The sequence below is a fragment of the Sceloporus occidentalis genome, unplaced genomic scaffold (assembly GCF_023333645.1).
Source record: "Sceloporus occidentalis isolate IW3139 unplaced genomic scaffold, rSceOcc1.0.p SCAF_2, whole genome shotgun sequence".
NCBI lineage: Eukaryota > Metazoa > Chordata > Lepidosauria > Squamata > Phrynosomatidae > Sceloporus > Sceloporus occidentalis.
This window is the reverse complement of record NW_028316982.1, coordinates 239,868,506-240,012,684: the sequence shown is the minus strand read 5'-3', so window position 1 is coordinate 240,012,684 and position 144,179 is coordinate 239,868,506. Positions and strand designations below refer to the sequence as shown.

The window sequence follows — 144,179 nt, the reverse complement described above, 5'->3', positions numbered from 1 at the left end:
GAGTTGGTGGGGTCTCCTTTTCTGGATGTCTTTAAAAAGAAGCTGGGCAGCTAACTACTTGGGATGGTCTAGCTGGAGATCCTACACTCAGCAGTGTCAGGGCCATTCCTAAGGAGGTGCGGGTCTCACCAGGTGACACCCTAAGCAGGGGTGACACCACTGCTCTTTTAACATCTGCCTTTGGGCAGAAATGAGCTGTGGATTCACCTGCATTCCTTTAAAACACTGAAGGAATAGTGTGAGTGAGTTAGGCTCAGTGGGAAAAGAAAGGAGAGGCCCCAGGTTTGTTTGTTTTTTAAATAAAATTTAAATTGGTTTTTTTTAATTTCAATTTTACTTTTAAAACATCACATCTTATCAAACTTTCTCTTTAACCACATGAAATTATGTACATGTAAATACATTTAAGCTGTCTGTATGATACTGGAATTTTAAGGTATAATTTTAATTTTACTAGTTGTTTATGTCACAACTATTGCCATTACAGTAATACGGGAATTACAGTTTATGAGTAACATTAGTACAGAAAGCATTACTAAGGATTCTGTATGGTGTTGTAAGGGAGGAAGTCAATTTTTTATTTTAATTTAATTTTATTTTATTTGTAATTCTATTTGTATTTGTAATTGTATTTCGGGTTTCTCCATACCATTCTTCTGTGTGCAAAGAGTTCCATTTTGGCTGTATATAGATTGATGTACTCAGATAATCACTTCACTATTAATATATAGTCACCTTCCTTAAACCTTCTAGCTCTTTTAAGCTACAGCATCCACCATCAGCTGGAGCTGATGGTTATTATAGTTCAAACTAACTGGATGGGAAGATCTTGGAAGGTTAGGAGGAATAGTCTAAAATGTAAATTTTACAGTCTCTGCAGAAAATGTAGGAATGGATGGAATTCAATTTGATAAACCTATATAGTTGTAAGTTTCTGCTTATTGTATCTTGGTCCAGGTAAGGACCTCTGTTGTCTAAGCCAGCCTTCACTGACCTGTTGTCTGCTAAATGTGCAAGACTAAGATGCCCCTCATTCCTAGCTAACTTGACATGTTGTCTAAGGAGGGGATGAGTTGTAGACCAAAAAAATTAGGTGAGCACCAGATTGAGAGGAGCTTCATCAGTCTTTGAATATGGTCAGGTGCTACATTTCTTTAAGACATTCTAGTAGCAAAAGATTTATGTTTATGTTCATTTCCCAGACTCAGACTGACACTGATAGTGAAAATGTGCTATCGATATGAGATATGTGAAATGGAAACATTTGCTCTCAGGCAACACAAGTAAATAAATAGAACACTGACAGGCAAGATGTGAGAACTTGTTTGAAGCCTCTTGTGGTTGAATGGGATGTCAGCAGATGTCACCACAGAAAGATTTGGCAGGAATCATAACTACAGAAGGTGTTCATCTAAACATTCCTGCATCCGAATGCAATTTTCATATTCACTGAAGAAAAATAAGAATAGCAGTGAATATTATGCAAATGTGGATGCTCAGGTTACTATTATGTGCATAATTTAAAATACATTTCAGATGTATTGAGGTTACTGAATTACAGCGGCCCCTCCACATTCAGTGGGGTTAGGGATGAAGGACCCCCATGAATGTGGAAACACCACAAACAAAAAAACCCACTGTTCTTTTTACCTGAAAGAACACCTCTCAAAGAATCTCGAGGTCCTCCATTGCAACTCTGTGCCAGATATTGATCATAGAATCATGCTGGAGGACCTACAAATGTCTAGACAAGTCATCAGTCCAAAGGCATAGACTTCAATTGCACAGGTGACTGTGAAATCGAAGGCTTTCATGGCCGGCATCCAGTTTTTTGTTGGGTTTTCAGGATATGTGGCCATGTTCTAGAAGAGTTTCTTCCTGACATTTCACCAGCATCTGTGGCTGGCATCTTCAGATGCTGGCGAAACGTCAGGAAGAAACTCTTCTAGAACATGGCCACATAGCCTGAAAAACCCACAAAAAGGCACAGGTGACTGTCTGGATATTTTGGAAGTGATGGACCATTAAGTGTAAGTCTATTCATGTCAAAGTTTATATGCAGGAGACTTTTGATGTGCTATCTTTAAGAGTGGGGCAGAGAAGGGGGTAGCACACTTTTATTTGATATATTAGTTACACTTATATCTTATCTTACTTTTCCTCCAATGTGCAGGAAGCATGCACAATTCTCCTTCTCTCCATTTTAACTTTTACAACCACAACCCAGCAAAGGATGTCAGGCTAAGACGGAATAATTTGTCTAAGGCCACCCAGTGAATTCCACAACTGAGGGCTTATACCTAGATTGGCCAAATCCAAGTCCAACACTCTAATTATTACATCACATTGGCTTATTTTGTTTTATTGTATTTATTAAACAACTTAGAATCATAGAGTTGGAAAGGTCTACAAAGGCCATCTAATCCAACCCTTACCATGCAGAAATAAATAAAGCACTCTGAGAGATGACCATTCAACCTCTATTTAAACACTTTCACAGAAAGAGAGTCCGCTCCCATCCCAAAGCAGTCTCTTCTACTGTGAAATAGTTCTTACAATAAAGAGGTCTTTCCTAATATTTAGGTAGGATCGCTTTTCTTGTACAATTGGTCCTCTGTATTCACAGATTCATTATCCATGGATTCAACCATCCACAGCTTGATAAATATTCAAAAAGTCCAAAAAGCAAACCTTGATTTTGCCATTTTATATAAGGGACATCATTTTACTATGCCATTATATTCAATGGGACTTGTGAATCCACAGATTCTGATATCCACAGGGGTTTTTGGAACCAAACCTCCATGGATACCTACTGTAAATTAAATCTATCAGTTTGTATCCCAATCATTAAAAAGCAACAGAAAACAAGCTTGCTTCCTTTCTCCAGGAGCAGGAGAGAACTATTATTTCACAAGTGAACTTGAAGTGGTTTACAATATAAAATCTGTCTATAGCATGCCCACAAAAAATACTGCTGCTTGAGTTGCATGCGATGGGTCCACTAGCCCAATGATGGTGGTGGTGGGTTTGTGGGTCGGTGTGCATGTGTGTGCCTAAGAAAGGTTTCATGGGGTATGAATGAGTACAAATGTAACTCAACAGTCACTGGCAAAGTCACCAGGTGCATCTCCTGTTAGGAAAACCGTAGACAGGAAAATGGCTGTGAAAGACTAGCAGATGGTTAGATTATTCACTCTCACTTCTCTCCTTCATCCAGGGGAATAGAGCAAATCAAGGGTGAATGAAAAACATTATTTTGTGAGACATGCTGCAGGGTTTTGGTTCTGAGTAAAAGAAGATACTGAGCTAAGTTCAGAAAAAGGATTTTGGTGTACTTTCTTGAGATCTGCCTGGAGTGGTAAAAGTGTGCTGAAACCTTTGTCCAGCCCTTATATACATAAATGAACAAAAATATTAACAAAATCTGTAAGTCTCCAAGGAAAGCCATGCCCAAGTTCAAATCTCTCACCACTTGGGACTGTGGAATGAAGATACAATAATATTATCCACACTACAGAATTAAAGTAGTTTGACAACACTTTAACTGCCATGACTCTATCCTACAGAATCTTGGGCTTTGTAATCTGGTGAGGTATTCATCCTGGTCTATCAGAGAACACAGGGTAGAAATTAAGGTAAATAAATGTACGCTCAGTGATCCCCTCTGGGTTGCACTGCCAGGTGTAATAAGGGGCAAAGATCAACTTCTTTGTTAATTGTATAGATGAGCAGTTTTTATTTGTCATGTAAGCATCACTGACTGAAATTCTCCATTCTACACAAAACTATTAAAGGAACAGGTGCCCTGTGCTTTATTTCACCTGGCAATGCTACCACCATTCCACCCTGTGGTGGGCTGCTAGCCCTGTTACATATTGTCTGCTCATGCAGTGACATCAGTGATGGTCAGACATTAGTGACAGTCAGAGTTCATTGTAGTTCCTTTGTGCAAAATACATGGATGGGGGAACCCTACTGTTTTAGTCTGTATGTACAGTAGTAGTATTGGGTTCTTTGTGGTTAGCTGTATCACCATTTTACATTAATACAGATTTTGGCAGCTCCCATTGGTTGCTTCCACACACATTAGGAGAAAAAGAGAGAATGACAAATGACTCCTTGAACAAGATTCCCCAAGAAAAGTGTTTGGTGGAGAAATAGTGCCACATGCTGAGGGTCCCTGGACCTTCATGAACTGGGGGGGGGGGCGCTCCTCGTGCTTTGCAAGCCCTCCTTGCACCTGTGGTATGCTAGCCACATTCTTTGTTGCCTATGTGTACACCATTCTCCCTACGCTCCAAAGATGGGGCCAGCCCAAGCCATTTTGCTGCCTCAGGCACAACAGCAATATGGTCCTTCCTCTCCTTACATCCAAGTCAAGTTACATAGTTCCTTAAACCAGCCAAATCAGTTTGACACATGGGTGAGATAGTCCCACTGGCACCTCTCCCTCTTTCTGTCAATATAAATAAAATAAAAGCAAATTAAATTAACAATAAATGATTGCCCTTTCTTGACACAAAAATTGTGCTGTCCAAGGCAATCAGTTTATTTTGCCTGATGGTTGGGTCAGTCCTGCTTCCAAAGCAAAGAGTTCTTCCTGGACATGGGCCAGCAGAAACAGTCTTTGAAGAAGTCAAAACAAAAAGGTATTTTTTTATATATATCTTGGATCTGGGGATGTTTTTCTGAGCCAATGAAGAACGTGGAAGTTTATGAACAAGCTACATACTTAGTTGGATGACAGTTTATTGCTCCAAGCCACTTTGCAAACATTAAATAATGGATGAATTCTTGTAGTCTTCCAAAGGCAAGAAAACAGTGTGAACTGGGGGAAGACACGTCAAATGTTTTACAAACATTTGACAAGGCAGCATGGGTTTCATTATTACCATTTCATCACGTTTTGAGCACTTCACCAGAAAGAAACTGCAGCACAGTCTTCTCTTATTTCTTATTCATCAGTTTCCTTCAATATTTATAGAACACCCCTTAGTAAAAATCTTCAAAGCTATTAACAACAACACAGTGTGGAATTTAAGATAATACTGAGTTGCTACCTAGCAATATCAATATAACTCACAGAGCTTCCCTAAAATAATTTATTGCCTGACACCAAGCAACAAGTGCTTTTTACCCAGAATTTAGAAAAGTTACTTTTGGGGACTTCATCTCCCAGAATCAGCTAGCATGGCATGGTCATTCAGAGTGGGAGATTCTGGGAATTGAAGTGCTTAGTAGCAATTTTTCCAAGTTCTGACCCCATTCTTAGCTAAGAAACATTTACTCAAGAAACAAGTACTCAAGGCCAACCACATCATTTGAGAACCTGAGGCAGAAAATGCCAAAAGCAAATCTCATTATTCCAGCCAGTAAAAATTCAACCATCATATATAACTAAGAATCAATCTGCAAACATTCTATGAAACCCCAGATCTGCTGCAGACAGGGTAGCCTCTAGTAGATAGAGATTTTTAAATTTCCCAGTGTAGAAGGAGGCAGTAAAACAAGCATGTCTTCTCCCATTTCTTTCAGTATTAGCCTTTTACTCAACCTCTTCTTTCATCTGTTCTGCAGTACAAATAGAGTCCTGGGGTCTCTACAACAAATGAGAGAAGAAATACAGATCCAGCAGTTTGGAGGTAACAGCCTTACTTCATTAGACTAAAAGGCAGCCACCTTTTTTATTAATTGCATTTTGCAGTTGCAGACAGAGCTTGGAAAGTTGTGTTCTTAGTTTGCAACTTCCCAGATCTTCTAATGTTGGCTGGGGAGGACTTTTCACAGATCTTCTCAAACTTGCAATCCTATAAGTGAAAAGGCAGGCCCAACTCTATCAAGACTAGCCTCAAGAAGAAGAGCCCTTCCTCCATGCCAACTGTCATCATCCAGCCTGGAGTGAGTGAAAAGGCAGGGCCAGCTCTATCGGACCTGGCCTCGATTAAGAAGAAGAGCCCTCTCTCCAGTCCATCTGCGAAGGTCCAGGCCTCAGAGGGAGAGAAGAAATGCTGGACCTGATCCCCTTCCCCACCACCATTCCCTTCTCCTTTTGTGTTGTGTCTTTTTAGATTGTAAGCCTAAGGGCAGGGAACAGTCTAATTAAAAATAATAATAATTGTAAGCCGCTCTGAGAGCCTCTAGGGCTGAAGGGCAGGATATAAATATTGTAAATAAAAAATATACACACTTCCCCACTGAAAGCAATGGGACTGCTTTTAGAGTAGACACGTTAGTCCCTTAAAGTATCCCCTTGTCACTTAAAAAAAAGGAGAAGTATTCCATAGTGATTAAACCCACATAGTTACATTTTGAATTAGGTCCAGTAGCTGTAGGACTCCTGTACAATTTAGAACAGCTTTGGGAGGAGTGATCAAGAGAGATTCCCCATCCCCATAGCTATGGGTCACCACTTGTCATGCTGACATCTATGAATAGACAGACTGCCACACTCTACTGATGCTTCTTCACATGCCTAGGCTGTGAACTTTCCTACTTTCAAGATTGAAGGACCAGCCCAAGATATTGTCCTGCCTCAGTTGAAGTAGGATTGCCAGGTGAAATAAAGGACAGAGCTCCCATCTTTTTCATGGTGGTTTGTTGTGGTGTGCCTTTAGATCATTTCTGACTTATGGTGACCCTAAGGTGGACCTATCATGTGGTTTGGGGGGGGGCTGAGAGGGTGTCACTCCCCCAAGGTCACCCAGTAGGTTTCCATGGCCAAGTGTAAAATTGAATCTGATCTCCAGAGTCATAGTCCTACACTCAAACCAATATGGCATGCTGGTGGTAGATGGGTGGAAATTTCAGCTTTGTCAGACATATCCTTGTAGAAAACCAATAAAAGGAAAGGAGCACTGCCCTTTACAGCACTTACCTAGCCTAGCTGACCAACAAGAGGTGCCCCCATGCTATTTCACCTATTAAAGCCAAATAGACTGGCAAATGAACCTTAATTCAGCATCCTTCCCCACTTCACTTGAGGGCAGCAGGCTAGCTTGGAATATGAAAGAATATGCAGGGCTGATTGTTTGGACCACCCTGTTCTCCAACAGGAAAGCAAAGTCAAAAACCATTGCAGCTCTGCCCTTGGAGGTCTCATTCTGCCATATGGCAGAGCCAGCCCTACAATGTTGCAATTTCCATTCTGTAGTCCAATTTTCTGGATTCAGGAGAATGTCACTTATTTCAGATAGTTCAGAAACAAGGAAACATAATATAAAGTGAGGGGGGGATGACAGACAGATTGATAGTTTATTCATGTATGCAAATTGTCAGCTGCTACTGGCTGAAAGATATTAATAACTCAAGTTAGACTTGAGTGGAACTGAAGATGAAATATTCGATGTGAATACATACTAGCAATGGCATCCTTATTGTAACCCCTGGTTTTTCAGTTAAGCATATTTTGAACAGGAATGAAGAAAAACAAATGGCAATCATGGTGAAGAGAAAGCCCCACACAGCTAATTTGGGGTGTGACAAACAGTAATGGTGGTTCATGGACTGAAATACATCCTCCTTTTTCTGATTTTTGTAGGTGGAGTGAATACCCCTGTAGCTCTCTGCACTCCAGTTTCCCAATAGCCAAGGCATGCCGTTCAGCAGCATGAATCCAGGACCACCCCAGGATATTTTGCTGCTTGAGGTGAAGAACATCTCCCCAGTTTTATCAGTTGAAGCTGGCCATATTAACAGAAATTGAATTTTGAAGGCAACAACTCAGCTTAAAATGATGAAGGAAGGTGTTCCAACACAACCACTTCCAGCTCAGGGTGTATCCACACAGCAGAAGTTAACAGTTTGATGCCACTTTAACTGCCATGGGTCGGTCTTTCAGAATCCTTAGATTTGTAGTTTGGTGAGGTACTAGAGCTCTCTCACAAACCAGGTCGAATACCTCACCAAACTATAAATCTCCAGATTCCACAGGATCGAGCCATGACAGTTAAAATGGTGTCAAATGGCTTTATTTCTTCAGTGTGGAAGAACTGTCAGTCAAAAAACATTAGTTGTTGCATGCATTCCTTTTTATGGTGAGGAAGAAGGAAAGGTGCTGCTGAGGTTTTCTGTTTCAGATGCCAAAATAACATGGCTGACTTTGGAAACTAAATACCTTGAAACGTGTGGCAGGGGTGGGGGATTTATATAGTGGGCCCTTGGGGTTTGGTTCCAGAACCCCCCATGGATACCAAAATCCATGGATACTCAAGTCCCATTAAATACAATAGCAGAGTAAGATCATGTCCCTTGTATAAAATGGTTGAATCAAGGTTTGCTTTTTGGAATTTATATAATTTTAAAATATTTTCATACTGTGGATGCTTAAATCCGTGGATAAAAAATCCATGGAAATGGAGGGCTGACTGTATAGTCTACTGCTCCCCTGCATACAGAAAAATGTATTTCAGTACTTGTTCTTAGGTCTATTGTTAATTTAATTATATTTTTTACTTTTGTACAACATGATTTTTCAGTTGTATTTTTTTGGTAAGCTGCCTTGAGTCCCAGACAGGGGAAAGGGCAGAAAACAACAACAACAATGTTATGTGCCTTTCAGTTGACACCAATTTATGGCAACCCATAACACGAAGTATTTTTTGGCAAGATTTATTCAGAGAAGGTTTGTCATTGTTTTTCTCTGAATATAACTTGCAGCACCTGGTATTTCCCTGGCATTCTCCCTTCCAGTTCTGACAATGTTTAGTTTCCCAGATCAGATGCCACTTCATTTTAAGGAAATGACTCGGAGAAGCACATTTGTGAGACATTTTTCTCCCTTAAACAGCAGTGACACAATCCCCTTTAATTATTAGCTTACTTAAAAAGTATAAAAAGGAAAGTGGGGGAGACCTAATCTAGGCAGTACCTCTGAGACTAACTGATCAGGAAATTTGTGGATTTCAGTGTATATCTTCAAGTGCAATAAGGAAGCACAGTGTTACAGCCATGGGTATTTAAGAAGTTATATAGTTGAGAGGTATGTGGGATCAGACTGTAATGGGATACAGAAAGATGAAAATTGTGATACTGAGGTTAAACCTTTAAAGGGTTATATAAGATTATAGAGGTCTGTCAAGCAGCTGGCCTTTGAGGAGTCAAAGCAATATGTTCTACTTATGTGGAAGTCAGTTCTCTTAAAGCAGAAAACTTTTCTGAGGTGAAATCTTTTGTTACATGTGCAATTGTGATGAGAACCAGTATATTTGTATATATAATGGTCCAAGAAACCAGTGTCCCAGGAAACCATTATATAATGGTCCAAGAATATGTTGTAAATATACCCCAATTCAATTGTTTATCTTAACATTCAAAAGATCAACTTTCAAGAACTGAGAAATATTCCTTTTCTGCTTCTGTATGTTGGTAGGTGGACACCCACAGATTCATTTGCTCTCCAATTTCACAGTGGCCAGGGCCAGCCCTGCCATTCAGTGGTGTGAATGTAGGACCATCACAATACATTTTGTTGCTTGTGGTGACAGACAAAATGGCATCCCCTGCCCTCTGTTCTTTTTATAGAGGCTGGCTATATTGACAAGACTTGAATCTTTCTTCAACACTGTATTGTGTACATGCCCGCTGCATCTGAGGAAGAAAAGATGGCACAAAGAAAGAATGAGAGGCTGCATGGCAAATGCAGTTTCTTTCCTCCCATCATCCGCACTCATTCACTCATGGTTGAGAGTCTCAAAAAACTCAGCTCAAAAAAATAAAATATTATATTACTTTTTGGGATTGCAAAACCCAGAAGCCCTTGCATGCACAGGCAAAATTGATTAATGTGTGCACTTTTTAAGAATTGGCAGGACTGCGAGTCTGCCTGAAAACACTGAAAAATGTTGTTTTACATCTCAAGGATAGTGTTACCAGTGATACCTATAATTGTCTTGTCTAGAGATGTGAAATTCTACATGAAAGCTGGCTGAAATTCATTGCTAATTTTTAAAATATAGCAAGATCAATCATTTTAATGCTGGAAACACAGACCTGCTAAATATGGAGATCTAGGAATAGAGGGGCAGAGGAGAGAAACTGGAATACTATGTTAATGTATAAGTTGACCTATTTTAAACACCTTTGGGATGAGAAAATCAAATCAAATGTAAATTTTCTGACACAAAGTATTCCATTTATTTGATAATGGAACAAGAATATGCCAGATAAAAACGTCTGAGGAGAACTGGCTGTACTTCGAGCTGGATTTTTATTGAATATGGACCTACTGTTCTTTAAATTAAATATGGACCTCCCTCTAAGGAAGACAGACCCATTGAAATAAGTAGGATGTAATACAATAACAACTAATTCAAATCCCATTCATTTCAGTAGGTTTACTCTTAAGCTTGGACCCAACCCATAACATTGAAACAAAGTAGTATGGTTTCCTTGTGTTATGAAATGATTGTGCTTTTTATATGTTAGCTATTTTAAAGTATTTTTCATTTGCCTACATTTTAGCTCAGGATGGAGATCCTGTGGTCTTCCAAATGATGCATTAGTACTCCCATCTTCCCTCAGCATTGGCCAGTCTGACTGTGGAGGATGAAATTTGAGTCCCAGAACATATAGACATTTTCAAAGCCCTGCTTTCGATAACTGTTGTGCTCAGTGACAAATAATCTAACTACTGGTGAAAATGTGCCATGATGTAGAGGAAATGCATTGGGATTTTAAGATTATTATTTTTTTATTTGATTTTTTGTTGCACAGAAGTCAGAAGAACGCAGCTGGGTGCTGCCTAGTCACTTCTATCCTCCCTCCAGTTAATGACCACAACAGCATGCTCTGCTTTTGGAAAGATGAACTCTGGGGGTGGGCAGAGCTTTAGGATATGCCTAGACAGTGGACAATCATGGCCTGTGCATGAAAGAATAAAAAGATAAATCTAAAAATGGACATGGGGTTCAAAATATAAACAAAACATGTGTGGCATTAGAAATCTCATCGTGGGGGCAAAATCCATTGAAATGCAGTAAACATTGTATCATGCATTTTGACGATCCATCACGCCAGGCAAACATGTCTAGATAATACACAGAAGCCCTTGTTTGTTTAGTGTACAGAGCATTAACTGCAAATTATTGTGTATGTTGATGATTCTCAGCTACTCTGTACGGAATGAATGCTGGATTAGTAAAAACCGTGTGCTGGGGGAATTAGAAAGCACAAAGCAGGAGCTGTTCATTCAGCACTAGAACAATCACGTTAAAGCTTGTCTATCTACAAATCAGGGGAATGTTATCCAAAACAATTAGTCCTGCTCTGGCAGCTTGCAGGAGCTGTTGGCAATCTATTGAAGCTGCCTCTGTGCTTCCTTTATGCATCCCACACCAGAGAAAATACAGTATCAAAATTCTCCATCTCTCCATTCTCATTTTTAAAATGCAGGGTCTTTTTTCCCCAGATTCTGAATCTAAATGGAAATTTAGAGTCCTCCGGAGCCAAGAATGCCATGCAGTCATGAGAGGAGATACAAAGAATTATTATTCCTCCTTTTTTTCTCTCAGCTGACGGTATAAACTGTATTACTGGATGGGCTGGAGAGAAGGCATTAATCTCAAGAGGGGAAGCGCCCTACATAATTCTAGACCAGGCTTTGGCTAGTACACACTCTGGAGGCCTTAACTTGATCTCTCCCACATAGACACAGACACAGACACAGATGCCAACAGTGGTGCCACTACATTTTATGCGAGTGTGTTGTTCCATGCTATGGTGATGGAAGGATAGAGATATTTATCTGCCTCCTCCCCTTGGCCCTTAAAACGGCAAGATGCTTAGACAAGAAAAGGTTAGCATCAGAATAATAAGAAAGAAAACCACTTGACCTTTCAGAGATTGAAATATGTTTGATAACAAATAAGTGTGTGTGCCTAGGTGGTCAGATGTGTGTGGACATACAGATAAAAAAAATAATTTCTTCAATTTTTCCCATCCACTGTTACTAGTGGCCAGCTTCTCCTAGCTGGCTATATATGCTTTCAAATGTTTAGATGCCTTTCTTTGAGTGACAAGATGTACATTTAACATAGCAACACAGATTGGTTTCAGGAAAGTTGCAACTGTCACTGTGCCTGTTCAGAACATAGCACTTTTTTTTAGTACAGGTCCCAGAATCTCCTGCCCTCTGTGGCCACTGTTTGATGGGGGATTCTGGGAGCTGTAGTCCAAAAAAGTCTCCACCACAATTTTTTCTTTTCACTGTCACCATTTACCAGGTACATGCCTCAAATGTAAAAAGGAAAGCAAGCATATATACACAGCATCTTTCCACAGATATCAGAATTGAAAGCCCATTCATTGTGTTTTGTCACAGAGGTGTTAACCACAACCACAACCCTGTTATAATGGTGGCTGTGAACAGATAAAGCATGAAGGGTAGTGAGTCTGTGTCAGGGCTCCACAGTTAATCAAGGTCCTGAAATGTGTGCCCTTGAGTGTTTAAGAGGATAACTGGATTCTAAAAAGAAGCTGAAGAATTTACAGAGAAAACCAGCAGTTCTTTTTCTTAATATTCAGGATAGCTACAGTGCAAAGTTAAATACTCAAAGGGTGCTTCATCACATCACTACCAGAAGCTAAACTGCAGGGACTGGTTTGCTGAAGCCCTGTCCTTTGACTTCCATTTCTGCATTTAGTACTTAGCTACTGGCAAGAATGGAAGAGTGATGCAGTAGGGCTTTTGTTTCTTTGTTTGGCTTACTACAACAGCAAATTAATATTAAATTACAAAGGCTCCAGAGGAAAGAAACATAGCCATAAATAAATTCTATGGGCAGCAATGAGGGACATAGTCATGAGTGTATTTAGCTGGATCAAGGCCCAAGAGTAAAAATCTGACCTTACATTTGCAAACTGGTTTCAATCAGCCTAGACTTTACTACTCCTCTAGGTGTTTTATAATGCAGTTCTGTACACATTTGCTTAGATGTCAGACCCTTTGTCTTCCATGGAACTTTCTGTTGGATAAGTGTGCATACACAATAAAATTTCAGGCTTAAAATAAGAATTATGATGCAGTCTTTCTTTGACCTTGGGAAATGTTTTTCAGCCACATGATATGCTATGGAATATAGATAGATGGATATGCTGGCTGGAATCTGGTTAGTGTCATGTAAGTTTTCTTCTTTGTGAAGTTGTTTCTTTGGCTGTTGCTGAAAAGCTGTATTCACTTCACAGGTGTACAAGTGAAGTTCCTTAAGCATAACTATTGTGCGTGCAAATGTACTTTCTCAGCCAATGCATACCTATGTGGCAGTGCGTTCAGTTTAACCACTGGGATTGCAAAGACAGTCTAAGCCATACCTTCATTAACTATTTAATTAGGTCACCACATTCCTCACTGCACAATAGAATAACAAGTAAACATCTTGGGCAATGATGCTATCAGTTGTACAGCATCAGCATTCACAGTAAGGGGGCAACATCATAGATCCACAGAGTTGGAAGGAACTGCAAGAGACATCTAATCCAACTCTATACCATGCAGGGATTCATAACAAATGCACACCAGAGAGGTGGCCATCCAACTTATATTTAAAGAATTTCACCGTAGGAGAAGGGCACAGAACAACCACTGCAAAACTTTAGCTGCGTAAGTGAACAATACACAGATTAACATGCAAATCACCTCCTCTCAACCAACAGTATATATATCCCACTCTCTTCCATGCCAGCATTCTCTGAAGATGCCAGCCTCATAGAATGAAACCCCAGAAAAAAACTTTAGCTGCATAGTTTTATACTATGCAATAGAGCATCTAAACCACAGAATGTGAAAACCATTTAACCATTTTGCATATTTTGGGACAATGTCAAATAATAATTGACTGATCCAGTGTAGCAGAGCATTTAATATTTTATACAGAATGGTACGCAGTGAGAGATGGGTCTTGCCTTTTCTAAAGAGTATATGAATTTGTTAATATAATACATATGACATTTGGAATAATGAATTGGTATTCTAGAGAACTCCTGTTAAGAACATTACATCTCATGAAAGTTATTCTGGCATGGAAGACACTTCAGCAAATTAACAAGAAACTGGCTGGACTGAAATGTCTAGTCTTCAGAATTACTACTGGTTATCACTGGATAATTAGAAGGTTGGATCTAGTTTTTATTTAAGAAGCCAGTTGGGTAATGGGTATGTGTCACTTAGAACTGCTCACAAATCTAGTTTTGGGGCAAAAATCCACAACATAGGGATTATAAACTAAAGTTCCCGTCCCTTAAAAGTGAAAAGGAAGCAACAGATATCCTTTACTATTTGTTTTTGATATGGCATATTATATATAGAAAGTATAAAGGTATCCAGAAACAATTTTCAGGCTAAGTGGAAGAAATAAATTTCTAACATAAGCTTTCATGGACTACTGCCCACTGGCATCTAATTCATGGAGTGAAACCACTGTGGACAGACCTTTATTGAAAGTGCGGGAGGGGGAAGATGTGAAATGTAATGAATATGCAAAGCATATTGGTGTCGTGAGAAGTATTAAATATAAAAAGTAGTTAAAAGGGACAAAGATGGGAGACAGGTTTTGCATAAAAGCCTAGATAAGTAGGTAAATACATGCATAGTAAAGTCTTTGTCTAGTGCATTTGTATGGGTAATGGACTAGTATATCTAGAATCCAAATGCCACAAAAAGTCCTCCCTTAATGTATGTCCCTGATTCTATTTTTCAGTATAAATATTACCTGAGAAAATAGAAATCCCATAGTTCTCTCATGACCCATTGGTATTAACCCAGACCTCCATTAATTTGTCTCAAAGACAATAAAAGCAGCCAGTGTAATTCCATTCATACAAAAAAGTTAGTGTTTATGGCACTTACTTGTATATTGGCACTGAGATTTACATTATATCATAATGCTAAAACCCTTAACAAAATGAAGGTTAAAAAGCCTGATCAATTATTTTACTCCTTTCCCCCAGTTGATCTCTACCACTCTACTAAACTATCTATAGCATTAAAACTGTTTAAAACATTGATTTAAAAGCAAAGGATAAACGTTATCCAACACACTGAGAAAAGTCATTTTCTTGTAAAACAATCAGTTCCCGAAAGCCTGCTGGAATAAAGAGGTTTTTATCTGTTGATGAAAGGATGGCAAAGAGAAGTGAGACTAGCCTTTTTAGGAAGGGAATTCCAGTCTCTGAGGGCAGCCAGGGGGAAAGGCGGATCGCTTTTAAGTCAAATTGATGTAAATCACATCTCTGAAGGGCTCCACTTTAATGATTTAAATCACACTTTAAACCACCAGTGAAGAAGATTCTATTGAGTCATCACTTTTATTAGAAATAGATTATTGTTTAATATCACCTTAACGCATATTCAACGACGTAAGATTTATTAGAATGTAGCCGCACACGAAGCAATTATTCGAGTTTGTTTTAAAATTAATTTTCAGTTTATCATAAAATGGGATCCCTTGGCTTTATAGCCAGACCCCTCTTCCTTGTTCAGATCTACCCCTCTCCTCTCTTTTTTCTGTTCTTTGGCCTTCTCTGTCTTTGCACTTAGATAGAGCTAATGTTGAAAACAGGAGAGAGAGCTCTTAATGTACATTAGTCCTAGTCTGCAGGTAATCAAGTTATCTCCCCTCTCCATACACTGCTGTTTTAAATATTCATAGACTATAATTAGGTGGTGCATAATTACTATTCCCGATGATATCTTTGACTAATTTTTAAAAGAAGAGTTTGAAATGTGGTTTGAATAAAAACTCTTATTTTTTAAATCCAATTTAAATTAAAAGTTCAGACTTTTTTAAAAATAATTTTGATGTAATTATTTTTAATTATTGATTTTTTATTAACTGTGTGAAATGCAGAACATCTCAATGAACTTGTGATCTTTGTAACTGAGTGGCAACAGCTGCCCTTCATGATTAGGCTGCTTGTTCATAAGAATTACAATCACTTCAAATCCAACTTGTCAGAGAAAAATATTTTGGAGAAAAAACATTGATTGATTGACTGATTTACTAATAAGTTATATTTTTATCCCATCTTTCTAGCAGTCACCTTGTGAGGGAAAGTACACTGTTCTTCTCATTGTTCCCCCAAAAACACTCAGCCTTGTAAGGTAAGTCAGACTAAGACAGAATGACCAGCCCAAGATAATCACATGGCTGAATGGAGACTTAAGCCTGGATGGCTTGTGTTCTAGTGCAACATTCAGATGATTTGTGCATAAAATTGCCTAAAATCTGTTATTAAATCTGTCAAGTAGCCACAGTTCTGCTAAATTATTACTGTACCAAGTATACTGCAATCTAATACACACACAGCATGACTTAATTCAAAAATGGTAATAATCTCTGAGTAGCAGAAATAGTTTGAAGCAGGGCTTCTCCTGTGCCTATTGGGAACAATTCTTTCTTTCTTTCCTGGAAACTTGCCAGGGACCAGCACCAGTCCATGACTGCCATTTTGAGGAGCACTAGTTTAAATTACTGTTCTGAGCAGCACTTGTATTCCTAAGAAATACAATAAATTACATTTCCTTTGGAACCTTACAAGTTACAAAACTGGCAGACTTAAAGGGATGAGGAGGAAGCTGTTGCAGTCATCTGCAACATCTGTGATATGTCTGTGTTCATGCCAGAGGATGCGGGTAACTACAATTACAGAAAATACAAGTTGGATGCCCTGTTGGAAGAGAAGGTCCAGCAATTTGAGGTCCATCTAATAATAATAATTATTATTATTATTATTATTATTATTATTATTATTATTATTATTATTTATATCCCACCTCTTCCATTTTGGGGATCGAGGCGGGTAACAGCAAAATGTATACAATATACAACAATAAAAACAACAAGCCCCACAAGACCCCGGCCCAACCCTCCCTCCCAAGTATAACATTAAAAAATAAAACATGGTTAAAAAGTACATAACAATATGACAAAATTAATAAACAAACCAGGAATAAGAAAAATAATGAAAGGAGGGGGATTCCATTGGTTCTGGATATTATCAATCGGGGAAGACCTGCCAGAAGAGAAAGGTTTTTGTTGCCTTTTTGAAAGCCTTGAGCGAGGATAATTGGCGAATCTCTCCCGGCAGGTCATTCCAAGTTTTTGGAGCAGTGACAAAGAAGGACCTCCGGGAGGTCACCGCCAGTCTGGTTTTTCTAGATTGTAAGAGATTTTTCCCGGAGGATCGGAGAGTACAGGAAGGATTGTATGGGAGGAGGCGTTCCTTCAAGTAGACTGGACCCAGGTCATGTAGGGCTTTATAGGTGACAACCAACACCTTGTACTGTGCCCAGAAGTTAATAGGCAGCCAATGTAATGATTTTAAAATAGGTGTAATATGGTTGAACTTGGATTTTCTGGCGACCAGCCTGGCTGCCATGTTTTGTATCAATTGGAGCTTCCGGACATGGCACAAAGGTTGCCCCATGTAGTGCGCACTGCAGAAATCAAGACGAGAGGTTACTAGAGCATGTATGACCATTTCTAGGTCCTGCTGCTCCAGGTAGGGGCGCAACTGGCATATCAGCTGAAGCTGATAACAGGGACTCCTGGCTGTCGCATCAATCTGAGAAGACAGTTGAAGCGACGAATCCAGGAACACCCCCAAGCTGCGGACGCAATCCTTCAGGGGAAGTGTGACCCCATCTAGAACTGGCAGACTTATCTCCATACCCAGATTGGGGTTACCTATCACGAGTACCTCCGTTTTATTTGGATTCAGCTTAAGTCTATTTTCCCTCATCTAATCTACTCTTCAGCATATTAGGGAGCATGAGGTTTTCTTGCACAGAGTGGAGTAAACTGTCCTGGATGAGGAACACAAAGATGATGTATCTGAGAAGCTATTTTCTTTATCAGTGATGAAGAGGAATAGCAACAAGAACAACAGTTTCATTTTCAGGGAATGTGCAGGTAACTTTGGAAGATTCAGCACATTGGATGAGTCGTTCCAATTCTCAGAGGATATGTGTGGTGGTAGTAAGTGACTCTCTGCTGAGGGAAACAGAAGCAATGGTGCACAGGCCTGAAAGGATATCTCAAGAGGTGTTCTGTCTCCCTGGGGCAAATACCCACAATGTAACAGAGAGACTAACAACCCCGCTGACCATCACCCCTTTCTTTTGTTCACCTGGGAACCAATGGCACTACAAAATAAGGCCTTAAGGATATCACAAGGCCCTGAGTAGGGAGCTGAAAGACCTTGATGGCCATATTGTCTCTCCTCCCAGTTGAAGTGCATGGCCAATGAAGGGAGAAAAGAATAAAGGATGTGAACAACTGGTTCCACAGATGGTGCTGCTGGGAAAGATTTGGCTTTTTGGACCATTCTGTGGTTTCGTGAAGATGGACTTCTGGCAAGGGATGTGTTGCATCTCCCAGCAACTGGCAATTGCTACGAGTCTGAAAAATCTAATCAGGAGGGCTTCAGATTGAGTTATGTGAGGAAGGGGGACAGTATTCTTGAGGGCAGAAGTTCATCAATAATAGCCTGAATGTCATAGAGAGAACTGGGCAAATAATACAAGAACTCAACAGTAGGAAGAAAAAAAACTTATGTAAGCAGCTAGGTGGAATGACCCATGGTCTTAGATATCTCTGTACTAATGCATAGAGCAGGGGACTAAGAAGATTAACTTGAACTCTTAACTCAGCAAAGCAAATATAATAGGCATCACTGAAACCTAGTGGGATGAGTCTAATGATTAGAATGTAGTAATAGTGAGGTGTAACCTGTTTCAGAGGATAGATCAAACAGGAAAGGAGAAGGAAGAGAAGCATTATATGTCTGTGTTGGTTACTGTGACTTAAATCCTGGAAGCCAGGTTGAGTGAATCTGGGTAAAAATGAAAAGAGAGAGAGAGAGAGAGAAAACAAATGATGATGCCAGACTGAGGACTTGGATTATGCCTTCCTGGAACAGATGATCAAACTTTCAGCAAGAATAGCTGTAGCAGTAATGGGAGATTTCAAATATCCTGATATTTGTTGGAAGTCAAACTCTGCCAAGAACATTAAGTCCAACCAATTCCTCACTTGCTTTTCAGACAATTTCATTGTACAGAAGGTGGAAGAGCCAACAAGGGATCATCTATTATAGATCTGATCCTGTACAAATGTGATGACCTAGTTAATGGAGAGGAAGCGACCATGTTCTCCTGGACTTTGTTATTCAGTGGGAAAGGGAAGCCAACTGTAGTTAGACATGCATTCTAGACTTTAGCTTTTTTAGAGTTTCTTTTTTAAAGTTACTGATTTCAGTAAACTGAGGGAAATATTGGATTGAACCCATGGTCAGGAATATTAAAAGAGAAGGAAGTTCATGATGGGTGGCAGTTTACTAAAAGTGAGATGTTAAAGGCACAATTTCAAACAGTTCCAGTGAGGAGGAAAAACAGGAGGTGTCTAAACAAACCATGATGGATGTCTAAAGAGCTTTCAACTTACCTAAGATTTAAAAGAGACATGCACAAAAAAATAGATGGGAGGGGGGTTGAAATCACCAAAGAGGAATTCAAATTAATAGCCAGCACATGTAGGGACAATGTCAGGAAAGCTTGGTAGATGAAGGGAATGCTGTGGATGTAGCATATATTGATTTCAGTAAGGCTTTTGACAAGATCCCCGTGATATTCTTGCAAAAATAGTCAGAAAATGTGGGCTAGACAGTGCTACCGTTGGGTAGATTTGTAATTGGTATTCTAACCAAACCAAAAGGGTGCTTACTAATGGCTCCTCTTTATCCTGAAGAGAAGTTACTACTGGGATGCCACAGGGCTCTTTCCTGGGCCCAGTGCTGTTCAACATCTTTATCAATGACTTGGATGAAGGAATAGAGGGCATGCTTATCAAATTTGCAGATGACACTAAGGGGTTCTTCAGACCAGCCATTAAGACTGGCCTGAGGGCAGAGTTGGGGCATCATGTCCACAGGAAGCACTCCCTGACTCTGTGCCCAGGGCACCGTGATGCTGCACATAGCTCCACACGGTGCGTGGCATCACAACGCTCTTCCAGTGCTACATCCAGATGATGCAGCACTGAAGGAGTGCTGTACAGCCACGGCGCCACAGCTATTGTGCCCTGATCCAGCTGAAGAAGGGGCAGCTGTCCCTTCAGGCTGTTTGTGCAGCCCCTCAATTAGGAGCAGTAGCTAATACCCCAGAGGACAGGATCAGAATTCAAAATGACCTTAACAGATTAGAAAGCTGGACCATAACTAACAAAATGACCTTCAACAGGGATAAATGGAAGGTACTAAACTTAGGTAGAAAAAAAAATGAAAGGCACAGATATAGAATTGATGACACCTGGGTTTGACAACAGTACCTGAAAGATGCCCATCCAACCTCTGTTTAAAGTCCAACAAAGAAAATGCACTACTCTCTGAAGCAATCTATTCTACTAATAGCTCTTACAGTCAAGACATCCTTCCTAATGTTTAGGTGGGATCTCTTTTCTTGTAATTTGAAAATACTGGGTCATGTTTTAGTCTCTGGAGCAGCAGAAAACAAGCTTGTTCCATCTTCTATATGACATACCTTCAGATTGAAAGTTAGCCATCATGCCACCCTTGGGATGCGTTTATAATGTAAAAATAATGCATTCTGACACCACTTTAAGTGCTCTAGCTCCATCCTATGGAATCCTGGGATTTGTAGTTTTACATGAGCTTTAGCCTTCTCTGCCAAAGTGTATTGGTGCCTCATGAAACTACAAATCCCAGGACTCTGTAGGATGCAGTGGCAGCAAAGGTGGTGTCAACCTGCATCACTGCTACAGTGCAGAGCACTGGACTATGACTGGAGATCAGTGTTTGATGCCCTGCAGGAGCATAAAAACACAGTGAGTGACCTTGTGCAAGTTACACACTCTCAGCCTCAAAGGATGGCAATGGCAAACCTCACCTGAAGAAATATGCCAAGAAAACCCTATGATAGGCTCACCTTAGGGTCACCATAAGTCAAAAATGACTTGGAGGCACACAACAACCACAAGATACACCCTTAGTCTTGCATTTGCCAAGCTAAAAGTTGTTAACTGCTCTCAAGTTGCTCTTAACTCATGGCAACCCTGTGGATGAGATTCCTAGAAGACCCCCTGTCTTCTGCTGCTCTGCTCAGGCCCTGTAGGCTCAGACTCATGGCCTCTCTGATTGAGTCCATCCATCTGGCATGTATTCTTCCTTTCTTTCCGCTGCATTCTGCCTTTCCTAGTATTATTGTCTTTTCTAATGATTCATGCCTTCTCATGATGTGGCCAAAGTACAACAGCCTCAGTTTTGTCATCCTGGCTTCTAGGGGGAGTTTGGGCTTGATCTGTTCTAGAACCCATTGGTTTGTCTTCTTGGCCATCCACATTATTAGCCTCCTTTTGAGTGCCACGGCTGAAATGAGTTGATTTCCTTCCTATCTACTTTCTTCACCCTCCAGTTCTCACATCCATACATGGTGATGGGGCACATGATGGCTTGGACAATCCTCGCTTTAGTAGAATTTGAATTTAGTAGAATAGCTGTGTTGGTATGCAAAGGGATCTTGCAGCACCTTGGAGACCAACTGAAAGATAGGAGTATTTATTTATTTATTTATTTATTTATATACCGCTATTCCAAAGATCATAGCGGTGAACAGCAAGTAAGCTAATTAGCAAGTAAGCTAATTTGCCCCCAACAGTCTGGGTACTCATTTTAGCGACCTCGGAAGGATGCAAGCCTGAGTCGAGCTTGGGCCCTTTTGCTGGTCTTGAACTCGCAACCTTGTGATTTTGAGTGAATGGCTGCAGTATAGGCATTTAACCACTGCGCCACCATCGTAGCATGAGCTTTTATAGACGCGAGCCCACTTCCTGAGATGCATTTGGTGGAGTGGAAAGCCCAGGGAAAGATGTATGTAGTAGTCTGTGTGACAGAATATCCATAGGCATGCAAAACTATATGGGATTTTGTCTGAAGTGGGCTCCCACCCTACATTCCAATATTCATTCAAATGGTTATCTACTAACCTTGCCTTGTCCCCTAACAACCATCATTGTTAATAGTGGATTTATCACCTCATTACCACACCAAAACTCCACACAATTTTGCCTCCCTATGGACATTTTCACACACAGACTGCTCTATAGGTCTCTCCCTGGGCTTTCCAGAGAACCAGAATGGCCTGCTGGTTTGAGTGTTGGGCTGAAACGCTGGCGACCAGGATTCAGTTGCCAGATGAGCCTTAAAACACACTGGGTGACCTTGGGCAAGTCACTTGCTCTCAGCCTCAGAGGAAGGCAATGACAAACCTTCTCTGAAGAAACTTGCAAAGAAAACCCTGTGTTTATCTTAGGGTCGCCATAAGTGACAAATGACTTGAAGAAGGCACACAACAACAATTGAAGGTTTGCCTTAGGGTCGCCATGAGTCAGAAATGGCTTGAGGGCACACAACATGGGAATGACTTGAAGGTCCACAACGACAACTGAAGGTTTGCCTCACGGTCGCCATAAGTGAGAAATGGTTTGAGGGCACACGACGACAACCAATGGTTTCCCTTAGGGTCGCCATAAGTCAGAAATGGCTTGAAGGCAGACCACCAAACCTGGGCTTTCCACTGCTCCAAATGCATCTGAGGAAGCAGCCACTCCCTCAGTCTTAGGGAGGAGGATCTGCCAAATGGGCCCAGGAGGGGGGCCTTTTGGCAAACACCGGCAGGGCCCCAATGCTTTGAAATCCAAAAATCTAGCATTCCGTCCGGCGCCTTCCCCTTGGAGAGCCCAGGGGCTTTAAAAAAAACCCCAAGGCATCCCTGGGCTTGGAAGAGCAGGAGGGCTCTGGGTTCGGATCCTGTTCGATGCAGAGCGGGAGGGAGGACCTGGTGAAGGAAGAGGAGGAGGAGGAGGAGGAGGAGGAGGAGGAAGGCAGGGCCATCCGATGATCCGCGCCGCCCCTCGGGCTCCGGAGCGAGGCAGGAGCGCTGCCTGTCCCAGCGCCAGAGCTGCCAAGGCGGAGGAGAGAGCGAGAGAGGGCAGTGCCCGCTTGGCCCCAGCCTTCCTCGGGGATCCCCTCTCCCCGGAGCCGGTCGGTAAGTCCTTCCCAAGCCTCCCCTCCCTCCCTCCCTCCCTTCCAAGGGGGAGGCGACTGTTACACATTGCCTTTGGGAAGCCCTGCGATGCCCCCAAGCCCTCAGCTCCTTTTGCCCAGAGGCATCCGCTTGGCCATTTTGGACCCTATCCACCGAAGTGCCCAAGGCATGCCAGTCCCTTCGCCCAGGGCGGTCTACTCCGGAGGAGATCCCACAAAGACAGAGAGGATGCCCCTTGGGAAGCCCCTCTGCCCAGCCAAGGAGCAAAGGAGTCCTGCCACCCCCCAAATCCACCCCAACAGTGGGACCGTTATGGGGCCAACCCAAATGCACTCTGTGCATCATATAGGGACATGTGGCAAGCTTTGGAAGCTGCCCTGGTGCGTTTGGGTTGGCCTCATGAAGGGATCCCTGTGGGGGGGATTTGGGAGGTTGTAGTACTTTACTATATGGCCACCATGGCTAGCCAGTGAAGCTGCCAAAGCTTGCAACATGTCTATGGTGCATTTGGGTTGGCTCCATAAAGACGTCACTGTTGGGTGGATTTGGGAGGTTGTAGTACTTTGCCATATGGCCACTATGGCTAGCCCTGGATATGGTTCCACAAAAGTCAGTGGAGTTTGCTAGGGCTTGTTCCCAGGTAAGGACGGCCGCCAACGTGGCATGAGGGAACCATAGCTGAGAAGCAGGATCCACTCAAAATGTAAGAGGGGTTTACTCTCAAGGAAGCCTGCATAGGAGAGCAACCTTTTCAGGGGGAGGAATGGGCCCTTTGAGTTTCTTTGCAAAAACAAAAACGAAACTGGAGGGAAAAGGGGATTCTTGTCCATATGTTTTGAAGGCACACTTTTCTAGAGAAGGAGAAAGGTTGGAGTCCGTAAGTTTTAGTGAAGCATGCAATCCTTGCTTGGACTGGCCACTTTATCTCCCAGCTCACAAAGAGCATCCCCTTCATCTGGATCCCTTTAGGTTGGAAGAGCATCATTGTTACCGCTCAGGTAATGGAACTGGGCTGCAGTCTGCTCTCTCAGGAGAGTAAAAGTCTAAAGAGAGAGAGAGAGAGTTTGCCCTCTGACTGGTGTCTAGAGGGCAAAGAGCTGCACCAGGTATTTTGGCACCAAATGCATCAGAGGCTGCTTAGGGGATTGTGGGGGGAAATCCATAAATACAAATGTCTCCCTGTCTGTCTGACACACTCCGCCAGAGACAGACAAAGGGAGGGGAACAGAAGGAAAAGAGGAAAAGATCTATTTTCTGCATCATGAACAACCTCATACAAAATGAATTACCTGTTATAATGTGAGAGGGCGGGGAGAGAGAAAGATTGGCATAATATCCATCAACAGCATATTTGATGTCTTCATTTCAATAGAGCTGACCCAAGTCATTTTGTTGTCTGAGTCAAGGCAGCAAATGCTGCCCCTCCTGCCACATATTCATCCAGGTTAAGGGGCACCATACCTTCAAGACCAGCCAAGTTATTCCTGCAGCTGATCAGCAAACTAGCAGTAGAAACAAAGACAAAAATTTAAAAATTGCTGCTTCGTCCTAGTAAATCTGCTGTCTGAGGCGGCTGTCTCAGCCTGCACTTTGGAAATGAGTTTGGGAACTTAAAGTAAATGCCGTTGCAATCAGATTAACACAGTGACAGTACTATTTAAAGCTGGCAAGCAATATTTCCTTTGAATGGTAAAGGGAACTCTTCCTAATAAAGACTCTTTTTGTTTAGGGAAAGTGATGTGCATGTAAGCCCACTGTGATCTGTGGAATAAGATGACCAACCCTTTGGGGCTGATTCACACACAGATGTGTCTCCTTGGCTGACTCACACTTGATTGTGTGAAGTGGTTCCATTTTTTAAAGAGCTGTGTATGAGATGCTATTAGGTGGCATGGAAGCAAATTCTGCCTCATTTGACCCATCATGGCTGTTTCACACCTACAAGTCACATGCATGCTGTAACATGACCTTGCAGTTTTTGATGGTGGATGTCTCCCAAGAGAGGCTTTATTTCCTGACATTTTAGGAAGTGGCAGAGACAGTCCCATTTGGATAATAGCTGAAAGAATGTAGAGAGATAAATACTTCAGCACCCAGAGTCCTCTGGCTGCCATAGGGATTCTGAAAGCTATAGTCAAAAGGTCATTTTTCTAAATTCTGTAGGATGGGACTAAATCAAGTTCGTGAAGCCGAAGGCTTTCATGGCCAGCATCCATAGTTTTTTGTGGGTTTTTGGGGCTATGAGGCCATGTTCTAGAAGAGAAGAAACTCATTTAGACTTATTGAATCGATGGAACTCATATAAATGTTGACTGTATGAATCTCCAATTGATGTAACGAGTCTTCTCTAGTTTGGACTAGCAGTTGGATTTCAGCCTTACTTTTATTTCCAGTTGTCCTCCAGTGCTACACAAAATGATGGTCTGTGGACCAGAGCCAGTTTGTGAGCTGCTGACTGCCAGTCCACTGCATGTTTCTGGGAAAGAAATATACAGCTGTTGTTAATGGGCACAAATATTGTGTTGGTCCCTGGCATGTTGGTTCTTGCCAGCAGTGAAGCACTGCCCTAAACTGAGCTGTTGAACTGGGTAAGGAAATCTTCTGATGCAGGTTTGGAATAGAAATTGTTTGCCTTGTTCCTTGCTTGGCCCTCTTAAAATTGCTTCCAATCTGTATTTGCACAAATGTGAAGTGTGAGATGCGAAAACAACTTTACCTGTTTAAAATGCTAGTTTATTTCATTTCACACATGTGCTTAAGAAAGCCAGTAAGTTATGTTACGTTGTGCTCAAAAAGAGAAAGATGTTTTGTTCTTTGGGCCTTTAAATGCAGCTTTGCTTTTGAGAAATAGTTTTGACAAAGATGACAATGAGATGAAGATCTGCCTCTTATCTAAAGAACACTATCAGGCAATATTTACAGCTGAGTAGAGTTTTTTCCAGAGATGTATTTGTGAGGCTTTCCATGCTGTGTCATCAACTGCCTTCCTTCTGTATGCTGAAGTTTTCATAGACAATGATTGTATCAGTGTGCATCTTTTCACCAGTACGACACTGGGCATATAGTTAGCCATTACTAGAAGCAGTAAAGTGCTTTGGAAAATATGAGTTCAGCCTAGGGAATGAAAATCCATATTCTTTTACTGCTTACAGGAGTGTACTAGTCCTGCAGATATACTTCTTTACTGTAGATTTGTAGGATTTTTGTTTTACATCTAAATTGGCAATCTCCTTAAAATCTGCTAAGTTAGAATCCTCTGTGTTGGTAAATCAGTAATAAATTAGAATCCTTTGGATCTGACATCTTGGAACAAATTGTTAATGTTTCTAGTCTCAAAGCTGAGCCTTGAAGAAAAAGTGGTATTTTAAAAGTTTTTTCAAAATAATGATTGGCTCAGGAATGCAGCTAGCACTTGTCCACCATAAAGCAGTTGTAAGATGGTTTTGGCTAAGAAAAAAATGTTTTTCAATAATCTTACTGCAGCCTGGGATGACTTTGACACTGAATACTAAATAATGTCTGTCCGATGCTTCCAAAGTCCTGTGAAGCAGGGTGGGGAGAAGTGTATTCATATTTTTAAAGGATCTAATTTGTTTCCTTGGACTACCATCTGTGGCAGTTTGCATTAAGAGACAAGCATGCCTATTTTTATTTAATTTTATTTGAAAATTGTAAGCTGATCCTGAGGATGAAGGGTAGAAAATTTAGCATGCATAGACCTTATTATTACAACAACAAATGGAATGATTGTCTTAACATGGTGTAAGAAGAAAGAGGTCTTTGTACTTTAATTTTTCTGAAAAAATATTTCCCATAATTAACCTTTGTGACAGGGCTTATTGTATATTGTCCACATAGAATCATAAAGGTAGAAGAGATCTCAGGGGTCATCAAGTCCAACCCCCTGCCATGCAGGAAAAATTTCAATCTAGAAAAATCTAATAGATCTCATTAAAGCTCATTTCTTATTTGCATCATAATAAAGCCTGGTCAAGAACCAGAATGAATAAATCTGGATGTCTATCTGTATTTAATAAAGCAAGTGTCTGTCAGAACTTGCACTGATTTTTAAGGCCTAAAGACATATTTATAAATATCTATACACATATAGATATTGAGGAGCCAGCATGATTTAATGCATACTCTGGCCTTCCAGGAATTATGGACTTTGGCTCTCAGAATCCCAGATCATTGGACAAGATTGCTGAGGTTTCTGGGAGCTGTAGTCCAAAACAACTGGAGGACCAGAGTTTGGGAATCACTGGTTTAGTGGTTTGGGTGTTGGATTAGGATCTTGGAGGCCAGGGTTTGAATCCCCACTTGACCATGGAAACCTGCTGGTTGACCTTGGGGAAGTCACATTCTCTCAGCCACAGGTGAGGGCTAGGACAAACCCCCTCTGAGCACAACTGGCCAAGAAAAGCCAGCCTTAGGGTTTCCAGAAGTCAGAAACTACTGGAAGGTACACAACAACAGACAAATACGCCTGTCTTTCTATCTATATCTATATGCTGACACTCTTTGAATATTGCGATATTCAAACTCAAGAAAGTTTTAATACTTAATTTGGTTTTAATGTCACACTTTATGTGATATTTTAATATGTTATTTATTCACTATGTTTATACCATACCTATACTTTTTTGTGATGACATGTACAATAAAGGTCATGTACAATAAATGTGAACTGAATTGAATATCTACACCCAAGATGCCTGAGAAAAAGAGGGCAAGCATAAGTGAAGAACTTGTTTATGCAAAAGCCAGTGTATTAGTCCATCAATATGTTTATTTTATCACAATTATGAAGAAGCAATACATCATCAGCATTCTCTCATTTAAATATTGGTGCTGACCTTCCGTTGGTGTGAAAGAAGGAATGCTATAGTATGTGATATGGAATTTTTCTGTGGATTTCCCTGAAAGCAGAACTTTTCACTTCTGGAAATTCTTACTGAAATTGGTAGTCACTAATGACTGCTTTTATGGTGTTCTCAGGTATACTGTATATAAGGAATGATTTGATCAGTATAACATGTATAGAAGACAAACGAAAGATCTGTCTCCTCTGAATAACACGTATCTAGTCATTTTCAGCCATCCTTAAAACAGCACTACTCTCCTCACAAATCTGACCCAATTTGAGGGTGATGGTTCTATTTCTGTGTGCTTGCTAAGTTAAGCAAATACTCCCCACCCAGCTGCTTATTTGTTTGTCAGCAGTGGGCTGACACATGAGCATATTTTCCTTGATTTTCCTGAATACCTTTTACTGCTTTGTGCTGGCTGTGTGCGGCAATAAATGTTGTTGAATCATGTGGGCTGGAGGCAGGAGGCAGAGCTTGGAAAAGTTACTTGTTTGATATTTATTGTCCCAAATCTCCCAGCCACTGGCCATGATGGCTGGGGAGTTGTAGTCCAAATAAGTGAGTTTAACAAACTCTACTCTGAACTGTAATAGGACAGCAAGTATGTGTATGTGTATGTGCCTTCAAGTCGTGTGTTGACTTATGGTGACAAATTGTATTTCATAAGTTTTTCTCAGACAAAGAATATTCAGTGGTGTTTTTGCCAACCCCTTCCTCTGAAATGTAGCCTAAAAGCATCTGGTATTCATTGACCATCTCCCATCCCAACCAAAGCTGACTCTGTTTAGCTTCCAGGATCAGATGGAATCTGCTACACTTAAGGTATTTGGACTTAAGGAAGCAAGAACCAAAGGAGGGATGATCCAGAGACAAAGGTCTATGGAAAGCAGCAGTCTGAATTGAAAATTCTGAGCCTCTACCTAAACTGGAGCATGCAAGCAAACAAAGTAGGTGAGAAGGTTGACAGGCTGGAAGGGCTAAGAACTGGGAGCAATGGTAGTTGTGGCTTCCACATCAGTGGGACAATGAATCTGTTCTGGATTTTAGTTCAGACTTAAAGGAGCTATCCAAGGTGTTGAGCCTATTTTGTATGTGAGAATACTGGGAGCAGCAAATTGTGATTTAAAAGACTCAGGGAAGACACTGGGCAGAAAAGTACCACCATTCCAAAGTTTCCAGGTTCTAGGGAGCTATTGGGCAATTGAACACTCTCTACTTTGCTGGGGGCATCCATTCAACCTCCCACTGCTTCGAGCAAAGCAAATACGTGAGACATCAGAAAACCACAAGAGGGATCTAATTCAACTCATCATCACTATAAGATGCTGTCCAAGGTGCTGAACACATTTCAGGGATATGATTCAGCACCTTGGATAGCTCCTCTATAGTGCTGATTAAAAACTGGAGCAGATTCAACTACTCCACTGGTATGGAAGCCAACCTGCTGGTTATGGCCTGCTGTCAGCTCCTAACCTTTACAGCGTGGTACTCAAGCAGCGCTTCCTGCTATTGATGTCTGCTCTTTGTTCCCTCCTGAGCCAGGTAGTTATAAGCTTTTATTTTAATGTTCCCTCAATGTCCTGGATTGATGCTTGCCTGGCCAACTGCCCTCCTACCAAAACAGGAGAGCCAGTGGTTGGTGGAGCCTGGAAGCTGCAGGGAAAATGTCCAGCAAAAATGGTTCCTTCAGCCCATCTGGATGCCAATATGAAGTCTTTACAGAGATCCCCAAACTCTGGTCCTCCAGGTGTTTTGGACTTCAACTCCCAGAGGCCTCAGCCATCTTGGCCAATGGGAGCTGAAGTCGAAAAACACCTGGAAGACCAGAGTTTGGGAATCACTGCTTTAGAAGATTATGGGGCTTTCAAAGTATTCTGAAGATTTGAATGAGGGACAGAGGCAGGTGGGAAAGGAAGGAAGGATATTGTGACAACTTAAGAAACAATGAAAAGGAGGAAATAGCACCAAGCAGACAGTAGGACATAAACATGAGCAGAAAGAGGTAAGAGAATATGAAGAACCCAAATGGGATGAAACAGGGCTGCCAACAGGACAGGAAGCATAACAAGGGACAGAAGACAAGAATGTCAAGAAGGTGCATGTTCCCAAGGGGAAAAGAAGCCAGAAGGAGAAAGAGAAAAAGGAAAGAATAAAAATAAATTAAAGGCTCCAGAAGGTATGAAATGCAGTTGGAAAAAGCTAGACAAGTCTAGTGTATTGCCTTCTTCCTAACTTATGAGCATTAGTGTATTGCCTTCTTCATAACTTATGAACATTATCGGGAGCATTGATTTAGTGCCTCTCAGGGAAACTTTTTGCCACATGGCCTAGGTAGAGTCAAGGCTGAAGCAAGGTTACTGTATATAGCAGGAAGACACTGGAAGACTGATGTACCTACAGCCATATAGTGTCACACCATGTAGTCAAAAGTTAACAGACTTACCTGTAAGGTGAATACAGAGGTATTGAGTGCTACCATAACACATAGATCAGGGAATAGGGAATGGAGACTATACACTGAGGTAGCAGGAATTGAATTAAATATTTATGCTCACAATAGAGACGTGATCATTCTCTTCTTCAGCTTTGGCTCTGGACTGTTGTACTTGAATTCCTGCAACATATTGCATGTAAGGCTGCCTTTGAAAATGGTCCAGGTACCTCAGTTGGTTTGAAAGATGGTTGTGGGAAACCTCTTTCCCTTGATCATTTATTCAATAGCCTGGTAATTCAGCCTGCTTATTTCATGACATTACACTAGCTGTGTCAAACTGAAAATCTAATATTATAGCAGAGAGAAGGACTCCTGTAGGTGGTGCCAGTCCAGTTATTAAGCTGGTGACCTGGCCACCTACTTTGGTATCACCAGAGACCTTTGCATTTTCCCAGGCTTTTTAGTGTGTCACAAACAACTGTTTTTCTGGAGCCTCTGTCTTTTTGAAGGCTTGGGCCTTGTGTGTGTGCGTGCGCGCACGCTTGCGTGCGTGTGCATGCATGCTATGTTTCATTGTTTAATTGTATTAACTTGTGCTTAATTTTTTGTGACCTGCCTTGTGGATCACATAGTGGCAAGGTGGCACATTAAAATCTTTAATAAAGACATTATCATATTTCACACCACTTATTTTATCCATATATGTCATATTTTACACTGCAAAGTAATTAAAAAGTTTACAATTCCAAGCAGCTGCCAGACATTGTAATTTGTGTTGCTATTCTATGTGATGAGTAGAAATAATATTTAAAAGCTTCTTTCTCCATGTGTCAAACTAAATATGTGTAGCATCATTGTCAGCATGGGTCATCCAGAGTTACTGTTGGTCCTTCCATTGAGATAGTGCTGATGTCTTGACTCTAGAACTCCTTACCCAAAGAAGTTAGGCTAGCCCTATTTCTTTTAAGTTTCCAATTAGCAGCCCAAACAGTGCTATTCTGCATGGCATTCAGTGTTTGCTGTTTTAACTGTTTCAAAACTGGATTTTATGATTGTTTTTAGACTGCTTTTAGGAGTTTTAAAATAACATTTTAAAGTGTTTGTAAACATTTTTTATCTTCTTATTAATTGTTTTTTATTTGTTAATTGCTTCAGGAGCACATGTTGGCTGGGAAATGATACAAAGATACTATAAATAAATAAATAAATAAATAAATAAATAAATAAATAAATAAATGTTTTTTATGAACGCATAACTTTAAAAAAAGTATCTCTTTTAATCAGATATTTTCTTTTCTCTTTTCTCCTTAAATTGGGAAATTGGTAAATTGGGCAACCATTTAAATCAAAAGCCAGTTGGATATTTGTAGAAGCAGATAAAAATTTGTCCTCAACGATCCAATTTTTCATAACAGCCAAGAAATATTGATTCCTACAACTGGAATGTAACGGGCATTCCATTAAATAACATGCCAAATCTTCCACTTCAGCAACACTACATATACTGAATCTAACAAGACAGACACTAGGATCCACTAATATTGTCCTTGTTGTCTGTTCTTCAACACTGATGCCATGATGTCAAGTTGAGTATGGTGTCCTGCTCAGTGTATTTGTTATTGATCAACCAGTCTATTGAGGGAATATTTTACAATGAATAGTTTGGGACAACTGAGAGGGCTACCTCTAGGTTGCCATCTTAGCATGGCCTTGCCCAGCCAGTATATTTTCTAGCAGCAACATAACAATGAACATTAGTGATCAACACCTTTTGTCACAATCTGCAGCCAGTGTCTTTTCTAATTTTGAGCTCTGTTTCTTTAGAGACATAATAGAACTTAAAAAAAATGCCTTTCAAACACCTATTGAGTGTTGCTCAGGTAAATTCAAGCCCAGTATGCATGGATTGGCAGGAAAGCCCAACTCAATACAAAGCTTGAAAATGCTGCCTTTTGGACTACAATTCGCAGAGTCCCACCACCAGTGTGGTCACTGGGCATACTGGATATAGGATTCTAGAGCTGCAGTACTGAACAGTAATGTTTCCAGGATCATGATCTAAATCTTAGTTGAAGTCCTAGGAAGATGCCCAAAGTAACTAGGTGCTGCCGCCATGAGAATATGAACCATGTTATCACCAAACTTACATTTCTTGATTCTGTATCAGCTCTTATCCCACGTTCCTCCCATGCCTATCTGCCACCTATCCTCAGTATATATTCCTAAAATTAATTCCTCCCATTCTGTAATCCTTTATCTCTGTAGAGAAGAAAAAACATCCCACCACTTTCCATATCATGGTGCTTAGTTTCAAGAGCATCTCTGCTTTTCATGGTCTCTTTCACACTACACAGTGATAGCACTCAGATGCTACTTTAGATGCTATGGCTACATCCTATGGAATTCTGGGATTTGTTGTTTGTTGAGACACTAGAAGTCTCTGGCAGAGAATTCTAAATACCTCACAAAACTTCCTGTGAAAGCAACCCTGATAAGTATTGTCACAAATCATTGGCATAAAAGTCCAAGTTCTATCTTTTAAGAAAATATCTTACCTAATCCTTAAGTCCACTAAGGTTAAATAAATTTTAACCTTATTGCTACCCAAAATTGACAATTGAAGCAGGGGCTCTTTCACATAACACAGTTATAACACTATGATTCCACTTTAAATATCATAGTTCCATCCTGGGATTTGCAGTTTATGGAGGTGGGTTTAGAATTCTCAACCAGAGTGCTCTAATGGCTCACCAAACAACAAATGCCATGATTCTATAGGATGCAGCTATGCTAGCTAAAATGGAAAGACAGTGCTAGAATATATTATGAAGTGTGAAAAGGGTCCTGCCATACTCGCAGAGGAGACACATAGAACACATTGTCAAGAGATTGTAACTATTGTTGAAATATTAAGTCTATTTGGGGAAAAATTAAAATTCAGCTGCTTGTGACCTTAGCTTGGCCTGTTCAGTGCACTACACTGTGATGAGACAGGTGTTCCCTTTCTTATTAGTAGCAGAGCAATAAGAAATCTTCAATACCCAGAAGTCTCTAGCCAATGGACCACACTGACTATGAAGTTCTAGGACCTGTAGTCAAAAAATGTAACTTTTCCTAGCTCCGCATATATCACAAGTATGCCTTACGAGTAATATGTGATTACCTGCATCCTCGTGATGAGTACATAGCTGGTGACAAATTTGCCTTTGTAACTAATGGCCCTTATCTGCTTTCTTCTTTTTCTAATGAAATCTTAGCACCATTCTGAAAGCACACTACAGCTGATGCATTTCAGCTTCAATGAAATGAACGGAATGTTATGCCAAGAGATATTGCTTCCCCCTCCATATTTTTGGCATTCCAGGGCCAGTGTGTTTAATTGCTTGAGGATTTTGTAGGTATTGTTGTCTCTGCTGTGATTGAGAACCACTGCAGTGCATGCAATTTTAGGAAGAAATAATCAAATGCAGTGTAGCGTGTGAAAGAATTTGTTAAAGGGACTCCTATGGCAATCGAAGTGGATGAGAACAGAAGTAGAATCATTTATATTTGTCTCATTTTAAGACAATGGCACACAACCATCCCCTTGGGGGATGTATTTTTTCCAACAGAAGTAAGATCAATAGAGAGTAAGCTGGAGGGTGCAGTTGTCATGCACCATCTAGGGAGCAGGCACTGTGTATACTTACAAGCTTGCATGGCTGCTTATAACTTTCCATTACATGAAGTTCAGTTGTTATAATTAAACATTATGTGTTTCATCAGCTCACAGTTACAAAGACAGGGTGTGGCGAGCCTCCATTAACTTTTTTGGCACTGAACATCAGGATAGTAAATGTAATTACAAATAGATCTTGGTATTAATGATGTATTCAGTAGTAGCTTTGTTGCATTAGTTATTTTTCTTTATTACATTTGGACCGATTACAAGGTTGAGTGATTCCAAGATTGAAGGGATAAAAGCAACATTAAAAGGGATTCAAATCTACCTCTGGAGAATAGTTTATCTAATGTTGTTTGGTCTAAATATGCTTGAAGAAGGGAAATAGAAACACAAAGAGATTGTACTAAGCTTTGTCTTTCTATTGTTGGTAGAATCATTCTGAAAGTAGATCTATCTCTTACCTTAATCTGTATGGTGCAGACATGTATATTCAGATATAAAGTGGATAGGACAATGGAGAGCAAGATATGGGTCCAAAACCCATCTTTAAGTTTTACATACAACAGAACTGGGTAATTCTATACTTTGCATATTCTGGATATACTGCAGCTAAAATAATAATGATAATAATAATAATAATAATAATAATAAATACATTATTTGGCCTTTTCTCAATTTGTTGGAAGTCACACTCTGCCAAGAAGTCCAACAAATTCCTCACAAGCTTTACAGACTTCATTGTAGAAAAGGTGGAAGAAGCAACAAGGGGACCGGCTATTTTGAATTTGATCCTAACCAAAAGAGATGTGTTGGTTAGTGAGGCTGAAATAGTGTGACCCTTGGGTGTCATCATGTAATTTGTTATACAGAGGTAGGGGGAAGCCAAACATATTCAGACACACACAATCAGAAAGCTGATTTTAGTAAGTTTAGGGAAATATTGAGTGAGATCCCATGGTCAGAAATGCTCAAAGGGAAGGGAGTTCATGGTGATTTGGCGTTTCTTAAAGCTGAGATATTGAAGGCCCAATTGAAAACAGTTCCCATTTGGAAAGAAAGTGGGACATGTCTGAAAAACCCAGGATGGATATGCAAAGGACTTTTAGATGTGTTGAAATTTTTAAAAGACTTGTACAAGAAATGCAAAAGGGGAGAAACCGAAAACAAAGAATACAAAGAAGTAGCCAGTAGGGGAAAAGTCAGAAAAGCAAAAGCTCAAAATGATCATAGGCTTGCTAGAGAGAATAAAAATAATAAGAGGGTTTTTTAGGGTGGGACTTGTGTTTGGAGCAAGAGAAAAGACAAGGAAATGATAGGGCTGCTATAAAGGGAAGATAGTGAAATGCTAACGGGACACAGAGAGGACCAAACTGTTTAATACCTTACTTGCCTCAATCTTTTCTGGAAAGGAAAACAGTGCTCTAACTGGTGAACATCATCTGGTAAGAGGACTACAACACAAAATAGGTGAAGAAGTAGTAAAGGAATACCTAGCCACTCTAAATGAGTCATTTCCGGAGCTGGATGAACTGCATCCAAGAGTACGAACGAAACTTGCAGAACGCAACTTAAGCCACTGCCAACAATCTTTGGTACTTCTTGGAAGATAAGAGAGATCCCAGCAGATTAGAAGAGGCCAAATGTTTTTGCTATCTTCAAAGAAGGCCAAAAAAAAGGACTCAAGCAATTACTAATCAGTCAGTTTGAATCGATACTAGGAGAGGTTCTAGAATTATATCATTAAACAGTCAGTCTGCACACACTTAGAAAGAAATGTTATGAGCCAGCATAGGCTTCTCAAAAACAAGTCCTGCCAAACTAATCTTATCTCTTCTTTTGATAGAGTTTCAAATTTGATAGATCAGGGGAGCACTGGGGATGTAGTATATCTTGAATTCAGTGGGGCATTTGACAAGGACCCCATGATATTCTTGCAGTAAAGCTGGCTATATAGTGTTACAGTTAGATGGATGTATAATTGGTTGACAGAAGGTGCTCACAAATGGTTGTTCTTCATCCTGGAGCGAAGTGACTAGTATGGTGTCTCAGGGTTCCATACTTGGCCTGATGTTGTGTAATATTTTTATAAATGACTTAGATGAGGAAATAGAAGACATGTTTATGAAGTGTGCAGATTACATCAAGGCAAGGGGGCAACTGATATCCCATAGAATAGGAGCAGAATTAAAAAAGACCTTGACAGATTGGAGATCTGGGCCAAAATTAACAAAACACATTTCAACAGAGATAAATGTAAGATACTACATCCGGGCGGGGGGGGGGGATTAAATGCATAAATATAGGATGGGTGACACCTGGCTTGAAAGCAATACATGTGAAAAGGATTAAGAAGTCTTAGTGGACCATGAGTAAACAATGTGATGGAGCAGCCAAAAAATACCAATGCACTTCTGGACTGCATCAACAGGAGTAGAATGTCTATCAAGGGAAGTACCACCACCATTCTATTCTGCTTGGTTAATCATCATCTGAAATACTGTGTCCCCTTGTGAGCAACACAATTCAAAAAGCATATCAACAAGCTGAAAAATGTCCAAAGAAGAGTGACCAAGATGATCAAAAGTCTGGGAATGAAGCCCCACAAGGAATAACTTAGAAGCTGGGCATTTTTAGCTTGGAGATGAAAAGACTAGAGATGGTAGAATACCTATATTTAAATATCTGAAAGGATGTCATATAGAAGAAAGAGCGAGCTTGTTTTCAGCTGCTCTAGAGACTAGAACATGAACCAATAGATTCAAATTACAAGAAAAGTGGTTCTACCTAAACAATACGAAGAATCTTTATATGACAGGAGCTGTTCAGTACTGGAAAAGATTGCCTCAGAGGGTTTTTAAGCAGAGATTGTATGCTTTACTAGTGTTTTAGTAGTGTGTTGCTGCACGGCAGGAGATTGGACTAACCCTTGTGGTCCTTTCCAGCTCTGTGATTCAGTTTTATCACCCAAACAAGGAGAAATGTAAGGGTGAACTGCCAAGGAAATTACACACCCCCCCCCCCCCCGCAAATAATCCAAGATATTAACAGAATGCACCCCTCTAGTTCTACTCCAGAAAAAAAATTTGTAGTATGGGGAGGGAAAGGTATCCACTGAATCTCTGGTTTGTACTCTAGAATCCATCTGGGATTTACTGGAATTATACTAAAGAGGTAATCTGAGAAGCCTTCACCAATGTTTTGTGCTCTATTGGCTGAATCTAAGCTGCCACTAATTTCTCATTACTACTGGAATTGTATCTAAATGAAGTTCAGAGTTAATGGCAGAGATATTGGAGTAGACAAGCAGAGAAGGCAGTCATAAAGATGTGACTGAGGTACAGCTCATGAACCCCAGAAAAATGGCAGGCAGACCATACTTGTGCCCCCCTCCCATCTAGGTGGGCAGGGATAAGCTTTCCCTGAAAGAATCAGGCACCAGGGTTCAGGACCACCAAGATTCCTGAACAGTTGTAGGGTTTTCTATATTTTCCCTTTCCTTGGGTGACACCTGGCTTTATTAATTTTATGCTTTAACCAGTTTTATGTTGTTTCATTCATTACTCATGGTAGCCACATTGCTAATTGCTTGTTTTGCTGTTGTATGGCTACAAGTCATTTCCAGCTTTGGCAGCCCTGACATGAGATGATGATGATTTTTTTAAATTATTATTATTATTATTATGGTGAGATTTGTTCAGAGGGGGTTGCCATTGCAGTCCTTTGAGACTGACAAAGAGTGATTTGTCCAAGAGCACCCAATGGGTTTCCATGGTTGATCAGGAATTTGTACCTTGGTCGCCCTGAATTGTAGTCCAACACTCAAACCACTACACCATGCTGACTCAAGAACATACATACAAATACAAAAAAATGCATAACATCCTGCCTGCCAACCTTGAGTCCTCCCTTTTTAAAAACAGCTCCAGGGTCTTTGCTATTGCCTTGTATGATGTGGGCATAACACTTGAAGAGAAATGTCAGAGATGGTTAAGCCACAGGGTCATAGGAAAGATTGCCTTACCTAGCCCAGGGTTTTTCTTTAAAGCAGGGGTCGAACACTCTGGCAGGCTTGAAGACCATTTTATTTGTGGGACTCTCTCGGGAACAGGCATACTGACAATAATGTAAAATAAAAAAAAAGTAGAAGGAGCCAAAAGTCTACTCCTAGCTTTGAAAACAGGTAGTTTTTCATGTTAAACAATGTGACATGGGTCTGTGACCTATAGAGAAGGAAATGTCCATGTAAACCTACCGTGTGATAATCCCCTAGGAGCAGCAATTCACACACACAAAGGCACTTTTGCAGGGGCAAGTGAAGTGGATATGTCCGCAGCAAAAGGAAGAAGAAGGAAACGATAGGGCCATTGTGTGGAGAAGATGGCAAAATGCTAAGAGGGGACAGAGAAAAGGCAGAATTACTCAACACCTTCTTTGCTTCAGTCTTCTCAGAAAAGGAAAAGGATGCTCAACCTGAGGATAATGGAGCAGAGGACAGAATAGGGGATCTTCAGCACAGAATAAGTAAAGAGATAGTAGAGGAATACCTTGTTAATCTAAATGAATATAAGTCTCCAGGACCAGATGAACTACATCCAAGGGTACTAAAAGAACTGGAAAATGTAATATCAGAGCCACTGGCAATAATCTTTGAAAACTTCTGGAAAACAGGAAAGGTCCCAGCAGACTGAAGGAGGGCAAATGTTGTCCCCATCTTCAAAAAAGGGAAAAAACAGGATCCCAACAATTATCATCCAGTTAGTCTAACATCTATACCAGGAAAGATTCTAGAGCAGATCATTAAACAGAGAGTCTGTGAACATCTAGAAAGCAATGCCATAATCACAAAAAGTCAACATGGGTTTCAGAGAAACAAGTCATGCCAGACAAATCTAATCTCTTTCTTTGATAAAATTACCAGCTTGGTAGATGAAGGGAATGCTGTGGATATAGTATATCTTGATTTCAATGAGGCCTTTGACAAGGTTTCCCATGACATTCTTGCAAACAAGCTCATGAAATGTGGGGTAGACAATGTAACTGTTACATGGATTTGTAATTGGTTGACTGGCAGAATCCAAAGGGCGCTCAACAATGGAGTTTATCACACCTGAGGGCTCCTGCCATGCTTCCGTCGTGTAAACATCACCAAACTGCGATGGGAGCCTTCTGGTGGGATCGTGGATGGCACTATTTAGGTGGAATGCTTCCGTTTTTGTCACTGAAGCGTTATCATGTTTTAATAAGGGCCCTTTTTAATAATGATTTAATCTGTTTCAAATCAAAATCTGTCTTTAATTAATTTTAAATGATTTCTATAGATTGTTTAACTGTGTGTGTGTGTTACTGAAGCTTTTAATCTATATTGCTTTTAAAATTTTTGAATCTGCCTTGAGTCCCATTACTGGAAATATGAATGAATCATCATCACTGTTGTCGTTGTCATTGTCGCTAAGAAAGAATTCAGTTCTCCTGCCTTGCAAACTTGCTGCTATACCTTGCTCAGATCTAATGATAAGAGCAGAAATTGTTGGATACTATGCCTAATTTCATTTAAACAGCTTTAGTGTAACTTTTATTTATAGGGGGGGGGGGGGGCGAGTTAAAGCTGATTAATTAAAAAAACATAATCATGTATATGCAGAACTCATGGTTAGATTTGTGTTGTCCATTGTGCCAGATGTCAAAACTGAATCATTTGGCAGAAATATGAAGGTAGCTGTAGTTCAGACATCTCAGTTTTCATTCGGGTACCATCTGGCATTTTTTGTGATATTGTACAAATCAGCAGCAGCACTAGACAGTCTGTTCCTGTTTACAGGAAGAAACTCTGTTACAAACCAATGTGCTGTCTTTAATGCAATCTGACATGACTTGAAAATCACAAATCTAAACAACATCCTACAATCAGAACTAGAAAAATTTACTTTGGGTACTAGAGCTCCACAGCATCGCCCAGCCAGCATGGCCCAAGCTGTCTAGAAACCATGTACTGTTATTGTTTTGGTCGGACCTTACCCCAAGTGTTGTGGTCAGTTCTAGGCCCCACAGGTTAGGAAGTATATTAATAAACTGGAATGTGTCCAGTGGAAAGTAAATAAAGTGAGTTAAGGGTTTGGAAAACATACCCTGTGAGGAACAGTTGAGGGAATAGACATTGTTTAATCTGGAGAAGAAAAGACTGAGAGGTGATAACCATTTTCAAATATCTGAAGGGCAATTGTGTAGAAGTAGAAGTAAGCTTGTTTTCTGCTGATCCAGAGTATAGGACCAGAATAAATGGATTCAAATTACGAGAAAGGAGATTCTAACTAAATACAGTGGTCCCTTGGTATCCACTGAAATTTGGTTCCAGGATCCAACTCCCCCCATGGAACATCCATAGATGTTCAAGTCCCATTAAATATGCCATAGTAAAATGGTGTCCCTTATATAAAATAGCAAAATCAAGGTTTGCTTTTTGGAATGTAAAAAAACTTCTCCGCCCTCCATAACTGCCATTTGCCGGCCTGAGAGGGAGTTCACCAGGCAGGTCCAGCTCCATCAGGACTAGCCTGGAGGAAGGACACTCCGCCCTCCAGAACTGCCATCTGCCGGCCTGAGAGGAAATTCACCAGGCAGGGCCAGCTCCATCAGGGCCAGCCTGAAGGAAGGGGACTCCGCCCTCCAGAACTGCCATCCACCGGCCTGAAAGGGAATTAGGGTTGCCATAAGTCAGGAGCTCCAAACCGGGACAAATGTAGGGCAACATTTTCAAATGTAGGACACATTTTTAAAAAATGGAGGATGTCCAAAACAATTAAGGATTTTTTTTAAATGTTAATATAAATGCATGTTTTTTAGGCATGATCAAAATGGAGGACATTTTGGCATTATTCCTAGACAGATGGCAGAAATGTACTTGCCCTCGGGTTCAACTGTACTTCTCAGAAGTGTGTACTTGGTCAAGGGACTGTGGTTTTTCTTCACTGCACATGAGTTTGTAAAAATCACAGCAAGTTACATTGGCCATGCCTCAGAGGCTTGTTGATATCAATATCACCATCATCATCATCATCATCATCATCACCAACAAAATTGTCCAAGAAAGGCAGACTTGTTAGCATTCAAAGCGCCATAAATACACAGAAAATGCACTTGCATATATTTAATAATAAAAAATAATGGAAAAAAAATAAAAAAAACAAGGCAGGGGTGTATATATTTAATAATAAAAATTAATGTAATAAAATAAAAAACAAGCAATAATAAAAATTAATAAAATAAAACAAAAACAAGCAATAATAAAAATTAATGAAATAAAATAAAACAAGCAATAATAAAAATTAATGAAATAAAATAAAACAAGCAATAATAAAAATTAATAAAATAAAACAAAAACAAGCAATAATAAAAATTAATGAAATAAAATAAAATAAGCAATAATAAAAATTAATAAAATAAAATAAAAACGAGCAATAATAAAAATTAATAAAATAAAATAAAAAAGCAATAATAAAAATTAATAAAATAAAATAAAATAAGTATTTTATATTTTTTAAAATAATTTAAAAACCCCAAAAAACCAAGGCAGACCTAATGGCCACTGACTCAGCTTTCCTCCTCCTCCTCCTCCTCCTCCTCCTCCTCCTTAGGATGGCTGGCGCGCACGCGCGCGGGGGGGAAGTGGGGCAGGCGCGCGCTCTGCCACTGGCCCCTGCTGAGGCCTGGGCAGCGCGCGCCAAGGAGCCCGTCCTCTTTGGCCAGCTGGCTGGCCAAAGCAAGGGACGAGCTCCTGTTTTGGAGCCCCGTGCACGCGCGCGCGGGTGGGCAAGCCCTAACGCGGTGGTGGCGGCGCTTCTGCCACCGAGGAGGAGGAGGAAGGCGGAGCCGGAGGAGGTGGGTTGGCGCTGCCCAGCCCACCACGAAGAGGAGGAGGAGGTGGGTTGGCGCCGCAGCCAGCTGCATTAGCGGCAGCGGCTATGGCCGTAGGAGGAGCGGACGCCGAACCGGGAACAAGGCATGGGGGGCCCCCAAACTGGACCGGGACCGGGAGGGGCCCCCCAAAAGCGTTATTGTCACAGGGGCCGCCGGGTTATGGCATCCCTAAAGGGAATTCACCAGGCAGGTCCAGCTCCATCAGGGCTAGCCTGAAGGAAGGAGACTCCGCCCTCCATAACTGCCATCCGCCGGCCTGAGAGGGAATTCACCAGGCAGGGCCAGCTCCATCAGGACCAGCCTGAAGGAAGGGGACTCCACCCTCCAGAACTGCCATCCGTTGGCCTGAGGGGGAATTCACCAGGCAGGTCCAGCTCCATCAGGGCCAGCCTGAAGGAAGGGGACTCTACCCTCCAGAACTGCCATCCACTGGCCTGAGAGGGAATTCACCAGGCAGGACCAGCTCCATCAGGGCCAGCCTGAAAGAAGGAGACTCCGCCCTCCAGAACTGTCATTCGCCGGCCTGAGAGGGAATTCACCAGGCAGGTCCAGCTCCATCAGGGCCAGCCTGAAGGAAGGGGACTCCGCACTCCAGAACTGCCATCTGCCGGCCTGAGAAGGAATTCACCAGGCAGGTCCAGCTCCATCCGGGCCAGCCTGAAGGAAGGGGACTCCGCCCTCCATAACTGCCATCCGCCGGCCTGAGAGGGAGTTCACCAGGCAGGTCCAGCTCCATCAGGACTAGCCTGAAGGAAGGGGACACTGCCCTCCATAACTGCCATCCCCCGGGCAGAGAGGAAGTTCACCTGGCAGGTCCAGCTCCATCAGGACTAGCTTGGAAGAAGGAAGAGCTCTCCCTCCAATCCTTCTGCCTTGGTCCAGGCCTCAGAGGGAGAGAAGAACCACTGGACCTCATCCCCTTTGCCTCCACCATTCCCTTCTCCTTTTGTTTCGTGTCTTTTAGATTGTAAGCTTGAGGGCAGGGAACTGTTTGATTAAAAATAATAATTGTATGCCGCTCTGAGAGCCATTAGAGCTGAAGGGCAGGGTATTAATACCTAAATAAATAAATAAATAAATAAATAAATAAAATGTATATATTTTTGGATTATTTTCAAGCTATGGATGCTTTAATATGTGGATAAAAATAAAATCTATGGATAGAGAAGGTTGACTGTATTAGCAAGGGCTGCATTAATTTGGGTTCTTGCATCAAAAACAGAAATCTGGAAAAGAGGACCTTATACTGCCATGTAGACATTGCACTATGTGTTTACATCTTTGTTGTGACTCACTGCTTCTCTTGCTCCTGGGGGTGAATTTGAAGAGGTTAGAGTTATTGAAAAAGTTTTGTTGGAACATGGGAACTGGACTTTTGAGGATGGAGGTATTAGATATTGCTGTGTTCCTTGATGACTCCACAGGAAGTACTGGTGGGGACTTCCTTTGAGGTCTCATCCATTTCTGGATTGACATTGACTAGAAGTTGATGGTACATGACCAGACCATGTAGTAGACATATTTTTATTGTACTAAAAACTGTTTGCCAGGAGTGGCTTGAAGTGCCTTTGGTGTAATTCCTAGAGCCCAAGTGCTATAAATAAAACTTCTACAGTTGTATGTTCACAAAGGTTGTGGATAAAATAAAGTGATAGAATCAAGTTATGCATAGATGAGAACCACAGGCAATGGAAATGTAAGAAATTTATCACAGAGCATAAGCAAGGTTATCTAAAGAACACTGAATTTACTGCAGTATCTGGAGCTGAGATTGACGTGCTCCTACCAGTCACTTACATCAGACTTTATTTTTTTCTCTACTACATCTGACTCTGAAGTACCAATCGTCCTCTTCTGTTCTACTAAATCAGAAGACTGGATACATCTGCATTATTCTTAAAGAGTATTTTTTTTCTTAGTAAAGCAACAGGCAAACAGGTATTACTCAAACAATTATTTAAATTGGAGAACCTCCCACTGATCTGCGTATATTATGTCATGGCCAAAGAATCTGTGGCCCACCAGAAGGTTGTTAAATTCTAATTACCAGCAGCCTTTATCAGCCTAGCCAGTGATGGTGAGAGTTGTAGTTCATCCACATTTGGGGGGCTACAGGTTCTACATCCTGTGTTGTGAAGATTTCTACTTTTTTAAAAAAGTTCAACACAAATATAGATTTAGATTTTGGACAAATAGTTGCCATTACTTTGGCACACAGAGAACCCCTCACCTTCTTTAGTGTTCAAATAACTACCATACATATTTACTGTAAGTTGATTTCATGTATATACCAAGGGTGGGTTTGGGGCCAAAATTACTGATTTTTACATGACCCATATATATATGTCAAAGGTAAAAACTAGGGGTACATAACAAACAATTTAAAGGATGAAGCAAAGTAAAAGAATATCACAGAACTTACAAAACCCCAGCAGGAATAACTATTTGTGCTTTCCCTAAAGACTGATGGACGACAGAGTAGAGGAGGGGGGTCAGTATTTCCAGGATAGATTACACTCTTGCCTTTCACCAATGGATGGTTCCTTTTAAAAAGAAAAAGAAAAAAAGAGTTACAGCACTATATTTACCTTAACCCACGGATAAGATGACTGAGATTTTTGGGTCATTTAAATTAAAAATTTTAGACTTATACATGAGTATATACGGTATGTTTTTATAGCCCATTTCATGTTCCACGATTTACATACACAATTTACAGTATTCTTGGAAATATAAATTGATAAATTTGCAAGTTGTATACAAGGATGCCAGGTCAGGATTATTGCAGGCCCTGAGATTTCAGGACCAAAATCTGAGATCTAGGAATGATTCCTTATGATTTCACAGGAGGTGGGCCCTGATGATAATTAATTAATTAATTAATTAATTAATTAATTTAAACTTTTCTTTATACCTGGCTTTTCTCCTAAAGGAGCAATCAAAGTGGTTTAAATGATTAAAAGACAGTCAACATACACTACATACAGCATGTACAATACAATATCTAACCCCCCCTTAAAAAATGTCATGACGCATAATGCCTTAGCACTGACCACAGTTTTACAGAGTATGCCACTCTTTTTTTTTAAAATCAGGTTAAATATTAACAAATGAGGAAAATATATATTCAAACATCTTTCAAGACTGTTCTTTTATACTTAGAAGCCTCACCTTTGTCCTGAAGACTGGAAAAGAAGATGCCAGGCCCTCATATCAGGCAACCCTAGTTGCATGCTTCCCTGTGGATTTTTACTAAGTAAATAAATGCACAGATGTTGCCACATTTTAAAACTGGTTGAAATGTTTGTGCACTCTTTTTCAGCTGTTAAATAGATTATTGAGTAGGTAGTCAATAACTGGCTCACGGGCCTGGAACCTTGTCTGCAACAGTTTGCACTAGAGTAATGAACTAACACAGGTAAGACAATGTTTATATTAGCCAGAGACAGGGGACATAGTTGCAAACAGGCTGAGGTCATGAACCAAATCAGCCGAATAGGAATTGACGTCCAGAGGTGTGAGATATTCTCATGGTCAAGCTGAAGATCAAGTATTGCACAGGATAAATGAGGTGAAGTAGGGAAGGTAGTAGATGAATTATGAGAGAACTGTTGTTTTTATGTGATGAGTTGGTCATATTGCCAAGTTTGCTTAAATTAAAGCATTTAGCATTTGATGTGTCTTCATTAGATTGAGAGGTTGCCTGACCACCTTCAGGTTCTGCAGTCAATTGATGGCAGTCAGGCCAGAACTTCAGCTAACAGGATCTTCTTGCCTGGTAATAAACCCCATCTTAACTGGCAGGTCAGGAAAAACGCTGTGGATCTGGCCCTGTCTTAGAGATGAGGGTGGGAATAATGCGGTCCTCCAGATATTGCTGGATTGCCTGTAGCCAGCCTAGCTAGGGCTGAGGAACGCTAGTTCTAGTCCAACAATAGCTGAAGGTCTGTATTGCCTGTGGCCAGCCTAGCTAGGGCTGAGGAACGCTAGTTCTAGTCCAACAATAGCTGAAGGTCTGTATGATTTTCACCTCTGTTCTAAAAGTATCCTTGTCACCATCATTGGAAGCAGAGGGCTGTATTAGATGATTGATCCAGTCTGCAATGCTTACTTTCTTATTAAATATGAATTAGAGAATGCTGAATGAGCTGGAAATTACACCAGGCTGGTTGGTGGACCAACCAAGGGATGACAAAAGAGAGAGGTTAAAAATATGACATGATAATCACAAGGAGACTATAAAACATAGGTCAGCTGGGTTTTAGATAGTGGCCTGTGTGGTCCCTCAAGACTTTCTAGGGAGCCTAATGTACCTTCCCAGCTTCCCACAGTTGCCCACCCCTGTTTTAAGGCAACTGATCACATGAAAATACTTTTAAAATGTGCAGAGCTGGATTAAGGCATATGTATTATGTAAATCATACGGCTAATCTTTCCATAAAAAGAATAAATATCAGTTCAGGCAAAGAAAAAATGGAAGGACACTCTTGAGCATGGCATGAGACTTATTTTTCATGGAATTAATGGCAACTGTTCTGTGAGATGTGTGTGCCTGGTGTTTTTCCTAATACGCTGTTCATTCTATATTCTAAATAAAGAATAATATGAAGTAAATCCTTCCACAGTTTAACTAGGACAGGTTTTCTGCCATAACACGAAGACTTCCTTTCCAGCTATTCTAAGCATTGTGCAGAGAGTTAACATGATATAGTGGTTTGAGACTTGGTCTAGAATTCAGGGAGACCAGGATTGAAAACCTTGCTCCATCATGGAAATCCAGTTCATGAACTTTGACAAGCCATTCCCCTTCAGCCTTAGAGGAAGGTACTGGCAAACCTCTTCTAAATGAAGTCCCCCCCCCAAAAAAAAAAACCTAGGATAGGACAGGGACGTAGCCAAGGGGGGGGGGGTTTCTTGGGGTTCAGACCCCCCCTTCCATTAGAAAAATGAATGGTGCATGCTGCTGCGCCGCCGCACCCAAGCCCCATTATAATGGTGGCACTTAGTCTGGACCCCCCCTTCCTAAAATCCTGGCTACGTCCCTGGATAGGGTTGCCATAAGTCAGAATTGACTTGAAGGCACATTAACAACAGCAAGGCATTTTTAAGGTGTAGTAAGTTATTTAGCAGAGAGCCAGCATGATGTAGTGGTTTGAGTGTTGGACTATGACTCTGGAGACCAGGGTTCAAATCCCGGCTCAGCCATGGAAACCCACTGGGTGGCCTTGGCCAAGTCACAGTCTCTCAGCCTCAGAGGATGATAATGGTAAATCTCCACTGGAGACACTTGCCAAGAAAACCCTGTGATAGGGGTTTTCACTTTAGGGTTGCCATAAGTCGGAAACAACTTGAAGGCACACAACAACAATAACAACAACAACGTGTTATGTAGCTGCCATTTAAAAGATGTCTGAGGCATAGTTTACAGGTTACTGTCAGGACCCTACTGCTACACGACTGCTATGCACACACACTTAGGATCTTATCACACGTGGAGGGGTTTGCAGCTCAGATCCGCAGTCACTCCTGTTCTAGCAATGCAAAGCGTGATGTTTTTTCACACCAGATCCAGAGTCACTCCTGTCTAGCAGTGCGAATTAAGGTTAAAAAGTGATGTTTTACCACACCTGGTTGTCTTTCTGTTGCCCTTCCGAATTGAGGAGCAAGCGAAGTCAGTTCTATTCCAAGCAAGTCACATGATGTGGATTCAAGCAAAGTGGAGTGAGTGTACATTGTATTACCACACCGGACCATACTTTGAGGGTTCAACGATTCGAATCGGCATCCTTGTGCATGCACAGTGGGGCTCTGGATGCTGTCTTCCTTCTCTGCCCCCTCCTTAGCTGTCATCCCTCATCAGGGTGAAGAAGCAGTCAGGGGATGATGGGATAGTTCGCTGGGGGTCACTGGGGCCAGGATTGGGATGCAGGAGAAGGCAGAGGATGATGGGATAGGTCGCTGGGGCCAGGATTGGGAGGCAGGAGAAGGCAGAGGATGATGGGATAGGTCGCTGGGGCCAGGATTGGGATGCAGGAGAAGGCAGGGGATGATGGGATAGGTAGCAGTGTGGCAGAGGGGGTGAGATGTGGTGAAGGAGGAGGAGGGGAGTGACGGAGGAGGATGCAGGGGGCCAAGGGGGTTGACATCGGAGTGGTTTTCCACACCAGACCAATTCAAAGTGAAATCGAAGTGAGTTTGAATGCAAATTCTGTGAAGTCACTTTTTTTCTGAATTCATCAAAATGAGGAGTCACTTTGGATTCACTACAGAAGCACCACGGAAGGAGCTCCCATAGAAAGGAATGGCGTCTGATAACACATTCATATTATGACATGAATGTGCATCATTGGAAGCGCAGTCACGTCGGAACTGACCTGCAAAAGCTCTAAAAATCTCAGTGTGATAAACCTCTTAGAAAGTTGTAAGGCAGGTTCTTTAGTACTCTCAAGGGGTTTTAGGGAGGCATCTTTTAGTCTGTCAATAAACAAATGATTCTAGTAAAACGATGCCTGCATTTCCTGACAAGTACTCATGGCTTCTTGCTTTCCTCAACCACATGAAGTGTCTGCATCTTGAAGAATGAGGCCTTTAATGTATTGTAGAGGAACCAAGAGGATAGAGAAGTGCTAAACAATTATGACAAAATAGAGCGTTATGTGTAACAGTATTGGCAGAGCTTCCTGGAAGCACAGAAAGGTTATTTTTAACATCATTGATTTCATTTTTAATTCATCTTTCTTCCCAAGGGTTCAGAGTGGCTTATAAGGTTCTCCTCCCTCTTTTATCTTCACAATAAATCGATGAAGTAGGTCAGGCTAAAAAATAGGGACTGGGTCATAGTAACCCAGTGAGCTTTATGGTTTTGCAGTAATTTGACCCTGGGTCGCTATAGTTTTAACCCTGCACTGCAATTTCTATGCAACACTGTCTCTGTAACCTTAACGTGGTTGTCCTAAACAAGAAAACACCCCAACTCTATCATTATGAGGGGCCAAAGCTACCATTACTGGCTATGCAGCTAGGTAATTTTATAGTCCCCATTGAAATGTAATTATTCCTGAAGCAAATATTATCTTTGTGGTATTGCAGTAAAGTCCTTAATGATACAGTCATGTTTAAATGAGACTTTAAATGAGACTGACAGTGTGGGAAACCATGGAGGCTTCCCAGGGCCAATGGACCTTGTTGTGAAAGAAAATACTAAATAAGATGGATGAACATCAGGACCGGATGAACATCAGCTTTTGACGTGCCTGGACAGAAGCAGGCTATGGGCCTGAATTAAATTGCTTGTTCTACTGTGTGTTTTCTAACAGAATAGAGTAGGAGCATACATGTATGCTCAGTGGTCTTCATGAACAGGCAGATGGACACACATACATACAAAAACCTCTTCTTCTTTTTGAAGAGATTTTACTTGAATCACATTCATACCCTCCAACTGTCCAAATTCACCAGGGCCAATCCTGATTAATCCTCTGTCATTCCAGTTTTTCAGTTTCTTTTAAAATGTCCCAGTTTCTCTCCCCCCTCCATTTCCCCTTTGTCCTTAGCTTACTTGACTTGCTATAGACTGAGTTCAAAATACAAACATAGTTTGCACTCATTAAAGTAAACACGGAGGATTGAAGAAGAGGGGGCAATAGGCACTGGCAAAATTAGACTCAGGCAAAAGCAAACAACTGCAACCCCTCCTAATTTGTAACTCCTTAAAAAACCCATTAACAGCATTTTCCGTCTTGATCCACTCTGATATTGCTTGGCCACAGGCATCCTGTGAAATGCACTCTGTGAAAGGGAGTGTTAGAGGGTATGCACACTTGCCAAAAGATTGACCATATTGAGACTAGAAAAACTTTGGGGCAATCTGACCATGTTCTTCCATTCTGCTTTGAACATTTGAGCAGAAATAGGAAGACTGAACAGAAAAAGCCTGAGGCCAAGCTAACATTAGAATGTGGATGCGCTTAGTAGAGTTGGATATGGAGAGGGAGGGAGGGAGGGAGGGAGAATGAATGAATGAATGAATGAATGAATATGAAACAGTGAAATTTGGGGTTTTAGAAGGAACATATTCATACCCACGCAAATGACAATTTTCACAATGAAAAAATAATATTTGTATGTAAGTTTGGCACAACCACATCCAGAGCTCATGATTAAAGTTAGTCCACTGTATCCACAGATTCATTATCCACAGATTCAACCATACAAGGCTTGAAAATAGTTTTAATAAGGGACACCATTTTGTTATGCCATTGTATTTAATGGGACTTGAGCATCCATGGATTCTGGTATCCACAGGGAATCCTAAAACCAAACTCCAGTGGATACCAGAGGCCCACTGTACAATTGTGTAGGGACTCAGTGGTCCTGCCCTTTCCATATTCCACATATTTGGGAGCAATTGTGTGCAATGGACATTCTGATCTACCTTGTAGCCTCCCAGAGTCTTTGCAAACTTACCCAATCTGGATTCAAAATCATAGAGAACCTAAATAGAGCAGACTCAAAAGTCATCCCTCCAATGTATGCTATGTGACAAAATGAAAGGAGGGAAATGGAAAGGAATGGCTTGGTAGACTTAGCACTGTCCTGCTATCTCTCTCACACACTCATTGTGCAGGGTGGGGTGCACACTTGGAAGACTAATTGAGTGGGTCTGAGTAAATGCTTCACTAGGGCAGAGAGAGGTGCATTATGCCTTGAAGGAGGCTGTGGTGGGCCTTTTTCTGAAGATGACCTCCATGGATCCAGAGCTATGCAAGAACTACCACCCTATCACTAATATCCTGTATTTGGGCAAGGTGCTTAAATGTGTAGTGACCCAGCAGCATCAGATGTTCTTGAAGTAAAGAGATTATCTGGACCCATTTCAGTCTGGTTTCAGGACAGGTTACAGTGCAGAGACCACATGATTGCTCTGAGTGGCAACCTACTCTGGGGATATATGGGGGAGTGCTACTCTGTTGACCTTCCAAGATCTCTTAGCAGTTTTTTGGTATCAATTATCATAATATCCTACTGAACCAACTCAGGTGTGAATAGGAGACACTGTGTTACAGTGGTTCCACTCCTGTGCCCTCTTCTGTGTCTCACCAATAGGGGAAATACATTGATGTTTATCACACTATGCTCTTAAAGAGGTACTATTCCAGTGTGACTCCTCTAGCAGCCTCCTGTTGCATTCTGGGATTGGCAGTTTTAAGGAGCTGAACTTCTCTGCCTGAGAATTCTAAATACCCCTCCTTAAAACTGCCAATCCCAGCATGCAACAGGAGGCAGCTAGAGGAGTCACACTGGAATAGTACCTCTTTAAGAGCATAGTGTGATAAACATCAGAGTGAGAGGACATGGGAGAGGGCCTTCTCTGTGGTGGTATCCTAGTTCTACAACTCCATCCCCCTGGAATCCTAATTGCTGCCAATGTTGGGATTATTTTGGTGCCAAATCAAATCCTGGCTTTTTATTAAAACATAAAACATAACAGGCATAACTGAGGGAGAGAGTAGGCTGGCCCAGTTCCATCAGGGGCTAGCCTGAAGAAAGAGGCTCCTCCCTCCCTAACTGTCATCTTTCGGCCTCTGAGGGAGAGAGAAGGCTGGCCCAGTTCCATCAGGGGCTAGCCTGAAGAAAGAGGCTCCTCCCTCCCTAACTGTCATCTTTCGGCCTCTGAGGGAGAGAGAAGGCTGGCCCAGTACCATCAGGGGCTAGCCTGAAGAAGAAGAGCCCTCCCTCCGGTCCATCTGCCTTGGTCCAGGCCTCAGAGGGAGAGAAGAATGCTGAACCTGATTCCCTCCCCCCCTCACCATTCCCTTCTCCTTTTGTGTCGTGTCTTTTAGATTGTAAGCCTGTGGGCAGGGAACTGTCTGTTATCCCCTCTATTGTAAACCGCTCGGATTCCCAGTGATTGGGCGGTATATAAATAAAACCTATTATTATTATTATTATTAACTGGTTTTATCTGTGCTGCACATTAAGTTGAATCCAGGCTGAAGACTATATACCCACTGAAATCACTGGGACTTTAGTTAGTTATGACAGACTCTTATTGGTTTCTGTAACTCTGCTCTATGTATGACTGAGTCTGGATCCATCACATGGAAGTAGAGCGAGAAAATTGTCAAGGTTAACTAGAATGTTTCTGCTCATCATCTTGTTTCCATGTGGATTTCCTTTTGTTTTTATTATCATTTTATGTTGTATGATACAACCTTTTGTTTTTATTATCGCTTTATGTCATATGATACAACAGAATAATAACTGTAGATGTACAATAGATGAATAAAATGAAAGAAGAGAAATAAGTATAACTGGTGCAATGCACTAGCAAATAAATTAAACATAGGGCTGTGTATCATAGGTAAGAAACGGGTTTTGGCTGATGGAAAGATAGAATTACAGTTCATTAGGGATGATCCAGCATCATTCCATAACTGCAAGGCCAATAGTTGGTGTCCTCAAAATGGAGAAGACGCAGAGTCCATAATTTGGCTAGGTGGTTTACTTGGAGATACTTTTCCATATATGTAAACAATAAAAGGATATCATTCACCCTCAGATTTTTCAAGGTCCTTTGTTAGTTGTAGGTCTTAATTGAGATGTTAATTTCTTGTTAAGGGCTATTTTTCATGTTCTCCAACTATTTCTGGTTGTTCAGATTCTTTAGATGTCCCCAGTGACACTCTAGTTCAAGTTGAGCAGATGCTAAAAGCATAAGAATTTTGTGATTAAGATGTTTGTTTTAATAGCAGTAGTAGTTCATCTCTAAAGGGTAATAATGCATATCTGAAATAAATATTCATAATGCAGCCCAATATGTTTTTCCTCATGGGCAACATAGCCACATATGAAATAGAGATCATTTTTTCAGAACACCCACTTGAACACAATGGCGAGGAAATATTGTTAATACAAAGTAGCGTAGTGGGTATAAGAAATGATTGAATAGTAGTTCTTTATTTATGGACTTAACAAAAAAATTACAAAAGAATTATAGCACTACGGAGTTCAGTAAACCTGACATGGATTTGTTTCAGGAGGTATGAGAATATGCAAAGATCAAGTTTTGATTCTTGTTTTCTGGATTTGGCAGATTTGTTAACAACTGTTACAGAGTATACTTTTGAAATTCTATATGCCAACTTTTCTTACATTGCCTAAAAATGTGGATCAGAAATGATTTACTAAGTTCGGTACACCCCTCTGTTACATCAAATGAAAGTGTTAATGAAATGAACAATTAAATGCAGTTCTCTAACTGTTATTTCCTTCTTTTTATTTATTTTTCAGGGCCAACACATAGCATACTTCAGGTTCATTCTGATCGAAGACGAGAAGGGTAATGGGCATTGCAGAGTGGCTCAGCATGGCATTTGTCTTCTGGAAATTTGTCTTTGACTACTAGCTCTGTTAAGTTTTAATACAACAGTATTCCCACCCACCCCAAAAAACATGTCAGTACTCAACCCCACATCTGGATTAATGGGAAATATGGAAAATGGAACTTTTATCGAGCTCTACCCCACCTCTCTCTCCACATCCATGGATTCATCTTCTGGACGCGTATCTAATGTCTATGTCTATGTATCAATATTTCTCAGTCTCTTGGCATTTCTTCTTTTGCTATTAATCATTGCACTTCAGAGGCTGAAGAACATCATCTCTTCCAGTTCCTCCTATCCAGAATATACTAGTGATGCAGGAAGTTCCTTCACTAACTTAGAAGTCTGTAGCATTTCCTCTCAGCACTCTGCTTTTTCAAACCTTTCTTCATAAAAAGATATGGAAGGGAATACATTAGGAATGGAACAACCATTTTGTCTAACTCTGGGGATACAAGAGAAGTTATGCATGCAATATCTGCTTTTGAGGACTACTAATCATAATTGATTTTTAAGATTTCTCTTGTTAGTCGCCATATCCCCTCTGTACTAATTGTGCTTTTCACCTCTGACCACATAAACTAATACCCGTCTGTAGTAGTATTGCAGTTTTTTTAGCATTTCCCCAGCTCATTCTGAAAATAAGACAGAGATTTAAATGAACACTGAATATCCTATTTATGATTCATTGAACCTAAAACTTCAGAAGTTTTAACTGCCTTACCCAGAAATGGTATTATATTATTCATAATAGATTCCTAGAAAAGTCTTGACCCAGTCATTTAAAGCTTTATTGTATTGTACTTCCAAAACTTAAGGCAATTTTAAGAAAACAAAACAAATATAAAGTTTAGTTCAAAAGTGTGTTGCTGAGATTTACTTGTATATTATCCTGAATAAACTCCTCTGTATGTCAGAGATGATTATTTTATTTTAATTCAAATTAATAAATAATGTGCTTGCTAGTTCATTTTTACTCTTCTGAATCTGGTAGATTATTAGAATTACATATTTTTTGGGAAGTGGTATTTGCTTCTGATCTGGAAATACATTTCTAGTTGTTGTTTTTTGATATTTCATTATAATTGAAGGGAGAGTTTGGGGGAAATAATTGGAAGTTTGGGGAATAAAATGTAGGCAACAATAATCCGAACAAAAATGAATTCTTGGATAATACTAATGGAAGTTTTATTCTTGTTTGCCTCATATACAAAAACATTTAATCTTTATTAACAAAAATAACAAAATATATTCAGTAGGTATCCAAATATATAATTTGAGTTTGTACCCAAAACACATTTTGTGCTGAGGAACAGTCATATATAGTGGTAGGAGAGGAAAAAGGGCGGGGGGAATCTCAACACTTGGGGCCTAATTCTGGAATTGCAAGGAAATAAATTTCTACTAAACATTATGAAGAATGTCCTAGTAATAAGACCTGTTTGATGATGGAACAAACAAAACAGGAGATAGTGGAGTCTCTTTCACTCAAGGTATTTAAGCAGAGCCTGGAAGGTCCTTTGTCAAGGTTGTGGTGTGATGAAGAGATTTTGTTCCCTTTGACAAATTAGAAATGATTAAATAAGCACACAATTGTTCAAAGTTGGTGTTTGAGTAAAAGGGAAAGATGTTTATTACAAGAGCTACATTTGGAGATTAGGTTGCAAAGCTTATTGTTGTTGGGTGCCTTCAAGTCATTTCCAACTTATGGTGACCCTAGGCAAACCTATCATGAGTTTTTTTGGCAAGATTTGTTCAGAGGAGGTTTGACATTTCCTTCCCCTTTGGCTGAGAGCATATAACTTGCCGAAAGTCACCCAATGTCTTCTGTTCATGGAGAGCTGGGAATCAAACCCTGATTTCCAGAGTTAGACAGCAACACTCAAACCACTATGCCACACTGGCTCTCTTAGGTTGCAAAGCTAAAGCTAGTTATATGTCAAGGAGAGAAACAATTCAGACTGAGAGAGAGAGAAAATGAGCTCATGCCAGAATGTCAGTCTTGGTAAGAAAGAGACAGATTAAATATGGTAGGCAAGACAAAGAGGTGATACTTCACAAGTGTCTGTTGTTTCCTTAGCTACCTACCTTACCACTGTTGTTCTCTAAAGACCCATGGTCCTTTGTGAAGTCACAGTTGCATTCTACTTCAAACAAAAATGTCTATCCTGTCACATTTAGTGTAAACGAGTTCCATATAAATTAAGAAATATCATCATGAGAAAATGTGGCTTGGCACAGGCAGAGAGCAGTCGCATCACGGAATGACCGACAAAGCCAATAGTTCCAGCTGAGCCATCTTCAGCATAAGTAGTTTCTCTGAACAAACACCCTAGTCTTGTGACACGATGAAACAGCAGAGAGGCTTCTCTTCATCCAGCAGTTAATGGCACAATATTTCTTTTTGTAATTAGGAACAGGCAATTCACTACATGACTTTTTAGGACAGTAATGGACAACTTCCAGGGCGGTTGCTGGCCTTTCCCCTTGATGTTGGAGGTCTGCCCCTGTTCCCACACCCAGGCCTCTGAAGAAACTGGCTTTAAAAGGGATGTCCTCTAGTGAGTGTGGAGCAAGATTGCCAGAGTGAAAACTGGAGCAGGCCACTGTACCTTTAATGGTTTTGTAGAAGAGGACATTTTGGCAGATTTTGCTTGTGACACAACCAGGTAACAAGAAACACCTGCTGAGATTCCCTCTTCTACACAACCATTGAAAGTACAGGAGTGTTTCCAGTGACTAGAAAACACTTCAGGTTTGGCAAAGACACCCTCCTCACCTAAAACATGTTAATATTGGCCCCTTCCCAGGTGACATTGTTTTTTAACCCTCATTAAGGCATACAGTATTTTAAAATCTTTGTGTTGATTGATTTCTGGTGGTATTTTCTGATGCCATGGGAATTCCAGTGTACTGCAGGTATAAAAATGTCCCATGTTCATAGGAATGTTTGTAGGTAGAGACTGAGTGTTAGGGATGATGGGAGTTGCAGCTCTTCTCCTGGCTTTCATTCTCACCCCCCTGGTCAGCGGAAGAACAACCAGTTTGACCAGTAGCTCTGAGAATTGGCTGAAGATGTCTTCCAATCTTCTCTGAAGTCTGCTGGTTCTTGTGCAGCTCTCAAGACACCAGTCAACACAGTAGTCTTCTATAAAAGGTCTACTTTTATTCTAATATATACACTATGCACAAAACAATTCACTACTCACAAAACTCACACTACTATACTCCTCAATACCCACAAAAAATATTGCCATACATTATTGCTTATATAGGCATTTGTCTCTCCATTCATTATACAGTTGCCACCTCCTGGGCGTGTACATACATTATGATTGACATATCATACTTGGCTCAATCTTTACCTCACATTGCATCATACATTACTGTCCACTTAATGACTTTCAGGTGATATCAATTTGCACCTTTTCACTTTGTCCTTGCCACATGTGTCCTTGGCTTTTAGGACCTTCTAATTAGATTATATGCAACACCTATGTGCCATTTCAATAGCTTTTGCTGTGTCATGTTACTTTCAAATACATTCATATACATATTATATTTCTTGTGACTATATATCCCATGTTGCTTTTTCCTGACAATTTTCACCATACACAAACATCTAAATTAAAAGGATACATGTTTACGTGAAATATTTGAGTAACTGCCAGCCCTCCTTTTTTCTTTTTCTAAGATGGCTAAAATATTGTACATGAATGAGTCTCAGATTAAGCAATGTTGTTACAGATTTTTGAAGCACATTTTGCTAATCTACCACCATGCACCCCATGGTTGTGGCTATAGGACCCTGGATTTTCCATCTCTGTTGGTTTCTAGGCAAAAGTGGTACCCTTCACTTGGGTATTTGGCATGTTTTGAGGCTGCTATGGCTGCTTCCTAGTCCTGCTCTCCTTTTGTTATTTTTCTTTCTTATTAGTTATGTTATTGCTTGCTTGCAAATCCCATAGAAGTGGTTACATGAAAGCACCCAAAGCAAATATATTCAGAAGAGACAAAATGGTGAATGAAATTCTATCGGAAGCTCCGGAACTAGAGTACAAGGTAAACAGAATACAAATGTTTTCATCTTGGTTACAAATGCCATGATTTCCCATATGCGTTGCTTCTCATTTATATTCAGTGGAACTGCAATATTAGCCGGCTGCATAAAGCCAAATGAATATACTTCAGTAAGCCAAATGTTCTGTGACTGGAACATGACTTTACTCTTTCTCTTTGCCATATAGAGCTACTGAGAGAAAGGGAGGATAGAGTGGGCTTTTCTGCAGCATTGGCGAGGACTCTGGTGGCCAGAAGGGCAGCAGCAAAGGAGTTCGACATGTGGGGCCACTATGTACCATCATCAGAAATACTAAAAGTATGGATACATTTGTGGAGTAGGATACATGCATCTTTAGGTCATGGTCACAATACCCTGACCGTGATAGTGGGGATGACAAGCATGTATAAAACATTGCAACTTTGGGTCAGTTTGCTCTGTGCAGAGATTTTGTTTTCCATCATGAGAAAAAATAATGGTGTGCTTGAAAGCACAGGAGATGAATCAAATATGCAAGTTTCTGCCCCTGTACCCATGAAAGAGTCTCATGAGAGTTTTACCACTATTTGTGTGAATGTGCAAACTGCCTGTATTGGAAATACCACAAGGAACCTGTTGTTTGCACTATGTTTATAGTTAATATGAACTCTTCATTTTGTTCTTTGGGCTGCTGTATTCTGCCTATGATAAAATCCTGTTCAAAATAACATAAAAATATGAACTTTCAATGGTAAAAAACACTAACAATTCAAAAAATAAATGGCAATGTTACTTTAATATTTTAGCACCATAAAAAATGTTTCAGCTGCAACACACTAGAATAGTTTCAGAGGGTCAACTCAGATATGTTCACTGGAATAGATTGGTTTTAAAGAGGCTGACAAATCTCTTCTGAGAGGAAAATCTATGCTTTTAATATCCAACCAACTCACACTATTGTCATATTTCTGGGCAGGCTAGTCTCATAGTCACCCTGAATATACACACACCAAGTAGACAAACTAGGCAAAGGGAATCCAAAAATAGAGTCAACATGCAAGGCTGAACTCAAATTACCAGAACCCCTACAAGTGAGCAGCTAAATAAGTGGAAACTGATCCAGATTCAAGCAGGAGGTAAGGATCTGAAACCAATCAAGTTCAAGCAGGACTCAAACAAAAACTGGTGAAGACATGAGAGAGAGAGCCTTCTTGGTGGCTGCTCCTCTCTTCTGGAATGCCCTTCCATGAGAAACAAGGCTAGCCCCATCCCTACTTACCTTTTGTCGGCAAGCTTTTTTCAGGCAGGCTTTTGATATAAAATCATGGGGTGGTTTGGATAGGGTAGATATCATGATTTTAGTGTGGTTTTAACATCTGTAAATTTTTACTGGTTTTAGATTATATTTTTAATTGTTTTATTGTAATATGTTTCTAGAATTTTTATTTGTGATCTGCCGGGTCCCTTTTGGGTAGAAAGATAGGACAGAAATCAGATGATAGATAGATAGATAGATAGATAGATAGATAGATAGATAGATAGATAGATAGGCATCAGCCTGTCAGTCACAGCAACAGCCAAGCAAGGCAGGAATAGGTAACATGTACTGAGGCTCAGCACAGATGTTGTTTTCAGCAGCTCTTTCAGGCTAGAACTAAAACCTTTGTAACTGGACTGTCGGGATCCAAACCATGACCTAGCTGGCAGCATTTCAGCAATAGGTTTTTCCAAGAGCAGGGCCCAACACACAAAGAGATCCTTTATTCTCAAGAAGCCCACCCTTACAGTTGAGTAATTGCCTGGTAGGCTCCAGCATAATGCATACTTGCACCCTGCAACTTTCTGTTAGGCTTGGAAGAAGCCTTTGCTAGGATTGAGCATTCCTCTTCTACATCTGTAAGGATTGTTTCCATCTTCCCATAAGAACCACATGTGCAGCCAGTTTAGTGGGATCTTATGACTTAGGGAGCTCAAATTAATCCATTCTGGAGGAATCTTATAGGAGGGGCATGATAACTTCCATTGAGGAGGTTAAGCACAGATATAAGTGTCACCACTTTATAATCTGAGTGCCCATTCACATTACCTTTTAACCTGGTTTTGAAATCAGTTCTTCCACGTGAAGTTCATATTGGGCCCGATTCTGTCACAATCCATGTCGAGGCTTGCACAAGGAAATGCCCCTTAGCACGGGGTATCGAGATTTGGGCTAAAATCCATCTTTTCTGAAAAGACCCGGGTTCCGCGAAATATGAACTTGCCCCCGATCATGATCGGGGAAAATTCAGGGAGGGATTAAGGTCAGAGGGCGGGCAGAGGTCAGAGCATTCCCTCCCCTCATCGGAGGGGAGGAGGAGGAGGAAGAGGAAAGAGCTGAAGGAAAAAGGGGAATCGAGGCAAAGGGTGACAGGAGGCTAAAAGGGGAAATCAGGGTGACTGATGGAGGCTGCAAAGGGCTGTCAGAAGGAGGGCAGGGGGAGTGGAGAAAGTTATGGTAGAGGAGGAGGAGGAGGAGGAGGATGAAGGAGCCAGGGGAAGAAGGGAGCCATGGAGGGCATTCTATAACGGAGCAGGAGGAGGAGGATGAAGGAGCCAGGGCAGCTCAGAGGGAGGGGAGGGTCAGAAGGAAAGAGGAAGAGGAGGACTGCCAAGGGAAATTGGGCTGCGGGGCAAAGCCGGGGGATGTAGGGAAATCAGGCTGCAGCAGAAGCAGCCTCTTTTATTTTTGACAATTTATGCGCATGATTTTTTGGGTGACATGTCTGTGTGCTTACTTGTGCTACTTTTATTTCCTCTTGCTCCTGGATTATTATTATTATTATTAGTGTTATATGCGGATGCTACAGTCAGAATGCCTGCGCTGCATTTCCCTTTTATTTCCAATGGATTCCATGGGTCAGTTGGAACTGACAGGTCACTCTCTCTCAGCCTCAGTGGAAGGCAATGGCAAAGCTCCTCTGAAGAGAATGTAGCAGGAGGAAAGGGGTCAGTTCAGGTCAGGTCACAGGCAGGGCACGAACGGAGCTCCCATCAGGCACCTTTCCCCCTTTTTTATTTTTTAAAATTATTTTTGACAAAATATGCGCATATTTTTTTGCTTGAGGCAGATATATAGATGGATAGAATGTGGCTAGCAGCTTGTTCCCTTTCCCTTTTATTTGCTCGCTACCAGCAAAGGGGAAATGTTGCAAAGGGCAAGACTTGAGAATGAATTCTACAATTCGAATGTTACATTTGTTGATCTTGTCAATTTGACAAATTGGCAAAATGATACATGCTTTTGCTACTGTCTCTAAGGAATTCAAGGGTAGCCATGAATTGCTTTTAAAAACAAAAAAGAATGCATGGCAATTGCATCCTTTTTCGGCATTTCCGAGGTGAGGAATTTTTATTATTATTATTATTATTATTATTATTATTATTACTACTACTACTACTACTACTGCATGTGTAAGAGGCATTCTGGGGTGGCAAGGAGTGAGGGATACAGGATGCATTAGCTTGCATTTTGGGGTTGAAAATGGGACCAAGGGCAGATCATAACCTGCACTGACCCAAATGCCCACAACACACACACATACACACAAAAGAGGTTTTTAAATTTGACAAAATGTGCGCATTTTGGTGCATTTTGTGCCTGGCTCTTTAAAAAAAAAAAGGAGAGGGAAGCACACTTCCGATGCCCCAATGAGTGCTGCAAACATCACCTATGATGATCGCTTGATTGACAACAGGCGCCTTCATGTTAAACCTGATTTCTGAAGAAGGCATTCGGGTTAAAATGCCCCTCATTTTGTAGTGGGCACTCGCTTACGGAGAGATGTGGGAGAGCCCCCCCCCCCAAGTCTGCCCACTTCCTTCAGGAGCAAAACCGCCAGTGGGAATGGGGCCTGGGTATCTTCTGCATTAATACTTAAACAATCAGGAGGTTTACAATTTCTTCATGATTCACTAGAACCAAGATAATAAAACATGCCCATGATTGCTATTTAAAAAATGAGATGCAAGACCCACATCCCACATTTAACCCCTAACTTTCCCCCACCTCACTGTAGTCAGAACCATTGTAATCCAACAAATCTGGGGAGCACATGGTTGGGAAATTGCTTTCCTGGATTAAGTTTCTGTTCTTGTTGGTGTTGTGTGCCTTCAAGCAGTTTCTAATTTAGGATGACCCTGTCATTGGGTTTCTTGGCAAAATATATTCAGAGAGGGTTTGCCATTGCCTTCTTCTGAGGATGAGAGAGTATGACTTGTCTAAGGTCACCCAGTGGGTTTTCATGGCCAAGTGGAGATTTGAACCCTGGTCTTCAGAATCTTGGTCCAATGCTCAAACTTAAGCCCTTTCGAAACTGAAACATATATACACAGTTTAACTTACTATTAGAGCAACATATCTTTACCTTTTTTCTTTCTGTTATAAAGCTGATGGATTTTATTGCTAAGTTATTTAGCAAGTGAGCCTGTAAAGCTATAAAAAGGTCTTCCGTCCCTCCTTTTCTCCTAATACTGAAGTTCTTATGTCCCATTCAGAATGCCTACTTCACTGAGATGCAATTGCTTTGAAGGCTCTAGTCATCTTCCCAATAGGAGTTCTATATTCTGTCTTGGCCTTTGATATGATAATATTTGGGAGGTGAGGGATCTACTCCTTTTGTATTAATATATTTTTAAAGATGTGGTAAAGTTCATATTTAGCTTCTATTTTACACTACAGACAGCTAGCTATATTTCAGAATCATAAATCTCAAGTATGGGGATTTGTGGCAGAAGAGTGAGAACTGATGGTGTTTTAGCTAATGAGTTGATTTTAGTGTATATATATATATATATGTGTGTGTGTGTGTGTGTGTGTATACACACACACACACACACACACTATACACTGTATTGTATTCCTCTTAAGAACTATTCCAAATGGACTTGTTCCAGAAGTCAAGCCCTTTCATACACATCTGATGTGTTTGTTCACTCCATCACACATGTATGAACATATTTTTCATTACTTGCTAGATCAGGAGTTTCCCAGTCCCTGAGACTGTAGGGTCCAAATTGTAATGCCTAGGGATAGACACTAGTGAAGTTTGAGAGAGGAGGGGTAAACCAGGTAAATCTCCTGAAAAGATGTAAACAGTCAATCCAAAGCAGTCTATAGCAGGGTCGACAACACACAGTAATATGTGTACACACACACACACACACACACACACACACACACACACACACATTTTTGAAGGCAGTGGTCTCACTCAGATTCCATCCCATCTCCCTGAGGAAAAGAGAAGGGCCAAGCCTTGGGATTGGTAACTTTAATCTCAGGGCAAAGTACCCCTGATACGCAACTGCAATTAACATTTTTGTGACTTTTAACAAAAGAAGCCAAAGGAGAATGCCTTCTTTAAAACTATCAAATGGAGCATTTAATACTACTCCCTTTTAATACTAATTGTTTCCTACTGAAAGTGGCTTTCTTGTCACCAACAGATTAAATCATAGAATCATGGGGAAAAGGTATCTGCTGTGTTAGAGACCCAAGAGGGACTGGGGATAGTTTGGGCAGAAGAAAAGCTTAACTCCCAGAATCCTGCATGTGGGGAGGGGAGAAAAAGTAGATTTGAGTCCACTCTTAAGAGTTGTGCTGTCTATATATAGTTTACCAATCTGGGTATGCTCTGCTTCTCTTAATCAGTGTTGATTCTATCTCACAGCAGTGACATTTGCTCAGAATCCCTGGGTGGAAGATGGCACTAGAACAGAGCACTTTTGCCAATGAAGTGCTTTACTCAGTGGTGGTGTCTTGGAAGAATGAAATTCTCCAGGGATAGGTATTTCATTGGCTCAGAAGTACTTTCCTGCATGAACAGCCATCATCTTGTGAGTGAGCTGAATGTGAAAGTAGGTGATTTTAATTTGCCACAGCTTTAGAGAAAATCTCTGCCAGATCATATGCAGTGTGCTGAGGTACCCAGCGGAGAAAAAAAAAAAGATCAGTGGTTATAATCTACCACCACAGACTCAGGCTTGCAGAAATATTCATAAGAGCAACACCCTTCAAATTTGCATTTTAGGATTTTTGTCGCAATAACATATTGTTGTATAGCGCTAATTGTGTAACTCTCTTCTTGAAATAAAACACATGGAAGCAATAATTTCTGGTGGGGACAGAGAGTGGCCATGGTAGTTTGTTGAAGCAGAAATGACAAAGAACTGTGCAGTATCTTATAGGTTAGCAAGTTTTATTAGGCCTAAGAGCTTGCACAGACAGCAACCCATGAAAGTTTGTGCCAAATAAAACTTGTTTGTCTCCAAAGTGCCAGAGGATGCAAAAGTAGGACACATTATGCCCTTTAATTATATATGTGCTGCAAGATTTGGATTTTGTAAGCCCCATAATGAATTCAATAAGATAGTACACTGGGCCCTTGGCATCAGCTGCAGTTTGGTTCCAGGATCTCCCATGAATGTCAAAATGAGTGGATACTCAAGTCCAGTTAAATACTGGGCATAGTAAAATGGTGTCTCTTATATAAAATAGTAAAATCAAGGTTTGCTTTTTGGAATTTGAAAAAAATATTTTCAAATCATAGATGGTTGAATCTATGGATAAAGAGTCAATGGATATGGAGAGCCAACTGTATTATGCTCTTTTAGATGCTGCTGAATCAAAATTGCCAACAGCCCTTACCTTTGCATTGCTGGTCAGAGCTAATAAAAGTTGCAGTCCATTGTCATCTAGAGCAGGGGAGTGCAACTGTAAATGACTAGGGGGCTGCATTAACCACCCCAGGATTCTTTGGAGGATCATACCCCAACAGCACATACAAATATTCGCCCCCCACCCCCCCGCTGGTGCCCTGAAATGCTCTCTACAGGACATGGTGAATTCTCATCATATTTTGGACTTTTCTTGGTAGATGGTGGAGTCCTTCTTGGGGGGAAAACAGAGGAAGAATGGGCATCTTTCAGAAGTGCTTTTGCTGTGTATTCCTGAATGGCAGGGGTTGGAGTAGATAGCCCTTGAGGTTTTAATAAATAAAACAAGTTAGTGTTGTAGTTCCTGCCCTGCTTTCAGAATCTCTTCAGAAACAGATTCTGAATTTCATCCAAATGATTGCTTAGAATGCTTTCCTCACTCACTCTAAGATATCATTCTCGATCCTCGAAAGGGAACAGCGGGATATAAATATTATTATTATTATTATTATTATTATTATTATCAATTTATTCCCATCACACAACCTTTAATATTGTTTTTCTAAAGGCGCCAGATCCTGTCTGATCCTGGAGGCTAAGCAGGGTCAGCTCTGCTTACTACTTGGATGGGAGGCCACCAACAAATGCCAGCTGCTGTGGGCTATATTTCAGAGGAAGGAATTGGCAAGACTACCTCTGGTGATATCATAAGTGTTGGGCATCAGATACCACAGTTTCTCATAGCTCATCAGTTAAACAAATACACACATACACCGAGACACTCAAAGTGTTTATGGGTAGAAGCTTCTCTTGCTGTTGTTAACTACCGTCAACCCAACTTCAATTTATGAATGATAGACCTCCAAGTCACCCTGTCTTCCACAACCCTGCTCAGGTCTTGCAGACTCAGATTCATGGCTTCCCTGAATCTATCCTTGTGGTTTCCCTCTTTTCAGTGTGTAGTTATACGTAGGATGAGACAGGATTACAAGAAAATGTTTCTTATTCATTTTTGTATTTTGTAACTAAAGAACAATGTTTTACTTTTCTGCCCAGCAATTTTGCAGAATAATTTAGGGTTGCCATAATTCTCTACTAAAAACAGGGACAAAATGTAGGACAAAATTTAGACCAAAATATAGGACAATTGTAGGATAAAATTTAGCCCCAAATGTAGGACATTTAAGGTCCTCCATTTTTCTTAAATGTCCTACATTTGGGGCTAAATTTTATCCTACAATTGTCCTATATTTTGGTCTAAATTTTGTCCTACATTTTGTCCCGGTTTTTAGTAGAGAATTATGGCAACCCACTTCAACATCCTTTTACACAACCAAAGGCTTTGCAAGTGGAAACCTCTATTTTTCCACAACCCCATCCAGCACATACCCCATATCCCAGTTTTCTGGTGACATGTATATGTTTAATTCATGCCCAAATTTCAGTCATGGAGCAGTGTGATTTCTATACCAAATTCAATCACTATCAATAAAGCCCCCTATGGCCCTGTATGCTAGATGAAGGAATCACATGGTGTGTGGCTCACATGCACTACCATTCATTTCACTGGTTCTGGTTACTTTGTGGGCCCTCGTCCAAAAAACAGGGGAACAAAAAGCAGTAGCAATTTTCCTTTAGAAGAAGGTGAAGGCAGATATTTTGCAGTACTGCAGAAAAAGGCTTAACAGCTAGTGGTGGTGATACAGCCCATTGGTCCCAGGGGAAGAAAAATAGCCCCTGGCCCTAGAATTTGAGCACTGTTAAACCAGTTTATTGACCTAAAATTCGGATTTTTCAGGATAATTCGATTCAGATTCGAATCTCAATGGAAACAATATTGGAGCAATGCAGGTCGAATGTGGGCTCTGATGGAAACAATGCACCCATGATTCACGTCCTGATCCGCATTATAGGCCAGTGGGAATGGCACCTTAATATATTTGGAAGGCAGGCTTTGCAATGTCACCCCCACCCCCACCCTGCCACCAGTAAATAACCATAGGCCTATGAAATTAATGGGGTCACCATAAGTTGTTAGGAGACTTTAAGGCACACACACACCAGCTCCTAATCATTCAGCTTTTTTCATTTCAGCAGTACAGAATAATCTGGGGTAGGTAGGAGGGGTTATTTTATTGTTCTTGAGATTTGGAAACTCTTGACAATCTGTTTCAAATCACCCAGAGATCCACCTTCTACCAACTCCTGGTATAAGTAAGATAATTTTGTACGTTTTTATTTTAATCATCTCATTTTATCTCCATCCTGCCCCAATTTCCTTCAATTAAATCCTATGATTGGGAAAATTCCATTAAAATGAATAGGCTTTTTGCTGAGACAGAATGGCATGGAACAGCAAGACTCACAGCATCCATTTGTGTGCAATTATTTCAGCAAGAAACAAAAACGCCACCGACCCAATTGTTATAGTATTATTGTGTTGAAACACCAGTTTTACGTTTAGAGCCAAGATGAGCAGATGGAAGCAATTTTAGTAACAATTGTATATCTTTGACGTATGCTTTACACCCTCCTTCACAGCTGATACAGATCAGTTTCTTCCTCCTCTCCATACCCATCCATTTTGGCAGCATATTTTTAATCTTCCAAAGGGTAAGTGCCCTAATAGGGACATGGAATCCAAAGTGCATTAGAACGGCTTCACCCATTCCAGAATAATTGGGCCATAGCCTAATTCTAAAGCTTGGAAAGGTATTTATTAAAAGTAATTAGTTGCAAGGTGTCAGCATGGTATAGTGTCTTGAACTAGGATTCTGGAAAGCAGGATTTGAATCCCTGCTCAGCCATGGAAACCCACGGTGTGACCTTGGGCAGGTTAAACTCTCTCAGCCCCAGGGAAAGGCAATGGAAAAACTTCCTCTGAACATATCATGCCACAAAAAAATCATTGCAGGTTTTCCTTTGGGTCACCACAAGTGGGAAATGACTTGAAGATACAGAACTACAACAGCTAGTTGCAGTTGTAGTTTTCAAGCTGCTTCCTTCAGTCATCAACAAGATAAGAAAAAATAACCCTATAGCACCTTTGAGACTGAAAAAAAAAAAGATTTCTATCATATGATTTTGTGTACTTCAATTCACATCATCAAATGCATATAATGGAGTCAATGAAAACTTAAGCTAGGTTCAGTTCTGACTTATGGTGTTTTCTGGGGTCGAATGTGTGTTACTCACCCCACGTCATCCAGTGGGTTTCCATGGCCATGCAGGGAACCACGACCTGATCTCCAGAGTCACAGTCCAACACTCAGATCACTACACCACACGTACCCCTCCACTATTTAGCAAGGCCACACACCCTGTAAACCTGAAATGTACAGTTACACTGCAGAAGGAGATATTATCTATAATTGAGTAACAATATTAATGTAACTCAGTTATAACTTTGTTCTTGCAAGACTGAATTAATTACAAGTAACTAGTTACTTCCAAGCACTGTTTCACAGCAGATGATTTGTTCAGCTTCCTGAGATCTGCTTGTATATATCAAACCCATGTGAATAAAGAAACTGAGCAACTGGCATTAGAGTAAACAATACTATGATTCTGGCTAAAGAAACTTCCTGTATTACAGGCTAATAGTGATACTACCTATGCGTGTTACTCAAGCTTTTTACATATGATTATCACAGTAATCATATAAAGTAAGGTGATTTTATTCATCATAACACATTAATGTCTTGTGCTGAGTCAAATCATAGGTCCATAAAGGTCAGTGCTGTTTACATTGTTTGGTGACAGCTTTGCAGGGCCTCCAGCATTGCTTTCTTTCAGCCTGCTACATAAGATTATATCAACTGGCAATATTCAGGACTCAAACTGGGATTTATAATCTATTACTGCTGTAGTTGGGACTGATGTGAGAACTTGAAAAAAAAATGCTGTTTAGGGGTATCACTCCTGAAATCACCCAATCAGCATGGTAATAGTAATGCTGGCTGAGAAATTATGTGAGTTATATTCCTCAATAGTAACTTGTTCAAGCTCTGTTTGATATTCAAGAGAATAGTGATTTGCAACAAGGGAATTTAATGGATTCACTACAAAGTCAAAATGTGGATTGGGAAGTTTAGAATTCATATTCTTACACTATACCAAGGTGTACCATATGCTAAAGAACTTTAGAGCTTTTAGTTTGAGGGTGCAAGCAATAGAGCTCTCTAGCAGAGAATTCCAAGTCCTACACCAAACTACAAATCCCAGAATTCTGTGGGATGAAGCCAAAAGGGTTAATGTACTAACAGACTGTTACAATTGCATAGTGTGGATAACTATACAGTGAAAAGCATAATATAAGGATAGAATTATCTCGTCTAGCCTTCTCCAGCCTGGTGCCCTTGAGATATTTTGGACAATAACATCTATAATTCCCCATCATTGGCCTTGCTAGCTGAGGTTAATAGGAGGTGAAAATCTGAGACAGCTGAAGGCCACCAGGTTGTGAAAGCTATTCTAGGTACATTTTGTTCTCATTAATGCACAATTACATAATGTGCAACCTGCTGAAAACTCACTTTTCTTGGATCGCAGAAAACATGGAATATACTACCCAGATCAAACAAATCTTCAAACAATAAGCCACAGTGGGCCCTTGGTATTGCTGGGGTTTGGTTACCGGACCTCGTGTTGATATTAACATCTGTGGGTGCACAAGTCCCATTAAATACCATGTTGTAGTAAAATGATGTCCCTTATATAAAATGGTGAAATCAAGGTTTGCTTTTTGGAATTTATATATTTTTGGAACATTTTCAAGCCTTTGATAATTGAATCCGTGGATATGGAGGGCTGACTGTAGTACCATGGAGTGTTATGTTGAAGTGTCTCCTGTTGTTTCAAAGGCTGTGATTTTATGGTTCCTTCTTAATTTACTGAACCAGAAGAATAACTAGTGTCAGTCTGTCAGCTGGAGATAGCTTCTTAAGGAGCTTTAATTACTTGACAAAAAATCTGAGCCACATGCTGGTACCCTGTGCTCAGATCTCATTGTCAGTGGTGGAAGAACCTTCTCTCGGCAATAACAGTCCCTTGTTTTTTCATGATACAGCCAAGTGGAAGCATGTTCTCGCAGACATTCACAAAAGGGCTTTCAAAGACTCAATGTGATTCTGATGGCTTGTTGTTTTCCATCCTGACTTACAATGTACTACTAAATTGGATTGTGACCATTGACTCCTCCTGCCCAAGTGGTAAGCAGAGTTCTACCATCTGGCTGCGTACCTGTATCCGGCACATTATGGTGAATTCTTAATCAGGGAGAGCAAATAAAATGGCGTATAAAAACACATACATTTTTAAGACTGCTAAATAAAACAACACAGTAACAGTTCATACTGCAAAACATTGACATTTTATATGCATAATTGCTTATTTAACATGCACACATGAAAACAAGCAAGAGGTGCGTTATCGTTAGGGAGACCAGCTTATATATTTTGAAATAGTTCTATCCAGTGATAAAACTGTTGAGGCTAGAGTTGTGGGGTGTCATTAAAGAGAAAATGTCAGAGGAGGAAGTGTTTATAATGAAAACAGAAACAGTAGGAAACTGTAGGAGTACAGGGCACTTGGGCCTTATGTTCAAGCTGAATGCAAAAGATGCTGGAAACGTCTAATGCAAAAGAAAGACAAAATCCATACAAATGGGTTTTATTCAAACAACATGATGGGAGGGCAGGTTAAATCTAATTTTAAAATACGTTTCCCAGACTATGCTTCCTTTTCGCATTGGGTTGTATTTTAACTGTTTCAGTGACAAGTTGCAGGAACATGTTTGCAGAAAGCAATGTGATAAACAAAACCTAAGCTGGGAAAGAATGAGATTCTACTCCAGCTGAGAATGCATGATAGCCATTAGGGCTGAAGGGCGGGGTAAAAATACCATAAATAAGTAAATAAAAATGAATAGCAAAACAGAGAGAAAGGGGACAGTTGATAAGTCTGCCAGTTATCTCCCAGCATATTAACAAAACAAAACAAAACAAAAAATAGATTGTTAAGTTTGGTCCTCAAAATGGAAATCTTAAGAAAAGTGGAGATTGGTGAAAGAAAAAGTCATTTCTAGATACACTTTGGAAAAAGTCCTTCAGGTGATCTCTAAAAGGTTCAAAATGTTTTTATTTACTCATACAAGGTTTCCTTGACCTGGTTGTTTCATTTCCCATTTACATACTATTAGTTTTTGTTTTGTTTTGTTTTGTTTTGTTTTGTTTTGTTTTGGGGGGGCTGCTGACACTTGTTGAAGTGCTCTTCATTTTTTTGTGGTGTAGGAATCAGTTGTTGTGTGACTTCAATTCATATCTGGAGTATGGTGACCCTAAAGTGAACCTGTCACAGGGTTTTCTTAGCAATATTTGTCCAAAGGTGAGTTTGTCCTTCCCTTCTTCTGAGGCTGTGAGAGTGTGATTAGATGGACCACCGAGTGGGTTTCCATGGCAGAGCAAGGATTCGAATCCTAGTTTCACAGTGTGCTAGTTCAACACTCCAACTATGACACTATGTTGGCTCTCTTCTTTAACGTCTTATTGTAAAATAATTACTAAGGTTTTGCATCTGCAGATACTTGGCTTGTGAGGTAATTCATTGTCTTGTTAGTAGCGTAATTCATATTTAGCAATAGTTTTAACAAGAATTAAAAATAGGAGAAGACAAAATGATTTTGAAATCATTTGTGAAATGTAATTTTTACCACCTAATCCTTTGCAATTAGGCATGTATTTAAGTGTGCCTTGACACCTCAGCGGATTAGCTGTAGAGATTCTACGCAGTACAATGCTACTCATTTTGTATTTTATCACAGCCTCATGTATCTTTCAAAGCTGAGTTTTAAAATCCCCAATACTTTTCTCGATGTGTTTTGTTTGCAATTTATGTTAGTACAATATGGTTATATGGTAATTTGCATTTAGATGGTTTTCTCTGTACAGTTAGTGTGTCATTATAGATATTTCTTAGCCCTGCTTTTCAGTGAAGTTTTTCTTTTAATGCAACATCTGATGGAGAAACATTTTAAAGACAATTTTCTTGTGTAAAAATAAGAAGTCACACATTTGTAGATAAATTGGAAATGAAATGCTACTTTACAAAAATAAAACATTCTGTTTTATACTGAGTCAGACTGTTAACCTCGCTAGCTAATAATCATTGGTCTCTATTGACAGGCCAATGATCATGCCATGTCTCTGATAAAGATCTTTTTTCTTCAGTGTTCTGTCTGCATGTTGGGCACTTTGCTGCTGAGTTGTTAATGCTTCCTATTTGAACAGCATGTAAACACATGATGAGAAAAAAGAGAGTGGTCGTATTCCCCTTGTCTTTCAAATAAGTACTAGTATCTAACAACAATATTGTCTTAGGTCCATTATACAGATTTTGCACTATATGTATGCTCTTAACCTCAGGGGAAAGCAGAGGCAAACCCACACTAAACAAAACTTGCTATGAAACCCCCATTCTAGGTTTGTCTTAGGGTAATGGCTTAAAGGCAAACAACAACAGCAGCAAATATACATTTAACTATGAAAATTATAATATTTTGTCCTTGGTTGTTTATAAAAAATCGAATGAAATTTAATATTGGTCTGACTTCAATAACAAATAAATAGGGTTGCTAGTTCCGATCATCTCAAGTCCTGAAGTTCCTAGCCCAAAGCCTAAGGATGGCCCCTGCTGATATCATAAGTGTTGTGCATCAGATACCACAGTTCCTCATAGCTCATTAATTAAACAAATACACACATACACCGAGACATATTTTCCTGTTTGGAAATTAAGACAGAAATCTTAGCTAAAGGGGCTAATCAAGATGAAATGAGAGAGTTATTCCTTCTCACTTAGGGTTGGAACACTGGGCAGCTTGGGAGTGTGGCATTTATACGCAGCACACTCCCAAGCTGCCCTGAAGCCACCCGGAAGTCAGGCAGCCGCTGAGACATGAGTGGCTTCAAGATGCTGCAGCAGTGTGGTGTTTACACACCACATGCTCCCGGAGTATCTTGAAGCCAGCTTTGGGCTGCAGCAGGGCAAAATTTACCCTCCTATAACTTCACTTCATTAGACCTATAGTCATATAGGTGGCTGCCTCATGCTGCAGCTGGGAAGGATTGCTTTGCCATGCCTTTTTCATTTTTCCTCAGAATTTCCAAAGTGCAGTATCTGAACTAGCTACTAGGGGGAACCAATGAGCATTTTTCTATATTTTACAATGGCACAACAGTAAGCCTAATGGCAATGTATTAGTAACCAATATTTAAGTACTTTTGTGTCCTGCAGAAACAATATTCTGTGAGTCTAAGATTTACATTCTTTAAAATGAAACATAGTTCTTTTCAAGATTCAGCATATCCAAATGAGTCTATGAATAAGCAATGACCTGTTGGATTGCCAGATTAAAGTAACAAAGTGAAATTGAAGGCTTTCATGGCTGGCATCCATAGTTTTTGTGGGTTTTTTGGGCTATGCAGCTGTGTTCTGGAAGAGTTTATTCCTGATGTTTCGTCGGGAAGCAAGAAAATGGTGCTGGGCATGGGGGAGCCCAGGACGGCAGCATGCCGGGTCCTGGGCTCCGTTGTGGCCCTTCCAGCCCCAGAGCTCCCTCCGGAGAAAGAAATCTGGGGCTGGAAGGGCCGCGATGGAGTCCAGGACCTGGCATGTTGCCATCCTGGGCTCCCCCATGTCCAGCACCATTTTCTTGCTTCCCGCTGTCTCTGAGAGACAGCAGAGGCCCAAAAATGGCAGGGAGGAGGAGGAACAGGTATGTGCGTGCCTGTTTCTCCTTCCCCAAGGGCCTGTGCCCGGCGAAACGGCCCGGAGTGCCACTTCCGGCATGCGTGGCATAGGTTCGCCATCACGGGTCTTGGTGAAAGAACGAAAAGACTTTATTGCAGCCAAAGTAAAATAGTGACAAGCCAGCATTTAAGTTGGTACTAACCTTCCTTGGCATCTTGCCACTATATATAGACCAGAGCTACCTAGCCCTACCAGTTGGCAATCTAACATTTTGACTTCTGTCTGGTAACTGCAATATAACCATTTGATTTCTGCCTGGTAACTGTACTATAACCTTTTGTTTTACACCTGGTAACTCTAATGTAACTTTTGGATTACTGCCTGGTAACTGCTATGCAGCCTCTTGATTTCTGCTTGACAACTGCAGTCAGATTCCTCCCAACTGTTCTTTGAAAACAGTGCCAAAATTCAACCTCCCCCCCCCCCAATATATATAACACAATCTATATACAGTCGCCCCTCCTGGTTCGTGGACTGGCCATTTGCAATCTTGAATTGTTGCAATGGGAAGCCAGGAGAGACAAAATGGCGCATACACCTGCACCACGCATGCAGAACCGCATAGCCATTATATCCAATGGGGCTTGGATATTTGCATTTTTTCCGATTCACGGTGTGTGTGTGTGTGTGTCCAGGACAGATCACCTGCGAATTGGGAGGGACGACTGTGTGTGTGTGTGTGTGTGTGTGTGTGTGTGTGTGTGTAATACATACACACAACACAACCAATACAGGCTTTATTGGGTTTTTCAAGCTATGTGGCCATGTTGTAACAGAGTTTATTCCTGACAGCCACAGATGCTGGCAAAACATCAGGAATAAACTTTTCTAGAACATGGCCACATAACCTGAAAAACCCATAAAAAACTATGGACGCCGGCCGTGAAAGTCTTCGACTTCACATATAAATATATACATTTCCCAACTTCATCCATAAGGAGAGAAACAAAACCCTTTTGGGTTCTGGCAGCCATCTATACTAGAGACAAAACTGCCACGTATTTGTCTTTAATAGAAGCATCAGTGATAGTGTTGTCTATGGAATTCCATTCCATCTCCGCTTTGTCAAATCCAAACTTGTAGTCTACAAGTAAGCTTTATTTATTCAATGGCATCTCCCCCCCCCCGCAAAAAAGTGTGTGTGTGTGTGTGTGTGTATTCATACATACACATTTGCAGTTTCTTTTTTAGAGAGTGTCTTGAGTTATGGCAGATTGGCTGTAGTACAATTTTTAACTTTTCCTACTGAATATGCATATAAAAGTTTTTCTTTCTGTTTATTATTCTCTTCCTTTGTACTTCATAAACTCTCTGAGACAAAGAAACGAATATGCTATGTTTGCTGTTAGGCAAAATAAGCAATAGTTTTGTGTGGGTTTTTGGGGCTATGTGGCCATGTTCTAGAAGAGTTTATTCCTGACGTTTCGCCCGCATCCTTGGCTGGCATCTTCAAGAGTCAGGAGGGCTAAGTGGACGAACTGACTGATGAGTAAGTCAATTTCTATGAGTCTTCCAGCTGCCTGTGTTGTATACCTTCATGTTTTTTTTTGTTAGGGTGACTGCATGGTGAACTTATCATGGGATTGTCGTGGCAAGATTTGTTACAAGGGGGTCTAGCAGTGCCTTCCTCTGAGAATGAGAAAGGGTGATTTGCCTCAAGCCATCCAATGGTTTTCCATAGACGAGTGGGGATTTGAACTTGTTCTCCCGGAGTCATAGGTCCAAAACACACTGCAGAAATAATCCAGTTTGAGACTGCTTTAACTGCCTTGGTTCAGTGCTAGGGAATTCTGGGAGCTGTAGATTTGTGAGACATTTAGCCAGAGAGCTCTAGTTCTACAACAAACTACAATTCCCAGGATGCCCTAACACTGAGCCAGGGCAGTTAAAGCGGTCTTGGACCATAGTCCAACAAACCACTAGCCCATTCTGGCTCGCTTGAATCTCTGATAGAAGTCAAAGATAAGCCATGTCGGTTTGTAGAGAGATCTTGTAGCACCTTTGATGCATCTGAGGAAGTAGACTTACGCCTACAAAAGTTCATGCTGCCAACTTCTTTCTTCAGTTAGTATCACAGGTGCTACAGGATCTCTCTACATATTGAATCTCTGAGAGTGGAACTGTATTTTTGTAATACAATGTTTAATTGTGAGAACTAGTGTGGGGTAGTAGTGTTGGTTTGAGTACTGAACTGTGGTTTCTGCCACACTGCAGAATTAATGCAGTTTGACACCGCTTCAACTTGCCATGGCTCCATCCGATGGATTCCTGGGGGACTTGTTGTGGCACCAGAGCTCTCTGACAGAGACTAGGTTTCTCACAAAACTACAGATCCCAGAATTCCACAGAACTGAGTTGTGACAGCTAAACCGGTGTCAAACTGTAGCAACTCTGCAGTGTAGATACAGCCTCTTATTATTAATTTTATTATTATTTTATAAATAAAATAAATAAATGTTATTATTATTATTACTATTATTATTATCATTATTTATTTCATGGGTTCCAATCGATTTTTTTTATTTCGCGCCCTTGCCAAAAAAACTCTATCGGAGCACGGCGCATGCGCCCTTTGACGTCACCGAGACGCTATAAACTCTTCTCGGGTAACCTCGACTGAGCTGCGCGCGCATGCGCTAGCGCTCAGTCACTCGTGGCCATTGTTATTGTTGTCGTTAACGGCCGTCAGCTCGAGACCTCCAACAACTCGGGCGCTCTCGCTCATTGGCTGTTTCGCTTCCCAACTGCCGTGACGTCAGCAGTCCTAAATAGTTTCAGGGAGAGAGTGGAAAAAAGGAGCGGCGGCAAGGCTGGTTGCTGCTCGCGCTCATGCTCAGTGGCTGCTTCGCATTCCAAGTGCCGTGACGTCAGCAGCCCTAAAGAGTTGGAAAGAGCGGTGGCAAGGGTGGTTGCTCACGCTCATTGGCTGCTTCGCTTTCCAGCTGCCGTGACGTCGGCAGCGCTAGAGAAGTGGGAAAAGGAGCAGCGGCAAGGGCGGTTGCTGGTGCTCACGCTCATTGGCTGCTTCGCTGTCCAACCGCCGTGACGTCACCGGGGTTGGCGCTTGCGCAATCCAAAGAGTTCAGGCGAGGGGGCGAGTGCGCCTGCGCGCACGGTCGCGAGCCGTTCTGTCAGTGCCGTTTGGGCCGTTGCTGTGGCAGCCGCCGCCGCGGGGCCTCCGAGGGCCCAGCGGCGAGGCCTTTCCGCCCGCCAAGACGGAGCCCCCCGGGAACACCAGCGGCAGCTCGGCCGCCGCTTCCTCCTCCTCGTCGTCGTCGCCGTCCCTTTCCCCGCCGCAGCAGCAGCAGCAGCAGCAGGCCCTGACGCTGCTGGTGATGCAGCCCTGCGGCGGCGGGGACGGGGAGGCGGCGGCGGTGGGGGCCCTCTTCCAGCAGCAGCAGCCGCCGGCGCCTCCGGTGCTCCTTCCCATCCAAGCCGCCCCCGAGGCCCCGCCGCCCCCTTCCTCCTCCTCCTCCTCCTCCTCAGCCCAGGGCGGCCTCATGCTCTTCTACGAACTGGGCCCGGCGGCGGAGGCGGAGGCGGAGGCCGGGGAGAGCGCGGGAAGCCCGGGCGGAGCGGACCCGGACGAGGAGGAGGAGAGCGGAGCCCAGTCCGGGGGCGGGGGCGGCGGGGGCTGCAGCAAGAGCTGCACGTACGAGGGCTGCAGCGAGACCACGACGCAAGTGGCCAAGCAGCGGAAGCCCTGGATGTGTAAGAGGCACCGCAACAAGATGTACAAGGACAAGTACAAGCGCAAGAAGAGCGACCAGGCCCTGGGCAGCGGCGCCGGAGGGGCAGGAGGAGGAGGAGGAGGAGGAGGCGGTGGCTGCCCTGCCCCTGCTTCCGCTTCCCCTGGAGCCTCGGCACAGGCCGCAGCAGCCCCGGGAAGCAGCGCCCGCGCCGAGGTGAGGAGGAATCGAGAAGGGTTGGAAGGGACCGCAGTTGGACCCCATTCTGCCATGCAGGAACTCTCCCACACAGATCCAGCCTTTGCTCAAAGTCCTCCGAGGCTCTCACTGTCAGCAGGTTCCTCCGGATGTTTAGGACCAGAGAAGAAGAAAGCAGGTCCTGGTCAGGCCTTTCTCCAAGGAAGTGGGTCCTAAACGTCGCTCATCCAGATGTTTTGGACTTCACCTCCCAGCATTCCTGACAGCAGGCCAAGATGGCTGGGGCTTCAGGGGGTTGAAGTCCAAAAATACCTGGAGGACCAAAGTTTGGGAACCACTGCTCTAAGGCCCTGGCCTCAGAAGTTGAGCATCGCTGTAGATCGACTCTTGAGGTCTAATATGCACTGCAGGAATAATACAGTTTGACAACGCTTTGAATTACCAGATTTGAAGAGACCCCAAGGGCCATCCAGTCCAACCCCATTCTGCCATGCAGGAACTCCCAATCAAAGCATCCCTGACAGATGGCCATCCAGCCTCTGCTTAAAGACCTCCAAGGAGGGAGACTCCACTGTCGGGAAGTTCTTCCTAATGTTGAGGTGGAATCTCTTTTCCTGAAGTTTGCATCCATTCCTCCAGCTCCTAGTGTTTGGAGCAGCAGAAAACAAGCTTGTTCCCTCCTCAGTATGACATCCCTTCAAGTATTTAAACAGGGCTATCATATCACCTCTTAACCTTCTCTTCTCCAGGCTAAACATCCCCAGCTCCCTAAACACTATGAGGAACACTGTCCCTACTGTCAGGTAGTTCCTCCTAATGTCATCCAGTGGGTTTCATGGCTGAGCAGGGATTCAACCCCTGGTTCAATATGACATCCCTTCAAATATTTAAACAGGGCTATCATATCACCTTTTCATGGTCTCTTCTCCAGTAGAGAAAAGTCCTGCGAGACATTTTGGGCAGGATGGAGAGGTTGAGGAGAGATTGGGCAGATTTGTTGTTGTTGTTGTTGTTGTTGTTGTGTGCCTTCAAGCCATTTCTTTTTTAAAAAACAGCCACAACACAAACAACAAATCGTTGGAGGATGCTTAAATCTAGCTTGCTCCTTGCTGTACAAGTGATGTTTTTGTAATGAGCTTTTACCACAAAGTATATTTTACCACAAAGGAATAGAATTGTTGTTTTTGGTGTTGTGTGTCTTCAAGTCATTTCTAGACCCTAAAGCTAACCTGTCCTGGGTTTTTCTTGGCAGGATTTGTTCAAAGAAGGTTTGCCACTGCCTTACCTGAGGCTGAGAGAGTGTGACTTGGCCAAGATCATCCAGTGGGTTTCATGGCTGAGTAAGGATTCAAACCAACACTCAAACCACTACACCACGCTGGCTATAGGAATGCCACATATTGCCAGGGTTGGAGGATTATCCCCTTTTATTCAGATTGGGTGATATGCCACCAAGTCCTGTATTTGGGGGTGTGGGTCCTCTCCAAAAGACAGAAATGTGTGCATTGTGTAATTGATGAATATGGACATCGTGTTAATTTAAGGCAGAACCAGAGTGGTGTAGTGGTTTCAGTGTTGAACTAGGACTTTAGAGACACATGCTTTCAAGTTTATGAAAGCTCATGCTACCAGCTACTCAAAGGTGCTACAGAATTCCTTTGCATAAAGCTTAAAAGAGTTTTTAAAAGCTCTTACATTAAAACTCCATTAATTTGAAAAGGGTAGCATTAAGATGAGAATCAGCATGGCGTAGTGGTTTGAACGTTGAACTAGAACTCTGTAGGCTTGGGTTCGAATCATGGCTTGGCCATGGAAACCCACTGGGAAACCTTGGGCATGTCATGCTCTCTCAGCCTCGGATGGTGGCAATAACAAACACCTTCTGAAGAAACTTGCCAGGAGAACATTTGCCTTAGGGTTGCCATAAGTCAGAAACTATTTGAAGACAACAACAAAAGGCAGTGGCAAAAAGACAGACAAATGGGTCCTTGAACAGATCAGGCCTGAGCTGTCTTTGGAAGCCAAGATGATCAAATTGAGGCTGTTTTACTTTGGCCACATCATAAGAAGGCATCAGTCATTAGAAAAGAGAATGTTAGGAAAACAGTAGAAATACAAGAAGACCACACGCCGGATGGCTTGACTCAAAAGGGTCACTGGTGTATATTTACAAAGGATATATATAAACAGAACAGTGGACAACGTGGGTCTTGGAAATGCCTCATCCACAGGGTCGCCATGAGTTGGGGCTGATTTGAGGGCAGTTAACAACAGCTCAAACTTTTTACCCTTGGTTCCCCTTTAAAGAGTGCCTCTACCTCCACTCAATTTAGTATATTCATACAAATATTTTGTTCATTTAGTATGCATAGATGGCCCTTGTGTTTCCTGCCAGCGCTACCATTTTTTGATACTTTGCCGCTTTGAAGCAGCACTCTGTGTTACTTTCCAGCACCTGTACCCCAAAGATAAACCTGTCATGATGGAGGCATTTGTTGTTATGAACAACAGCAAAGTATGCAGCAGAGGCATACAGCTACAAAACACTTAGAGACAGATACAGAGGAACCACACTGTATCTGGTGTGATCTTACAAATGGCCAAGTGCCCCTTTGTGTTGTTGTTTTCTTTTCTATGATTATACAAATTGAGTAGTTCACAGATTTCCTGATGTGGGACTTTGGTGACCACAGCTTTTTGCCTGAACTGTTTCCATCACAAAAACATGGGCTTCAATCAGCAGATAAATCAGTGTGGAAATTAACTAGTATAAATTTATAGTATAGGCATGTTATTGTTGTTGTTGTTGTTGTTGTTATTATTATGCTTTATTTATATAGCACTGTAGATTTGCACAGCGCTGTACATACAAACAATAAAATAGATAAGAGTAAACCTGCCCATGGCATACAATCTGAGAAATAATAGCATAATACATATAAATAATACATAACAATACAGGAAAGGGTTCAATAAAACAGGCAACAAATTAAAAACATCAAATAGATAATAGTCACACAATGTTGGTTACTTTTGCAAGGTGACATTATGAACTCTGCTCTACAATAACTATCCTGATTCCATTCTGCCCTTTAATATTGGGTTAATGAAGGTAACTTTTTTTAATTACTGAATCTTAATGTTTAATCTTATATTAAATGGGTTAAGGTTTTATTGATTCAGCATACTTTAAGTCCTAAACTACTTTGTGTCCCATTTGTATGAGAAAAGTGGGATATAAATTTTAATTAAAAATATTTAGACTTTTCAGGATATTCTGGTGATAGAAAGGCCTGTAATAATGAATCATAAGACCTCAATTTTGTTTATAATTTACAAAAATTGTGGTGAGCCCCCCCACAATAATAATAATAATAATAATAATAATAGGATTTATTTATATGCCACCCAACCAATCACTGGGAATTAATTTACATTCTAATATAATGAGTTAAATATATTTTTCCCCTCTTTTTTCCTCTGTGTGCATTTAGGATTTCACTGAAAGTTCAGTTTCTGCATCAAAGCAAAGAACAGGAAATGTTGGAGATCGGCCAGCAAAACCTACGCTTTTGGAACAAGTGTTAAACCAGAAAAGACTTGTAAGTGCTTCTGATCTTTAAAAGAAAAAGCCTCAGTTTGGGTTTTCTGTATGATGATATGAGAACTTTGTATGGCAGAAATACAGGTTTTCATTTGTATGGATCAGGAATTCGTGTGGACTTAGCTGTTGTTTCAGGTAAACTGTAGTGTAATGTCTAGTTTCCTTTTTTTAGTTTGCTATATTTAGTGTGTAAGAAAACACACCTCTAAAATTATTCCATATGTACAGCTTTTAAAGTTATACCGTATGTATTTTCTGGAACAGTGCATTAGAAGATAAATGCTCTTAGTCACAAAACAACTGATGGTACACTGTGTGTGTAAATTCTGATAGGAGGATGAATTGTTTTCAGTCAGTAAATAAATGCATCTAGTAGATGCTCTATTTAAATTGGACGTTTTGTATTTCAAATGCAAAAAAGTGTGGCAGATGTAGCCTTTGAGGAGGTGTGGTGAAATTTTTAAAAAATTCTATCCTGGATATGTCAAGGAAAAAGTCAATGCTTGAAGATGGAAAATGAGGATATAGATTAAAAAGAAAGCAGAAATGATTATCTTAAATACATTATATATCATATTGTACTGTTTGAATTCTTTAAGTACTTGGATATTTCTTCTTCACAAAATCAGTGTTCTATTTTGTTAGAGAGGGAGATTTATAATAGCTATATAATCTTGTTTCCCAGCATGTATAATAACTCAATGACAAGATTTCAGGACAGTATACAATACTCAATTTAAAATAATTTGAAACAATTTAAATTGTTACGACAGTGAATATGTTGAACAAGTTAAAAGTATATGAAACAATTTTACAATTTTAGATTCCATAATCCTCCAAGGATGGACCATCTTAATTGCTCCCATTTCTGCAAGGGGAGGAAGTCTCCTATTGCCAAACCAAACTTCATAAGGAAATTAGCTGACAACAGTGGGTCTGCAAAAGTAGATATCCTCTGTCCACCATACAGCAAAAACTAGGTGCATAGTATGTCTTGTTACATATTTCAGGCCAGTGATGTACTGAGACAGCCTTATAGTTATCAAATCTTCAAAACTAATGCAAGGACCTATAAATACGTTTCTGTTTGGCACATCCAGCATACCGTATTTTCAAGCCCCACACAAGGAACTTACGTTCAGCTTCTCTGAAGAAACAAAAAAAAAAAGACCCTCATCTTTGTGTCCTGGTTGGGTGTGATATATGCTCAGCATATAGCATTGGGGTTAAAGCTATATGTAATGCCTATTAAAAGCCCTCCTATGCTCTGTACAATATGAAGTGACACAGTTGGAGCTAGTGTTTAACTTCACTTCGGGTGTCTTGTCTCTTTTTAGTCACTACTGAGAAGTCCTGAAGTTGTTCACTTTCTGCAGAAACGACAGCAACTGTTAAGTCAACAGGCCCTGGAACAAAGGCAGCAACAGTTTTCAGGAGCTTCAGTATGATGGCAGCAAAGCCCCCAGCTTATCCTCTGGTCAGCATCTTAAACGAAGAAAAGACTTGGACAACCAACCATCAAACTGCTCTAGCCATTGTAGACTGTGGTTTTGCTTTCTGCTTCTTGACAAGTCAGAAAACTTAGTGGAACCTATTTGTTTGTTTCAGAATGGTGTTTGATTTGTATTTATTTGAAATTATTTTAATAGCTTTATTCATTTGCCTTGTTCCATTGATATCTTGCATTAATTTTTGGAAGCTGTGTTGAGCTTTTTGGGGAGAGATTTTTAGTAAATCAAACTGATATCAGTTTAACTGTTCAATTGTTTTGTTGCGTGAATAGATTTCATATCATGCATAACATTATTCTTTGATGATTGTCATTGAAGAAAGCAATACTTACTTTCTGTGGAAGTTTTAAGTGGTAAACATTTTTATTGAGGAGCAGTTACTGTTCTTCTGACCCAGCACTGATGCTTGATTTGTCTCTTGGGCCAGTCTAGTTGATTGGTTTCTGTATCGCATTATAAATTAATGTGTCCTAGACTGGTATTAATTTTATATTTGTTTTTAAACATGGTTAAAAATTTTTTTAGTGTATTTTGGTATATTGCTGGCATGATTCTTCCATTTGAGCTTATTTATATTAATTTTATATTTTAAATGACTTATTTGTAATGATGAACCTAAGTTATAAGGATATATTGGTACATCGTTTTTGTATCTTTGTAGTTTTCATATTTCTGAACATATCTAGGACGTTTAAAAAAACACTTTTTAAAAAAATGTCATTTAAGTTAACTTTTTTACATCAAACTTTTAAAATATTTATCAATTGTAGATAATGGATTGGGTCCAGACTTGGAGATTCTTAAAGTACATCCACTGAAATAGTGGAACTTAAGTTAGTAGTACTAAATTAAGTCATATTCATTACAGTGGATCTACTCTAAATATGACGGACTGGATCCAGTCATATAAAAGATGTCTTGCCTGTGGATAAACAGAAATTAGCCGTCTTGTACTTCTGGCTTACCTTTAGAAGGAAATCTGAGCTGTGATAAGGGATTCAGATTTCAAATATACATGGTGCTTGTGTGTACTTGTTCTTCCATGTCTGAATTAAATATTTACAATGTGGGTAACATTTTTCAATTTTGCATGAAGAGAATAGTTAAATACATTTGTTTTAAACTTCTTCCCTGCTTGTTATACTCATTATGGTGCGTCCTACTGTGAAGTAAAGAATGACACTTTCCAGAATTTTGTTAAGTTGTATCTCCTTGCTGCTAAATCAATGGATCTAGTTCTGTTAACTGTCCCAGAGTGCATGTTTTCACTGATCAAAAGTGGCAGTTTGTACTTGAAAGTCATGTCATATTCAAGACTAACTGCTCCCTTACAAATAATAAATTTGACAGTGAGAATTACTGGCCATGCATCCTTTGCAGTTTCCTACAGTTTATGACAGCTGTTGGACTTGAAATGGAAGATACTTTGAAGCTAACTAAGGATAAAAGCTTTGAGGTAGGTAGTTTTCTAGCAGTAGATGTGCAGGTGAAAATTAGAAGGTTTCTTCATTTGTAAAGTATCGTGAGACTGTTGTCAGAATTCATGGTAGTAAAGAAAGCAGACTTAGTGAAGCTTGATGCAGAACTGGGTTAAAACAAAAGTCTGTTAAAAGCATGAATACAATGGGCCTTCCTTATCTGTGGACTTGCCATCTGCAGATTTAAGCATCCATGAATGGCAAGCCTGTGGGGGGAGTGAGGAGGAGGAGAAAGGGGCAGTGTGGTGGGTGGCAGGAGGAAGGGGTGGCGCGAGGAGGAAGAGGAAGGCAGGCCAGGAAGAGAAAGGCAAGGCACGGCAGGAGGAAGTGGCAGTGGGGAAGAGGAAGGGGATGAGAAAGAGGCGGTGAGGGAATGAGGAGAAGGAGGCAGCTCTTCCAAAGTGCCATTGTTTTCAATGGTGGTGTGGCCGTGCCACCATCACAGTCTGGGACTTGAGCATCCATGGATTTTGGCATCCGCAGGGGGATCTGGAATGAATCCACTGCAGATACCGAGGGCCCACTGTAATTACATACTTGGCACCATAGATGTATGCGGGGTTGTTCGTTATTTGTATAGCTGGAAAAGATGCCCCCCCCAAAAAAAAAAAGCAAAGGGACTAGAGTAAGAGTGGTAATCATGTGGCCCTTTAATATTTTTGGACTTCAGCTCCCAGAGTTCCTGAAGACTATCTTTGCTCCTAGCAATATCTGGTGGGCCATGTGATTTCCCCCTGTGGAAAATGCTCACAATGCTTAGGCCTGAGTATCTTAGAACAAAAGGCAAACAAGTGAAGATATGATAGAGATAAAATTGTACATAGAATCATAGAATCGTAGAGTTGGAAGAGACCACTAGGGCCATCCAGTCCAACCCCCTGCCATGCAGGAAATCCAAATCAAAGCATCCCTGACAGATGGCCATCCAGCCTCTGTTTAAAGACCTCCAAGGAAGGAGACTCTATCACCTTCCGAGGAAGTGCATTCCACTGTCGAACAGCCCTTACTGTCAGGAAGTTCCTCCTAATGTTCAGGTGGAATCTCTTTTCCTGTAGTTTGCATCCATTGTTCCGGGTCCTGTTCTCTGGAGCAGCAGAAAACAAGCTTGCTCCCTCCTCAATATGACATCCTTTCAAATATTTAAACAGGGCTATCATATCACCTCTTAACCTTCTTTTCTCCAGGCTAAACATCCCCAGCTCCCTAAGTCATTCCTCATAGGGCATGGTTTCCAGACCCTTCACCATTTTTGTCACCCTCCTTTGGACACGCTCCAGTTTCTCAATGTCCTTTCTGAATTGTGGCGCCCAGAACTGGACACAATATTCTAGGTGGGGCCTGACCAAAGCAGAATACAGTGGCACTATTACTTCTCTTGATCTAGACACTATACTTCTATTGATGCAGCCTAAAATAGCATTGGCCTTTTTAGCTGCCGCATCACATGGTTTGGAGAAAGCAGAGAGTGAGATTTATTTCCACTGGAGGTGAATGGTCGGAGATTAGAAACAGATAAAAGGAAGTATTTTACACAATGCATAAATTGTGGTGCTCACTGCTACACAATGTAGTGATGACTGCCTATTTGGTTGACTTAAAAAAGGGAATTGAATATGTGGAGTATGGGAGCCATTATTATTATTATTATTATTATTATTATTATTATTATTATTATTATTATTCTTTATTTATATAGTGCTGTAGATTTGCACAGCGTTGTACATACAAACAATAAAATAGATAAGATATTAGTCAAGATATAAAATCTCCAGTATTAGAGACAGCATACCTTTGTGTATCACTTGCTGAGAAACGTTAGGTGTAGGGTGCAGTTGTACTCATGGAGAGTGACCAAAATGGTGAATGAAGAGTGGTGTAGGGAGCTGGGTATGTTTAGCCTGAAGAAGAGAAGGTTAAGAGGTGACATAGCTGTTTTAAAACATTTGAAAGGCCCATGTCATATTGCAGAAGAAGCAAGCTTCATTTCTGCTGCTTTAGATGCTAGGGTATGGAGCAATGGATTCAAACTAGAGGAAAAGAGATTCCACTAAACATTAGCAAGAAAGAACTTGATGGTAGGAGCTGTTTGGAATATGCTGCCTTGGAGTGTGGAGGAGTCTCTCTTGGAGATTTATTGTTTATTTATATCCTGCCTTTCTCTCAAATCATTCTTTTACCCTACATTAAAAACTGTATACAAACCTTGACGTCTGAATTGCACATTTAGAAGCCCAAGCCTCATCAGTCTGAGAAAGTCTGACAGCACAAAAATGTTTTTACCTGCCACCAAAAGGAGAGCAGGCATTGGGCCATTTTGGCCTCTCTAGGGAAGGAGTTCAAAGCCTGAGAGCAGCCACTAAGAAGACTCTCTTCCTTGTTCCCACAAAAGAGCCTGTGGGACAGAGAGAAAGGCCTCTCTGGACAATCTTAGTGCTCTAATGGGATCATGAAGGGGGATATAGTCTTTCAAATAACTTGGACCCAAGCTGTATAGGGCTTTATAGGTCAAAACCAGCACTTTGAATTATGCTCAGAAAAAGACTGGCAACCAATGGAGCTGTTGCAACAAGGGAGCTATATGCTCTCTGTAACCAGCCCCAGTTAACTGCAAACCTGAGTTTTCAGGGGGAGTGTAACCCTTATTTAACACAGGATAAAACCCTACTGCCAGATCTGTCTTTCGATTGACCAGGACACCTGTCTAGTCTAAATTAAGCTTCAGTTTGCTTACTCTCATCCAGTCCATTAAAGCTGCCAGATATTGATTTAGTATAGGAACAGCTTCCTGGGAATTAGTGGGGAAGGACTGATAAGAGTTGGATAGCATCAGCATACTGTTGAGACACCTAACTCCAAAACTCTGGACAACCTCTCCCAGCAGTTTCCTATAGATGTTTAAAAAACATAGGAGGCAGGATTGAGCCCTGATGGACCCCACAGGCCAATGACCAAGGAGTCAAGCAGAAATCCATCAGCACCACCCTTAGAGCACCCCTCCAAGAATGAATAGAGCCACCGTAGAACAGAACCTCTAAGCCCATTCCAGTGAGGCAACTCAGAAGGATACCATGGTCGATGGTACTGAAAAGCCACTGAGGTCCAGCAGAACTAACAGGGACACTCCCCCTGTCCAGTTCCCTGCATAGGTCATCCACCAAGGCAACCAATAACCATGTCTGAAACAGTTTTTTAAACTGGTTGGACACATCTGTGGGGAGTGCTTTATGTCTTCCTGCATGGCAGGGGTTTGGATTGGATTGGCCTGGTCTTTTCCAACCATGGCTCGAAACAGACAGGACAAAAGGATTGTGGCAGGACTGCTGTGGTGCCACTTGCGCTGGGCCTGTGGCAACATGCACCTGGCCTGGCCTTTCATTAGCCAGGCTGCCCAAAAGTAGATTTTTTTTTTTTTTTTGCTCCTTTTTGGCCTGGTTCTTTTCAGAAGACGCAGTGTCAGCGTGGTTTCCAGCCACATTTGGGGTGTGCATCATCTAAATGCATCCTGAACACAGCTGAAAACCACATCATCTGACCCCTCTGTTTTGGGCCTGTATGATTCTATCTCCTGCTGAGGGTAACCATTTGGGAACTGTATGAACTGTATGAACTGAATCTTACAACAGATAGGCCTTGGTCTGATCCATGTAGTTGTCTTGTCAATGTGCTTCTACTCATTTGAAAGTTGGAAGCTCATAGCTGTATATAAATTACTGATTAGAATCTTGAGTGCAGGGACATTTTGTGAAAATACAGAAACCTTTTTGTCTGTCACAATTGCTTATGCTGACAATGTTCATTGTCAAGAAAATGCAGGTGCAAGTGACTCCCAACTAGACTGTGTCCAAGAAAGTGGCTGGTTACTGTAAAAAATAAAATGCTCCCCAAATTGGTTCTCTCCAGTTTGCCTCTATGCTACCATAAAATGGTTAATTTCAGTTAGCCTCCATAAATCAGTACTGTCATGAGACCATATAAAACAGATTTGTAACAAGATCCTTATTCTGTTTCTTGTAAAAATAAAATCAACAACAGGAATCATATCATTACATAATATCATATACTTAGCTACACAGCAGAGGGGCTAAGAAACCATGTTAGTGAATGGTGAAGGACACTGGCAAGTATCCTGACATGGTTTGGCACTCGCCTAGCTGCAGTTCTGATACATGATAGCCCTGTTGGCCATTGGTCACGGCTTGCTCTCCTATCTGCTAGCGTAACAGTAGCCCTTTACTGGATATGGACATTATGGAATGCCCAATTCTATTTCCCCAAAAGGAATCCAGCCTCTGTACGCATTTAGTTGCTTTTGACAACAATTATACAAATCAGTCAACCTTATAACCAAGTCACATGAAACTGTGTTAAGTAAATTTCAATCAGTGTTTAATTCAACAAAATCCCTGGTTAACTCCAATTGTGTGCATCTGAAAAAAACGTTTAATTTTCATATATATATATTTAAAGACACTTGCAGTATAGATTTCCACTGCAATGTGTTAAGTCGCTTATAAAGGCTTTATGAAACCAAACCTGAAATTTGATTTTTCTGACAAACAAAACAGAAATATTAAAACAAAAGGTGAACCCTTACAAAACCCTTTGGGCAGTATGTTAAATATCCTTCTTCTCTGTATGTGCATATGCCTGTCACAAATAACTAACCAATTATTTCCCCGCATGGAAACTGAAAATCCCAGCTGTAGAGCAACTATTTTATGTATAATCATGCAACTACTGGATGCATGCTGTGCAGCTTGGTTGTATTAAGAATCCTGTGATGAACAGTGACAGGCTATATGCAGATTGTCACTATAATTCTTGGTCTTTTCTGATTAAAAAGATCCTTCTGTTTTCCACACTTGCATTTGATTTTAGTAGTTTCAAGCTGCTCCTGCTCTAATCTCATCATTACTCCACTTATGTCGTCTATTACTGCTTCTCCAACAGAAAAAAAGTCTGTCTAGAAGTCTGAGAAGTCTAGAAATGAAAACTGAAGGGAAACTGATCCTCTTGTTTATAGAGTAACTTTATTAGCAGTTAAGACAAGACATCATCACTGTTGACGCACATGTATGAAGAATTCTAGACAAAGAAATTTGTTCATGGCAGCTTATCAAATTTATTCGATAGCAGCCTTTTAAATGCTAAACTATGGATAACACAAACATCTGTGTCCTTCAACCAATCTACTTTCTCAATGGGTATACTGCAGGTTTTTTTGTAAGTAAAATCTGGTGCACATTTTAGAGTGCCTTCCAATACTTGGTTGAATATTTTTATAATCTCCTGAGGTAAAGGTACTAATGTCTATACAGTATTATATTTTTATTAAGCTGTCTATACTGTAATTTGTTATTGACACCTCCCACAAGAGCAAATGAGATATTTCTTGTCATAACAGCAGCAAGGAAGGTGTAGAAAGAAACTGATCACACAGAAAATTATGCTTTTCAGAGTTTTCCAACTGCTATTGCCCATTCAACTTAGCTATAACCAGAACCTTACAAAGCCACATGTGCAGATGTAGATTTCGGGTTATGTATGGAGTGTTGGTAAGTTTTAGCATTCTCCTTAAAAGTGTTACTCCATTCTCAATGTTAAACAGATAAGGTAGCCTGAATTCAGACTACTCAATGCCAAGCATTGTAGAGCACAAGGTACCCACACCTTACAGAATACTACAATTCATTATTCATAGCCAAGATGAAGAGAATATCTCTGGGAATAAAATGGATCTTTTGTTTAAAAATCATTTACTTTATATTAATAAAGTGTCCTGATGCTGTAGGAATGAAGTTCTACTATAACAAAAATGCTTGGTTATAGGCAGCATTATAAACAATTTGACAAGGCTGTGGTTTTAACAAACATCTGTGGAACTTTAGATGCATTTATTTACACTTTATTATTTGTGAGCTTTGAAATCTTGTTCAAGAGACAGTACAGCAAGATGGGTTAAGAAAGAGTCTGCACATAGAATTATTCACAATTAACTTCCTATAGCAATGTAAGTATTAATGGAAACATCACCAAGTCCACAAAACAGATCAACTGCTAGGTTTTCATTTTTCTAAACAGCAATTCACACAATGATGTTTGAAAGAAAAACGGTTATTTTAATTGGGTGGGTGAAAAAGAGAAATCAAGCCTGAGAGCCAGCATGGTGTAGTGATTTGACTAAGGCTCTGGAGACCCGGGTTCATAATCCCCACTAAGCCATGGAAACCCAAAGGGTAAACTTGTGCAAGTCACACTCTCTCAGCCTCAGAGGCAAACCTCTTTTTCAACAAATTTTGCCAAGAAACCTGTAATAGGTTCTCGCCTTGTAGTTGCCATAGGTCAGATACAACTTGAAGGCAAACAACAACACAGAATAGAAGTCACATCTGTTGTTGGTGCATGATTGGCTTGATCAACATTACTGTTGTGATATCAGCTCCTCTAGCATAGGGAAGAATGCCTGCCTATTTCAGAAAATGCTAAGCAACAATGTCTTTTTCCTTAACAGTGTTTAGAATATAGAGCTATAGTTGTTTATTTTTCTCTAGGAAGATGCAAATGAGACAAGAGACTACATCACAGTATCATCTAGTACCATGTTTAAAAGAACTGGTTTTATTATTTTATTTTAGACCATTTAGTCACAGTCTTTATTTATTTATTTTTAATGCATAAAGATAAGCCCCATGCATTCATTGTTTCACTGAAAGCAGGTATGCAAATTGTTTTTATTGAAAACAGGTGCGCAAATCAATTCAGAATTTTCTGCCATTTCAAAATACTATCATCTACCCACTTTCTTAGGGATAAGGGCCATTTAATTAAACATGTCCAAATAGTATTGATATTCACCACTTCGCTGTTATGGCAGACACCTGTCATAGGGAATAATCCTCCTTTTAGGACTCCATTTTAAAAAATCAAACTAAGACCGTGGTAACGGAATAGAAAAGCCGTGTGATGTAGTGGTTTCAGCATTGGACAATGACCCTGGATACCAGAGTGGCAATCCCTGCTCAGCCATGGAAACCCAAGTCACATTTTCTCAGCCTCACAGGCAAATTCCCTCTGAACAAATCTTACCAGGAATCTCTGTGATAGGTTCGCCTTAAGGTTGCCATATGTCAAAAATGAAAGCATATAACAATGGGATAGAATGATGGAAAGAGCTTGAGTAAAGGCTAATCCCAGTCAACCTTATGTGAAAATAAGTTACATTATCTTGTCTGATAATCTAGGCTTGATTCTATGCAGGGAGTGTTTGTGTAATGTGCCTTTTCGGGAAACAATGAACTAAATGAATACACTCAGTGCTTCTAAGCCAGTTACTGGGACCATCAGTTTGTACTGGTTCCCTTTCCAAGTGTGTTAGAGAGCACACTAAGTGGAATATATGTTCTGCTAAATATTTGTTAGTGTATTCATACAGGGGCCTCTTGGCAAGGATGGGCGGAGAGTACTTAGAAAGCAAGGGAACATAATCTGGTGCCATTCAGGTGTTTGGGATCACAACTCCTCTACTTCCTCTCCCTTAGTAATGCTGGCTGAGATGCCTGTGTGGATGTCCACACATATGTAGCTGATAATTGTACAAAAAGTGACATATATTAATTTATTGTAGAACAATACTTATACAAATACAGTAGTCATCCTAAGCAGCATTTTCAATTTCCCACATCCTGAAGGCAACTTTACAGCTCAAGCAAGGTTTCTGGATCTACTAAAGCAACAATCTGTTTATAGAATTTTTGTGTGTATATCTGCCTTGAATGTTTGTACGTGCCTCATTTTTTTTCTGCCTTAAGTGTAGTTCCATGACATTTCTCCCTGTTAAAAATAATTTTGTTAGATATGGTCCACTCCTCTAATCTGTTCAGGTCATTTTGAATTCTTAGAATCATAGACTCATTGAATAACAAAGGTGGAAGAGACCGCAAAGGCTATTCAGTCCAACCCCCTGCCATAAAGGAAATCTAAATCAAAGCTTGTCTTCTCAGGTATTAGCTACCCTTCCTAATTTGGTGTCATCTGCATGATAAGCATGTCATCTATTCCATTATTCAAGTCATTCAGAAAGATGTCAAATAACACTGGGCCCAGGACAGAACCCTGTGGCACCCCACAAGTCACTTCTTGTCAGGATGAAGAGGAGCCATTGGTGAGAACTCTTTAGTTTTGGTCAATCAATTATGAATCCAGCTAACAGTTGCATTGTCTAGCCCAGTGGTTCTCAAATGGTGGGGCAGAACTCCCAAGGTGTCTGCAAGAGTTGCTCATGGGGGCATGAGACTTGGGAAGCATTGATCCCTAGTCCTACTCCTCTTTCCAAACTTTTATGTGTAAAATTTACACATGAATTGAGTTAAATCTTGAATTTACTTGACTAAAACTCTTCAAACATATATATGAATGTGCAAATGAAATATGTACACTAAATACAATTTTATTCATATACTCCACCAAAGGGGGTGCGACATCTGCATGTAGATGTAAAGGGGGTTCCAAGGGTAAAAACTCAAATACCACTGGTCCACCCCAAATTTTATAGTTTTTTTTGCAACAATGTCATGGGGGACCCTGTCAAAGTTTTTATGGAAATCAAGATATGCTACATCCACAGCATTCCCTTCATCTACTCAGGTTATAACACTATCAAAGAGAGAGGGAGAGGGAGAGGGAGATAACAGTAGTTGACACAATGAGCTGTAGAGTCAGATTAGTTTAGAGGAAGAAATGTAGGGCCCTCCAGATGTTATGAGACTGCACCTTCAGTTTGCTATGCTAGGTAGGAGTGATAGGTACTAGCCATCCAAGAAAATGTGAAGGGTGACCCCTGGTAAGCTGAATGCTGTACTAGGTGGAACCTTTTATCTGCTCCACCAGAACCTTTACAAGGCAACTCGAAAAAGCTGCACTGATCAATAACACATTAAAATTCTATTTATGAAAGCTGGAATGTCTTATCTGTCCCATATGGTCAATGGCGTTTGCCACTTTAAAAGATAACAACAACGTGATATTTGCATTAAGTCTACAAATCCAAGAAACCCTTTCTTTCTGGCAGAAATTTTTAGGGAGGTAGACATGTTAGACTGTTGCAACAAAACCAATGAAAAGTTTCTGGACGCTCCCAACTCTAGCACGCGCGGAGCGCGCACAAAATGGCAGCGGCCATTCCACACGGCCGTCATTACGAAGTCATGACCGCACCGCCTCCAAACGAGGCGGCATGGACGTGACGTCTTTGCGCCGCACGAGGGCGCCTAGAGTGCCCTTTCTGTGGCGTAAGAAGGAGCTCCGAAATGGAGGCCCGTTACAGATGGGCTCTTCCAGCGCCCCCATCACGTGCTAGGGGTTGGCCGAGGACCTAGCGTCCACACCGGCCTCACCCCTAGCACGTGACGAGGGCGTAAAGATGGCGGCGCCCTATACACACGGGCACCGCCATCTTTACGTGCTGGATGCATAGCATCCGCACGCCGCGCACTGGATGTGACGCCGCAAGTGTGCGAGTAGCACCTCGCAGCGTCTCGTCCAGAGCGGAAGAAGAAGCGCCATTTCGGCGCTTCTTCTTTGCTGCGTCTGGGAACCGCGTGGTTTGGATGCTGCAGTTCCCGGATGCAACCAGCAGTGGCACGAGACTGCCCCTTCTGGGCGGTCTGTAACACGCCAGAGCTCTTTCTGGGGTTTGCGTCACTGGGTGTAGCCTTTACATGGCTGCGCCCAGTGACGCAGAGGAGAAAGGGGCCAAGCGGCCCCTTTCTCCTCCTCCCCGCCGTCGCCTTGAAGCCCCAAGGACACCCCTTTCCAGGCCATGGGGAAGCGGCCTTTTGCCGCTTCCCCGCAGCCTGGAAAGCAGCGGATCGGGGCCTTGGAGGCTGCCGGTCTGGCAGCTGAGGTCCCAATACAGCGGGGAAAGGGGCGGGTGCAGGCCGCCCCAAACGGACGGTCTGTAACCCGCCTTAAAAAGACTCAAGTTTTATTTAGCATAGACATCTGTGGGCTGTAACCCACTTCATCAAATACACAGAATCCTGACTTTGTTGCCAAGTATTTGTACTGATTGTGAAAAGGTGATATAAATGGAAGCATCAGTGTCTCTCAACATTTGACATGCCAGATGTTTTGGATTTCCAACTCCCCAAAAGCCCTAAATAGCAGCATGAAAGGCCCACTCCCACCAGGGATTCAGGGAGCTAAAGTCCAAAACAGTAATACATTGAGAACCACTGCTCTAGTGTTAACCTTCACTGAAAGGTTACATTCTTATTTCTTATGCATAAATTAGGAAACACCAACCATGTGTCCATCTGCTTTTTTATGCTAAAATGTCTCCTTCCAAGGACAGTTAAAAGACAACTGTGATCAGTATAAAAGCTCTGCCAACAGAGGCTAGATTCCATGCATCTGATTAAAGTAATAATCTAATGATGTAACTGAACAACACTCCATGCACTTTTTCTGACTCCTGCCTTATAATCACTAGTTAAAATCAATAAACATAAAATACTGGGAGAAGCCAATCCACCTTCTTCCTGTGGGTATTATTGTACAGACAAATTTCATAAGAAAATAGCACTCCAAACATTATGATGCTTTCTCTGTGTGTGTGTGTGTGTGTATTATATATATAATGACAAAAGCACTTAAATGCTCAGAGCTCCCCAATGAGACATAAGGATTGTCCACAAGAAGCATGAAAGTGCATTTGAAATTGTTGACACACATAACTGCCTGTTAGAAATCATGTCTACTTTTCTTTAAACTGACCATCAATAAATAGCCTTTCTAGTAAACAGCTTTTAAATCTTTCAGGCAAACCATCCCAAAAGATGGCATTTACGAGCACATTTAAAAGCTTTAAATTTAATATTGATAGCTGTACAATGGCATCTAGACACAAAAAGTATTGTTTATGGGGTCATTTTTACAGGAGAATTCTGAACTGAATACTGAAGAAAACACTCCATTTTATAAGTTTTTCAACTGCACTTTAGCAGCAATCACTTTATTTCTGTGTGCGGTGTTCAGTTATTCTCTCCATGTCTGAGTTCAAAGCTTGATTGAAATCTGGGATGGCCCTGGCCTTGTCTTCCACCATTCATCTCTGGTTTCATCTTGGAATGTTGGTACCTAACACAGACCTACCTTGGGGCCAGGTTTGGGACCACATTCAGTAGGTAGATTGGATGGAAATTGGTTTCATACACTAGGAAGACTGGCTCACCAAATTTCAAAAATGATACTGATCTTGGAAGGCAGCTAATACTTTATGAGACAGAATCAATATTCAAGATGACCTTAACAGATTAGTTACCTGGGTCAAAACAAAGTATCTCCATATCAACTAGTATAAATGTAAAGTTCTACATATAGACAGGAAAAATCAGACCCACAAACAGAGTATAGGTGATACTTGTTTAGAAGCAATACATGGTAAAAAAATATGTATGTATTCAGGAATCTTAGTAGAATACGAGCTAAACATGAGTTAACAGTATGATGTGACATTAGGAAAAGTGAGGAGGACTAATGTAGTGCTGGGTTGCACCAACAAAAGTATAATGTCCAACTCTATTCAACTCTGGTGAGGCCTCACCTGGACTAATGTGCCCAGGAATGCGATAAAGATGATAAAGGTGTCTGGAATAGCTGAGGAAACTGGCTATGTTTAACTGAAATAAAAAGATATGACTACCATCTTCAAGTATTTGAAGGGCTATGACATAGAAGGGGTGTGTGTGCTTGTTATCTGTTCCAGAGGGCAAGAAGGAAACCAGGGAATTCAAATGACAAGATATCAGTTAAACATCAGGAAGAAATTCCTGATGGTATGAGTGTTTGACAGTGGAACAGACTGACCCAGAGGCAGGTAAATACTCTTTGGCTGGAGTGTTTTGAACCATCTGATTCTTTACCTGTAGTCTTCCTGCACTGGCAGGGAGTTGAACAAGATGGCCTTTGGGGCCATCTCTTGATCTAGGATTCCATGAATTCCCAGGCTTGTGAAACTGTCCTTGGGCAGCATCTGGTGCCAACTGTGTATGTGGAAGAGGACGGTCACTGAAAATGCTAGGAATCCTATATGTACAAAACCCTTCACTTGGTTACCATGCAGAAAGGAAGTATGACAAGACATCACAGTTCCCGATGGCAAACCTTGCCTGGCTTGAAAAGGCAGAAGGGATAGATTATTCCTTGTTGATAAAACTATGGTAGCATAATGGCTCCCCAAGACTGTTTTTTTCAGCCCTCAACCCCTTCAGATTCCCTGGATCTTCTTTTTTTTCTGGTTAAATATAAAGAGAAGTTGAATTGCCTCTCCTTCAAGTCTCCAGGAACAGCAATTCACCTTTTAAATAGGTTGCAGGGGTCCCTGATCTGCACCATCAAAAATCTCCAGTTTCTCCGAACTAGACATGTACTTTCAACCACTTTCAAGTTTTGTTTTTGTTTTTTGGTGGTCCTTGTGTAGAGAAAGCTGTGGCAGCTGTCCACTCCTGAGTACGTGGCTGCACTTTCTCCCCACTAGCACAGGGAGGATGCTGCAGTAACAGCAGTGAACACAGGAGGAAGTGGATCCCAAATCTAAGACAGCTATTTAATAATAATAATAATAATAATAATAATAATAATAATAATAATAATAATAATATTCTGCCCCATTTGCACTCAGGTTATCGGAGGGGGGGCTTTCTGAATGCCTGGCTTCTTCAAGGGTATCTCTGTATAGCTGAAACACTCTGTGGCTTAGACAACAACTAATCCTGTGGCACAGGTCCAAGCAAACCCTGCCGATGTACTTTGGCTCTAAGGACTCACCCCTGTCCCCATTCTGCTCTGGACAGGGTTGTGTTCTTGCCAGTGAAGTGCTGAGAAGTGGTAAAACAAACAAATGTAAGTTCGATGTCTGGAATGCCAAGTCAGGGATGTGATAAGAGGTTTGTCAAGAATGAACCTGTGTCAAGAGCCAGAAATATATTAGCATCTGGAGTTCAAAAGGGTGCAGGGAATAAACAAGGCTTTAAGAGTTCAGATTATAAAAGAGGAATTTCAGGCAAGAGATGCTTTGCTTCTAGCAGGGTCAGTGCTAATGGAAGGCTTTTAAGGTGAAAGCTTAAACAGGTGCAAGATATGCTTTTGCTTCTTTCCTTCCAGCAAAGATTCAATGCTAATGGAAGGCTTTTAAAATTGAAGGCTTCCCAGCATCCAACTACAGACCAACAAGTAAGTTTTGATGCACTCTTCCAGAGAAGTCTTTGCATCCAAACACTGCACCTAAGGGGGTGATCCTGAGCTAGTTATTTCAACTGCCATTTGTCCTAGGAAGGATGTTCAGATCACTCCTGTTCTGGATCTGAACTGTCATGTGGAACAAGAAAAATGTCTTGGCTGTTTTGTTATTGTGTGGCAGTTTTTCTCCTGGATCTCTCAATCTGATTCCTCACAGGGTCAGGATTGTTCTTCATCTGGCAAGGAATCCTTGAGAGGAAGAATAACATATACACTCCCTGGAACCCAGGCATTGAAAAACAGGTGAAGCATGGACCTCCAATACTGTTGTTGCTCCTGTGGCCTTTCTTATGTTGACAGATTTGCCTCTGCTAAATGGCATAAATACACCAGTGGAGGAGCCAATAGGATTCTGGCTTTGGTTGTTTTGAATAGTTGTAATTTATTAAAGATTGAAACAGTATTGTAAAACTTACCAACAACACTATGCACCAGTGAACTCAGGAAAAAATATCCAAAGTTATAATTACCTCCCACAGGTAATTCTTTATAAATTTTACCAGAATCCTGTATCACCTTTTACTTAATGTAAAAGGTTGTTTTGAACAAAGTCCAAAACATGTGTATTTAGCTAAGTAGCAGGCATATTAAGACATCCTGTTAGTGAATTGCAAAGAAATGTATCAAGATACCAGCAAGAGTGCCAGATGTGCATCAGGACCAATGTGCATCAGTGTATAATGTAAATGGGTGTACAACATGCATCAGGCATTTTGCTGGTTCTGCTGTGTAGTAAACATAACAGCAACCCTCTATAACACCACAAGGTTGCGAGTTCAAGACCAGCAAAAGGGCCCAAGCTCGACTCAGGCTTGCATCCTTCCGAGGTCTCTAAAATGAGTACCCAGACTGTTGGTGGCAAATTAGCTTACTTGCTAATTAGCTTACTTGCTGTTCACCGCTATGATCTTTGGAATAGCGGTATATAAATAAAACAAATTATTATTATTATTATTATTATTACGAAACTGACCAATTCAAACTCTTGCATATGCAAGTACACCCACAAACACATGACTGCCCCCCCCCCCTTTAAATGAGCACTGTAATTGTTAATTTCCTTTCATTTTTTCTCACTGCTCTTTTAAATAGGCCTGGCTTTGTGCAATCATAAATAAGAGTACCACTATTATCAAAGAATCATAGAGGTGGAAGAGACTTCAAGGGCCATCAAGTCCAATCCCCTGCCATGCAGAAGCTCACAATCAAAACACCCCGGCAGATGGCCATCCAGCCTCTGTTTAAAGACCTCCAAAGGAGACTTCACCACTCCCCAAGGGAGTGCATTCCACTGTCCAACAGCTTTTACCATCAGAAAGTTCTTCCTAATGTTCAGGTGGCATCTCTTTTCCTGTAGTTGAATCCATTGCTTCATGTCCTAGTCTCTGGGGCAGCAGAAAATAACTTGCTCCAGCCTCAGTATGACACCCCTTCAAATATTTAAACAGGGTTATCATGTCACCCCTTAACTTCGTCTTCTTTAGGCTAAATGTACTCAGATCCCTAAGCCACTCCTCATGGGGCAAGTTTTCTAGATCTTACATCATTTTGGTTGCCTTCTTCTAGACACATTCCAGCTTCTCAACATCCTGTTTGAATTGTGGTGCCCAGAACTGGACACAGTATACTAGGTGAGGCCAGACCAAAACAGAACAGAGTGGCACTATTACTTCCCTCAATCTAAGCACTATACTTCTACTGATGCAGCCTAGAATCACATAACCACATACATAAGGATCATTCCCGAAAGCTTTTTTAAAGAGGCCCTACACCTGATATTTTCTCTTATTCACTCAAACAACACAGGCCAATAAGCAGAAATATAGGTTATGATCATCATCACCACTGTGTTCCAGAGTCTAATAAGTATTTGTAAATGATACATAGTACTATTTCATACACTGCTTGAAAACATCACAATACAACCTTGGCTTCTAAGGATGCATCTACATGGTAGAAATAATGTCGTTTGTTACCACTTTATCTGCAATAGCTTAATCCTGTGATTTGTTATTTTGTGAGGCACCAGCACTCTTTGGTAGAGGAGGCTAAAGACATGGTAAAACTACACATCCCAAGACTCCATGAGATGGAGCTACAGCACTTGAAGTGGCGTCAAACTACATTCTCTTTAAAGTGTAGATGGACTCATAACGGAACATCACTCCAGCCTTTCTATTTACAAGTTTGCCATTTCCAATTCCATTATAGATCATGTAACATGATCAATGGAACTATGGGTAACTGCACTACATTTGTAGCTGCATACCATTCAGTACCACTTGCATGCCACAGCTCCATCCTACAGCAATCTTGAATTTGTTTGTTTTTAGTTATTCCCTACTTACTGAACAGCAGCCACTGGTGGTCTGTTTTTCTGTTGATTGGGAAGCAACTGATGTTCCCACCCCCTCATGCAAGTGAGCTTCAGTGCAACAGTGAGAAGCAATCTTTGTCACAATTCCCCTCATGCTGGAGATCACTAATGGAGTTGGGAGATGTCAGTGAGCTGCTTCTCAGTCAACAGAGGAACAGACCCTGATGTTTGCAATGACTGCTACCCATTAGGTGAGGACTGGAGGACTTTCATGGTCTCTATGTATTCCCTGTTGTTAGTTGTTGTTGTGTGTCTTCATGTCATTTTTGATTCATGGAGACCCAATAATGGGGTTTTTTTGGGCAAGATTTGTTCAGTGGAGGTTTACCATTGCCACTGCCTTCCCCTGAGGCTGAGAGCATGTGGCTTGTTCAAGGTCACCCATGGGTTTCATGGGTGAGCTGGGAACTGAACCCTGATAATAATAATATCTTCAAAGTTGTAATCAAACATTCGACAATTACACCATGCTGGCTAATGCTGGCTAAATTGGGGAATATGTAGGTAGTCTCAATGTAAATCAGTTACAAATGTGACATTTTAGGTTATGCATTCAAAGCAGCCTTAGTGAATTCTGACCATAGTCTATAAAGGGGATAAAAGAGGTATGACTCTGGAGACCAGAGGCTGAATCCCCGCTTGACCATGGAAACTCACTGGATGACACTGGGTAAGTCATATTCTCTCAGCCTCAGAGGAAGGCAGAGGCAACCCCCCTCTGAACAAATATTGTCAAGAAAGCCCTGTGATAGGTTCTCACCTTAGGGTCATCATAAGTCAGAAAAGACTTGAAGGCACACAACAACAATGCTTAAGTAGTTATTTTTGTTATTTCTAAAAATAAGCATTTATTTAAAGAAAAATGAAAAATATGTTAATGAAGTCTCTGGTGATGAGATTTGATGATGATAACAGAACTATCAGCTGGGTAACAAAGAACAGGTTTAGTATAGCTGCCCACAAATGTTTTGTGAGGGCTCCTTCCTGTTATATCTTTTAAGCAGTTGTCCAGTAGTTGTCAAACTTCAACAGCTCCAGCAGAAATCCATGCAACATGGGCAAATTTTACCCACTGATAACTCAGTTTTTTCCTTCATAGAATGAAAATGGAATAGGACTTTATTTTGTCTCGTTTCACTTAAGTACTGCTCTTAGAAACAAATTGTGGACAATGATGCTAAACCTCAACCCCACTCTCTTTAAATTGTTTGCTTCCATCTTCTGTAGTCCATGACAGAATTTCTCAGCAGAGCTTTTGTTTTTAGACTAGCAGCTCAGGGAGGGGGCTGTCAACATCACTAAAAGGACAAGATTTGATCAGAGCCATCCAGATGGCGACCCCAAAGCAAGAATAAACTTGTATTCAAAGAAATAACCATCCGAAGATGAAGCATGAAAGTTTATGCTACAAAGTTTATGGAAGTTTATGTCACTAACTTCTTTCTATGAGTCTTAAAGATGCTACAAGATTTCCTTGTAAACAAGAATGAATTGTTGGCTTTGCAATGAGCAGCACTCACAGAGGCAAGAAGCAAACTTAAGTGGACTAGGAATGTGATGCACCAACAGTCTTTTCTTCAAGAGATGCTGTTATTTTTTCTTAGGAAATCTCAGAAATGATGAGTATGTGTGAAGCATGAAGAATCAGTATGAATTCTAGTGGTTCAAAGGATGGGGCTTCATTGCTATTCATTACTTTCCCTCCAGAAAATTACCTTCCCATCCCCTAAACAGCAGGAAAAGCCATTCAGTGCTTCAACAGCGAACAGGCCTGTAAATGCGATCTTATCTATAACAGCTAAATGTAACCTTTGTGATCAGAAGCAATATACTCCTGTGCTGAGCAGCATATATCAAAAACAAAATGGAGGGAGGCCAAAGACAAAATGGGAGACAGCCAAAGTCATTACACTTTGCTTCAGAGGTTCCACAAGCATGAACTGCTCTGAAGAAACATAATGTTGACTAGATGTTTATCTCATATAGCATGACATTTCTTATAATTTTACATGCCAATTTACTTATTTCTCAAATTGTATACAAGCTGTAGAATTTAGCTTTATTTAGATGATGTGTTGCAAAGTACAAACATTTGTATTATTCCGTACCCAGAAACAGGCCTGCAAAACCCAAATTTCTATAGCTTTGTCACTACACAGAACACAATGCAACATGCTTCCATCATATTAACTAGTAAACATGTAATAACAACATGAAAAAACTCCACTGATAATACACTATATACATTCATATATTTACAGCTACATACAGAAATTCAGGTTGGCACCAATGTGAGAATTCCACAAGCCATGACCTGCAATATTATTCATCCCATTGGTAGTCTGTGGAGATGATTTTTAGGAAACAGAAGAAATTGGATTATGAGGGGAACCCATTTGTGTCAACACCTTATCTAACCACTGCAATGGTCCATGCAGATGGATCTCAATCCAGCATGGAGTACTTGTAACATCCTGACGATGATATTCTGCTCCCCAGCCCTACAAAAGAAATGAACAAATGCCAAGAGTTAAAAGGATATCTGTCTTGTTTTTCTTTTCTTTTTTTTTAGTATATCTTTATTAATTTTCTACTTTAATAAATACAGCCATATCAACCATTGTCAGTCCATCTTCTTACTTTGGTACAGAGTACGGGGATTCTACAATTACAAACAGTTATTAAATTGCTGTAATAGCTCTTTATTTATTCCCCAGTTATTATGCCAATATTCCAGAATTGGGAACCAGTTCTTTTCATAGTGAACCATATTTTTGTTTTTGATCTCAAAAGATAATTTGTCCATCATTTGTTTTTCATCTTATTTAAGCAAGTCTCATTTTGCAGCACACAGTGGGAAAATCACTGCTGCAGTCAAGAATATACAGGAATAACAGGGCAAAACCCAGAACTGAAGAAATGGGCTCAAATATGCACAACAGTAGTTTTGCTCCTCCTCATTCCTCTCCAGACCCTGGTTCTGAAGAGTCCTCCAGCCTTCTGAAACAAATTTTGAAAATTGCATACAGAGTGATACAGAAGGAGATGAGTGATTTTTTTCTGTCTTGAATCTCTGTTCCATTGGTGTAAGGGCACTGGTTGATATAACTTATAGAAGTTTTTGTTTAGGCACTGGCTCTCATAAAGTATAACAGGAATAAGAGAAAAACAGATTTACTAATTGAAAGACAAAAGACAATTGGCAAGAAAGCAAAAAACCTGAGACCCATTGTGCAGTCTCTGTATGCTACAAAATTCACACTTTCTCATATCACTAATTTTTACCTATACATCATCTAAACATTTTTCAGATGTAGCAGTACAATAACCTCTTGAAAAATTTGATGTTCTCTGGCTAAGAAAAGGACCTGAGGCTTCACTAAAGACAGAGACAACCTGGATTTCAAGAGGAGTTACTTTACTGCTGCTAATGGAGTTTAAATTTTACAGTCCTTTGCTTCAATTCCCACATGGTCAAGAGGGGAGTGGCCTCAACCTGTACTGAGAGCCCTCCAACTGAATTAAAACAGAGACAACGCCTGATACATAATGTAGGTCTGTGACTCCAACACCATCATTTTTCTTCTCCTGCATGATTTTTTAAAAACATCTTTTGCTTGATGAAGAAGTCAGTGCAGTTTCAAAAGCTTGCATGAAGTTTTGTGCATTTTGGTTGGCCATTAAAGCTATCGGTCTCTTGTGGATTTTGTTTTACTTTGCTGTAACGCCAACATGGCTACCACTGAATATGTTCTTAGATCAATGATTCTCAGCCTTTAGCCCTCCAGATGTTTTGGACTTCAACTTGCAGAATCTGCTATCATAGGGCATGCTGGTAGAAGCTTCTGGGAGCTGAAATACAAAACAGCTGGCAAATCAAATGTCGGGAACCCCTGGTTTAGATGCAATAGTTCTGTTGTTTGCATACAATCAGTCTGAAAATTATTTTTGAATTTAGGAGAACTGTGTCACTTGATATAGGCTCATCATTAATTCCAAAAGACTTGTAAAGACATGAATTGCCTTCCCTGAAAATTACTGCGCTTTCAGATGATGGTGATTAACATAAAAAAATTATTCACATCATTTGATGGTTGATTACTCTTGCACACAGGCAAGTCATCACTTGATTCTGCAGCCTGATTAATGTATAAATTCACATAGGCTTGCTTAGGTATCTGTGGAGTATTTCTCACATATACTGTATATGAGATTTCCTGGAAATAATTATTGTTCTCTCTTCTTAACATTAATTGGTGTAATGCCTGACTTTGTTTATTAATTGGAAATAATCAATTATTTTATTAGGTATTTCTTTCTTCAGTTGGGACATTTTCTCTGTCTATTTTTGTTTAAAAAGAATGTCAACTGGGATAAAAATCCTTGCTCATTCAAGCAGTTTTTTGTGGACCTAGATTCAAATTCAAGTGTTGTTATATTTTATGTATGTATTTATATGTATTTATTTCATCCAAAGCTTCCAGATCTGTAAATAAACAAACAAACAAAACTGCAAGACTATAATGATCAAGATCCTGTACACATACAATGTAGTGTGAATATATAGCATTGCAGTTAGGAAACATAGAATCATAGAATCATAGAATCGTAGAGTTGGAAGAGACCACTAGGGCCATCCAGTCCAACCCCCTGCCATGCAGGAAATCCAAATCAAAGCATCCCTGACAGATGGCCATCCAGCCTCTGTTTAAAGACCTCCAAGGAAGGAGACTCTATCACCCTCCGAGGGAGTGCATTCCACTGTCGAACAGCCCTTACTGTCAGGAAGTTCCTCCTAGTGTTCAGGTGGAATCTCTTTTCCTGTAGCTTGCATCCATTGTTCCGGGTTCTGTTCTCTGGAGCAGAAGAAAACAAACTTGTTCCCTCCTCAATATGACATCCCTTCAAATATTTAAACAGCGCTATCATATCACCTCTTAACCTTCTTTTCTCCAGGCTAAACATCCCCAGCTCCCTAAGTCGTTCCTCATAGGACATGGTTTCCAGACCCTTCACCATTTTTGTCGCCCTCCTTTGGACACGCTCCAGTTTTTCAATGTCCTTTCTGAATTGTGGCGCCCAGAACTGGACACAATATTCTAGGTGGGGCCTGACCAAAGCAGAATACAGTGGCACTATTACTTCTCTTGATCTATACACTATACTTTTATTGATGCAGCCTAAAATTGCATTGGCCTTTTTAGCTGCCGCATCGCACTGTTGACTCATGTTCAACTTGTGGTCTACTTGGACTCCTAGATCCCTTTCACACGTAGTTTCATTCAGCCAGGTGTCACCCATCCTATATTTGTGCATTTTATTTTTCTGCCCTAAGTGCAATATCTTACATTTCTCCGTGTTGAATTTCATTTTGTTAGCTGTGGCCCAGCTTTCTAGTCTATTCAGGTCATTTTGAATCTTGGTCCTGTCCTCTGGGGTATTAGCTATTCCTCCTAATTTGGTGTCATCTGCAAATTTGATAAGTATGCTCCCAATTCTGTCATCCAGGTCATTGATAAAGATGTTGAATAACGCTGGGCCCAGGACAGAGCCCTGTGGGACCCCACTGGTCACTTCTCTCCAGGATGAAAAGGAGCCATTGTTGAGCACCATCTCACAGTTAGCCTTGAGGTTACCCAGCCCCACCCAACAACTTAAAAAAAGAGAGAGAGAAAGGGTCTGCAATGGCTTACAAAACGTTTGATTGCACCTGGCACACAGCCCTTAATGCAACCTCCAAGAAAGTACAACCACTTGCAAAACTATTTTTACCCTAATGTAAAATAGCACTAACAAATAGAACATTGAAAAATGTAATATTTACACTTTTCTCCACCATGTGAAAAGAAAACAATGGTGAAGGAATTCCATGGAACGGGCACCACACAAGATGACTCTCTACTCATTGAGTCTTATTAGAAGAAATAGTTGGAAAGGGAGCGTCTAAAGATGATTTCAAAATATGGCTTGGCTGTCCCTAATTACTATATCTGTAGCTGTCTGCCCTGCAGAATATCTCTAATAATTACAATGTAAATTAATGAACAGCACATAACAGTGGGACCAAGCCGGTTGGGAATCTCGATCTATGTATGCATGTATAAGGATCTACAGATTAGCTTGAGGCCATGTTTGCATTCTTTAAGCACAAAGGTCTCTCTAGAAAATAAAGTGATACAATAAAATCTAATGCTAAAATGTTGACTTTAAGGCAGGGATAGGGAATGTGTGACTGCAGCACCTATTGTCCCTCAACACTTCCAATGCTAGCTGGAACTGTAATCCAATAATGGCAGAAATCAGCTATTTAATTAGATATACTTAACTAAGTAGCCTCTCCTGGTCCAACTCACTCACCCCAAACCTGACAGAAATGTCAGCCACCCATGCTCCAGTCACTGGCAGAATGGATCACTTTCTCCCCATGCAGCTGATGCCCAGTAAAGTAGGTGTGGGATGGAATTATGATTGTGACAACAGTGTTAAAGTCATAACTAAATAGCAAGTGTGAAAACAGATATCTAAATTTATTCAGCAGCAGCTGTTTCATATTCACTATAGTTATTTAATCAAAATTGTGACACTGTTGTCGCAAATCTAACTTCCTCCTAAATCTATTAGGCACCAGGTGCATGAGGAGATTCATTCTGCCAGTGACTGGAGAACAAGTGAATGACATTTCCATGTGGTTTGCAGAGGGTCAGGCCAGGAGAGGTTACATTGATTAAGGAGAGGTTACTTAAATATACTTAACAAAGTACATGAATTGCTACTGGCTGCACTTCAAACTGGGAGCAGATCTTGAGTGGAGTGTCTCAGGATTCTGTCCTAGGACCATTACTCTTCAACATTTTTATCAATGACTTAGATGACCGGGAACTGGTCAGATGAGACAAAACTGGGAGGATTAGCTAAAACATTGGAAGAGAGAATTCAAAAGGATCTAGATAAACCAGAAAATTGGGCACAAATTAATATAATTAAAGCAAATAGAGACAAATGCAAAATTTTACACTTAGGCCACAAAAGCCAAATGCACGAGTATAAGATAGGAGGGGGGGATACACAGCTCATAATTACTACATGAAAAAAGGACCTTGCTTTTTTTATTGATCATAAGTCACACATGAGCCAGCAGTGTGATGCCGTAGGGGAAAAAAGCAAATGCTATTTTAACCTGCATTAACAGAAGCATAGTGTCCAAGCTGAGGAAAGTAACAGTTCAATGATATTCTGCACTGGTTAGGCTTCACCTGGAGTACTGCATTCAATTCTGGATTCCTCATTTTGGGAAAGATAGACAAGTTGGAGCAGGTTCAGAGAAGCCACTAAGATATGAGGAGAGTTTGAAGGAGCTGAGCTTGTTCAGCCTGGTGAAGAAAAGGCTGAGGTGTAACATGGACCTGAAACAGACAGGCAAAAAGTGTTGGTTTTGGCCTGTTCCAGGGGTGTGGCGTTCAGATGACGCATGCCCCTGGATTGGGCCAAAGCCATGCTGCGTCCACCTAAGGTGGCCCAAACCCAGCCACAAAAGGAGCACAATAAAAGCACTCCTTGCTGGTGGTCCATTGTGGACTGCAGTGGCAGCCAGCCCCAGGACCAAGGCATTTGGTTGCCACGGTCCTGCAATGAATGGACAACAATCAGGGTGGGAGCAGCCTCTGACTGCTCCTTTTGTCCTGTACCTTGAGGCCATGTTTGCACTCTTTAAAACACCAAGGCCTCTCTCACTCAAAGGCTATCAGAGAGATGAGGGGACAACCCTGTTCCTTGCTAACTCAGGGGTTAGGACCAGGTCTAATCGTTAGAAGTTACAAGAAAACAGATTGTGATTGAACATTAGAAGTAAGAGTGGTTTGGTGATGTCATTGTCCTAGAAAGTTGTTGGTGTCTCCTTCTTTGTATGTCTTCAAAAAGAGTCTGAACAGCTACCTGATGGGGATAGCTGGAGAGTCTGCATTGAGCAGAGGATTAGACTCGATAGCCCATGAGGCCCCTTCCAATTCTCTGACTCTGTGACTCTATTATACAGGATTCTGACCAACATCTGGAAATACACACGTTCTCCAGCTCTGCGGCAAGACAAAGTGTGATATGATTTTTGTCTTATTTGTAGCAGTACCTTCTCCCACTGTTTTCATTTCAAGTGTAAGTTTTAACAAAGTAGGTGAATATTTATATTTCTTGATTTACGCCTTTTCAATAAATACTGTGTTACAATTCCTGTATAAATCAATCACAAATTATCTTCACTTTGTTAAAATGATGTAAATGAAGTAATCACCGATTGCTTTGTACAATATTGTGTAAAGTGTTGTTATCTGACTTTATATGAATGAAACATTTTCTGACACAGTTTTAAACCTGTTGAATTTTTGGTTCATTAAATGGTTCATCATCTCCCTCTGGTGGTGGTTTGAAAAAAGTTTGAGGATGATTTTGTATGTGTTTTTGCCACATTTTGATTGTCCTGATGAGTAACCTATACTCAGGACAAGGGGCTACTGTTAGCATGTGGAGACAAGGAATGGTTTTAAGATGTAAAGGGGATCAGGCATGGCTGTATACTATCACCACATCCCTTCAATTTGTAGATCATATCCAAAAATATGGATGCAAAGCAAGGTTAGACTTGGAGGAAGGAGGTATAAAACTGGAGCGCCATCAACCATTTCAGTTATGCAGATGGCACCATATGACCAGTGGAAAATAGCAAAGACCTGCAACAATTACTGAAGAAAGTCAAGAAGGAAAGTGCTAAGGCAGATTTAATGCTGAACATTAAGAAAATGAAAATAATGACCACAGATGATTTACACAGTTTTAATATAGACAGCAAACAAACTGAAATACTTAAGGAATTTCTATACTTTGGAGTAGTCACTAAACGGAATGGAGATGGCAGCCAAGAAATGAGAAGAAGACTAGGCCTTGGAAGGGCAGATATGAAAGAACTAGCCAAGATCTTGAAGTGCAAAGATATTTCACTGAACACTAAAGTTAGAAATGCCCATTGCATTCTATTGCGCATCACAATGTATTGATGTGAGAGCTGAATAGTGAAGAAAGCTGACAAAAAGAAAATTAACTTATCTGAGATGTGGTGTTGGAGAAGAATTCTGTGGATACTGTGAACTGCTAAAAAGACAAATCCTGCTTTACATCTAATTCACTCAAATTAAATAAAAGAAGGAAGAACTCACTCTTTTACTTCTCCAATACAAGATAGCCACCTCTGTTTATGTAGTGATATTTGGTTTGTAGATGAAAAATAAACATTTTAGAGTGAATTTTTTAAAAGTGGGTAAAAGGAGTGCAGCATGAAGTTACACAGATCACATTTACTGTATTTAGTACCAAATGATTTTTGATCTGATTTACTGGTTTGGCTGAAATGATTCTACTCTGTAACTTGGAGGACAGGTTTGTCTTGCAGGTAGTGATATCCTTTTGCTCTAGAACTCCTTTAATTAGAATAAAGCTTTTCTTTAAAGTACTCTGCCTCCTTGCATTCCTTTTCACATGCCTTGGCTTCACTATTTCTATCCTAAGTTAGCAAGTGAAGATAACAGTGGAATTCCCCTGCAACATCCCACTATGTGCTAAAAGGCGGGGGGGGGGGGATTCGTCTGGTGGTGGCAGCATGGTTTTTATCAATAAATGGTGATCTCAAAGGGGTCCCATCCAGCTCAGCAGGAGTGGAAGGGAGACCATATCTTCACATTTGCATACTGATATTAAGACAATACCACTCAGCAAGACAGCATATTGCTTGGATGCTGATCAGTTCTGCTAATGGCCATCTTATTTTTTTCAGCACTGTTCTTCAGGGCATAGTCTGCAAAATGATGAATTTATAAGCTGAGCCATACTTGAGTAAGCCAGTCCAACAGTTAATGAAGAAGTACAATATTTTTTTCTGAACTCAGCCGAAACAGTTTTTTCCTGTTTTTAAATGTTAAATGTGAATACTATTTGAAAAGCAAAAGCAAAGAGCAAACTACATAACCATCAGCATTTACTCTTGGATTCACATTCAAATCCTGGAAACTATTTACAGCTCAGTGAACTGTGCAAAATCCCCTAACAATGATTTTAATATAGCTTAATACCTGTGCAGTCCATATGAAGCCTTAGGGGCTAGCAGGGGACTTCACTATTCCCTGAAGCATTAAAAAAGGTGCACAGCTCATTTTAAATTGAAACCAGGATTTGGATAAAAACAGATAACATCAGGATTTGCGTAAAACCAGATAAAACACAGCAGGACCAAGCAAAAGCATACCACAAAATAGAGTTGCTTCCTAACAATACAAAAATGAAACTAACACTCATAATCCAAAGTATGTTTACACAAGACTAAGGGGTGGTACAGACCAGCCAAAATGGGCAGCATCAGGGTGGAGTAGGGGCATGACAACTGCATGCTGCCTGCCCCGACTCCAACCCCAAGCTGCCATTATGCTGCCCAACCAAAGAGTGGGAGGCTTGGGAATGGTTTACACACACTGCACCAAAGAAACAGGGGGAAACTGTCGCCACAGTAGCAAGGGCGGCTTTTTGCTCACTCAGAAAGGAATGACATTTTGCTGCTTCTTTTTGAGCTGGCAAACTGCCGGATTGGGGCCACGACATGTGGTTATTACAGCCCCGGTCCAGCATGCAAAGGGACGGCAGCAGCTCCTAAGGGACCATCTGTTCAGCCCCTAAGTCCTTCTGAGCTCTGTGGGGCTTATTCCCAAGTATGTGAGCACTACAGCTTTGGTAAATTGCATGGGCTCAACTTTCACTAGAAAGCCAAGAGATCCATGAGATTACATATAGTTTCCTTCTCCCATGTTGCTGGTTTGATACTAAGACAAGATCTGTAGGAGGTAATGAACTGTAAAACAGGTCAGAAAGACGTGTTGCCCATGGAACAATTTCTGTACGTACAGCTTGGTATGCCAGATAAAAAGGAAAGTTGAGACATCTTAAAAACTAATTTAAAGCATAAACATTTCTGGACATCAGACTAGTTCTTCAAATGCAGGAATTCACAAAAACATATGCAGAAATAAAACTACTTAGAGCCTTATTGCACTGAGCTCTTCTCCCATTACTATAGTGTGTTTCTAAAAGTGCTATTCTAGATTGCTCTTTTTCCTCTCATGCCTTTGGAACCATTCCCAGACTACAGTGTCCATTTGTGCTAAAACCTTATCACGTGCAGCATTTGGGACTGTCCACCCTCCAACTCATCCATGACAATATCCCTGCCTCTTTTCCTAGCTTGACAAACATGTATGTGCGCGGACACACACAGATTACTCCCTCCCCTAGAAATATAAAAATATAAATTAAAACAGCCTTAGGACTTCTAGTTAATTTCAATTAACATCAGATTTAACTAATCATTAATCACTGACAGATTAAGCCAGTAGCTATTGATCTATCTGTGACCTGGAACAGGCAGGCAGGAAAAAGTGATTGGAATCTACATTTTCTGAAAGCAAATCAAACCCCCACTTCTTTTTGCTCTGGTTTTCAGCCCCCGAGTGAGGCTTCAATCCATTTTCTGCCCGCTTTGGAGCCGTGCATCATCTAAAGACCCACTTTCGAAGATGGTGGAAACCACTTTATTTGGACTGCCTGTTTGACTCCTTTCAGGACAGGAGAACACCAGAAGAACAATGAAATTGTGAAATAAGGCTGAGGCAATAACAGGACTAATGCATCACTATGATGCTATAACACCACAGTGTGATAAAGTTCTTAGGCTTCAGATCCCACAGGACTTTTTAAAAAATAAAATTAAAATAGAGGGTCTGAAATAGACCAACAGGGCTATCTTTTGGTACACCAGTGACTGACTCTGAACAAAGCCCTCATATGAAGTCCTAAACTGCTTCACTGGAGACCCTTTAGGCAAAACCCTGCAGACTTCAGTAATCAAAAGTTTCCTTGTATGGTAGAGCTACTAAAAATCTTTTGAAGGCTATCCAGGTTGATACAGGTCCTTCAATCAAATAGCCAGACTAAATTACTAGACATTATTGCTTATAATTAAAACAAACTATTCGCTTCAGTTTCCCCAGTGGCAATGTGGCTATGTTGTAACAATGTACTGGCTTAGTAGTCTTTAACTGAGTAAGCCAAAGCCATATCCTCCTTGTTTGCCACTTGGTAGTGATGGCTGCTAATTGCAGGGAATTGCTTAATCCATCATGACCAAAATCCACCAGAGGTTACACAAATTTACAATCATTTTTCACACAACCATATTTGTAACGAGTGCAAAGGTTGGCAGAAAAGAAATATGAAGACGTGACATTCAAATAACCCAAGCTTTATGTCTCTTGGTTGTAGGACTTATTTTAGTTGGCTGCAATTTGAAAATGCTCCCATAGGAAAGACTATAACAATGCCACTTTGCAGTACACAATCACAAGCAAAGGAGAAAAGTCCTTACTTTAACAAAGCTCATCCGAATAGTACACATCTTGGTTAGCTCATACACCACCTCAAATCCATGGTTAACCGACTGGGCAAGCAACTGGGCAAAGAGCTGGTTGTTGAAAATCTTCAAGCTGCAGCCGCTGGGAATCTTACAAACAGTGGCCGGGTGGAAACCATGCTGATAGTTACAGTTGCGGCTCTGTACAAAAATGCTGCTGTCGCTCACACACTCTGCATATACTTCTCCTCCAACATAATAGAGATGAACACCTTCAATGAAAGACAAAACCAAATGGGCAAATCTCAGCATTGGTTAAAGCAAGTTTTAGTAAAACAAGAAACAACACAAAACAGAAAGGAAAAAAAAAACACATCCCAATTTAGTGTGTTATCTGTGGTAAAGAGCACACAAACAGAACTGACATTATAAAAGAGATTTCAAGAAGGCTACAGCTACTGATGGCTTCTAGTTATGATGTCTATGTATTAACTTTAATATGAGAGAGTAATATCTCCTTATACAAGCCAGTCTGAGCACTAAGATCAACAGGAGAGGGCTTTCTTTCAGTCCCACCACCTTCACAAGTGGGGTTGATGAGGACTTGGGACTGAGTCTTCAGCATGGCTGCTCCCAGACTATGGAACTACCTGCCATGGGAGGCCAATTTGGCTCCCTCCCAGCAGCTGAAGACATTTTATTTAGTCAGACATTTGGTGAGTGAATTTTCTTGGAATGATGTGGTGTGATGTTTTACCATTTGTTTGTTTTTTACTGTTTGTTTGTTTTTTACTGTTTTTAACCTCTATTTTAAGGCTGGTAATCAATGTTTTAGCTCTGCCTTTTTTAAATAGTGTAACCCACCCTTGAATCCCATTGTGGAAGAAAGGCAGGATATAAATCCTGGAAATAAAATAAATAAATAAATAGTGCTCATCTCCTGCTACCAATTCCTCCAGGCATCTGGTTGCCCAGTGCAGAATGCTGGACTAGACAGACCTTTGGTTTTATCTAGCAGGATTCCTTCTGTGTTCTTAAAAAAAGCCAGTCTTAAAAATCTATGCTCAGAAGGGTCAGCTGTTGACCATTCCATATCTAAGTTTTGAAACAATTAGTTTAACGCTCTTTGGATATGAAGTGATTCCATATAAGCTTGAAGTTCCCATTTTATAAATCACTCCTTGGCTTCTGTGTTACTTCCACTCTTTGTCTTTTCTCCTTTACTCCATCCTTTCCATGTGCTTTCATTTGCTTGTCAGTGGAGCAATTAATCTCTCCCAGGTTTTAGTATGAACCTGTAAGGCACAATGCACAGTGCCAAATTTATGTTGGGGATATGGATCAATACCTTGGACAGTTCCTTTAAAGTTTGGAAGCCAGCAGCTACCATTGGCTACTCACACTTTGTTACTATGTCAGTACAAAAGGGCAGAAATTAAGTGAAAGCTTCATGGACATCCCTGCAGGCCGAAGAGAAAGCACTAACAAGATAACCACCAATTTACTGAAGCTGCAAACCACTGAGAATGGCCATTACCACCCAGACTTTCTACACAAACCTAGTCATCTTTAAAAGCACCTATCACATGCATGGCTGAAACATCAATAATGAATGTATTAAAGATCTCACCGAAATGACTGCTGCACATATTAAATGCAATTAAACAATGGATCATGAAAAATTTAAAAGTATTTCCACAGCATTTGTATCATTTAAAATATAAACAGAGCAAGTTTCTGCAAGTATCTTTGTGTCAATTCATAGTATGCAGACTTTTCAGCAGGGTAGCCACACATTACTCCCCTCTCCTATATGATATCCATTCTGATGCAAATGTTTCCAACATCTATGGTGAGCAATAATTATTCAAGGTCCAGATGTTGCAAATGCCCCTAACTGAATGTTACAGAGCCATAGCTACAATTTTTTTAGGGAAAAATGTGTGTGCGTGTGCGCATGTGTGTGTTTTAAACATTTAAGATAAAATGCCTCCCCCCCACCGCCAGGTCTTTGGGAATGTTCAGATCATGTAATGCTTCAAAGCAAAATTACTTATCACAGTAACATGTTGCTTGCTCTTACCCTTTCCAATGTGTCTCCTAGTGTTTTCTATAGTAGAATTCCTATTTACATTAGACAGTAGTCCAAGGCAGAACCTGTTCTTATTGTTGGAAGGATCTGTAAAGCCATCTATAAGTATACTTCGAGAAGAGGCCTGAAAAGTCTCTCCTACTCGATTATTGAGTTCATAGTATGCCACCGAACACCAGTGCTGCGGTTCCTCATAGCAAACAGGCCGGAAGTCTGAAAGGAAAGATCCAGGATGAAGCAAAATAGAAGGGTAATGGAGAAAAGAACAACAGGTACTATGTCCTTTTCATAACAAAATGTTCAATCACATATGCCTCCAAGAGAAGGCTCTATGACAAATTCTCCCCTCCACCCCAATATTTTCCAACTTGACTATTCTAAAAACTGCAGAGTATGTATTCAATCAATAGCCACACAACTGTTGCTTAATAGTCTTTTGTGGGTTTTTCGGGCTATGTGGCCAAAAAACTATGGATGCCGGCCATGAAAGCCTTCGACTTCATGTTGCTTAATAATTTATCACACAATGCTTATAACTGCACAGAAAAAAATGATTTCAAAAGGCTATGGGCAGAGTGCTGACCAGGACTGGTAACAGAGAGCATATAATGCCCTTGTTGAAACAGTTTCTTCACTGGCTACTGGTTCATTTCTGGGCACAATTCTAAGCACTTCTTATGATCTAGGCAGCCATATACAACTAACCATATACAACTGAAAGACCATAACACCCTATACAAGCCTGTCCAAGTCTTGAGATTTTTGGAAGAGGGCTTTCTCATGGTCCCATTATTGTCACACATGAGAGGGCCTTCTTGGTAGCTGGTCCCAGACTGTGAAATTCCATCCCATGAGAGGCTAGGCTGTTTCTCAATCTGCTCTCCTTTTGATGACAAATAAAAACCTTTTTATTTAAACAGGCATTTGGTAATTAATTGATTATTTGATTATGCATAAGGGTTTTGCTAATAGTATTATGTGCTTCATTTTTATCTTTTTTAATCATTTTTTTAAAAATGAATTTACATGGTCTTAAATTATGTGTTTTAATATGAGATCCAATTTAATTATTTTTAAAACTTTTATGTTATTGGGATTTTTGTTGTATTTAGTTTTAACTTTTAACTTGTTAGGTGCCATTGGTCCCATGTTGCCAGAAAGAGGGGATATAAATTAAATAACAAATAATCCAGGCATTACCTGAGCCATACTTTTCCAAATTTTGTATGGCAACTTAGAAAACGCTATGCTAGGCTTAAATATCTGAGCAGGCCTACAATCACCTCCTGTGATTATAGTAACATTAAATAATGCAACCACCAACCCTATATACAGTAGACCCTTGTTATACGCTGGGGTTTGGTTCCAAGATCCCACATGTATAACAAAATCCGTGTATGCTCAAGTCCCATTAAATATAATGACATAGCAAAATGGTGTCCATTATAAAAAAATGGAAAATTAAGATTTGATATTTGAAATTTATACTTTTTTAAAAACATTTTCAAACCATGGATGCTTGAATCCGTGTATAAAAAATCTGTGTATAAGAAGGGCCGACTGTATACCATTTTACATGATGGAAGATCTGATTACCCTATATATAAAGCTAAATATACAGTCAGCCCTCTGTATCCATGATTTTTCATTCATGGCTTAAAAATATTCAAAAATATATAAATTATAAAGAGCAAACATTGATTTTGCTATTTTACATAAGCAGTATCATTTTACTATGCCGCTGTATTTAATGGGACTTGAGCATCCACAGATTTTGGTATCCATGGGGGGGGGGGTTCCTGGAAACAAACTCCAGTGGATACCAAGGGCTCATAGTACTATCTTTTACTTTCTAAGTAGTGATGATTAAGGTATTAAAATACTAACATTGGCCTGGTACAGACATGCGGGAAGCGCTATCCTGACGGTGATTCTAGGTTTCCAGAGTGCGCAGTGTCCATACGCTCCTAAACCCTAGCGTGTGGCGCTGCTGCCATAATGGCAGCCTCCCGTCCACATGGGGGCAGCCATCATGATGCAAGCATGGTGCCATGTCCACACGGCATGGCACCATGCTTGCATCATTGACGTGTGCCAGTGTGCCAATGGTGCAGTCATGGAGCCTGGTGCATGCAGTAAAAAACCCTGCTTTTAGCTTTTAGTTCTTGTTGGTGTGGAGGGACACCGTGCAGTTTGGCTGTGGCGGTGTCCCTCAGGAGGAAAAATGGGCAGTCCCAACTCCGCTTTTTTGGGACGGTCTGTCGAGCCCCTCTAATAACAATCTTCTAACTGAGGAATCAAATTTACCTGTTCTGAACAGAAGGCAAGAAGGAAAGTAGTCATTATTTTATATCATTTCCACCATATGGCAACAATAGCTGCAATTCCTGCTCCTGGTCAAGGAGAATAATTCTGATCTTATTTTGGTTACAACCATATCGGAGATCTTGGGGTTAAAGTACAAAAGTAAAATCTTAAAATTAATCCTACACTTAATCTGTTAAGACTCAGTTCTTCTTTGAATCTCTACATGACATGACCTAATATTTAACTTCAGAGTCTTTGCTTTCTTGGGTTTTCACTTATCTGCTTAATAGACCGTAGCAGCTCTGCGGTGTACTGGGAGTTCCAGGTCTAGTGCTTGTATAGCCACTGTGACCTTGAACCACTCTGACCTTATTTATTTTATTGTTTTATTTATACACCTTCCCCTGGGGTGGGACTCAATGCAGCTCTACTTTATAGGTTTCTTCTATGTACACCTGATCTACATCTGAGTTTAGAAAGCAGAAGACAGTGGTGCAAAACACACAGCAGAAATAAACCAGTTTAAGACTGCTTTAACTGCCCTGCTTAGTGCTAGAGAATGTTGGGAATTGTAGTTTATTGTGGTACGAGAGCTCTCTAACAGAGAAGGTTAAATGTCTTATTAAATTACAGTTCTCAGAATTCCCTAGCACCAAGCCAGGGTAGTTAAAGTGGTCTCAAACTGGATTATTTCTGTAGTGTGTTTTGGACCTTAGTCTTCAAACAACTTTAGAAACAGCAAACCTACCAATAATCCAGTAATGCCAATAGAGCTACTCCAAGAATATACTAGAAAAAATGGTTTTAAGACTTCAGCTGGAGCCATTATGGTAAAAGATCACCTTTAATGAAGGTTGTAAAGATTTCAGATATTTCTGACAGAGGCCTTTCAAACAGGCATTGTCTAAGTCATTCCCCCCTAGAAAACAATACAACACAAGTATTTACATACTTTCAGGTTCCTCATCGGCAGATTTACCTCCATTGGGCAATGACAGAAGTAACTGACTGTCTGCAACTGAGTGTACAAGTCGTCCATTGTGATTTGCTGATGTTTCTCTTGCATTGTAAGGTGGAGGTGGTGTTTCAACTGGAGAGAAAAAAAGGAAGACAGAGACAAGTCTCGGCAGTGCATTACTTGTCTAGCACATATTTACTGGAAAGAGCCAACACAGTGGTTTAGAGTTTATCTGAATCTTGTTATTAATTTATTTTAATGGTGGACAGAGATGGCTTTGGTGTGGCTTCCGGACTCTTAGGACGCATGTATCTTTTAAACAGCATACCTCCAAAGTGACTCGAAGCAGCTTTATTTTGGCCTGTCTGTATCAGGCCTAAATGAGTTAAAAGGTATTTCTAGCACTTACACACTGAAAAAGAGGAGAAAGGATAAATACCATGGTAAAATAGAGGGGGCATAGAATGACAGCTTACAACCAATGAACTATTTGCTAAAATAGTGCTTGGGCTAAGATCATATTCACCCATATGTTCATCAGTACCAAAATACTGAAAACAGACATAAGTAAAACAGTCTTCTTAATGAGAGGAGCTGAGGGCAACCAACAATTTTAAAAATGAATATGGAAAATCTGCAACCTTACAGACTAGTCAACCTAATTTCTGTCCCAGGTAAATTCACAGAAAGCATTATTAAAACTTTAATCCTTAAATACATATAACCCTGTGCAAGCATTCTATTCCAGTGTTGAATAAACTATTTAAGTCTTTAGTACATGGAAATATACTATTTTCCTTAGCTATTTGTTCTCCACTTACGGTAGTAAAGGTAATGGAAACCAGAATGCTTACTAGAACTTCATAAGAACAAACTTTATTGACGATGGATCAGCAAAACTTCTGCACAGGAAAAGACTTGCTTTATCAGTCTTTCAGAATGCTTATGGGGTCAGCAAACATTTCTGACAAAATCCTTCATGCAAGCCTCCAAAGCAAACTTCTGCCATTATGGAAAAAATGAAGGGGTCCTCTTACAGCTCAGTGACTTGCCAAAGCAAAACAAATAGAACTGGGAAATTTTCACAGCGGAGGGAAGCATGTAGCAGAGCCTCCCAAGAATCTCTAAGAATGCACAAATTTCTCTGCCAACAGTGCAGTGCATGATTGCACAAGTGTCCTCCCAGTGTCCTCTCAACAATGTAGCTCACTCAAATCTTAGAAAAATTACTTTTGGTCTACAACTTCCAGAATTTTTTTTAAAAATAATGTTTTTAAAATCTTGAACAGACCTCCTTACCTGAAATTAACATTTAAAACAACTTCAACTGCCCAAAGTGTATGCAATTGACACTTTTGCACCATATGAGTAGCACACAGTGTTAACGGTTGCATTTTACTGATGCAGAGTGCCACGTTCCCAGTCACTATTCTATTGGATCAATATTGGAAAGCTTTTCAGGTTACTTCTTACCTGTGAGTTGGTAAGGACTTCCTGGTGCAGAAGAACTTCCTGGGGAATCAGGATAGCTCATACTGTTAGGTGACTGAGAGAACATGTTGGGTGATGCTGGGAAAGGGGTACAAGGGTTTTGCTCAAAAGATTCTGGGTAGGTAGCATTATGTGGCATCAGTGGCTCACTGTGAAGGGATGTGTTTCGGAATTTGGCAAGGAGACTGAGGTGTGGGTTGAATTCACTATGCCTTGGAACCAGCACTGGAGGTAAAACTAGAATGAGAAAGGAGAAATGTTACATTTTAGTAGTTAGCAATACAAAAGCCCTACTTTATACCAGGTCATAGCATTTTGCATTTCACTCAGTATCATTGGCTTTCACTGGTTTCAGTTATCTAAAGTCTCAGTCTATCCTATCACCTGCTACTAGATCCTTTTAATTATATACACCAGGGACTGAATCTGGGAACTCTTGCATGCAAAGCATGTGCTGTCTAAGAAAGTTAAAACTCTTCATAGTGACACAGTATGGTCAAGATTCTGCGTCATCAGATGTAACTATAATAATGGAGTTCCATTATCATAGATATGTCTGATGATGCTACAACCCAAAAACCTACCTTTTCAGCCAGGGAACACCCCAATTGAAAGGATTCCAATGTGCTGCAGTTTGAGGGAATGAGAAATGATGTCTGCAGGGCTTTCCTGATTGTGTGGCACAATGAGAACAAGCAACTGAAGAGATCCCTTGGAGTCTTGCCTCAATGGTTTCTTTCAATGCTCCTTGAGATCAGGAGAGTGCTGCAGATGGCATTCCTCACTGTTCCAGTCTGTAGTGCTTTGGAAACCATTTTGTTTGGGTATATCCTGGCTGAAAAGGCAGGTTTTGGGTGCCATGTGTGGCTGTTAATGACAGTAAACATGAATCTCAAAACTTATGAGATTGCAAGTCCAGTTTATGGTCTCATAACTACTGAACAGGATACCATCTTATGTTTCTTGTGAAATATAGAACATCAGCCACATCATAAAAATGTCATTTCATCTTACACTTTTTCCCTGAATGCTAGACACAAACATATTAATTCAATTTGTTATCATATTTTACTTCCTCATAAAAACCAGGATGGTTAACAATCTATATGAAAACCACAGTTAAAATAACAAATTACAAATATCAAAACTGGCAAATTACAAATTTCTGAATTAACACATTTCTGCCAGTGACATTATATTTCTGTGGTGGTGTGATTGCCTGCTCTTGTGAAGCAATAGGCTATGCTGATAGCAGCAGTGTTGCTGGTATGTCAGATAGGCTTTTGCTGAGGAGCCAGACTAAATGTGCCAAATGATTACTGGGTGGCAGCAGCAGCACTAGTAATGGGAGTTAGAGTAATGCTAAAGAACACTAAACCAACAATTGTGCTGAAATACAATCTGAGGAACATCCCCACAGAATTTAAAGATAATGTTAAAAATAGATTTGCGTTATTAAGCGTAATTGAATGGGAGCCAGAAAAACTCTGGACTGAAGCTAAGGACACTGTCAGAAAAGAATGCAAAAAGACCCTACCTGTAGCCAAAAAGAAAGAAAAGCCTTAATTGAAAACAGATGAAACTCTTCAGCAGTTGTCAAATGAAAAGCAAAAGTAAAATGGAACAAAACTAGGTTAGAACCCTGAATGCAACTATTTAGCAACTTGGAGAACTACGATCATGTTCAGGGACAAAGAGAGCTACTATAATGAGCTCCAGAAAATGACAACAAAAAAGAAAGAATAGACCTCTTCCACAAGATCTGAGAAATCAAAGGGAAATTTAAACCAAGAATGGAGATGCTCACATGAATATATTATATGACCTGTAAGAACTAAAAAGACAACTGAGATAGCACACTAAAGAACTATATAAAAAGATGACAGGTTTGTTAAAGGAAAAACCATTTGAAGATGAACCTACAATTTTAGAAAGTGCAGTTGAAGCTGGACTCAGAGCATTTGGGAGAAATAAATGACCAGAAACAGATAGATTTAATAATAATAGATGGTATACCAATAAAGATGCTTCAAGCTAGAGGCAGAATCTACTCTAGTTCTAACTAAAACCTGTCAACAAATATGGAAAACAAAATAATGGCCCACAGATTAAAAGCATTTGATATATACAGTCAGCCCTCCGCATCTGCAGCTTTGACTTTTGCAGATTTGATTAATATGTTCACTCTAAGAATTGCTAGGTCATCCAGTGCAAATGCCAGAAGTTGACCACAGAGTTGCATGGGAGTACCTAGAGATTCCTAGAGAAAACACTTCTCTAAGCATTTGCAGGTCTTCTAGCATGATTCTATGGTCAAATTCTGGCAGATGTTGACCACAGAGTTGAACTGGAGGACTTGAAGATTCCTAGAAAGGCATTCCCTTAGGTAAAAAGAATTGTGGCGTTTTTCATTTGCAGTTTTTTCCACATTCAAGGGGGTCTTCGCCTCTAACCTCAGTTAATGTGGAGCAACCACTGTATTGTTATCCCCCAAAAAGGAAATGCAAAAGACTGCAGTAACTACAGGACCATTGCATTAATTTCCCATGCAAGCAAAGTGATGCTCAAAATTCTACAAAAAAGTCTTTTATTATATAAGGAGTGAGAAATGCCAGCTATCCAATCTGGGTTCAGAAAACTAAGAGGTCCAAATAATGGAGTGCACCAAAGAAATTCAGAAGAAAAGCAGCCTCTTCTTCATAGATTAGAGCAAAGCCTTTGATTGTGTAGATGATGAAAACCTATGGAACACTCTTAAAGAAACGGGCATGCCACAACACTTTACTGTTCTGATGCATAACCTGTACTAAGGACAGGAAGCAAGCATCAGAAAGAAATGCAGAGAACAGAATGGTTTCCAATTGGGAAGGGAGTAAGGCAAGACTATATCTGAATACTCTATCTGTTTAACTTGTATGCTGAACATATTATATGTAAAGCAGGATTAGACCTGGGGGTAAGCAGCATAAAAATTGTAAGAAAGAACATCAACAAATTAAGATATGCAGATGACACCATACTGCTAGCCAAAAATAGCAAAGACCTAGAACAATTGCTGAACAAAATCAAGGAAGAAAGTGGAAAGGCAGGTTTACAGTTGAACATTAAGAAAACAAAAATATTAACCATAGATTTAAAGTAGATGATGAAGACATTGAAATAGTTAAAGATTTTTCATACCTTGGCTCAGTCATTAATCAGAATGAAAACCTCACTCAAATCAAAAGAAGACTAGGACTTGGGCATGAAGGAACTAGACAAGATGTTGAAATATAAAGACATAGCATTGAATATTAAAGTTAAGATTGTCCATGCCAAGGTATTCCCATTTTCTATACAGGTTTTTAGAAGCTGGACAATGAAAAAAGCTGATAGGAAGAAAATGCACACATTTGAAATATGGTTCTGGAGAAGTGTTCTAAAGAGACCATGGGCTCCTGAAAAGAAAAATAAATGGGTTCCAAAGCAAATTAAATTTGAACTCTTTGTAGAAGCCAAGATGACTAAACTGAGACTGCCGTACTTTGAACCCATCACAAGAAGTCATGACTCTCTAGAAAAGACAATGAAAGAGGAGGATTACATTACAGATGGGTAGGCTCAATCATAACACTGAGTCTGCAAGACCTGAGCAGGGCTTTTGATGACAGGGTGACTTGGAGGTCTCTCATTCATAGGATTGCCTGTTTGGTGCTTTAAAGGGAGAGAGGCAAATGCTGCAGCCCATTTCTGCCAAAAGACAGCTGTTTGGGGAGCAGTGGGGTCACCCCCCCTTAGGGCCTCATGTGGCCTGCAACCCCCAAATGACACCCCTGGCTAGAAGTAATCTGCTGACACCCAGCTCGATTTCTCCTTCTACTAAACTCCAAGGAAGCTGTTTCAGTTCTAAAAACAGTCTGGATCAGTAATAGATTGGATGAAAGATAATTAGAAAGAAGCAAACCGAAGATTAATCTAGTCAACACTGAGGTGCTCATGGTTACTCAAAAGGAAGATCAAGGAATAGGGAATACCGTATATAATCGACTATAAGTCAACCTCATGTATAAGTCGAGAGCAAATTTTGGAGCAAAGGATCTAAAGGATGAAGCAAAACAAAACAATGTTGAAGAATGTATAAAATTCCAGCAGACATAATAACTCTTTGTGCTTACTCTTAAGACTGGATGGATGAGAGAGCAGAAAGGTTTAGTGCTTCCAGAACAGATTATATTCTTGCTTTTCACCAGGAGAGGGTTCCTTCTTTTAAATAAAAGTTAAGATACAGTACTTATATTGACCCATGGATAAGTCAAGTCAGTTTTTTGACCTAAATTTCTAGACTTATACATGAGTATACACAGTAAGCCTATGCCGGATGGGGATACACTTCCCCTGAAGATACAGTTTTGTAGTTTGAGTGCACTCCTGAACTCAGCCTTGAGCCTAATCAGGTTTGTGCAGTGGCCAGAAGTACTTTTGCAGAGTTAAAGCTCATTTGTCAATTCCATCTATTCTTGAAAATTCCTGATCTGGCCATTGTACTACATGCTTTATTTACATCTCATTGGATTACTGTAATGCACTCTAGGCACAGCTGCCTTTGAAGAGTGTCCAGAAACTTATAGTACTAGAAAAAAACGCAGCCAGAGTGTTAAATCTAGTTGTTGTGCAGTGACTGTTCCACTGGCTGCCAGGCAGAGTTATGAAGCTGGCTATTATTTAGTTCAGGCTACCTGACAAATCATGTCTCCAAAATGAGCCCCTTTCTCAGTCCCATTGCATTCACAGGAACAGGTGGGGGGGGGGATGAGAGTGGCCCCCAGGCTCTAAAATTCCCTTTCTAGGGATGATAGAACGTCCATCCTTGCTGTCCTTTTGTTGGAAAGCAAAGGCTTTTTCATTCCAAGAGGCTTATCAAAATTGAAGATTTTTAAAGAAAGTGCTTTAAAGGAAATGCTGTACTGTTTTAACTGTACTGTTTTAAAACTGCTTTTTATCATTCACAGCCACAACTTTTCAATTGTTTTTAAATGATGATAGCTTAATTACATTTTAATGTTGATCTTTGGTATGTTTTTAATTATGCTGTATTTTAATCTCTACTGGGCATGCACAGACTCTCACACACTTCACTCATTCTTTTCATTACTGATTCTTCCATTTCTCCCTTGCTAGTTCTGTCTTGAGAGTTCCTCACTATTACTTCTTCTCATCAGCATTCTCTTCCCACTTCCGATGTTGTCTGAGGTTGTCAAGTAAATACATAAATACATGTATAGTTTTGTGCAGAAGCTTCTCAGTCTGCTAATTTTCACTGGGTGGTTCCTTGTGAAAAGATATGCCACAGCTCTGGATTCTGAAACACACTGCAGCAACATCTAAGTTCAAAGGAGCTAGGTGATCAAAGGAAGCAATAGTTGTGTGTATTTTTTTTTAAAAAATATTGCAATAGGTTAAAATCTGAGAAACTAGAAAAGTGACTTAGCAGAATATTCAATGGTGTTAGCAATGGCAAAGACTTCAGTGTTCTGTATGTATCTTTAGTTATGATTAGAAAATATGCAAAATATGATTAGAAAGAAGCAAAATAACACAGGCAATTACATTTTCATAATTTATACAGGTTGCAGAATCCAACATTTATTGATACAGAATATCTTTTACCTTGGCATATTTCTTAGAATACTGTTGTTGTTGCTGCTGTTGTTGTTATGTGCCTCCAAAGTCATTTTTTACTTATGGTGAGTCTAAGGCAAACCAATCATAAGGTTTCCTGGTAAATTTAACCAGAAGAGGTTTTCCACTATCATCCTCTGAGGCTGAGAAAAGGTGACTTGCTCAAGTGGTATTTTTTAAAATAATATTTGAGCAGAGAATCAAACCCTGATCTTCAAAGTCATAGTCCAACACTCAAAACACTACACCACACTGGCTTCCCTTAGAATACTATATTCATACTCGTATAGTATAAAATTTCAAATAACAAAGAATTCTTAATTCCAAAAATCCAAATATCAAAGCCACTCACAAAACATACCCATTATTATCATGTTGTACAAACTTAAAATTATATATTCCTGTTAATATGCCACATTTCAAAGCACATATGCAGAGAATGCACAAATAGATGTTATATAAAAGTGTGAATGTAGATGAGAAACATCTTCGACAACAGCAAAACAAAACAAAAACATTAAGTTCTGATACATTTCCCTAATCAGGAAAAAAGACCGTATGATTATTATGGTACAGTTGTCCATCCATTTTCATGGGAGATCCATTCCGGATCCCCACCCCCACAAAAATGGAGACTCAACAATATTCAAAAACCCTATAGGCTTGAATGGGGTGCGTTCCCATGAGCACACACGTAGGGCATGTGCCACGGGGGGGTACCCCATTGTATAATTGATGATGATTCAAGAACCTGCATATGAATTTGCAGAACTGAAGAATTATACTGGAGCTTGAATTTTTTAAAAAAAACAAGTGATGTACTATTGTTATCTATTATGTTATTTTAAGAAATGCATTTGCCATTATTTATTACTTTAAGAGTAATGTACAGTCCGTCCTCGCCTTACGCGGGGGATCCGTTCTGGATCCCTCCACGTAAGGCGAATTCCGCCTATGCTCGAGCCCCATTGGAAACAATGGGGCTCGTGTGTGGCGGCGCAGTGGCGCGGGCGCGTGCAAGGCGCAACGGGCACGGGCGCCCATTCAATTGAATGGGACACGCCGCCCCTGCCGCCCCACGCGCACCCCGCGGCTTGAGCGCGTATGCTCAAGGCCGCGTATGGTGCGCCCGCGTATGGCGCGGGCACACTGTATTGACAACTTTTTAGAAAACTTCAGCCAAAAATCCACTGAAAGTTTTCCCAACAATCATTTCTACAGTTTAGAATACACTATCTGTTTATACAGCTTGCATCACCCTTATCCGGAATTCCAAAATGCAAAATAGTCCAAAATCCAAAATTGTCCAAATGGGCAGCTGAGAAAGTGACACCTTTGCTTTCTAATTGTTCGACGTACATTTTTAAACAAAATTATTAAAAATACTGTGCTTAAAATTACCTTCAGGCTATATGAATTTCATGTTTAGACTTTGGTCCCATCCCCAAGATATCTCATTATATACACTCGTCCCTTGTGGCTTTGACTTTTGGGGTTTGATTATTCAACCAGGCTAAATATCCTGTATGATCCTGAAAGCTAATTAGGGCCAGCTCTGATTAGTATTTGGATGGGAGATGCCAATGAATGCCAGGTGCTGTAGCTTTATTTCAGAAGGAAACTAGCAAAACCACCACTGAGTATTCTTTGTCTCAGAAAACCCTATTAAATTCATTTTACTGCCGTAAGTTGACAGGTGTGGTCTCCCTCTCTCTGCTTGTCTGGACTTAAGTAGAAATCTAAAATGAGACTCCAAAGTTTCAGCACTCTGGACAAGTACAAGGAATGCTCAAAGGCAGATACAGATTCACCAACTGTTTAAAATACAGTGTTAAGTTATGCTAAGGGCACCATTTTGCTAAATCATTATATTTAATGAGACTTGAACATCCATGGATTTTGTTATCCACAGGGGATGCTGGAACCAAACCCCAGCAGATAACAAAGCCAAGCAATCACAAAGTTATGTTATATCACAACACTTTAAGTATCTTATAGCAACAGCATGTACATTTCTACACCACTTATCAGTGAATTAAGCACTCTCTAAGCAGTTTATGAAGTGTTAGGCAACTGACACCAACAAGCTGAGTACTAATTTTGCCAACCTATGAAAGGATGTAAGCCTGAGTGAAACTTGAGCCCTGGGATCGAACTCACAAAGTTGTGGCTGCAGTACCAGCATTTAACTACTGTGTCACCAGGGCTCCCTATGAGAACAAATCTTATCAGAACAAATGTCAACAGATGGCATCTTATTTTGCATCACTGGCCTCCTGTGCAACCCTCACTGTCAGTTAGATTACAAGGCTGTAACCTACCCTGCAGTAATTTTCAGCCCAACACACAGGCCAGTCCTGCTCACCTAGGCTTATACCATCCAAGCATTGGGCCAAATAACTTAACAGACACTGTAGTCAAGAAATCAGAAAAAGACTACAAATGGGAAGGACAGCTATGGATGAACTAGACAAGATCCTAATGTGTAAAGATATACAGCTGAACACTAAAAGTGGAATCATACAAGCCATGGTATTCCACATTAACATGTATGGATGTGAGAGCTGGACAGTGAAGAAAGTGGATTTAAAAAAAATCATTTGCTGTGTTAATGGTGTTTATCACACTATACTCTTAGAGTGCTACTATTCCACTTTGACTGCTCTAGCTGCCTCCTGTTGCATTCTGGGATTTGCAGTTTTAAGGAGGGGTATTTAGAATTCTCAGGCAGAGAACTTCTCTGCCTGAGAATTCTAAATACCCCTCCTTAAAACTGCCAATCCCAGAATGCAACAGGAGGCAGCTAGAGCAGTCAAAGTGGAATAGTAGCACTATAAGAGTATAGTGTGATAAACATCTGTGTGATTTGCTATCTTGTGCATGTGACTGCGCTCTGCATATTTTCTAAACAAATAAAACTGTCTTAATTCACCCAAAACTTGGAGTTCTCCAAAACATTCCTTGCTGGCAGCTTATCAGGACCATGGTGGTGGCTTGTTTTAAGAGTGGGCTATGTAGTTGCCATGGTCCCCAGGTAACTGCCACATGGTCACGGGCAGAGCAGCCAGTGGCCACTCTATCATGCCCATCTGCTTGACCCCCTGGTTACCATAACTACGGTAAACTTATTCCTGTTGAGACAATCAGACTGGACTAAGGAATTTTTAAAAATAAAAACACATACCTTCTGTTACCATCTCAGGTAGGACTCAAAACAAAATCTATTTCATTTCTTCCCCAAGGAGTCCAGATCTTACTCTTTTGTTGTGGTTTTACAGAGTGAATGATTATGCACTTCTGTTATTCACCAAAAGTATTTGTAAAATGATTTACTTACCTGGGGTTTCCACGCGGCGATAATGGTAAGGATTAATACACACTTCCTTCTGCTTTGAGCCAAATGGAAACTCACAACATTCCAGTGGTTTCAATTCATGGTGAGATTGCAGATCAGGCCAACGCCACACCCGGCAGTAAATGACATGAGGCAGACCTTTGCGATGAGATACTTGCAGTCTTCCATCCAAAGAGCGTGGGATTGTCACACACTTACTGGGCTGCCCAGGACAGCTCAGTGCCCTCTCTAGTTCTTCCATAGCACCCTTTTTTTTCTTCAGCTTCTTCACTAAGGAGTCAACAGCTTTTTCTGCCCACTTTTCCTCTTCATCTCCTTGCTTCCAGCCCAGCAGTCTTTTCACAGCTGGGCTGGTGAAGGAGAACAAAGAACTGATAGGAGTGCTGGGGTGCATATGAATTTGAGGTTATATTATGATTGCAGAGGGAGTCCCAGGTATTCTTTCTCTCCCTCTTTTTCCTTTTTTTTTAAAAAACAGGACTTGAATCTTGGTATTGAGAAAGTAGCTGTCTTTAAAAAATTAGTCTCTTCCTAACATATCTTGGATATTGCTGGAAATGTATTTTGTCTTCAGTGTCTTCAAATATATAGGAAATCTGTAATAAAAGAAGAACATTTTATTAGACTTCAGGAAAAAAATCCTCCCTCAACCTCAGCCTTTTTGTTCACTTAAAAGTCTTCTTTTGATAGTGTGTCTTCAGATCAGTATCTAATTATTATCACGAGACATGTCCATTTGTACATAGCTGTCTCTGTCTTGTGTTCCTTCCAGCCACTTCCAACTTATGCAGACCCTAAGGCAAATCCATCATGGGGTTTCCTAGCAAGATTTATTTGGAGGAGGTTGAGAAGGTATGTCTTGTCCATGGTTACCTAGTGGATCTGAACCGTGCTCTCCCAGAATACTAGTACAACACTCAAACCACTGGATCTTGGAGACTAACAATGAGTTACAGATATGCCTCTTCTTAAGAAGATCTCAAGAACATCAATACATTTTCTGAGAGCATTCCTGATCTTTCTCTCTCACCCTACAGTGAAGGAGACAAGTTCTGTATATTATCAACACCTTTTTTGAGACAGGCACTATTCCCAGAACAATTCTACTTCAAGGCATTATGGAGGATGCAAGATGATGGTCCTGCTAACAACACAACTGTTGCTGAGTACAGTTGGCTTTTAGTAGATGCAGAGGTTCTGTTTCGAACCTCATCCCCACTGCCACCCATGGATGCAAAAAACAGTAGTACCCATGATTTTCAATGGTTGTACACGCATAACCATTAAAGGTAATGGGGCTTGCCATCTGTGGATGCTTAAATCCGCAGATGGCAAGCCCATGGTTGGGGCAAGTGGACTCTATTTCTATAGATGGTGCAGGATCCTACATATCACAGTACTCCCTCTCACGCAGCCAAGTTGAGTGTTTCCCCCAAATTAATTTAGATAGACTGCAACTGCTAGTATAAGCTATATTAGCCCCACCCAGTTAGAGTAACAATCTGCAAGTGAGGACTAATTTGTACCTTAACTATTTACAATGAACCACAATGAGAACTTTGAGAATTATGTTAGGAGGCTTTTTTATTTTTTAAAAAAGTCAGACTACTAAATATCTAGCCAATAAAACTTAAACTTAAAAAAAAACCCTAAGCTAGAGGGTTATTCACAGGAAGTCATGGAAAAGGAGCTTCAACAGAGGAACGCAACCAGAGGAAAGTCACATACCAAACTACTCTCAGGCATATGCAAACGGAGGGTATGATCATACTAAGGAGGCAGTCTTTCAAGAATCTGTTATTTAAGCAATGGACCTCAAGCCTTCTGAGGCCTAGAGAGAGTAATTCAGTGGTGATTTGAATCCAGGGCTCAAAGCTCTGGTGCCAGAACAAACTACAGCTCCCAGAATCCCATAGCATTGATTCATGACAATTAAGGATTATTTCTACAGTGTGGATGCAGCCCAAGTCACCTTAAAGTCGCTTAGGTAACATGGTTCCATGTTTGGTGGCACTGACTAAAATTGGCAAAATACTGGAAGAAGGTACATATAGCAATTGAAAACATGTTAAATATAAAGTTTAAAATGGAACTGGACATTTATTTACTACACATGTTAAATAATTTATTTTCTTAGATAGAAAGGAAATATGGAAGAGTTATGTTGTATTTGATTACAATGGCCAGGTTGAATTAGAGAAATCAGGAAGTACCAAAAATAGATGAGTGGATATTAAAAGTTAACGACATATAGTAGAAATGGATAAACTAATTGGTTACTTGAACAATAAAGATATTGAAGAAAGGGAAGGCAAATGGCCTCCAGTAGTGGAATATTGTAAAAAAAAAGATGGGAATAAATAAGCAGGACTTTGTAAATATGAATGGTGGGCAAATTTAGGAGGACAGTTTAGAATTTTGTTTGAAGGAAAATTGATGAAAAGTAATCTAGAAGAATAAGGGAGTTTGGAGGAGTAGACACAAATTGAACTTTTGGGAAGTAATATCATATGGACATGTCTAAATGGGGTTATTGGTACGTGTACAAATGATCACAACTATTGTATATTCTTGTTTTGTAAATCATTGTTTTAATTATTAAGAAAAACTTTATAAAAAAACTAAAGTTGCTTAGGTAAAGAGGCAGGGGGAAGGAAATGATTTGGTGCTACCAATCAAATGGATTTTAAGGAAAAAGCTAATTGGATGAGAAAGAGAGTGAGAGAGAGCACCACATTTGTAGAAGTGTAGGAATGAACAAGGGAAAAAGCGGTTGCCCGACTCGGCGGGCTGACTGCTTTGCTGCTAGACGCGGCGAACGACTACAAGCCCCAGAGTGCTCTGGGGCTTAGCTCCCTATTGGTGCGCCCGGCGAAAGGGAGGCCCTTCCGCCCTGCGACGCTCTGGGAGCTGGGCTCGGTGACTGGGAGTTCCGGTCCTCCAGGGCAGATGATTGGTTCGGCTGCCCTGGAGGAGGAGTCTCCTGGTCAGGTGGTACTGAGGGCGGGGCTTAGGCCTATATAGGCCGTGCTGCCAGCCCCGGCCCTCAGTCGGCGCTTGGCTCCGGATGGTTAGGAGCCAAGCAGGAAGGGAGGAGGAGCTGAGCCTTCTCCCACCCACCCACAACTTTGGGGCGGCAGCATAGGCCAGGATCTGCTCGGTGTGGTACCAGGGCTACGGAGCTCTGGTTTGGGAGTCAGTCGGGGCCCAGGGGCGAATAGGGCAGGCGTATGGCCATTGCGGGGGCCATAACGCGAGAGCGCCTCCCGGTGACTAGGGGCTTAGCAAATATGTGAACGCATGGCAGAGATGCAGTCATACGGTGGTCCTTAGCCCCTAGGTCATCCCAATGCCTGGTGGGTGCCAGGTTGTGGTTAATCAGACAAACGTGGGGTTGTTTGATTTCGCAGATCCTGACCTCATGCTTTGTGCCAAGCCTACCAATGGTTTGCTTAATAAAGTTGTGGCCTTTCCTCCAACACGGTCTCCTGTGGTTATTCGGCAGCAGCATCTGAGGCAAAGTAGGCTCTGAGTTATTCTTATCTGTGGAAACTACACAATGACTAGCATTCTTAACGCTGGATTTCCTGATAAGCTTATGTAACTTCAGTCACCAGATCTTAAAAATTAGCATTTCCATTTTGCAGAACTATCCTGGGGCCTATTTTCCATGCTTGCCACTATTCAACAAGGTATTAAACAAATACAATCATTTCATTTGGTGTGATTAAATAAGTCAGCTGTGACATCAGCATGACTTTGTAACTGTTATTTATTGTGGAAGATAACAAGCCTAGGATATAGGAATTTGTGCAATAAATAAATAAATAAATGGAATGCATGCTTTTTGATGGGATTCAAGAATAGGTGAATTTCCTAGTTTTCCAGAACAAACATGAGCTGTTAACATGTCAACAACCTTTGAAGACAGAGTGCAGAAGTTCAGAATTGTTCTGAAGTTCAGAAGTGTTGGGAAAAATATCAAGCTGCTCTGTTCAAACACTGACACTGTCAGACCATTTCTGATACTAAAATGACTGTGAGGGAGGGAGTCAGTGTATTGCACTCAAAAACAAAAGGAGACATGTTGATCCATGGAGGATGAGGGAATAAAATTCACAATTAAACTGTATGAAAATATGCAAACTTTTGAGTTCTTCAGAAGCCTTCTTTAGAGGCCCATTCACAGCAGACAATTATAGCAATGTAATTCCATTTTAACTGCAATGGCTGCAACCTATGGAATTCTGGGATTCACGGTTTGGTGAGCTTCTAGAGCTCTCTCTGTTCAAGAACTCTAAACTACAAATCCCACAATTTCACAGGAAGTTGTCACAACAACTAAAGTGGCATCAGAGTGCTATAACTGTGTGGGGGTGAAAGTTCCCTAAGTTAGGGTGGGCAAAGTACAACCTGAATGCCAAATACAGCCACCCAAGTCCCCTTCCAACTTTGAAAAAAATATCCTAATAATGGCACACTAATGCCTCTAGGAGTTCCAGTTTTAACATGCATATTTAAATGAGAGTGAGCATTAAGTTACTTCCTGTTTCTAAAAAAAATATGCTGTATTTTGTCCCTCCAGCTCTAGTGAGGAATAATATATATTTAAATGGCAAGTTGTACTTTCCAGAGGCTTCTCAATTATACATTTCATCATTTGGAGGATGATGGGGGAGGCACACAAAGGGGGGGGGGGCAGAACCTTCAAAATTTGCCCATCTCTGGGCTGGAAGCCCTCCAAAATAACCACGGGGAGGGAGGAGAGACTGGCCATTAGACCAGATATTATAGCCATAGGTTCTGTAGTCAGTACCAAGATGGAGACTGCAAACTGAATGAATCCCTAATAAATATGCAGCTATCAGGCTATACCCAGCAATGCATAGCTGGATGAGGAGGCAATTATTGATTGCAATGCAAGAATCCCAGATACAAATCCCTTCTCAGCTATGAAGTGGCTCCCTCTTCAGTTTGTTTCTTACATGTGGCTCCCCAAACATAGCCGAACTCCCATGATTGTTCATCACTGACTATGCTGGCAAGGGTTGATAGAAGCTGGAAATCAACACCATCCAGAGGACCCATACATTACCCACCCCTGCCTTAATATGTTGTGATAATAAGAGACTGCACGTATTATATCACCCTGAGCAATTTGGGGACTGAAGTGTGATAAATAATAAATAGAAGCTGAAACACTTTGTGGTGCCTCTACAACTGGAAGATCATAACTCCCAAACTGCATAATTTAACATGTTTCTTGGCAGTCTAGCCTATGGGTCCCTATGGGTTTGCTGCTCCTTTTCAAAATGCCCAGTCCTCATTTCTGCTTGGGTGAGGTAAAGACAGAAATATCTGATCAAGTATTATGTAGAAATGCGAGACTGGAAAGATCTTCAAAGCCATCAAGAGTAGCCACTGGCAGAGAGACAAAAATATTCACTTCCCTCACCTTCAGCAAAGGAGTCCTTATCATCCAGGATACAGTGCGCAGAACACAATGAGTCAGCTTGATCAAGTTAGGTACACTGTGTGCGTAATAGCACCAGTGGGAAATAAATGACTACAATCAGAATCAAAATATATTAGAGAGTTTAAGCAATACTTTTTACTGACACTATTCCCAAGATTATTTTGTCATTCAGATGATGTCAGATACCCTAGAAAGACAGACAGATTGTATTTAATGAGGAACATGGCACTGTCATTTGCAGGAACAGCCCCTGCATTACAGCATTGAAGAGTTGGAAGGGATCACAAGGGACATCTAGTACAACCTCCTGCCACAGGGGAATATGCAACTAAAGCAATCCTGAGAGATGGCCATCCAACCTCTGTTTAAAGATACCTAACATGTGAGCGTCATAAGGGATGGCAAACCAGGGATGGGAAAGTACAGCCTATGACTCTATGGACTGCATGAGACTCCAAGAACCCCTTTTAAAATTATTTTTACTTTATTTTTTGCTCAGAATACCTCCACCAACCTTTAATGAAGCCCTTGGGGATAATTGTACCATCCCTCCAGCTGTTTTAGGCTTGCGAGATTAAAAACCAGGTGGGACTTACAGTCATTTCCTAGGTATGAAAAAGTCCAGGATGGTAGGGTTAATTGCCTCCATCCCCAGAGAGGGTGCAAGAGGGCATTCTGAGTAAAAAAAGACTACAATTAAAGGCAAGGGGGAGAGATCATGGGATGTTGTCCTGCAAGGTCCAATAAGTACATACAGTGCCCAGATCTCAGAGAGTTGCAGACCTCTGCTGTAAATGGCACTGTACTTGGCAGGACAATATTCTGATTATGTATCAGTATGTGCTTATCACTGCCAAGTAATAACTTCAAGTGACAAAAGAACTGTGCTTCTAATAAAGCATTATTTTGTTTATTTTGGATTCAAAATATCAGGAAGAAATGAAAAAGGGAAATAAATGAGGAGGGATTTGCCTGGGAAAAGGGAAAGTTCATTGGTTCTAGTTTTTCCAGACTGGAACTTCCTGAGGCCCTGAACTACTTTAAACAAAATAAAATCAGTTTTCTGTCTTCCTGGTATAGTCCATTCCTACAGGCATGATGCTCTTAAAGGCCTCAAAGAGAAGACTTCCTTAATGCTGCCAAATGTGATACTTTGAACATGTCTGTATGTGACAAATACCTATCCATTCACAACCTGAAACCAAGAGACTGGAGCTCTAGAACAGAACCCTACCAACTCTTTTGAACCAAAAGAAAATCTCACCATGCTCTTATCTGTGTCAACACTTCTTGTTTACTAGCAATTAAGGGACAGATGGAAATATCCAGGAAATGTTGTTAAGAGAAACAACACAGCAGTCACAGACAGTGATGAGGGCTGCTAATTAGAAAATGTTTAAACTGATATTACAAAAAATTTGTGAGCACGAGTATTTTACAGTGAAAATGCTGTGTGTGTATGTGTATGTGTGTAAATTATAGACTAGTTACTCTGTTTCATAAGGAGCACCTCTTACTAGATTTGGTACAACAACACACTAAGACAATTATCATGTTCCCAAGTATAAGGAATGCATGTCATATCATGCCAAGTCGGTTGGGCATGATGCCAGTCCTCTGCCTGATAAATGCTTGTGCTCTGACACATAAAAACAATGTCAGATTCTGAGATGCGGAAAGGAAAGCAATTGCATGCTTTTTAGGTCCTACTTAGTAGAAGCTCATCACAAGGCTTTACAGTCACTTTCCCACTTAAAGCTTTGGAGTCCATAGAAATACATGCACTGTTTATCATGATGCCTGCTCATGTTTAAAAACAACAACAACAACAACCAGATGTTGTATGTGCACACAGACCAAAACTTGGAAACATTCATTTTTATTTTTGTTAACTAGAACTCCCAGAACTTTGTAGCAGGCATGTTACAGGAGCTTTCAGGCAAAAGAGGGACTTTTCAAGCTCTGATCCAAACACTATAAAACAAAAGCACAGATCTCATGTACTCTTTCTTTTACACCAGTCTTCTTCAGCATAATGATCTCCAGAGGTGTTGGACTGCAACTCTCATCATTCCTTTACAGATTTGTAGTCCAACACATCTGAGCAGTACCACACTGGGGAAGGCTGCTAAGCTAAATGAAAATGGCCTATAAAGCCATGTGTGGCCTTCTGAATGCAGAATGACATCATATCAAAGCAAATGCAACTTCCCAAATCCAAGCTATCATAAACTCAGAGCAGTGAAAGTATCCACAGAGTTTACACAGTTGACATCATGATGTTCCTGTGTTCACTGACTGTCCATTGCAAGATGTGTCTTCTACCTACCTATCCACAGTTGTTTTTGAGTCAGCCAAGGCCCAATTCACACTATGAAAATAATCCTGGATGAATCAGGGTTGAATCCTTGGTGTGCACACATCCTGAATGCACTAGATGCACTTTGGTTGGGGGAGGGGCTGACAAAGAAAAAACACTTAACACAGGATATTCAGTACTGATTCCCCCCCCCCCCCCCCAAGTTTTCTTGAAAGATCCGCATCGATCCGCATCATCAGCAGTGTGAATACACATCCAATTCAATTTGGAACATTCTGTATTATTAAAGGAAGGGAGGTAGCTTCATTTTAACCCAAAATGATAGCATGTATGAATGACACAAGGGTTAAAATGACTCAAAGAGATTTGCAAACCCAAAATGTAATAGGAACAACCCCAATATGCATCAGTGCGGCAATGTGGATCTCCTTGAGGCAAAAAAATTTTTTTTTAAAAAATGAGTATGGTCCCCTAAGTTTATTCTGCTTTTGAATCATGGAAGGGGGTGGAGTTAAAGCAGCTAAAAGATCATCTGCAGCTAAGCATCCTGCCTTACACATAGATTCTGCCCTGCAAGCCTGCTATGCCACTGCAGCATTACCCTATCAGAAACACATGGAATTCTGAAACCTGCATTTTCCTTTTGAAGCATATTGTACTAACTTGGAGAAATGTGAAGTAAAAAATATAAACATTTACAACAGCCTTGTAAATAAGAGTCCCAGAGTTTCTAGCCAATAAAAATTTGCTTGGGATTAGGTTGGGGAGGGGGGATGTGGTTCCATTATGTGTATGAGAAAGATAGATTCTACATTGGGAGCAGAAGAAAGATTACACTTCTCTTCCAATAGCCCACTCCCTCATTTAGATGTCTTTTCATGTCTGTTTACAAGATACTGCGTGATGTCTATGGCTGTCTAAATACAAGACTGATGTACAACAACAAAAAAGTGTGCAATAGATCCATGTTGGACTCACATGGAATCACACTGTTTTCCATAAGACAGCAAATGAGCAAAAATTCCAATTAATATGGAGCAAAGCATTTATCTTTCACTCTGAAGGCTCAAACTGAACTTTGCTCTCATTATGAGTGTATTTGTGGGCATTTTATAGGGCTAGTAAGATGTAAGCCCCCCACCCCACCCCCAATTTGATCTCTATAACTGTACAACAATTGACTTCAGTATCTAGACAGAAAAAGGCTGCTAGGTGATGTCATCGGTCTCAATGTCATGGAAAGTGCCAAATCAATTCATGGGCTCAAGAGAGGGCTGTCTAGACAGATGTCGTACTAAACCCTTATGTATTGCTAGATGATGGGGAGAGGGAATACATTGGCAGTCTGATTACTAGAACCTAGAGGATGGCAATTTAGATCACAATGACAACTAAAAGGGAAAAATGTCTGCAAATATATTAGACCCATCCTATTGGAGCAGTTCTTATTTATTTTTATTACTAGTCTCGTCTCTACCATGCTCATGTCAGTTAGAAAATGTATTCATGCACCACAATGGTGCCTACTCTTTTTAGTCGATATGACTCCTTCCTGCTAGTGTTGCAGTTAATATCAAAACAACAGCTATCTGATTTTTCCAGAAATATTCCCTACACTTCCAGTTTTGCACTAAAACACTGAAACGGCAGAACGCTGTCATGCAAGCAGGGTAGCTACCATGCAGGCAGAGAAGGAAGTCAATTTTCAGAATTTCTTCATATTTTACACTGCAGCCTAGGTACACTGCAATTGCACTGGGATTGGACATTCCTTCTCCTATTCCAGACAATGCTGCGGGGGGGGACTTCTGGCAGCTATCTATGTTTTGGATTGGTTTGTACTGGGTTTTTGGTGATCAAGAATAAATAATCCAATTTCCTCAACTAAGCATGTATTCTCTCTTCATCTCCATGGCTCCCCATGAGCCCTGAGCACAGTCTGCCAACATAGTTTCCAAAATACAGTGGATCCTTATCTTGAATACAATGATTTTTAAGTGACAACTGAAAAATTTCCTCCCTGATTTATTCATCTTCACAACATGACCTGACATTATGTGTGTATACACACACACACACACACACACACAGAGAGAGAGAGAGAGAGAGAGAGAGAGAGAGAGAAGGGGGGCAGGGAGATACACATTACAACCCTTCATTCAGTTTTCATCATAGAGCTTCTGGCTTAGTGTGCCTTATTTGTACTGTATAGAGCCAATGTGGTGTAGTGCTTTAAGTGCCGAACTAAGACTCTGGAGACCAGAGTGTGAATCCTTGCTTGGCCATGAAAATCCACTGGATTACCTTGGGCAAGTCACTCTCTCAGCCTCAGAAGACAAAGGCAACGTCTCCTGAACAAATCTTGTCAGGAAAACTCCCACCGCATGTTCACCTCAACGTTACCATAAGCTGGAAAAACCTGAAGGCATATAACCAAGTTAGGTTGTCATCCTTGGCTTGAAACCTGTATGGCCATTTCTTTCATACGTCACTCTGAACATTTTGAAAAGCATCCTTCTCAAAAGCAGTTTCTGGGACCTATTGTTTCAAGATACCAATGTAAGAAATCATGACATACTGGGTCAAACTGCGTATTGCAATGTAACATTAATTATGTTAATCTTCTACTTTATGCTTTACTTTATGCATATTAACTGACACATATTGTTGGTCTGTTGTTGTTCCCTGCTGCAATCCATGGGGAGAGGCAGGTAAGAAATAATAATCATAATAATAATAATAATAAATTGTTGTTGTTGTTGTTATGCCAGATGGATTTAACATAACTCTGCTGAAAATGGATTGGTTTTCTTTTTACTAAAGATTCTTTGTGAACACTGACCACACTGGCTATAATCTCACACTAAAACAAGTTAGAGCTGGCAGTCTTTAGCACTAAATTACATGGATATCACTACTTCAGGATGAGTCTCCTTGATCCAAAATGCTTGGGATTAAAAGTACAGTCAGCCCTTCACCTTTGCGGACTTGGGATTCGTGAATTTAGTTATTTGCAATCTGAGCATGAGCCCTGCCCACCTCTGCATATGCCTGGGAGAGCTGGCTACAGCTGTCCCAGGCATCGGAGGAGGTGGGTGGGGTTTGCTTTATTCACAAATTTTTCCACATTCGCAGGGGTCTTGTTCCCCTAACCCCCATGAATATAGAGGGCTGAATGTGTTTTGGATGAGGGTGGGTGGGGTGGAATACTTGTATTTGCATATTCGTACATATGAGATATCTTGGAGATGGGACCCAAGTCTAAAGATAAAATTCATTTATGTTTCATATACACCTTATACATATACCCTGAAGGTACTTTTATAAACTGAACAATCAGAAAACAAAGGGGTCACTATGTTAGCCACTCATTAACTTGGGTACAGTGTACCTTTGGGAGCATTTCTTCCCATATAATCCACCCTGTACTCTTAGGTCCTCTGGGAGGAATCTTCTCCAGCCGAAGAAGACCAGGTTGACTACAACTTCCCAGAGGACCTTCTCATCAGCCGCTCCAAAACAGTGGAATGGTCTGCCGGATGAGATCCATCAGAATGATATTCTTGAAGCCTCCTAAAAGGCAGTTAAGATGGATCTTTCTGGCAGGCATTCCCAGATTGATTCCCACAACTAATTATAGTGCCCCTCTATCTATAGCCACTCTACTATCCGCCTGTCTTTATAATTTTTAATTCAAATTAGAATTTTAATCTGAATTCGTTTTTAAATTGAATAATTTGTTTTCTTTTGTTGAGAATGGGATTATGATTTTATGACTTTGTATTATGTAACTGATATATGCTTATTTTTTGGAACCCACCTCGATCCAAAAGGGAGAGGTGGGCTAAAAATAAATATTATTAGTGTTGTTGTTATTATTATCATCAAAGTTTTGGTTTTGGAGTAATTTGGATTTCAGAATCTGGGACACTTAACCTGTAGTACTATTGGTAAATGCTTACTGAGAGTCAACAGGGCACTGTGCAGCACACAGACTAGGGCTACAATCTTGTGCTGGATAACCTAGGAGTAAATTCTGAATAAATGGTTAACTGTTTATTCTTTCATTCTGGCTTGTGAATTTCCTTCTTAAGAGTCTCTCATCTAGAGATGGCACCTGTTACTTATACTAATATCCCCCCTCTGAAGATTTGCCAACCATAGACACCCTTTTAAGTGTTACTCTAAAGCCACATATTCTTAGCCATCTCACACTTCATCTGAGAACACGCCTACATATATTAGGCCACAAAGCCTTACGGGCACTGGTACTTTTCTGAAATATGTGCACAGCATGCCAAGAAGAGTTGATAGAAGTACACTACAAACCACCATCAATCAATTTCTAGCTCTCATCAAGCAAAATGAATTCCCAAATGATTCAGAATACCATGGATGCACATAATTTGCAGCTAGAACTCCAGAGTAATCCTTCTTTGCCATATTACCACCTCTCTGTGGAAGAAAATACACTTTAGCCACAAAATACATTTTAGAAAACAGCCCAGAAGCTTTTTAAAAAAGGAAAACCCACATGACTATGTTTCTCCGGTGGACTTCTTAAAAAAAAAAAAAAAAAGAGCAGCAGCTTTCCATATTATATTACAAACTACTTTCAAAAATCCCCTGAGTTTCATTAGTCTGCTCTTTAGGTTGGGGTGGGATGGGTGATGACTGCTGATTCATTTGAAAATCTGCTTAAAAGCCCTAATGAGAACATGGAGGCTGTCCTTTGGTTCTTGGCCAAGACTCATGTCCAACCTTGATGTCTTTTACGGCCAAGATCCTCCATCAGAGACTGTGATTATTATTACAATGACTAAGCTACATTTCTGACATGATACATAGCCATGCTAGTGAATTGCAAGAATGGACAACAGGGAATTGCACAAGATGTCCTGCTGAACAAGGGGGCTCCCACTGCACAACAGGACATGCTGTGCATCAAGATATATTATGCGTCAAAACATGCATTGGGATCATTGCACAATGGACACGTTGTAGGCTCTATTTGTGCAATCAATCTGATGGCATATCTACCTTTCCACACCCCTCCTGAGAATGTGAACTTCGCTCAACAGTGTAACTCAACCTTATGCATTTGTAAAATGGTTTACTATGATCTAACTCCCCAATAGGATGCTAGCCACCAGTACCACTGATGTCAACAGAAGTTAAGAATTGCTGCTGGTAAGACAGCAAGATGATTTTTTTAATGAAATAAGTGCATACATACACACACACACGAAAATCTAAGTTCTAACAGTTTAGCAGTACTGGCATGTAAGAGTGTACATGGATGTGTGCACACACACACATAGACACTATGAAGTTATGATAGAGGGGAACTGTTCTGTTCCTTTCTGGGCACTGGCATTCTACATTGCAACTTGGAGAAAATGAGCCAAAGAAGTCTCCATTAAAAATGGAACTACTGGAAATTTCTATGTGATGTATTTTTTGCAGAAGTCACTGGGAAACTGAATATTTTCCTCCATCCAGTATTTCACTACATCAAACATTTAGTAACCTGAAGCATGGTGCCATGTGGCATCTTGTCATGGTTTATGACAGCAAAGTATCTAGAGCTTCACACTTTTGTAAGCGTGTGGGCAGCTGTGAGCTCACTGTGATGTTCAAATGGCAGCTCTTTGGAGGGACAAAAGCAATGCAGACTAGACAAGGCACACCCATTCAGTTTAAAGATTAAACAACTGAACTAGCAATTATTCCAGAAGGCCAAGAATCCAAGTAGCTCTCCAGTACTGCAGCAGTTTTACTTACTGTATATGTAAATAAAACTGCATTACACAGAAAAAAAATCTAAATCCTTGTTACTAGAATAGTAACAATAGTAACATTGTTACTGAAATTAGTTCACACAAATAACAGGACAGTTATAGAGATTTATAAATGATTACTGTTTTGGATTTAGATATTCTCATGTTTTGTCATAGTTTGGGATGGGGCCTACTCCTTGTTTCTATTCTGACTTCTATTACAATAGCTTCCCATAAGTTTCATGCTCCAATTGTATAAAATTACATGACTCATCAGAATAGACTGCAAACAGGGTTTATTATTATTCAAGAAAAGAAAGAAGAACTTGTCAGGGATTTGAAGGGTTAAAACACAGCACACAGGGAAATGCTTGACGTGTGTGTATTTGGCCATGAGCATTCAGCAGAGTGGCAAGGTTGATCAGCACAGCTGAAGCTCATTGGCTCAAGGACACTTCAATGCCCAAGTGCACATAGCCATGGATGATGAAACCATGTGTCTAGATTGCACAGGAGACACATGACATGGCTACACACCTGAACTCACTGGGTTTGAGAGACCACATGGTCTGGAGACTATATAAGCCCAGGGGTTGCAAGGGTGTGGTGTGGGTTTGTAGTAGGAGTGGGATTGGTATGGTTTGGAGTTTTAGAGATCTAGTTTTGTATAATAGCACTGTGAATAAAGAGCACTTTGGGAGACTTAGTTTCTCTGTTTATCAGAAGAAGCTATAGCATCGGTTTGCTGTGTGTCTCCAGAGGTTCCTGCATTGCTTCAGTTCCTGGAAGACATCCAGTTGCTGTCATCCCAACTTGGACTTTGGAGCCACGCTTCGACTTCTGGAAATTTGCCAGCTCTGCTCCAAGGGTCTAATTTAACCCCAGGACCCATATGAGTTGTTGACAGTGGTTGTTTGGACCCCAGCAGTTGCGCTGACAGAACTTGAGTAATAGGACATTGCTAGAAAGGTAGCCTTTACAGTGACTGAAGTGAATGTATGAATAGGTAAGAAAGCATGTATCTGCTGCTTGGGAGCATGAAAGTGCTTTGTACATATGTCTTGCTATTGGGTTTTCCACAGATATCAAGTTTGAACTCAAAATGTGGAACAGATAGGATTTTGGTCAGATCCAGCAGCACTTTTTTATATTTTTATCTTTCCATGCACTTCCATGTAATTTTTAAACTCTAAAACCGATTTTAAAACTGATTCCATAAGTATGCATTACTCAACAGGTTCCTATTATAGTTACCCCCAAATATATACATATGTCTTTTAACTGGGTTGTAGTGATGTAGATTCTTTCCCCCCTAGATGTCACTTAAAGAGTTTTTTTAAAAAAACTTGCAATAACCTGTTTGATCAGAAATCAGGACAGACTGGGAAACCTGAGCATGCACAGTAACAGTTCTAAAGTTATCACCTTCAAATCTGAAAATGCAACATCCATATACAGGTTTTCATAAGTACCACAAAATATTTTGGATTTTTATAACATTTTGGTGTCCCATAGTGTCTCTGAGTTGTTTCATAGCAGAAAAAAATATGAAGCAAGGGACACTAGCCAGAGGCCTTGTTTTTTCATCTGAAAATGCAGGACTCGCCCCTGGTGAAATATGGGTACTTACTGATGCAGAAAATATGGTTCTGCATCCCAGTTAAATTCTCACTGGAAAATGTGCTTAGAAGGCATATAATGCTCTGCCACAATATCAAAAACCATGACAGTGCACCCAATTATGTCTGCTCAGATGTTCAGTTCTAGGGCATCAATTGGTAATGTACTTTGCTGTGACTGCAAATGACTAAAAGAAAGAACAAACTTTAGATGCAGCCTTGTTATCGATGAGCAAATAAAAATGAGTACCAAGAAGGATATTGGTGCCCTGAAACCAGGTGACTATAGGAAAAAGCATACATATGGGAAGGACCATAAAAGTGAACATGATAAATATCCAATAACTGGTTTTTCCTTTGAAATTTGCAGCCTCAGGCTTCAAACTTACCTTAAGTTCTCCCACTTAAAATTAACCGAAGAGGTGAAATCAGATGTGATCTCACAAAATTCAATTGCTTAATTGAATTGCTCATTTCAATAGGAGCTTGCACAAGAGAACATCTGTGTGGACTGGATCTGAATGCCCCAGGGCACCTTCACTCATTTGCTAATATGACGTGCTCTCTTGTGGGTCTTGTTTATCAAAACATATATGCTGAAGATAGAAGGAGAGTGAATACATGAGTAAACTGGAGTTAAGGGTGCTACAAGATCTCGCTGCATGTTAACAGAGTGAGTCTGAAAGACAACAGGAAGGTAAATAACAATCCTGATGGCAGCATATATTTAATAGGAAACACAATTTAATTATCTAATTTTGAACAGCGATGAAAATTAGCTTTTGTAGTGAGACAATTAGCATGAACTTTTAATCCAAAGAGAAAAATGAATGGCTCTACATATGCTGGGCTGCATTTCTCATCATACGTTACTGTTGCCTATGTTGCCTAGGATTGATGGGAGCTGCAGTCTAAAGACTCAAACATTCCTCAGCCCTGATCACTCTGGCTTTTTATTTTGAAAGTCCATTCATCAAATGACAATTTCATTCCCCCAAATGACACTCTGACATTTCAACTCAACCATTAGGACCACTGGCAAAGCCAAAGCCTTAACTACAAAAATGGAAGCCTGATAGCCTTTTGTGATCAGCACAATGACCACTGTCTGTTTTAATTCTTAAAATGCAGTGAGATGACAACAGAATAAAACATGAGCATTTTTAAAAAATACTGCAAGCCTCAACCTGTGTGCATTCAGGACTCCCAACAGTCCCAGGCAGCCTCAATTCCATTTCAGTTATTACTATTATTATTATTAACCTTTATTTATAAAGCGCTGTAAATTTACACAGCGCTGTACATACAATCTTTTAGTTAGACAGTTCCCTGCCCTCAGGCTTACAGTCTAAAAAGACACGACACAAAAGGAGAAGGGAGTGGTGGTGGGGAATGGGATCAGGTCCAGCAGATCTTCTCCACCTCCGAGGCCTGGACCAAGGCAGATGGACTGGAGGAAGGGCTTGGTTTCTTAATTAATGGTTAAAAGGAGGCTTCCTGGGTCAGAGAGGGGCTCGCCTCTGGGAATGCTTCTCTAAACAATATAGTCTTTAACTCAGTTTTGAAACTGGGTAGAGAAGTGATGAGGTGTGCATGTGGGGGAAGAAGGTTCCAGGAGTAAGGGGCAGCAAGCGAGAAGGGACAAATTCGGGAGGGGGCAGTGGTGGTCCTACA

The 144,179-nt window shown here is 40.6% G+C and overlaps 3 protein-coding genes across 3 annotated transcripts; 2 read left to right on the top strand and 1 right to left on the bottom strand.

The window, feature by feature from the left end:
* The first annotated feature begins 22,976 nt into the window (after nt 1–22,976).
* SERTM1 (serine rich and transmembrane domain containing 1) lies at nt 22,977–54,143 on the top strand. Its single transcript, XM_089508190.1, has 2 exons — nt 22,977–23,056; nt 53,229–54,143. Exon 2 carries the CDS (start codon nt 53,391–53,393, stop codon nt 53,712–53,714), a length of 324 nt encoding a protein of 107 aa, XP_089364316.1. The 5' UTR covers nt 22,977–23,056; nt 53,229–53,390; the 3' UTR covers nt 53,715–54,143.
* A 21,808-nt stretch (nt 54,144–75,951) lies between these two features.
* On the top strand, nt 75,952–83,054 carry LOC149319867 (regulatory factor X-associated protein-like). Its single transcript, XM_089512497.1, has 3 exons — nt 75,952–76,765; nt 80,242–80,349; nt 81,689–83,054. The coding sequence occupies exons 1-3, from the start codon at nt 76,196–76,198 to the stop codon at nt 81,797–81,799; spliced, it is 789 nt and encodes a 262-aa protein (XP_089368623.1). The 5' UTR covers nt 75,952–76,195; the 3' UTR covers nt 81,800–83,054.
* A 17,941-nt stretch (nt 83,055–100,995) lies between these two features.
* On the bottom strand, nt 100,996–127,898 carry LOC149319866 (SMAD family member 9). Its single transcript, XM_089512498.1, has 6 exons — nt 127,293–127,898; nt 118,280–118,534; nt 116,828–116,938; nt 113,533–113,754; nt 111,465–111,721; nt 100,996–101,514 (listed from the first exon to the last, which is right to left on the bottom strand). Exons 1-6 carry the CDS (start codon nt 127,702–127,704, stop codon nt 101,371–101,373), a joined length of 1,401 nt encoding a protein of 466 aa, XP_089368624.1. The 5' UTR covers nt 127,705–127,898; the 3' UTR covers nt 100,996–101,370.
* Nucleotides 127,899–144,179: the final 16,281 nt, after the last annotated feature.

What these genes read in the sequence shown, in the direction of transcription:
- SERTM1 (XM_089508190.1), top strand. Translation starts at nt 53,391, where the DNA reads ATGTCAGTACTCAACCCCACATCTGGATTAATGGGAAATATGGAAAAT.
- LOC149319866 (XM_089512498.1), bottom strand. Translation starts at nt 127,704, where the DNA reads ATGCACCCCAGCACTCCTATCAGTTCTTTGTTCTCCTTCACCAGCCCA. An exon ending in AAGTCCTTACCAACTCACAG is followed by an intron (nt 116,939 to 118,279) that starts GTAAGAAGTAAC and finishes TTTTCTCTCCAG; the next exon opens with TTGAAACACCACCTCCACCT. An exon ending in TTCGGATGAGCTTTGTTAAA is followed by an intron (nt 101,515 to 111,464) that starts GTAAGGACTTTT and finishes TTTCTTTTGTAG; the next exon opens with GGCTGGGGAGCAGAATATCA.
- LOC149319867 (XM_089512497.1), top strand. Translation starts at nt 76,196, where the DNA reads ATGCAGCCCTGCGGCGGCGGGGACGGGGAGGCGGCGGCGGTGGGGGCC. An exon ending in GAAGCAGCGCCCGCGCCGAG is followed by an intron (nt 76,766 to 80,241) that starts GTGAGGAGGAAT and finishes GTGTGCATTTAG; the next exon opens with GATTTCACTGAAAGTTCAGT. An exon ending in TGTTAAACCAGAAAAGACTT is followed by an intron (nt 80,350 to 81,688) that starts GTAAGTGCTTCT and finishes GTCTCTTTTTAG; the next exon opens with TCACTACTGAGAAGTCCTGA.